General features: G+C 32.0%; 2 protein-coding genes across 4 annotated transcripts; one reads left to right on the top strand and one right to left on the bottom strand.

Moving 5' to 3' along the window:
* Positions 1–19766: 19766 nt before the first annotated feature.
* On the bottom strand, positions 19767–39471 carry LOC127704292 (uncharacterized). The gene is made up of 11 exons (XM_052208300.1): positions 39166–39471; positions 35074–35195; positions 32354–32406; positions 31544–31607; positions 30375–30454; positions 27419–27475; positions 26294–26375; positions 24845–24969; positions 24375–24435; positions 23414–23692; positions 19767–20541 (listed from the first exon to the last, which is right to left on the bottom strand). The coding sequence occupies exons 1-11, from the start codon at positions 39192–39194 to the stop codon at positions 20393–20395; spliced, it is 1101 nt and encodes a 366-aa protein (XP_052064260.1). The 5' UTR covers positions 39195–39471; the 3' UTR covers positions 19767–20392.
* Positions 39472–59507: 20036 nt separating this feature from the next.
* Positions 59508–119952, top strand: LOC127704276 (glycoprotein 3-alpha-L-fucosyltransferase A-like). 3 transcript variants are annotated; one of them, XM_052208272.1, is made up of 4 exons: positions 59508–59549; positions 102191–102211; positions 116285–117394; positions 119064–119952. In XM_052208272.1, exons 3-4 carry the CDS (start codon positions 116325–116327, stop codon positions 119431–119433), a joined length of 1440 nt encoding a protein of 479 aa, XP_052064232.1. In that variant the 5' UTR covers positions 59508–59549; positions 102191–102211; positions 116285–116324; the 3' UTR covers positions 119434–119952. The 3 variants fall into 3 exon arrangements, with proteins under 3 accessions (XP_052064232.1, XP_052064231.1, XP_052064234.1); XM_052208271.1 differs by lacking the exons at positions 59508–59549; positions 102191–102211 and adding an exon at positions 102224–103016; XM_052208274.1 differs by lacking the exons at positions 59508–59549; positions 102191–102211 and adding an exon at positions 103387–103430.
* Positions 119953–120732: the final 780 nt, after the last annotated feature.

Below are 120732 nucleotides of genomic sequence, written 5' to 3'. Positions count from 1 at the left end.
AATTTATAAATGCATTGCAAATAAGGCAAAAAATGTGATGCTCTGATACCAATCTAATCCTTACCTGCAGAATCCTGCTAAAAGCCGACAAGAATTTTAGGCAAAATTCAAGAGATAAATGATATTCAGTGAATTAGAGCCTTGTCCGAACCTATCCTTACCATCAAAATCTCAAGATATTTTTGTTTACATAAAACTGAAGTTTTTCCCCACTTTGATTGGATGCCGTCAAGTGAGGAGACCACAATTTTGACTTCTGATTGGACCCATTTGTGAAGGAAATCCCCAACCTGTGTATGCAACTACTTACTTGTGTAGTACAATAGCCTAGAATTTACATTCATTTATTTTTTCAGTCCACATGATGCAATTATATACCTCAATGCTTAACTATAACCAAATTTCTGCGTGGGACACATGTTCTGGTACACCAAAACTGGTACCTGCCACCTTTAACCACTTATTAAAAAGAATATATTTCCATTTTTTTAGTCTGATTGAGTTCTGTAGTCATTTACCATTAAAAATACATGCAGTGCATATGGTTACGGCACAAAAAAAAAACATTAATAGGCTTTGTAAGACCAAATTTATTAAAGCAATATTTGTGTCTTTTGCCGTCAAACTGCTTTGAATGCAAACAAAATAGAAAAAAAGGATTGTGTTCATATTTAATAAATTTTATTGTGTGAGTTTTCTGGTACAGTGTATGAATTATCCAACAGTTCTCAAAAATACTTTAGTTTATTGTTTCATGCATGATATAAAACCACTTACAACTGATCTCAGGAAGTATTTTTCCATTGTTTGAGGTATTAAATAGTCTCAATTCTTGTCACTATCACTGTTCTGTTGACTGCAGTGCTGAAAAAGGCTTAGTTTTGAATAAACTAATATTTTTGGTACATATATTTCACTTTGTAGATCCATGCTGCATTAAACTAAGTGTACATTTATTCGCAATCAGTCTCATATCTCTTCTCCACATGAGCTAGCTGTGTAGGCCGCATGTTGAAATTTTAGAATTGCCACACTATTGCTGATGAGAGAGACCAGTTTTCTTATTTCTGTAGCCTGTCCTACAGTAACAACTATGTAGTAGACCTATAAAAAAAGAAGAATTCATATATTCATAGTTAAAAAGTAAATAAATAAGAAAATGTCCATATCATGTGAAATAAATCATTATAACAGGTAATATACAGTATAATCAGCTTTTTCTAGTGCTATGCTCAGGCTTATTTTACTTTTTTCTCTCTTTGTAATTGCTATTTCTATATATTTTATGATATAAAATCATTGTTTGGTGAATATAATCATTTTAAAACTAATCAATTGAGTGTCATTGTTTGTATTGGTATACAGAGTTATCTGTCTTGATATTTGATAATTCTTAAAATCCATGTAAAAACTATTTTCTTCCAAACAGACCTATACACTGACTGTGAATAAAAGAAATGTAACACCACACACCTGTAGAACCCTTAAAAAGGCACATTTTGTGATATGTTAAAATCATGTTTAGGCTTAAGGTGGCAGAAACCAGTTATTTTACAATAAATCTTTAGAATTTCATGGATTTATGATTTTATTTTCTTGAAAATTCATTCAAGCTTATATACAAATAAAATGTATGGATTCAAGTAACTAAGATGTGTGCGTGCTTATGTGAATATATAGAAAACCTATAAATTTGGGTGTCTGTCCAGCATGGATATTTTAAAATTTATAAATGCATTGCAAATAAGGCAAAAAATGTGATGCTCTGATACCAATCTAATCCTTACCTGCAGAATCCTGCTAAAAGCCGACAAGAATTTTAGGCAAAATTCAAGAGATAAATGATATTCAGTGAATTAGAGCCTTGTCCGAACCTATCCTTACCATCAAAATCTCAAGATATTTTTGTTTACATAAAACTGAAGTTTTTCCCCACTTTGATTGGATGCCGTCAAGTGAGGAGACCACAATTTTGACTTCTGATTGGACCCATTTGTGAAGGAAATCCCCAACCTGTGTATGCAACTACTTACTTGTGTAGTACAATAGCCTAGAATTTACATTCATTTATTTTTTCAGTCCACATGATGCAATTATATACCTCAATGCTTAACTATAACCAAATTTCTGCGTGGGACACATGTTCTGGTACACCAAAACTGGTACCTGCCACCTTTAACCACTTATTAAAAAGAATATATTTCCATTTTTTTAGTCTGATTGAGTTCTGTAGTCATTTACCATTAAAAATACATGCAGTGCATATGGTTACGGCACAAAAAAAAAACATTAATAGGCTTTGTAAGACCAAATTTATTAAAGCAATATTTGTGTCTTTTGCCGTCAAACTGCTTTGAATGCAAACAAAATAGAAAAAAAGGATTGTGTTCATATTTAATAAATTTTATTGTGTGAGTTTTCTGGTACAGTGTATGAATTATCCAACAGTTCTCAAAAATACTTTAGTTTATTGTTTCATGCATGATATAAAACCACTTACAACTGATCTCAGGAAGTATTTTTCCATTGTTTGAGGTATTAAATAGTCTCAATTCTTGTCACTATCACTGTTCTGTTGACTGCAGTGCTGAAAAAGGCTTAGTTTTGAATAAACTAATATTTTTGGTACATATATTTCACTTTGTAGATCCATGCTGCATTAAACTAAGTGTACATTTATTCGCAATCAGTCTCATATCTCTTCTCCACATGAGCTAGCTGTGTAGGCCGCATGTTGAAATTTTAGAATTGCCACACTATTGCTGATGAGAGAGACCAGTTTTCTTATTTCTGTAGCCTGTCCTACAGTAACAACTATGTAGTAGACCTATAAAAAAAGAAGAATTCATATATTCATAGTTAAAAAGTAAATAAATAAGAAAATGTCCATATCATGTGAAATAAATCATTATAACAGGTAATATACAGTATAATCAGCTTTTTCTAGTGCTATGCTCAGGCTTATTTTACTTTTTTCTCTCTTTGTAATTGCTATTTCTATATATTTTATGATATAAAATCATTGTTTGGTGAATATAATCATTTTAAAACTAATCAATTGAGTGTCATTGTTTGTATTGGTATACAGAGTTATCTGTCTTGATATTTGATAATTCTTAAAATCCATGTAAAAACTATTTTCTTCCAAACAGACCTATACACTGACTGTGAATAAAAGAAATGTAACACCACACACCTGTAGAACCCTTAAAAAGGCACATTTTGTGATATGTTAAAATCATGTTTAGGCTTAAGGTGGCAGAAACCAGTTATTTTACAATAAATCTTTAGAATTTCATGGATTTATGATTTTATTTTCTTGAAAATTCATTCAAGCTTATATACAAATAAAATGTATGGATTCAAGTAACTAAGATGTGTGCGTGCTTATGTGAATATATAGAAAACCTATAAATTTGGGTGTCTGTCCAGCATGGATATTTTAAAATTTATAAATGCATTGCAAATAAGGCAAAAAATGTGATGCTCTGATACCAATCTAATCCTTACCTGCAGAATCCTGCTAAAAGCCGACAAGAATTTTAGGCAAAATTCAAGAGATAAATGATATTCAGTGAATTAGAGCCTTGTCCGAACCTATCCTTACCATCAAAATCTCAAGATATTTTTGTTTACATAAAACTGAAGTTTTTCCCCACTTTGATTGGATGCCGTCAAGTGAGGAGACCACAATTTTGACTTCTGATTGGACCCATTTGTGAAGGAAATCCCCAACCTGTGTATGCAACTACTTACTTGTGTAGTACAATAGCCTAGAATTTACATTCATTTATTTTTTCAGTCCACATGATGCAATTATATACCTCAATGCTTAACTATAACCAAATTTCTGCGTGGGACACATGTTCTGGTACACCAAAACTGGTACCTGCCACCTTTAACCACTTATTAAAAAGAATATATTTCCATTTTTTTAGTCTGATTGAGTTCTGTAGTCATTTACCATTAAAAATACATGCAGTGCATATGGTTACGGCACAAAAAAAAAACATTAATAGGCTTTGTAAGACCAAATTTATTAAAGCAATATTTGTGTCTTTTGCCGTCAAACTGCTTTGAATGCAAACAAAATAGAAAAAAAGGATTGTGTTCATATTTAATAAATTTTATTGTGTGAGTTTTCTGGTACAGTGTATGAATTATCCAACAGTTCTCAAAAATACTTTAGTTTATTGTTTCATGCATGATATAAAACCACTTACAACTGATCTCAGGAAGTATTTTTCCATTGTTTGAGGTATTAAATAGTCTCAATTCTTGTCACTATCACTGTTCTGTTGACTGCAGTGCTGAAAAAGGCTTAGTTTTGAATAAACTAATATTTTTGGTACATATATTTCACTTTGTAGATCCATGCTGCATTAAACTAAGTGTACATTTATTCGCAATCAGTCTCATATCTCTTCTCCACATGAGCTAGCTGTGTAGGCCGCATGTTGAAATTTTAGAATTGCCACACTATTGCTGATGAGAGAGACCAGTTTTCTTATTTCTGTAGCCTGTCCTACAGTAACAACTATGTAGTAGACCTATAAAAAAAGAAGAATTCATATATTCATAGTTAAAAAGTAAATAAATAAGAAAATGTCCATATCATGTGAAATAAATCATTATAACAGGTAATATACAGTATAATCAGCTTTTTCTAGTGCTATGCTCAGGCTTATTTTACTTTTTTCTCTCTTTGTAATTGCTATTTCTATATATTTTATGATATAAAATCATTGTTTGGTGAATATAATCATTTTAAAACTAATCAATTGAGTGTCATTGTTTGTATTGGTATACAGAGTTATCTGTCTTGATATTTGATAATTCTTAAAATCCATGTAAAAACTATTTTCTTCCAAACAGACCTATACACTGACTGTGAATAAAAGAAATGTAACACCACACACCTGTAGAACCCTTAAAAAGGCACATTTTGTGATATGTTAAAATCATGTTTAGGCTTAAGGTGGCAGAAACCAGTTATTTTACAATAAATCTTTAGAATTTCATGGATTTATGATTTTATTTTCTTGAAAATTCATTCAAGCTTATATACAAATAAAATGTATGGATTCAAGTAACTAAGATGTGTGCGTGCTTATGTGAATATATAGAAAACCTATAAATTTGGGTGTCTGTCCAGCATGGATATTTTAAAATTTATAAATGCATTGCAAATAAGGCAAAAAATGTGATGCTCTGATACCAATCTAATCCTTACCTGCAGAATCCTGCTAAAAGCCGACAAGAATTTTAGGCAAAATTCAAGAGATAAATGATATTCAGTGAATTAGAGCCTTGTCCGAACCTATCCTTACCATCAAAATCTCAAGATATTTTTGTTTACATAAAACTGAAGTTTTTCCCCACTTTGATTGGATGCCGTCAAGTGAGGAGACCACAATTTTGACTTCTGATTGGACCCATTTGTGAAGGAAATCCCCAACCTGTGTATGCAACTACTTACTTGTGTAGTACAATAGCCTAGAATTTACATTCATTTATTTTTTCAGTCCACATGATGCAATTATATACCTCAATGCTTAACTATAACCAAATTTCTGCGTGGGACACATGTTCTGGTACACCAAAACTGGTACCTGCCACCTTTAACCACTTATTAAAAAGAATATATTTCCATTTTTTTAGTCTGATTGAGTTCTGTAGTCATTTACCATTAAAAATACATGCAGTGCATATGGTTACGGCACAAAAAAAAAACATTAATAGGCTTTGTAAGACCAAATTTATTAAAGCAATATTTGTGTCTTTTGCCGTCAAACTGCTTTGAATGCAAACAAAATAGAAAAAAAGGATTGTGTTCATATTTAATAAATTTTATTGTGTGAGTTTTCTGGTACAGTGTATGAATTATCCAACAGTTCTCAAAAATACTTTAGTTTATTGTTTCATGCATGATATAAAACCACTTACAACTGATCTCAGGAAGTATTTTTCCATTGTTTGAGGTATTAAATAGTCTCAATTCTTGTCACTATCACTGTTCTGTTGACTGCAGTGCTGAAAAAGGCTTAGTTTTGAATAAACTAATATTTTTGGTACATATATTTCACTTTGTAGATCCATGCTGCATTAAACTAAGTGTACATTTATTCGCAATCAGTCTCATATCTCTTCTCCACATGAGCTAGCTGTGTAGGCCGCATGTTGAAATTTTAGAATTGCCACACTATTGCTGATGAGAGAGACCAGTTTTCTTATTTCTGTAGCCTGTCCTACAGTAACAACTATGTAGTAGACCTATAAAAAAAGAAGAATTCATATATTCATAGTTAAAAAGTAAATAAATAAGAAAATGTCCATATCATGTGAAATAAATCATTATAACAGGTAATATACAGTATAATCAGCTTTTTCTAGTGCTATGCTCAGGCTTATTTTACTTTTTTCTCTCTTTGTAATTGCTATTTCTATATATTTTATGATATAAAATCATTGTTTGGTGAATATAATCATTTTAAAACTAATCAATTGAGTGTCATTGTTTGTATTGGTATACAGAGTTATCTGTCTTGATATTTGATAATTCTTAAAATCCATGTAAAAACTATTTTCTTCCAAACAGACCTATACACTGACTGTGAATAAAAGAAATGTAACACCACACACCTGTAGAACCCTTAAAAAGGCACATTTTGTGATATGTTAAAATCATGTTTAGGCTTAAGGTGGCAGAAACCAGTTATTTTACAATAAATCTTTAGAATTTCATGGATTTATGATTTTATTTTCTTGAAAATTCATTCAAGCTTATATACAAATAAAATGTATGGATTCAAGTAACTAAGATGTGTGCGTGCTTATGTGAATATATAGAAAACCTATAAATTTGGGTGTCTGTCCAGCATGGATATTTTAAAATTTATAAATGCATTGCAAATAAGGCAAAAAATGTGATGCTCTGATACCAATCTAATCCTTACCTGCAGAATCCTGCTAAAAGCCGACAAGAATTTTAGGCAAAATTCAAGAGATAAATGATATTCAGTGAATTAGAGCCTTGTCCGAACCTATCCTTACCATCAAAATCTCAAGATATTTTTGTTTACATAAAACTGAAGTTTTTCCCCACTTTGATTGGATGCCGTCAAGTGAGGAGACCACAATTTTGACTTCTGATTGGACCCATTTGTGAAGGAAATCCCCAACCTGTGTATGCAACTACTTACTTGTGTAGTACAATAGCCTAGAATTTACATTCATTTATTTTTTCAGTCCACATGATGCAATTATATACCTCAATGCTTAACTATAACCAAATTTCTGCGTGGGACACATGTTCTGGTACACCAAAACTGGTACCTGCCACCTTTAACCACTTATTAAAAAGAATATATTTCCATTTTTTTAGTCTGATTGAGTTCTGTAGTCATTTACCATTAAAAATACATGCAGTGCATATGGTTACGGCACAAAAAAAAAACATTAATAGGCTTTGTAAGACCAAATTTATTAAAGCAATATTTGTGTCTTTTGCCGTCAAACTGCTTTGAATGCAAACAAAATAGAAAAAAAGGATTGTGTTCATATTTAATAAATTTTATTGTGTGAGTTTTCTGGTACAGTGTATGAATTATCCAACAGTTCTCAAAAATACTTTAGTTTATTGTTTCATGCATGATATAAAACCACTTACAACTGATCTCAGGAAGTATTTTTCCATTGTTTGAGGTATTAAATAGTCTCAATTCTTGTCACTATCACTGTTCTGTTGACTGCAGTGCTGAAAAAGGCTTAGTTTTGAATAAACTAATATTTTTGGTACATATATTTCACTTTGTAGATCCATGCTGCATTAAACTAAGTGTACATTTATTCGCAATCAGTCTCATATCTCTTCTCCACATGAGCTAGCTGTGTAGGCCGCATGTTGAAATTTTAGAATTGCCACACTATTGCTGATGAGAGAGACCAGTTTTCTTATTTCTGTAGCCTGTCCTACAGTAACAACTATGTAGTAGACCTATAAAAAAAGAAGAATTCATATATTCATAGTTAAAAAGTAAATAAATAAGAAAATGTCCATATCATGTGAAATAAATCATTATAACAGGTAATATACAGTATAATCAGCTTTTTCTAGTGCTATGCTCAGGCTTATTTTACTTTTTTCTCTCTTTGTAATTGCTATTTCTATATATTTTATGATATAAAATCATTGTTTGGTGAATATAATCATTTTAAAACTAATCAATTGAGTGTCATTGTTTGTATTGGTATACAGAGTTATCTGTCTTGATATTTGATAATTCTTAAAATCCATGTAAAAACTATTTTCTTCCAAACAGACCTATACACTGACTGTGAATAAAAGAAATGTAACACCACACACCTGTAGAACCCTTAAAAAGGCACATTTTGTGATATGTTAAAATCATGTTTAGGCTTAAGGTGGCAGAAACCAGTTATTTTACAATAAATCTTTAGAATTTCATGGATTTATGATTTTATTTTCTTGAAAATTCATTCAAGCTTATATACAAATAAAATGTATGGATTCAAGTAACTAAGATGTGTGCGTGCTTATGTGAATATATAGAAAACCTATAAATTTGGGTGTCTGTCCAGCATGGATATTTTAAAATTTATAAATGCATTGCAAATAAGGCAAAAAATGTGATGCTCTGATACCAATCTAATCCTTACCTGCAGAATCCTGCTAAAAGCCGACAAGAATTTTAGGCAAAATTCAAGAGATAAATGATATTCAGTGAATTAGAGCCTTGTCCGAACCTATCCTTACCATCAAAATCTCAAGATATTTTTGTTTACATAAAACTGAAGTTTTTCCCCACTTTGATTGGATGCCGTCAAGTGAGGAGACCACAATTTTGACTTCTGATTGGACCCATTTGTGAAGGAAATCCCCAACCTGTGTATGCAACTACTTACTTGTGTAGTACAATAGCCTAGAATTTACATTCATTTATTTTTTCAGTCCACATGATGCAATTATATACCTCAATGCTTAACTATAACCAAATTTCTGCGTGGGACACATGTTCTGGTACACCAAAACTGGTACCTGCCACCTGTGGTATGTGATCAATGTATGTACCTTTGAATAATCTCCCTTGATTCAAAGCGAAAGTACTTCGATAATGGCAAATGCAGTGCTCAGAAATTTCAAGGAAAACAGCTACGCTATTTGATTGTTCAACATGTTTGGAAGAGTTTAAGAATCCCTGATGTTTGCCATTTTGCACATATTGTGAGACGTGTTTGCAAATATATTGAAACTACGACAAAAAAGGTCAACAACAATACATCTTTTACTTCTCCGGTATGCAGAGTGCCTGTCACTGTTCCTTACATCCCAGCTCCTTTGTTCTATCAGGGGTGATCTGAGCCGGATTACCCCTGTCAGATCACCCTAGCTTGAGTTTCTTTGTTCTGACAGCTTTCGTTTGTTCTGTAAAATTTTGGCGGGAATGTCAATTCCACAATTCCACAATCAAAACTTAGAAATATTTATACGGAAAAGACTTACTATCAAAATTTGTGTAGATAAAATCCAGTATCTATGCTGGGAACAGAACTCAAGACCTTTAGCATATAGACCCACGAGTCATACCCCTACACCAGGACGACTGGACAAACTGTCTGTTAATTTAACATATTTAAACATTGTGTTCGGGGCTCATAAGGGGTATATACTATATAGTGATATATAAAGTATATTATAATAATTGTGTGGCGTTCTAAACTAGATTTTATGAAGCGTAAATGGGTTTTTATCTAATTAATCTAGAACAGCTGGGATGTAAAATAGTTATCCCATTTAGACTTTGGTGGTGTCAGTGTAAGATCATCCTCTGGCCTCCGGCCATCGGGGTGATCTTACACTGAAACACCGCTTCCGAATGGGATAACTATTACAGATTCTAACAAGGCAGTCGGAAAATTCGCAAGTCAGCTACCTTTCAATCATCGTATCTTCATTTCGATGATGGAATGAAATTCGAAGGATGAAGTAACCTATAGCTGTGATCCTTGTGCACGTGCTGGAGATGATGTGAAAGCAATGAATTGGTATCAGCAATGGAACGAATTGTTGTGCAAGGAATGTTTGAAGAGTTTCCACATCCGTCTGAAAGATTCTGGATCACACAAAGTCGTGACAGTTTCTGAAGGGCAAAAACTTCCCGAACTATCCGACTATAAAATGAATGAACCTTGTGATGAACATGCAGACAAGACAAGTTTTACGAAGTTTTTTGTTTAGACCATTCTGAAATGTGTTGCATTATCTGTTTGGCAGAGAATCGCCGCCAATGTCTAAATATCAAAATTGTAGAGGAAGTTGTTGAGATGTTTGTAGAAGATAAAATCGATGTAGCAGTGATCAAATATCTTAATTGTTTAAATAGAGTAATGACAGAATTGATAAAAAAGAAAGAGAAACAGATAGAAAAAATAAGTGCAGAAAAAGAAAGAATTATTTCAGAATTCGATCGCTGCATCAACGAAGCTATTGACAAGCTAGAGAAGATGAAGTCTGAAATAAAAACCGATGTTTCTAAAATCTTTTTGTCTAAAGTGAAACCAATACAAGAACAAATAGACATATTTTCTGGATTTAATAAAAGTATTGTGCAGAACGAAAGCTTTCTTATCACCATGAAAGACCATGGAAATGCTAAACAAGTATTTCTCACTCTGCAAAAAATCAAGAAAACGCTACACGCTCAGCGAAAAATGTTCGAAGAGACGGCTATTGATGAAACCGATAACATCATGTTTGAACTCGTGTTGGAGAAGTCACTGATGAACTTTATTTAGAACAAGAAAATTCCGTTTGAAACTTAGTAGAAAGCAATCTAAAGAGTGGAAAGATCTTTCAAAGACAGAAATCATGAAACAACTGGATATACTTCCCGAGCGATTCGATACAATGGGGTCTTTGAAAAACAGACATGAAAATAAAGACACAATACGAACGGAAACTCATTCAAAGGGAGGAACAAATCCGAGGTGTACAGATTATGAATCAACTGAAGCCATTGAAGCAGCTGGTTTCATGATGGAATCATCAATTGCAGATGAGGATAGCAAAACTAATATTTTAGAAGACGACAAAACTTCATCCAATGGAAATTTATAGGATTCTTCAAATTTACACGAACATTCAGTCAAAACGAATTCAAAACGACACAAAAACAAGAACAGGAAAGTGGAACGAGAGAAAAGAGACGGTTTCATAATCAAAACGTGCATTAAAATTTACAAAGAAAAATAACTGCAAACTGAAGGGGCCTCATAATCTAGTTTTGTGTAGACTTCGCATTTCATTGAAATGAATAAATTGTTTAAACTTCCACCTCTTTTGGTTTCGGTTATCATATAGATGGCAATTACACTCCTATTAAATAAAAGTAATATTCGAAGTTCCCTTCGTTAAAAATACTTTCATGTATTAAGTCTGAAAGGCATATCATGGTTGGTTCAAAAAGATGGATTCATCGTCCGCAATATCTTTTATAGTAGCAGGGAAAAGTTCATATTTTTGACAAGGTTTATTTTTGACAACGTTAAATAAATTATTGAATCTGAATGCAAGAATTTTTTACTAGAATCCTATCCTTTTCATATATTTTGAATACCAAAAAATACCCTAACGCTAGTTAACGTGAAACATATGCCATTAGTTATCACGATTACGCAATTTCATGGAGAGATAAATAGATTTGATAAATATCTGCATTTATAACAGTGGTTTTCAATTGTATTTGTGAAAAAATCAATATCTGCAGATACTTATGATTTAATCAACTACCTTGTCATATATATTTTTAGCACGATCTATTCCTTTCACTCAGTAAGTGCTCCTCCCCAAGACTGGACAATTAGCAACCAATTTTATGTTTAACCTTTCAAAAGGAAATCCGTCTATAAATTTGGGGCAGTACGGCGGGCGGGTAGGGGACTAGTTCTAGCAGTTTCCGTGCAATAAATTAAGAACCGTTCAACCCAAGATTTTCTAATTTTAATAAGTTGGTACTGACAAAATGGAGGTCAATTTTGACAATGTTCACTTTTGCCGTCTTGATTCATCGGAAATTCCAAATTATTATAACTTGAACACATTTCATGATTGGTCCGATTCTTTTAGAATTTTACTGTGTTGTTTCTCATGAAAAAAAGTAGGTCACCCCTGATTTTGACAGTTTTTACTACTGCCAGGAGTCCTATTATATACCCTTCAAAATATCTCTAAACAATGGGAAACAGAATCCATCAAAAGCTCACTAAGGGAGCTACCATTTGATTTTTATAAAGGGGGAGGGTGGGCTAGGATGAAATTTTAAAAAAAAAGGTAGGACAGGAGATTTTGAGTTTAAAAAAGGCAGGATGAGCAACTTGGCCAAAAAAAAGGCAGGTAAACAATTTATGTAAAAAAAAGTCAGGACAAACTAATAAAAGAAAAGGCAGGACATGCAGAGATTACAACTAAAAAAAATGCAGGACAAAATGTTTCATCCTAGCCCCCCCCTAAAAATCAAATGGTAGCTCCCTAATATTTTACTAAATAATAGATGCAGACGTAGTACAAAAATGTGTTTGACTTTGACTTATTACGTTGCTTAGCTCCCCTGTTGTCAATTTTTTATCGGTTAACTTTCATGTATATTTTTATTACCACTTAGAAACAATTATTTTATGCATATACAAACATTAACATAGTGTTAATTAAACAAAACTTACTGTTTTGCTGTTTGTTTTGTTTCTAGATTGATTGTTTGTGACAAATCTGGCTATAAACATCAGACTAGAAAAAAGTAAACGGTATGAAGCTGCATTCAAACACGTACATGTGATGCAACAACTGTCAACTATCATCTATTGAAAAGGTTCAAGGACAAATCTGTACAAGAAACAACAATAATCACTGGACATTCGATATATCAACTCTTGCTTAAAAGAGGACTTAAAAGTACAGCACCAACATATCAAGAAAATTTTAGGTTGTTTGTTACTTTTCTAAACACAATTCTTAAATTGGTTGAAAACAACGTTGACTTGGTGGTTAAATATAAGATTATAACCAAGTGGTGTAACTTTTCCCCCATATATCATTATGGAAGCAAGAGATGTTATGTTTTAAATCCTCCAACCAAAATACTGAATGAAAGCAACTTGCTTACATCCACTTTATTTGAACTTTGGTGGATAGTTTTCTCATTGGAAATCATACCTCATCTCCTTATTTTTGTATTGTTTTGCCATTAAACTACTGTTTTAATTCATCGTTTTCCAATGGAAAGGTGAAGATCTCATACAAATCCAATTGTTCCATCCGTTGATATTAGTTTCTCCCTTTCTTTGCCATTGATTTTGTATGGAATTTCGATTTGATTGATAGGTTGTTGGTTGATAAACCTCCAGTGGCAAATATTTCCTGCATATTCCAGGAGAAAACAAATTAACAATTAATACAATTGGTAGGTTCTGAAAGGAAAGTCGACCGGGATAAACGGTGGGAAACTTGGACTGCAACTGGAAAATAAGGGCATATTGGAGGGGCAGAACAGGTTTTTTCCAAGGGTTAGTAACGTGCAGAAAGCGTTGCAATCACCATACACGATTTAAACATGTGACATACTGTATAAAAATTCTTTGCAATTCCATAAAGTTTGCAAAAACAAATCCGATGGGTGTAAGACTTACAAGTACATATAGATTTTATTTTACTTTTAGGACCTTTATCTTAAAAAAACTCCGAAGGAAATAACCAAACGAAACTTCATCAAATTGGACGTCTATCCTTTACATAATGACAAAGCTTCTTTCCTTTAGGGTCCCGTTGGCTAATTCTAAATACTGTATTTTTAGGTTTTGATCATTTATTGGACTTTTGTAGGTTTGTACTTTTATTCACACCTTGTCCAAGACTCTAAGCGATTTAGAGTTTGTCATTTTCTGTAGGCATTTGTATTCTGTTGGTGACCTCTAGATACATATATATATAATATTTGATTGTGGTGCTTTCTCAATTAACCACGTGTCTCTATTTATAAATATACAATAGCAATTCCCCATATTAATGGTAAAAGTCTATCGCTATTAAATGATATCGATTTTTTTATTGAGTATATATTTATAATTTTGTTCCTTAAAATCCGAGACCTTATTGCAAACATACACACAACAAAACAGCTGATAAATATTTTAGAGGGAATTAACAGAATATCATCACCATTGAAAGTAAAGTGAACAATATAGAAAGAAAAGTCATCCCTTGTCATTTTGGAATGCAAGACTTCTTTGAAAATCCTTACATTATGGTCTTGCAAAAGGCACTAGTACAGTATTGTTATGTCGTTAACAAAGCACACAAGTTTGACAGTTGTCTTTTTTTATCTTTCTATTTGACAATGAATTTAGCGAAACAGATTGCAGTAGTACTATTTTCTTAAAATCTTTCATGCTGCAAAACTTGGATTATTGGTGAACTCTTAAATTGAATTGAAGGTAAAATAAAATCATCTAGATACACATACACTAAAACTACACAAGTCTGGACAACACAAATATCGGTCTGTTGCCACATTTTATTGTCATGGAAAGAAGAAACAAATACAAGTATGGTCTGTAACTGAACAAAATACTTATTGCCTAATAATTTACAGGTAGAATGAAAAAAGCTTTTGACAACTGTTGTAATTTTCAAGGATAGACATGGGTAACACAGTATACCCAAGCCAGAGTATCAGGACCATAAAACACCAGATTTGGTCCAAAGAACGACATATATTTCTTAAAATATATTCTCTTACCAGATATTGATCAACTCTCATCATCGGCATGCACAGTTGCTAAAGAAAAAATAACATCACCATTGCAGCACAAAATGAGGTCAAAGCCATGACACAACAAAAACTTATAATAACAAATCCTTTAAAATACCAAATATGTGTACACATGTTAAGAAAGACTAAATTCTGAAAACTAGACCTTGACCATCCAGATGTGAAAATGAGGTCAGGGCCATAGCATTTGTCTGAAATCCACACATCAAATACTTGTTTATCTGTTACTGACAAACAATCTAATCATGAAATCCTTACCTTACCACTGGAGCTTGGAAATGAGGTCAAGGTAAGGAGGTAATGAAAACTTAAACTTAAATGAAAGCAGAAATACGAATCATAAGTTGTTGTATTTATAAACACTCTAATGCTTCTGTTGGAAGAGTAATACCAAAGTCTTTTTGACCTTTGTAACAGGACATACAAAGGTAAAGATATTCTTTATGTATAACAGGCGTGTGGCAAGGAATAAGAAGTAAAACTGAAGAATAATCTGTCAATAGAACTCCATGCCCTCTCATACCCATATTACCATGTTCAGTAATTGCAAAATCTGGGTCAAATCTACCTTGAACTAAAAGTGATATGTGAAAGACAAGACGATCAGACTAACCGACAGACAGTCAGAGGAACAACACAATACCCTCTACTATCTTTGGCATGCATATAAATCAATTTCTATATATACTGTTTAGATATTGATTAATTTTCTAAAATAATTCTCATCAAACCAATTGCAGAGTGACTAGCATAGAGCGGTCAAAATAATTATTAAAGCATTTTTAGGTACCAAATTTCAATATTGCATATTTCCCCCTTATAATGAGTATATTTTATTATCATTATAAGCAATCATTAACACAAATCATCATTTCACTTTTATAATAACTGACTCCAATAAAGATATCACTAGATTAGTCATTACTACCTCTGATTGATTAATTGATAATTGTTTTCAGACTATTGGCCAAAATTACATATGTAACACAAACTTTGCCTACTCCCCTTTTCCATGACTGGAATTTGTTTCCATCTCAATCTTGGTTACTGTCCACTTCCTCCCCTTATGTGCCACTAGTTGTGACATCCTATGCATGTTAGACCATGAGCTGAACAAGGAAAAGGGGGAATGTATTTGTCTGTAATGTTAACAAGAGTGCACACACTGAAATGTCTCGCCTTCTTTACTAATCATTGATATTATGTTGATAGTCCTAAATATAAAGCTTTATTACAACTGTCACATAAACTTAACATTAACCAAGTAAACTAAACATTGACCAATGAACCATGAAAATGAGGTCAAGGTCAGATGAACCATGCTAGGCAGGCATGTACAGCTAACAATTCCTCCATACAACAAATATAGTTGACCTATTGCTTATAGTTTAAGAAAAACAGACCAAAACACAAAAACTTGAACACTGAGCAATGAACCTTGAAAATGAGGTCAAGGAAAAAAAAACCTGCGTGACTGACAAATAGATCATAAAATATTTCCATTAACCAAATATAGTTGAACTATTGCATATAGTATTAGAAAAAAAAGACCAAAACTCAAAAACTTAACTTTGACCACTGAACCATGAAAATGAGGTCAAGGTCAGATGACACCTGCCAGCTAGACATGTACACCTAACAATCATTCCATACACCCAATATAGTCGACCTAATGCATACAGTATAAGAAAAACAGACCAAAACACAAAAACTTAACTATAACCACTGAACCATGAAAATGAGGTTAAGGTCAGATGACACCTGCCAGTTGGACATGTACACCTTAGTCCTTCCATACACCAAATATACTAGACCTATTGCTTATAGTATCTGAGATATGGACTTGACCACCAAAACTTAACCTTGCTCACTGATCCATGAAATGAGGTTGAGGTCAAGTGAAAACTTTCTGACGGGCATGAGGACTTTGCAAGGTACGCACATACCAAATATAGTTATTCTATTACTTATAATAAGAGAGAATTTAACATTACAAGAAATTTACTTTTTTTTCAAGTAGTCACTGAACCATGAAAATGAGGTCAAGGACATTAGACATGTGACTGACGGAAACTTCGTAACATGAGGCATCCATATACAAAGTATGAAGCATCCAGACCTTCCACCTTCTAAAATATAAAGCTTTTAAGAAGTTAGCTAACGCCGCCGCCTCCGCCAGATCACTATCCCTATATCAAGCTTTCTGCGACAAAAGTCACAGGCTCGACAAAAATTATGCAGAGTGCAAGGGAATTATTTCGTTGTTGACAATTTTATGAAAAAAATCCACAATTCTTCCATTCAAAAGGGGTGGGGTAATGTACACTCTCTAAGAGCCATCTTAATATTCGTATGGGTTCAACAATATCTTGTGAAATAAAATATAAGTACAAAGTTTGATATTATCAAGAATTTATTGCAAAATCTAAAAGAGAATAAGAAATGAAATATTGCTATCAAAAAGTGCTTTTGTGCACATAACTATTTACAAACTACTATGTGTATAAGTTTTACAAAGTGCACACATTTTGGTTCACAGATGAACACATGCAAAAATGTGACATATAAACATTCACTAAATATTAAACAATGTTATGACTAGCATACGAGTTAAAGAGATGATAGAAAAGAATATAAAGAAATATTAGTAAAAGTAATATAAAAAAACATGTCTTCCTCCTTTGACTAGCTTATACAAATAAAATAATACAACATATATATGTCTATCTATAAACTGAATATAACTAAAACATTTTATACAGATATAATGAATTGTATTTTGCATCTGCAAATATTCTTTCATTTCACCAGAAGTTTTAAGTGCAAAATGTAATATCATTGTTTAATGCTGACTTTATATATGAAGACTCAATTGAATTGTGCAAATTTATAAAATCTTTCTGGTAGGATTATAAATTTGTATATTCATTATTTGAATCTTTAGTTGTCAAATGATAATTTTTACAACTGTATTTTAGACATTAAATGTTTTCCCTCCCTAGGAACTATAAAACTAATGGAAACCAGTTTTCTTCATACTTTTGAAAACATTATAATTAAACATCCCTGCAAGGACAATTAACAAATGTTTGGATAAATACATTTTCACAAAAATAATGGAAATAGATTTTGGGTATGTTTTTCATGCAATGACTAAATAGATATATATTGAATATTGTAACCCTAAATAACACTTTCCTTGATAAAATAATTCCTTTTGGATTCATTTGTTTTTGTGGGTACTAATTTTTCTGGATTGAAGAAAAAAAAATTTTTGGTGTAAATTTGATTTTGTGGATTTTCTGTATAAGTAATTCATACCTTGTTGAACATTTGAATTCTTGGTTTGCCTCAACCAATGAAATCCACCAAAATTGGTATCCAACGAAATAATAATGAATCCACAGTACATTATATATCCATAATCTTCATAGGCATAACACATTTTATTCAACATAGAAATTTAAAAATAAATCTAACAATGATCAAAATCACTGATATAAATGATGAATGTACTATGATTCATTTGTTTGACATAAAAGAGAAAACCAACAAATAAATTTTCTAAAATAACCGTAATAAAATATATCTGTTAACATAACATTTTCTGCAAGCATCTAGGTATAAAATACATAAAAAGAAAAGCAATTATGACATCAATAGTTCAAGTGTTGCAAATTCTAGGGTCAAGTGTTGCAGATTCCCAAATAGGTATAATGTCTATTCTTAAGAAATGAGTATGAAAGACCTTACTATAAGACAACAGGAATAAATGTATGGATAAACTGTGTTTACCTAATTTTGGTTATGTCTCGTGGTCAGAATTGAATGACACATTAGACTATCAGGTATATCATGTAACAAAATCATTGACAAAGGACGTCTTTGACACATACAATTAAAAAATGTAATAATGAAACTAGATGTGAGCCACTTACTATGAAATCATGATCCAGAATTTGAGAGAAAAAAATACCAGCAGTTGAATTAGAAAAGAAAAGGAAGTCAAGGTTGTTTGATCTGTGTAAGAATCTTTCAGACAACTGTAAATCTAAGAGTTATATGGTTTTTCAATCAATAATATCCAATAAATTTAATTTTTAAGAGTAGCAAGAACCATAACGCTTGTACAGTTAATGACTAATTCATAAAATTAAACTATAAGTATTATATTCCAAGATATAATGTAAAAGTTTCAATACATTTGGTCAAGCAGCACTTCCACTGGTGTCTCCTGGAACAAATGTGTATATAGCAAAGATCATGGTACATAAATATGCTGGATTTACATATTGAAACATAAAGTAAAAAAATACCTGAATAAGAAAAGGATACAAATCTGATGAGGTCCATAATTATGGATGGTCTAGGTAATCTATCTTTTAAATCATAAAGCTTAACCTATAATATATTATAGGGCTGTCATTGCTGTTTGTTAATACTGACTATGTCTATCCTTTGGAAAAATTCATTGCAGGCAATAAACAAGAATATGTGTCCTTTGGACACCATGGCCCGATCACACCATCACAATTCCATGTTTAGTGAACAATGAAATCTTAGTGAAAACCCTAATTTGCCATATATTTTTTAAAGTTCCCATCATCATAATAAAATTGTGTACTCAAGTTGATTATCTACCTTAACCAATCTGTATCCAGATAGAGTTACTATGGTAGGAAGGGAATAAAAAATGATATACCTGGCATAAAATCAATCGTATAAAAAAAATAACAACTTATGCATGCATCTAAAAAATTAGTCATCTTGACAAAAAATTTAAAAAAATGTTCATACACTAATAATTCTAAAATAAAAGGACAAATCATGGTCAACATTTGTCTTAACAATTAGATATCTTGACAAAATTAAAAAAAATGTTTATACACTAATAATTTTAAAATAATAAGACAAAAAGTGGTCTAAAATTTGTCTGAATTCATTTAACAAACTGTATAATTTAAAGAGATAAATGAACTGTTTTTTGATAGTTGTGACCATCAATCTTAAATTTGATGGCTGTAAAAACTCAATTTACAGCAGAGATAGTATATAATTGAAAACAAACAAAGAAAATTTCAAATTTCTTTTTTTATGAAATCTATTATTCATTACAGTTGATTTAATCAATTTCAAATGTATGAATTTTTTGGCTTATGAAAAGTGGTCCTTTCCAAGACACTTGTACCTTGCTTCTATCAAAGCATCTAAAGATATCTATTTTATTGGGATATAAATATATGTTTGCCCAAAGCCATACATTAAACTAAAAACTTCAAGGATAACAATATAAGCTAAAAACTATGACTTTAAATAAAATTGAAAATGGAAACGGTAAATGGTAAATATCTTGTTTTCATACAATGAACTATACACCAACTTATTTTCGCGGCTACTTTGATTCGTGCCTAGCCCTTATAAGCTTACAAATAATTAATTAACATCATTTCAGTGCATGCTAATAGTACATTTGTATACTATGTGAAACAATCTTTAATAATCTACATTCTAATATTAGCACCAATGTGAATTATCCTTCTTTTGTCCATTTACTTTCTACAAATGCTGGTCTCTGGTGAAGAGTTGTTACTGTGATCTGATTGGTTCTGACTGTAGTCACGGTTACTGGTGATGAAGTGTAGGCTGGGATAGATACTGGGGTAAACTGTGTGGTATGGTGGTGGATCAGAATCTTGCTCTGTAAATATTAATGAGAAAATCTAGTTTAACAGTGACAAAATGCAATTGTGAAGTGATTAGATCAAATTTTCAATACTACTGCTGAAGGTAATCCAGCTAAGAAGAAAGAACTAGAGGCTCCAAGGAGCCTGTGTCGCTCACCAAATATTTTGATTAACAATTGATGCATGAAATAATGCAACCGTTATACATTTGCTTTAGTTTCAGAAATATAAGTCAAAAACTGTATTTTCCCCCTAAGTTCTATTTTTAGCCATGTCTGACATGTTGGTTGGCAGGCAGGGTCATCAGACACATTTTTTAAACTAGATAGCCTAGTGATGATTGTGGCCAAGTTTGGTTAAATTTGTCTCAGTTGTTTCAGGAGAGAAGATTTTTGTAAAAGATTACAAAAATTTACGAATAATTGTTAAATTTGACTTTAAAGGGCAATAACTCCTTATGGGGTCAATTGACCATATTGGTCATGTTGACTTATTTGTAGATCTTACTTTGCTGAACATCATTGCTGTTTACAGTTTATCTCTATCTATAATAATATTCAAGATAATAACAAAAAACTGCAAAATTTCCTTAACATTACTAATTCAGGGGCAGCAACTCTACAACGGCTTGTCTGATTCGTCTGAAAATTTCTGGACAGATAGATCTTAACCTGATGAACATTTTTACACATGACAAATTTGCTCTAAATGCTTTAGTTTCAGAGATATAAGCCAAACACTGCATTTTACCCCTATGGACTATTTTAGCCATGTCGGCCATCTTGATTGGTGGGCGGGGTCATTGGACACATTTTTAAAACTAGATACCCTAGTGATGATTGTGACCAAGTTTGGTTAAATTTGGCAGAGTAGTTTCAGAAGAGAAGACTTTTGTAAAATTTACGACAAATTGTTAAAAATTGACTATAAAGGGCAATAACTCCTTAAGAGATCAACTGACCATTTTGGTCATGTTGACTTATTTGTAGATCTTACTTTGCTGAACATTATTGCTGTTTACAGTTTATCTCTATCTATAATAATATTCAAGATAATAACCAAAAACTGCAAAATTTCCTTAAAATTACTAATTGAGGATCAGCAACCCAACAACGGGTTGTCTGATTCATCTGAAAATTTCAGGGCAGATAGATCTTAACCTAATGAACATTTTTACCCCACCCCCTTCAGATTTGCTCTAAATGCTTTAGTTTCAGAGATATAAGCCAAAAACTGCATTTTACCCCTATGTTCTATTTTTAGCCATGTCAACCATCTTGGTTGGCAGGCGGGGTCATTGGACATAATTTTTAAACTAGATACCCTAGTGATGATTGTGGACAACTTTTGTTAAATTTGGCCCAGTAGTTTCAGAGGAGAAGATTTTTGTAAAAGTTAACGGACAACGGCAACTGACGACAGACACCAGACGCCAAGTGATAAGAAAAGCTCACTTGGCCCAAAGGGCCAGGTGAGCTAAAAATCAACATATAAAATGAAACTCCTCCCAACCAAAACAACTCATACAATGTATGTTCTATAGGTAAAATCTCTGCAGGTAAATTGTTTGTAATATGTATTCAGCATGGCGAGTTGACAGTAAGGAATTTCACTGAAATCCAAATAGGCAAGAGATAGAGACAGATAAGCACAAACAGTAGAAAAACAATTTAAAAAGGTGTGTCATATCCTCTTCATGTTTTATGTATAATGAGAAATTGATGAGTGTGTCTAATATTTGTCATATCTGTTGAATCTATTCCATGTTAATTCAGACTTTGAATGACTGATTTATAACATGGTCCGTATCCATGAATAAAGGCCTTACTGTGTCTTCCCTGGTTAACAGGTTGTTGTGTTTCTGTTTCATTGACATATAACAAAAGCCTCTTTTTATTTAAAACATTATGGTCGGATTGGAAATTTTGATATTCCATTTATTCATGATTCACTTCTTTTGAATTTAAGAATTGAATGCTTCTTTTTATAATTTTATTGGGGTGTAAAAAAGTTGACGGAAGCACATTTTGTATGAAGCACAAAAGGGCTTCATATTAAGAACGTGTGCACCATCAACTATTTTACAACCCTACAAAATTATAAAAAGAAGCATTCAATTCTTATAATTACATTTTTATGCTACAACCATGAAATCAAAAGTAATATCAAAGCTTTTCGTTTGTTTTTCAATGCATTATTCAAGCATTGTTACAGATAGCATGTGCAGTCATAGATGTTGTATTTTATACAGATGTAAAATATGATCTTGGTTTGCCTCACAAAAAATTTAAGTTGGAATATCAATAGAATCATACCAAATTATCAAAATACAGTAAAAATCCTGCCTTTTGTAACTCCTCTTAAAACTTATATGATGGCCAGAGGCAGATTTAGGGGGGCCCGGGCCCCCCTTTTGTGGGAAAAATTTGATTGATTATATAGGGAATCACTGAAGCATGACTGGAGCGGGCCCCCTCTTAGGCAGTCAGTGGTCCCCCACTTATGAAAATTTCTGGATCAGCCACTGATGACCTACCCCGTATGTGGGAAAAATAGTTTCAAAGCATGTATTAATGTTTTGAATAGATAGTATTGTCATTCAAGTTGGTGAGCAATAGACATAAAATCTGTTTTTTACACATTAACATGTTTCCCCCTAGCAATTGTCTGCATTTATAATTAAATCAATTAAGTGACCTGTACATCAAATTTGTTACACCTTAGAAAAATTCCCCCATTGCTTTGTAACTGTGCTATTTTTTTCATCAGGTGACAGAAAACACAAAAAAATATTTTTTGGCCAAATCAAAACAAAATAATTCTAAAATTATCCTGTGGTAATGACAGCTGATTTTATAATTTAAGCATATTTCTGTGCAAACTTACCATACATTGATGATTTACTTGGAGAGTCACACATGGATGACTTGCTTGGTGAGTCACTTATAGATGACTTGCTCGGTGAGTTACTGATTGACGACTTGTTTGGTGAGTCACTAGAGGAATGTTTTTTAGGTGAGTGTTCAGGTGTTTCATAAGGTGAGCATCTCTCTCGACATATCTGGGACTGTCTTGGAAGACTTGAAGATCTTCTCAGAGGTTTAACTTTATATGCTTGTACTTTTTCTTTAGCCCTTTTTACAAATGCTTGGGAATGGAGTGCACCTGAAAGGAATTATGCATATCAAGAACAGTCATGAATTCACATACAATACAGTTAAGTGGAAGATTATTTTTTTATAATGTCTTCACATTGTGTTTGAATTACTGGGACATAAAATGAAGAAAATCCAAGTAGTTATTTATATCAAAATGTTACACACTGTGAAAAAGAACAGAATTTAATTTTTTTTTACCTATGAAAAAGACCTGAATGATTTAGCAAATATGTAAATTTCAATACAAAGGGTTCAGCCAATTTTGATGTAAATAAGATTTTAAACAGAAATAAATGGAGAATGTGTCCATGGGACACAGATGATGCCCCTGCTTGCATATAACATTATACAGGGGCAAAGCTCGGTAAAAGTGACGCCACCAAAATTCGAATTTGACCTGTGTTTTGTGGTAATAAACATTGTGTATAAGTTTCATAACATTTGGTTGAGGCAAACTAAAGTTAGAGAACGGAAACCAATTGCGGGACGTACATACGGACAAGGGTAACACTTAATGCCCCCTCCGGTGACAACAGGGGCATAAAAAATTCTTAAAACTTATTTCTATTGATGTTCAATTTTAGAGAAGATTAAAAGAAAGTCAACTTTGCAGCCAAACTTCAAGTGCTTAAATCTACATAAATACCAAGAACACTATAGTATACTCATGTTCAAATTTGTTCACAAACCTGTATATTTAATTTCTTCAAGATTCTGTCCATGTACATCAGGTATCAGGTTAGCAACATCCTGAAAAAAAGGTATAATTGTGAATACTATATAAACCTTGTAATATTTCTGGTTGCCAATTTAGGGGGATACATTATTCACATGTATTTACTTGGATAACATCTTCATGTAAATAATAATTTTGAATTACCATATACTTCAGCAATCAAACTTACATAGAAAGCAAGTGAAACATTTACCCTTAAAACAATTCCAAATAAAAATCTGTCATTCTAGGAATCTCATATAACTGTTTACTATTAAAGTCCCAGAATTTTAACTTTTTTTCAAAACTATTTAAACACTTCCTTTGAAAAAGGTGACAGGCAAATGAATTTGAAAAATCCTTGTTATTCTGTTACAAAATAGCACATTTCTTCATAAAGTAGCAAACCTTTTATTCTTATACATAAATTGTAGCTAAACTTACCCTTTCTGCCTCAAACAGTATGGAACATTTTTTCCCCATCATCATATAGGCTTCAGATATTTTTGTCAAACCTTCCTTCAAACGTATCATTTTAACTGCTTCATTTTCTCTCACTTTTTCACAAACTGTAAAAAAAAGGACACAAAGTTAAAACACATCTGAGTAAGAATGCTTTCAAGACCCTCATTACTGTAACTGAATTGTTTGAGGATAAATTAATTTTACACCCATGTTAATATTTATATATATATATATATATATATATAATTCCAATTAGATTGTCTCAGTTTTTGTTGTACAAGATTTATCACATATCTGTATTTTTTAACAATATTTGGGTTGTTCTGTATTGGTGGTTTTATTTTTTACATAACCTATCGCTTTTTCTTAACATGGTCAAACATGTGTAACAAAATTCATAAGCTACTAATGACCAATGTATTTATATTATAAAAGAAAGGCAAATGATACCAAAGGGCCATTAAAACTCATAAGTCAAAAATAAAACTGACAATGCCTTGGCAACAAAAAAAAAAGGACCAGAAGACAAACAGCAGTATACAAAACACAAGAAGACACAATAAGTTAGGAAATAAGGATGCACACCAGTATCATCAACATTTGAACAAATGAAATGTTAATGCTAATTCATGAATATAATACAGATTTCAAGTTCTAAAATATTTAGACCTGTATTTAAATGTTTGTTCTATTAATAAAAGAGTCCTATGAAAATCTAGACCCCTTGGTGGCTGCTAGGAATTTAAATGAAAAATTATGCAGTCTGAATTATGTATTGGAACATAAGGACTAAATAATTAAAAACCAATGGTGGCCATATTGAATGCTGGATCATTTCTTGCACAGCATCAATCACTGCACATCATATCATACACATCATTGAACATAATACAACAAAAAATATATGTGTGTATTTAATGTTACTCAACAATCCCTATTTTTTTCTTTTTGAAAATGAATGATTAAGTTATCATTCTTGACACAAAATTCCCATAAATAGACAATGTAATGTTAATTAGAATCAAAAGTATTGTGTAAATAACACAACATATCTTAAGTAAATCATATTGTAATAAGGTATAAGAGTATTTTGATGAAAATTCTACTTTAAGATTGAATTTCTATCTTTGAACTGCAGTAAACATTGCAAATTGTGATCATATGATGACCCCAATCGCTGAACCAGATAAAATAATTAAAACAATATAAAATTGAAAGGACTTTATTCACAGATATAACCATAATAAACAAACATATATTCTTTTTGGCCTTACATTATAGATATATAACATAAACTTACCTTCTAACAAAGCCACATCTCTTGATTTTTGGCCTTACATTATAGATATATAACATAAACTTACCTTCTAACAAAGCCACATCTCTTGATTTTTGGCCTTACATTATAGATATATAACATAAACTTACCTTCTAACAAAGCCACATCTCTTGATTTTTGTGCCTGTGTAACCTTGGATTCAAAGGACATCCTCTCCTCCACAGAACCCTTCTTCAAAATACAATATATATTTGACTCCACATTTTAATGTTAATGTTGGCCTTTCCATTTAAATGATTAAATTCATGTTTCAATCTCATTTAGAGCCTTTTTTTTTATCAAAACAAAGAATTTCATGATTAACAAGGGAGATAACTCAGATAATTCAATTTTGTAAAAGAATGTACATTCAATTTTTCTATTTTGTTATGTTTATATATATATATATATATATATATATACCTACATAAAAAGATAGAAAAGTTTACTGTACATTTGTTTATAAAAGAATAAAAGAATAAAGTAAGGTGACCCCACTTTTTATCTTTATTTTCAAAAACTATTTTGTAATTTATCTTATCCAATCTTATTCAAAAGTTCTTAGTTTTCACATATTTTTTGTAGGCCTATTCCTTAGAAATATTTGACAATAATGCACAGCTTGTAGCTTGTGTCACATTTTCAAGCATTACTGCAAAATTTGCCCTTAAAAACATTTCACTATCAATCTCAATATATTGTACAAGGTGCCATGAAATCCAACAATGAACATAGTGAAGATTTAACCGCCCCTTTTAAGACCTTCACAGGACACCTAAAAGAGTTCTTTTTTATGCAGTAAATCCCACAAATTTGGTACGGATTCCAGAAATTTTCTTTTAAGACTGAATAAAACTTTTACGATAAAACAAACTGAAGTCACCATCAGACAGGTAATGAAATGTCCTTTTATGTGTATGAGGACCTGTTACTCAGAAAGTATTTCATTGTTCTCAAATTATGAATTCGGAATAACGGATAATTCCAATTTGTATCAAACATGAACAAAAATTGGGTCTATTTTAAAACTCTGTTATGTCAAAATTGTAAAAATTAATTTAGTTTGCCTTGAAGGAACCTCCTGTCCAGTAAGTATTTTAGTTTCAATTGGTCAAAGCAAACTTCATATCATGATCATGATGTACTCATGATGTGTATTGACTAACAAATAGGCAGCACTATAACATGAAAGCCCCATCTTTAAGGGTAATATTAAATCAAATTTAATACTTTACCTTACATGTTTTCTTCAACTTTTTCTGGTAATCTTTTTCTTTATTTTCACAATTATCCTTTGAAAATATACAGATTGATGGTTAACTACAATGTGATTTCAAATCAAAAGTGACAATAAGTTTTTGGGTTTATACAGATTATGCAATATTATTGCAAAAAAAAGAAGAATGTGTCTAAGGACACGAATGCCCCCACTAAAGCTGTGCAACGAAAATGGGACAGAAGGACGGAAAGACGGAAGGTCAAGGGTTACACTTAATGCCCTTGTCGCCTACGGCCAGAGCATAAAAAAGACAAACAGATAAAAGACTACAAAACAGCCCTCGTCAGTAAACCAAAGAATGAGCAACACAACACTACCAAAAACTATGGGTGAACTCAGGTGATCTGAAACGATATACATGACGTAGAATACAAGGTGGTCAAAGATAATTGTTTTTGTCAGAAAGTACAGAATTACAATATACACAATAATGTTGACCCGTCATGTATATACAATTGCTAAGAAATATACATAATACTTAAAACTTAACCTTACTGATGAAGCAAGAGTATTAAGTCAAAATCAAAAGACATGTGTCATAAAGACATATATTCCAATCAATCCACATACCTAGTCATGTTGACCCGTCATGTTGACCCGTCATGTATAATTACTTATGTCCTCATTCTGAAAATTTGATTTGAATAAAGGGACTTGCAAATGAGGTCATGGCTTTATAAGACATGCCAAATAATAGATGCTCCTAACAACTAATACACATACCAAACATTAATGACTTTATCAATGAGGAATAAACTTAACCTGACTAATGTAGTGTGATGAGGTCATGTTAATGTCCATATGACAATTAAACAAGAATATGTGTCCATATAGGATACAATGCAATATTGAGACCCTGGCACTCACATTACCCCATTTCCATATAAAAATAAAAAAGATGTGGTCTGATTGCTAATGAGACAATTCTCCACCAAAGACCAAATGATGTAGAAGTTAACAACTATTGGTCACAGTATGGTCTTCAACAATGAGCAAAACCCATACCACATAGTAAGCTATTAAAGGCCTTGAAATGACAAATGTCAAATAAATCAAAATAGAATACTAACAGCCATATTCACATGGACATAGTTTGGTATAATATTTTATAAAAGTTCACATCATAATAAAAGTAAGTTGATGTGACTACACCTCTATTGTAAACTACTGTAAATTCAGAAATTATTCCGAGGTTTTTATTAATGCGAATAATGCGACTGTGTGAATATCGCAATAATAAGAACTCTCATTCTCATATCTAATACATAATATATATGCACACATATTTTTCCAAAATCACAATAATTAATCTCGTATTATTGTCCATTCTTCGAAAATCACACAATAATAAATGCACGAAATTATTTCTGAATTTACATTACCTTTACCAAAAACTTTTAACCTCATATATGAGACAGATGCACAGATCAGAAAACCTAATGACCCTTCTATCATAGATGGGGCATAACTACTTGAAACCAATTACATATCAAATATTACTATTTGTAACAACCCATAAAAGACCTTATTCAGAAAAGCATTTCCAACACACCAAATCTATAAAGATCAATGAACTTATATTTATCAATCTAACAGTTTGAGCATAAAAAGGAAGACAAGGCCTAATGAAATACATGTAGTTCAACTTCACAACCAATCCAGATATTTCTGACACTTTATATAATGTTACCTGAGGAACACATCTTATTCTTAACTCAACACATGAAACCTTGAAAGGGAAAATGAGTTCAAGGCCAGCTGTACTAGTCAATTTTACTTTTGTGCAATTTTTGAAAGCTCTAATTTAGGGGGATTTTTTATACAGTTCTTAAACATGTTAATTATATCAAATTTATTCACATTTCTAAAATACTTGGCAAGCTATTCCATATTTAACAAGTTCTAATTTTAAAAATTACTAAATCGTTACTTTTGAAAGTGTTTACCAATGACATATATTTTCTATATTTATAAAGTGTCTAAATAATGAAAATTCCCATTTAATTGTCGGTCAGATGTCAATCATAAGTATAATTGAATAAGCATTTAAATTAGTAATTAAACTAACTTTTTGTTTTATTGTTTATTAATAAGACTATAAAAAGTCCTATGATTAATGACCCATTTTTTGACAGGTAAATAAATAGTAACTGTACTCTTATTGTTACAAATGGATTTCCTAAGTAATGTGCAATAATGCAGAAACATACATAGATCTTGCATCTTGTATATATTTTTATGAATACACTTCCAAATGCAACAAACACCTTATGGAATTTTGTTAAATCTTCACAGAAAGCTCTAAATATATACAAATTCTTAATACAAACATAAACCATGTCAGGAATGTCCCTAATTATTGATTTTCCGAGAAAAAAAAAGTGGCCAGCAAACATGTATATAGCCATAGATTTTTTTGTATTATAACTTAAAGAGTTTTGTACAATTGCTTGTCTCTTTCCTTTCAAAAATCTTAAAATCAATCTCTTTCTGATTTTCTTTGTCATGTTTGTTTTAAAATAACACCAAAAAACTGCAAATAGGGTGCTCAAGTAGGGTACTCCCCTAAGATCACAAGGTTGCTTTTAAAAATGTCTCAGGTCACCAGGTCACTTTTAAACAAATTAGAGCAAGTCTTTTAAGTAAGGTATTAAACATTTTTATTTATAAGATTTGTAACAGTTGAATATTATTGATATAGGACCATCAGTTTCTAAGAAATGGACGAGTTGCTGTATGTGTCATTAGCAAAAAACACATATATATCTCTACTAAATTTATATTGAAAATAACATTTAAACCGGACATATGTGCATTGTACATGCATAAAATGTTTACACAAGTGTAAGAAAACAATATGACTGTCGTTATATTCATACTGCTGCCTAAAATTAAAGATCTGAATATTTTACCAGATTATTTTTTGCTTCTTTCACATGTTTCTCTCCTTCTAATACCAGCTCCAGCATCTTCATGTAGTCCTTCAAGTGATCTGAACAAAATATATATCACATGTTAATCTACATTTCAAAAAACAGACAGAATTGGTGGAATCAAAACTTATAAGTCCTATAGAGGCTGACAAAATAATGTAAAAACTCACAAGTCCTATAGAGGCTGACAAAATAACGTAAAAACTCACAAGTCCTATAGAGGCTGACAAAATAATATAAAAACTCACAAGTCCTATAGAGGCTGACAAAATAATGATAAAACTAACAAGTCCTATAGAGGCTGACAAAATAATATAAAAACTCACAAGTCCTATAGAGGCTAACAAAATAATGATAAAACTAACAAGTCCTATAGAGGCTGACAAAATAATGTAAAAACTCACAAGTCCTATAGAGGCTGACAAAATAATGTAAAAACTCACAAGTCCTATAGAGGCTGACAAAATAATGTAAAAACTCACAAGTCCTATAGAGGCTGACAAAATAATGTAAAAACTCACAAGTCCTATAGAGGCTGACAAAATAATGTAAAAACTCACAAGTCCTATAGAGGCTGACAAAATAATGTAAAAACTCACAAGTCCTATAGAGGCTGACAAAATAATATAAAAACTCACAAGTCCTATAGAGGCTAACAAAATAATGATAAAACTAACAAGTCCTATAGAGGCTGACAAAATAATGTAAAACCTCACGTCCTATAGAGGCTGACAAAATAATGTAAAAACTCACAAGTCCTATAGAGGCTGACAAAATAATGTAAAAACAAATAAGACCTACAACAACACTTCATAAAAAACTAAACATTTTGTTTACCTTATTGAATAATGGAATAATGTCGGCAAGGACACAGTACAGACAAGTGATCGGCCAAAACACAGCTTAATCATGCCCCTCCCCCTCCATTTCTATTCCACATTGTTCTGTTATCTTTCACTAGTAACTTTTGTGTATGAAAATGAAATGTTTTGTGGATTATTTGTATTAAGGACAGTTGTACAAAAGGTTTAGTCTGTATGGTTTATCTGAATCATCTTCTAAATATCACAATATTTATATATGCATCAAAATGGTTGAGGAAATCTTTTCGTGAAATTAATTAATTTAAACATATATATAAAACTCACCATTAAATTCCCTTTGAGCTTCAGTCCATTGAAGATTTAACTCTGATATATGATTACAAACATCCTAAAATTCAAAAGTTGAAGTCTATTCATGTTTCTTTATCAATTGTAATTATAATTTGATATGGTTAACTATGTTTTTTTTAATAATGCTAGTAAAGTTTTCCATATATTTTGCATAAATTATTTTCTAATGTATAGAAAGTCTAATGATACAGCTGACATTAACAGAAAAACAAGAAGGACGAAATGAAAAATAGCTATCATGTTCTTGCTTGGTACACACACTTTTTTATTAGAAATTAGTGAATTAAACAAAGGTGTTAACAGTGCAAAGTATCTTGCATGACCTGTTCAACACCTTTACCTATTCAAATTTATCTTTGCCGATTTCTCAGCCAAAATTCATAACAAATACAAAATAAATAAGTGAACCTTAAATAAACAAATTCCTAACAAGTCGTGGTTCAGGCTAGGGGAAAAGTATAAAGTTTCCATAATATCAAGTACATGTATACTATTAAAACAAAACGGTCAATCACTCAAATTGGATGGTGAGAATATTTTTTTATTACACTGCAACAAACCTTTCAATAACAATGGCATAATTTTTTTTCACAAATTAATCAGTTTAGAGATATCTATAATTTTTTTTTAAATGCAACTTTGAAAACATTTATATTGGCTATAGCCTATTGGTATTATGAAGGGACAAACCTTTTTGCAATATGGGACAGTAATATACATTTTGTACATTGTACATGTTGTACAAATGTATCTCAATTAGATATGAACAGTAAACTATTTTACCTGTATTGCCCTGTTTTCTTCATTAGCTGACCATCTTAACATGTCTTGTGATGCTAAAATAAAGTTATTTTGATATTTTATTTAGATGAAATATACATGCAGGGTGACATCTACCATTTAGGCAGATCTGATTTTGCTTGAAAACTGCCTTTCCTTTAAACTCGTTGATATTTTATATATATTTTACAATCAAGAAAATTTTACTATTATAGTGATTATGCATTGTCAAACTAGCTCCTGAAAATTGTTGATTTTATACTGAACATCAAATTCTTTATTTTGATCTCTACATTGTGCTGTTGAAAGAAAAATGCTTCTTGTACTGTTAAAATATTTCTCGACATGGTCCGACCAGAAATTTTTAGAAATTAAATACAAATACCAATACATACATGTACATGTACATGTATACATAAATAAACAAAAAAAAATGATGGATGTGTTAAAACACATTTTCCAATTTTCTGCTTATACTTGGCAGTATTTTATAAGATTAAACATTTTCACGATCAGTGGTGTTTCTGATACTGTTAGTAATATACTACATTTGTAACATACTGGAATGATTTTATAATATCATAGACTTAGTAGAAGGTTGATATATTTCTTACAAAACCACATCAAACATGTACTTGCTTCACTTAAACCATTGTGGTGACGTCAGCCTATTCATTTACCGTGGATTCTTTTTCTAGAATCAACGCTTCCTAAATCTGCCGCTGAAATGGACTCACCAAATTATATTCAATTGTTTCCTTTGTGTGTCTAATTTCATTAAGTTTGAAATGGCTAATTTACTGATTTCTGTTCACTAATGGAATTAATTTAAAAACTTAACTTTATTTTTTGTAATTTGTATATGCCCTCACTGGGAATCGAACCCTTCCTTGAAATCTATTATGAATGACTGACATCAACACATCGACGAAACCTCTCGGCTACCAATGGGTTACAACTTAGATGTCTATTATATATATATAAATGTACAACGATCACACAGGGGTTGTACCTTTATATATACACAATGGGCAGTCGTATAGTATAAGTTGGTAGCCGCGAGGTTAGCATGCTTAAAATCAACGAGTTAAAAGATAGGGACTTGTCGGTTTAGGTTTGAATCCCTGTATTATCTCTGTTCTCCCTATTCTGTTTTTTTTTCTAATTTTGCATGTTATAGTGGATATTTTTGTAATAATAGTGATTTTTATCGTTTATTTTTTGAATGATTATTGGCTATTTCACATGTTTGAAACAAAAATGATTACATTCTATTTGTCAATTTTTGTTGTATAAATTAGTATGATTTCATCTGTTTTACTGCATAATTTTACAAATGTTTGTTCGCAAATTCCTATGCGAGAAAATCGTGATGTGCCTAGAGTGCTAGAAATTTCGGTAACATTCTTATTATATATACTTTATATATGCTCTTTGGTCGGGTTGTTGTCTCTTTGACACATTCCCCATTTCCATTCTCAATTTTATTAGAAATAAGTTCGAATTTGTCTTATTTTGTAAAAATAGATAATATTCAGATGCCTGATAATATAAAGATCTTTAAAGGTAGAAGTGTAATATTTGTATTTTGTTAACCAATTAATTGTGATCTGAGATTTATCAATGCATCGTTGGACACGATAACATGGTTATTTAAACTCTCTTACAATACCTTCTAATTAGGAAAAGGCTTTAATTTTGAAAAGAAATTAACACAATAGTTTAAGTTATAGATACAATGGATAAGCGTAGATTCATGAAAAACAAACCATTCGCCCTCCGGGCTCATGGTTTCTTTTTCAAGAATCCACGCTTATCCATTGTATCTATATACTTAACACATTGTTATACTAGTAACTCAAAAGTTTTCAGCAGTTAAAATGGCAATTATTGAATTTTTTTTGTAACAGATATTTTTAAAACTATTGAAATAAAGAGCCAATTGTGAAATCTATGGTTTTCCAAGGCCATCAATATTTACTATTATGTAAATATGGACCATAACAATGGCTTTTTGTATATCTAATTTATGTTTAAAAATCTCTTATCTGTTGGTAAAGTAAGAAAGTATGAAAACAAGTAAAAATCATTTATTTTCACCAAATTTTAACACTTTTGCAGTTCTATTTCCAATATACATTTGTACATGTAACAGAATGTCTTAACGTCACTCTGATTAGAACCTTTGATTTCCTGGGTTTTTCCTATAACCTAATGGGAGTATTTTACATAGTAACAGGGTTCTTTTACAATTATGAAGGTCATGTAACGGTAAATCTTAGGATTAGATTTAAGAAAATCCTATAATCTTATTAGAGAGGTGGTACATCCTGAAGCAATTCTTTTAATCCTAGTGACCCATCATTCCATCCTTAAGCCTTTTAATCCTAGTGACCCATCATTCAGACATTTAAATGAAAATAACACTTTATAATTTTGTGCAGCTGAAGTGCTTTTCTAGATTTACCTTCATCAGAAACGCTAAAAACTTTAACATTTGAAAGGCAGGAATGTATAAGTACCTAGAAATATTCTTAATTTTCACATACATGTACTAGTACTTTTTGCAGGCATAATCCTCACAAATATTTGAAAATAGGGCCAATTTTAAAAGAGCTTTGTTGATACAAGGTTGATGCTTAAGCATACAAAATCTACATTTGTACACCACTGCATATATGCATATACAGAAAACACAGAAGAAAATACAAAAACATATTTACCAGAAGTTTCAGCATTTATTTGTGATTTGACAGAATTTCGTAAATTTTTCACTTCTGAGATCATAACATTCATATCGGAATTAGTTCCATCTCCAAGACTGGACAGTAACTTTGTTCCACTTCTGTAAATAAATAATGATTTTGTTGTGTTTGTAGAAAATAAATAAATAAATCTACCTATAAATAAGATAGTAGGTAAAGTGTTGGATGTTAGTTATTTTCTCAAATTTCATTTGATCAAATGTAAATCATTGCTACAGGTTGTCTCCACCTCGCCATAAGATATGACCTTTGAAGTCATCACTTGGACCTTCCAGAAACTAACAAGATGAAGAACAGCAGTTAAGGTTCAGAAACTTTTTTTTCACAAAAAAACTATGGTAAGGATTAAAATTGAAGTTATACTGAAATAAGCACATGTACTTACAAGTCTGTATTTTGGGCTTGCTAGGACACTGCAAGATGTTTTACTTATATTAAAGACTTTTTGTGAAAAGAGCCACTTTTTGTACATATAAGATATCTTCTGGTTATTTTATTAGAATTTGTTTTGTATGCACTCACATTGTGTCTTACATCTTTTCTTTTTAAAAATACAGACAATATGTGAAACTAGGCAAAGAAAAACCATCTGCTTTATGTGCACATTGTTAATTATCTGTGGGCAAAGCTGTAGATTGTTCAAAGTTATACAATGTATGTAGTCACAGGCAGTAGATCTATGAAATTCTTTTGGAATTGTTTGTTTTTGCTTTAAAATTGGGTGTCAGATTGTCCATGTTAACATCACAATACATGTACATGTAAAATGTATCACAAATGAGTGAGTCTGTTAACATTGTTATTTAGACACATCATGTATCTTTTGTTTTTTTTTTGTCCCTAGGTTGCTGTCTCATAAAATATACCCAAAATGTAATTTTATTTGATCCCAAATTTTAAAATTAGTTTATAACAATTCAGTAAAGTAGTCAATATAGTACAATGTATGCACTTCCATGGTCAGACTGAGTCTCATTCTACATTTGAACCATTGTTTCATTCTCAGCAGGAAGACCCTAATTAGGTGATCATTAAGTTTTTTAAACATAGAAAGAACAATTGTTGCTGTGCACTGCATGTGATAAAATCTTCACAGGAAATATATTTCTTTTAAATGGAGATTAAGTTATGGTTTTGTGTGTGAAAAAATAGTATTAATCTTCACTATACATGCTATAGGGATGATTTAAATTCTACAATGCCTTTTATTTCCTGTAGTAAACAATACAGAAATCTTATAAAATTCCACAATAAACAACTTATTAAAGCATCTACCAAGTTTGATTCCTGTATAATAAAGTCTGCATGCATAAATGATCATTTTCATTTACCAATACCATCAAATTTAGTTTTTTTCTAATAATTTCAATACAATGTAATTCAAATTTTCTCAGCTCCAAAATACTATAATCCTATAAGTTGAAATTTTGGCTTTAATAGTGATTGTTCTAAAATTTAAAAAAATCTTTAGATTAGGCAGTGTTAGCAGAAACAGAGATGTTTCCTTGGCCAAAAAGTTATTTGAAAGGCAACGAAAGGCCAGGCTTCACCACTTTTTGTGGCGTAATTTACTAATTTTTAAATTATTTAATTCCACCAAGCAATATTATCAATTGGAAATTCTTCATATATATATATATATATATATATATATATATATATATCTTTATTCTCATAAACCAATGTACAATGGTACAGAGACACATACAAATAAATTAACATACATAATATAAAATGTAAGTACAAATGTAAAGTAGAGACATAAAGTGGTTACCCAGGAGATTCTAGGCATTTAATAATTATTGTATAAATTTGCACAGTTTGTTTAGTTCAGACGGGTTGTTGCTATTCATAAGATCTTGAAATTTTAAAATATTTGGTCTGTTTACAAAATGATGCTTTAACAGTGTTTGTCTACTTTCATCTATTGCCCAACATTCTAAAACATAATGAAACTCGTCGCCAATATTACCAGTATTACATAAAGGACAAATACGATTTTCTCTCTGAATATTTTGCCATCTACCAACTTCAATAGGTATTTTTGTGTTTAAAGTTCTAAATCTACAAAAAGAAGCAATAATTTTGTCATCTAGAATGTGAAAGTAGGTTTCAAAATTTAGACTGTTTTTGAATAATTTATAATTTAGAGCTTTTGGAGAGTTCTGTAAAGTAGCATACCATGTCTGTCTGAACTGGTCAGTTAATCTTAATTTAACAGTATCATACAACCAGTTTTTACTGATAAAATAATTAGTGTTCCATATATTTGATAGTCCACAATTATCAAGCACAAATTTTACATTCTTACACCAAGCTATGTTTCCATTGTGTAACTATCAGTAACAAGATTGTATATACATGTATAGAATAACAGGAAGTTTCTTTTTTTTCTCTGGTTACAAGCTTTGCCTAATAATTAATAGTTCGTAATTTGATAAAAATATCCAGTGGGAATCGACAAAGTTCCGCATATATCATGAAGTCAGGAGTCGCTTTTTTTTAGATTAAGCAGTAGTTTACAAAATTTAAGGTACACATGTTCTATGACAGAGGTGTTGCCCATTCCCCAGACTTCAAATCCTTACAGTAATATTGGCTTAACTACTTTGTCAAATAATTCTAGTTGACATTTAATGTTCAAATTATGTTATCTCCCCTTTTTCAAAATATTGTACATAGCCCTTGTTGCTTTCTCAGCTTGTGACTTTTTCGCTTTTGTGAAACTTCCTGTTCTTGAAAATAGTACACCAAGATATGTAAATTCTTCAACAATATCTAACACAATATCAGCATATTTAAAAATAACTGTAGTGGTCTACCTTTAGAAAAAATTATGATTTTGCTCTTTTTGACATTGACTTTCAATTTCGATTTATCACAATATTCTTTTAAAGCGTCTAATTGTATTTGTAGATCTGCTTGTGTTTCTGACAAAAGTACAGTTTCGTCTGTGTACAATATAACAAACAGTTTTAAATACATATTTAGCTTGCTCTCTATTTGATCTGATAAGGATTTCAAACCATTTATATTTTTGTTCTGAAAAAATCTTTCCAAATCATTTAGATAAATATAGAAAGGTAAAGGAGATAAATTTTCCCCTTGTCATAGACCTACATTACATGGAAAGTAATCTGAATATTCACCATCACCATCACTGAAAATTTGTGATTTGACATTTTTATACATGTTAAATGTAGTATTATACATCTTCCCATTCACTGTATGTAAAAGGAGTTTTGACCAAAGACCACATCTCCAAACTGTATTGAATGCTTTAGCAAAATCAATAAAAGTTTTTTTTCAAATAATTCACATCAAGTCAAATAATTTCATTATAAACACTAATTGATTGTGTTCTTAATTTTCTGAGAAATTGATTATGTTCATATTTTTGAAAGAAATTATATAATCAAAAGTAAGTCTTATGAAAATAAATTTTGGAACCCCCCCCTTTTTTTTGACAATCAATGCATTTGAACGGGGACATATAGTTGGAACCCCCCTTTTTATCCTGGGTTAAGGAACCCCCCCCCCTTTTTATAAATGGCTGGATCCGCCCCTGAAGATCATGAAGATGTAACCAAAACTAGTCATAGATGCATCAGATCAAGGATTTGTATAGTGAGAATCTCACTATACAAATCCTTGTTAAGATATTTGTCAAATCTAGTTGACTCTAATTTGAGTTAATATACTTGTACACAATGTAGCTACATTGTGTATATATGAGTAAGTTTATTATTTGTCAAAAAATCTGACACTACATACATAAATTTCCCAAATGGGATTACCCCCCCCCCCCCCCTTTTTCCCTTTTCCCCGGTCCCCTTTCACTACATAACACAATCATGGGACATAATAGTATACTATTCCGAGACATGAGCAAATACTTTCGCATGTAAAGAGACTATACACATTATTATCAGACAACAATAAGATGCTGACAGTGACACTGCCAGTTACCCCCTTTGCAATGTTACATTTGTTTTGCTAAATATTTTATCATTACGGTGAATTAGATGTAAAGAAATCAAACATGTATACCTTCTAATAGCACGGGATGCTTTTTCCATTATTATTCCTTGAACAAGATTCCACAGTTATCAAGATCATCAATGCATTGCTATTTTAGGAATTGTCAATTTCAAAATTTCACCGCCCGCCCGGAAATGACAGAATTACAAAAATTCAAATTTTATCAGCTCCAGAATAATATAATCCTATCAGTGAAATTTAATGTTTATTCTAATGTGTTGGTTGTTTCCTACAAGTATGTATGTTAATTTAAATATAGTACAGTCGAAACATTGTTTGGTCATTGTATTTTTTGGCGCGTTGTTTATATTTACATTTCGGGCACCTGTTTGTGGGCGGAGTTACTTAGCAAGGGAAGTAATAAAACTCCCGCCAAATACTTCTAACACAAAAGTGATCAAAAGTTGTAAATTAAGAATTTTGTCCCAACTTTATATGAACTAGAAATTAAGCTTAACCTCGGTATATTTGATCTTATGACTTCTTGTTATTAATTTGCAACACTAATTGTAACATCTGATATATATATATATATATATATATAGATTGCCTAACAATGTAATTTTAACACACTATTTAGTATGTAAATATAAGAATGTTTAAAATATTTACAAAATGATGAAAATAAACGCAATATTTCGCTAGACTAACTAGCTTTATCAAGCGTGCATCTATCCAGGTGAAATCGGATGTAGATGATAAGAAACTTTTGCAGCTCAATGTATATGTTGCACTTGAATTTAGCTGCCTTGAAAATAATACATAATTTGGATGAAGTTCAAGATTTTTACAAAATTGGTAGTTGAAGTTAGCAACGTCCATTGGCCAATATTACAGGATAAAAAGGACGATGCTGTGTACTAAATTATTCTTTATCTTTCCTGTATCTTTTCTCATCTTTTTCGTTAAGACCATCAGGTTCTAAAGTGTGGAGTTGGTGGATCCAAAAATTTTCTCTTCTCCTTCTCTCCGTGGTGTCCCACTCGGTGTTGACTTCTATGATTTGGAAGGTAACATTATCAAAAGAATGTTTCGTTGAACGAAGATGTCTTGTGAGAGGACAGTTTTTGTTGGTTTTGTACCATGAACGATGGTTATTGAGCCGAATATTAAATTTGTCCATTGTTTCTCCCACATACTGAATGCCACATGTGTCACATGTTAATATATAAATTGAGTTCTCCGTTTTACAGTTGGAATTTGAGTAGATGGTATAATTTTGTTTAGTAACGGAGCTGATGAAAGAACTGCTTGTATTGGCAGCTTTACAACACAAGCAGTTCCTTCGACCACATTGTTTGTAGCAACCGGGAGATGGAGTAGGCTGCTTTGCTAATACAGATGTCACTAATTTGTCACGGATGTTTTTAGGTCTTCTGAAGGCCATGACTGGTGGTGAGGAAAATACTTTTTTAAGATTTGAATCATTTTCTATAATTTTCCAATGCTTCTGAACAATGGAAGACACATTTTTAAAATCAGGATGGTAAGTGAGTACAAGGGGTGTTCTGTTAGCTGCTTTATTCTTATCTTTATACTCTAGAAGTTCTTGGCGACTAGTTTTGTTTGCTCTTTCGAAAGCGCTATCAATGATGTTGTTATTGTATCCTCGAACAACTAGATGTTTACGTAGTTGTCCTAGTCTAGCATTTTGCGTATTTTCAGTAGAGCATATTCTCTTGATTCGCAATGCCTGGCTGAATGGGATGCCACGGGAGCAGTGTTTAGGATGGCAACTTTTAGGAGAAAGGAATTGATGTTTGTCCGTTTGTTTGGTATGAAGGTCCGTTATAATGGTTCCGTTCTTGATGTAACTCGTAGTGTCGAGGAAGTTTATTTTCTCCATAGATGATTCATATGTAAATTTTATTGAATGGTGGAAAGAGTTACAGTGTCCTAGAAATTCATAAAGATGTTCTTGTGAATCTGTCCATTTGAAATCAATATCGTCAATGAATCGGAACCATGATAAGGGCTGGTATGGAGCACTAGCCAAGAGGCGTTTTTCAAGTTGGCCCATAAATATGTTGGCATATGACGGGGCCATTTTTGTGCCCATACTAGTACCGTCTATCTGGAGATAATGTTTTTCATTGAAAGAGAAGTTTCAATGAAAAACATTATCTCCAGATAGACGGTACTAGTATGGGCACAAAAATGGCCCCGTCATATGCCAACATATTTATGGGCCAACTTGAAAAACGCCTCTTGGCTAGTGCTCCATACCAGCCCTTATCATGGTTCCGATTCATTGACGATATTGATTTCAAATGGACAGATTCACAAGAACATCTTTATGAATTTCTAGGACACTGTAACTCTTTCCACCATTCAATAAAATTTACATATGAATCATCTATGGAGAAAATAAACTTCCTCGACACTACGAGTTACATCAAAAACGGAACCATTATAACGGACCTTCATACCAAACAAACGGACAAACATCAATTCCTTTCTCCTAAAAGTTGCCATCCTAAACACTGCTCCCGTGGCATCCCATTCAGCCAGGCATTGCGAATCAAGAGAATATGCTCTACTGAAAATACGCAAAATGCTAGACTAGGACAACTACGTAAACATCTAGTTGTTCGAGGATACAATAACAACATCATTGATAGCGCTTTCGAAAGAGCAAACAAAACTAGTCGCCAAGAACTTCTAGAGTATAAAGATAAGAATAAAGCAGCTAACAGAACACCCCTTGTACTCACTTACCATCCTGATTTTAAAAATGTGTCTTCCATTGTTCAGAAGCATTGGAAAATTATAGAAAATGATTCAAATCTTAAAAAAGTATTTTCCTCACCACCAGTCATGGCCTTCAGAAGACCTAAAAACATCCGTGACAAATTAGTGACATCTGTATTAGCAAAGCAGCCTACTCCATCTCCCGGTTGCTACAAACAATGTGGTCGAAGGAACTGCTTGTGTTGTAAAGCTGCCAATACAAGCAGTTCTTTCATCAGCTCCGTTACTAAACAAAATTATACCATCTACTCAAATTCCAACTGTAAAACGGAGAACTCAATTTATATATTAACATGTGACACATGTGGCATTCAGTATGTGGGAGAAACAATGGACAAATTTAATATTCGGCTCAATAACCATCGTTCATGGTACAAAACCAACAAAAACTGTCCTCTCACAAGACATCTTCGTTCAACGAAACATTCTTTTGATAATGTTACCTTCCAAATCATAGAAGTCAACACCGAGTGGGACACCACGGAGAGAAGGAGAAGAGAAAATTTTTGGATCCACCAACTCCACACTTTAGAACCTGATGGTCTTAACGAAAAAGATGAGAAAAGATACAGGAAAGATAAAGAATAATTTAGTACACAGCATCGTCCTTTTTATCCTGTAATATTGGCCAATGGACGTTGCTAACTTCAACTACCAATTTTGTAAAAATCTTGAACTTCATCCAAATTATGTATTATTTTCAAGGCAGCTAAATTCAAGTGCAACATATACATTGAGCTGCAAAAGTTTCTTATCATCTACATCCGATTTCACCTGGATAGATGCACGCTTGATAAAGCTAGTTAGTCTAGCGAAATATTGCGTTTATTTTCATCATTTTGTAAATATTTTAAACATTCTTATATTTACATACTAAATAGTGTGTTAAAATTACATTGTTAGGCAATCTATAATTTTATTTGTGTAATTGAATTAATCTCTGTACTGATTAATCCACACTCCCATAGATTTGTGTGTCATGTGCTGCTATTTATAGGCACTTATATATATATATATATATATAAAAGGGTATAATCATTGCATGAGAGTTTTTGACTGAGATAATCTTTTGATCAAGAAAAACAAAAGACTTTTAACCTTATTGTGAGTGTCATATGCCAATCAATGGGAAACCCATTTTTGTACAGTGAATTAAAGCTGTTTAGTCATTTAAACATAAATAATCGTATTGTAAAAATCAAAGCAAAATTAAATATAAAGATTACACAGATTAGCTAAAACAAACTGATTTCCCACGCTTTTATTAAAGCAAGGCGGGAAAGAAAAGATTGTTTCAGTATATATATGTTCACCAAGCGAAGAATTCCTTATACTAGTATTACTCCATTATTAAATTTCTAGCGAGTTGGCATATGTATTATTCTGTTGTATTTTTTACACTATTAAAAAAATTAAAGTATCACTCTAGACCCAAATCATACACAATGAATGCCTCTCAGGCCAAAAATCAGATGGTTTAACAATGTGATTTTTTAAGTTGAACGGGAATGTGGCTTTAATCTTTGTTGAATCGGCCTTATTTTGTATGAGCATGATATTGCTGTCAATGCTAGTTTTCGGTGTCGAAGATCAAACACAAATCCAATTTAAATTGAGAATTTACCGTATTTCACCCAAGGAGAAATATAAATACCTATCAATTTGTCTTTAAATTAAGACGCTATTTTGTGCTATTTAAGCACTCAACCGACATAATATATGCATGGTATGCATATAAAAAAATATTCAATTGCATATTCGATCTCTATATAAAAAATTCGCTGATCACAAAACTGTAGGATAATATATTTAAACTATTAAGCGGAACAAAAAACAACACAAACCCTGGTTTTGTTCCAAAATTTAAGTTTTAAAATTGGTATATAGAGAAACAGTGCATAAAACATATTAAATGGCACACTCAGAAACAATATAAGCTAGCAGTAAGAAAAGAGGTATACAATAGCTTACAAAATAATTAGTAGGTCGTAATTTTGACCTGTATTCTCTTTCAAACTATTTGTAAATATATATAACTTTTAATTAATATATAGTACACGTTAAAAAGCAGATTCTTGGCACGCATGTTGTAAGATCTAACACCTACGTAATATAAAAAAAAACCAAGGAGCTGTGGTATATTTTCCAATGAAACAACTATCCAATAGAGTTCAAATGACATGGATATAAGCACCTGAATTTCACCATACGGTCTTCGACAATGAGCAAAACTCATACCCTTTAGTAAGCTATTAAAGGCCCCATCATGACAAATGTGAAACAATTCAAACGAGAAAACCAACGGCCTGATTTATATAAGAAATACTAGTTTAAACAATAAGCTTATATGACAGACAGGGGCCGACGACAAACCATTAAATTACAGACTCTTGACTTTGGACAGACGCGTAAAGAATGAGACAGGGTTAAACGTTTTCTGAGCGCTCACCAATTCTAGCCTTGGTCATAGGTGTAACAGCATTGTGATAAAGTGGTATTTTGGTATATTTTTATAAAATCAATGGTAATACCGTTAAGAAAAGGGATTTCCAGATCTCATCACGGTATTAAAAAAATTATAAAAAAAAACGAACTCCAAGGCAAATAAAAAAAGGGGAAATCCATGAAAACTGAAGAAATCAAACGTTATCAATGGACGGAACGGGTGAAAAACTACTGCCATATTCCTGACACGGTAAAGGCATTTTCCAAAACAAATGGGTTAAACCTGGTGTTATAGTTAGCTAAACCTCCCACTTGTATGACAGTTGTTTACATTCCGTTATATTTCCAAAATTGGGTAAGCAACCAAAACAGACATATAGTATTATGTGACAATAATTGTGATAAAAGAAGAATAAGTTGCTTCAAAGGATCAATGAGTTTTAATGGATCGTATAGAAGTTTACGGGCTCTATCAACAACATCCTCGTTGAAAGTAGGATGTGATATCCTGTTTGTGATAAGAATTCTACTTGTACAGTCTAACTTCAAACCAAATCTTTGTGTCTATTAAAGAATTTAGTAATTTTAAGAAAGTTATAATTTAAGTTATATAATATATATTACTTTCATTGAAAGCGTACTAGCTAAGAAACATACTCGCCGTAAGAAGGGCCAAAGGAACAGCACCGTCCAAAAGATAGTTTATTAACAATAGAGAACGACAAATTGTCTCCTTTGTCGTAAATTTTCGTAACGAGTTTCCCTTATGAACTGTTATATCCAAAGCTATAGAAACGAACCATTACTGCTGTGTGTATTAGATTTATTTAGAGTAGGTTCCATTGAGTAAATTTCCACAGTTTTATTAGAGAATTATTAATTATTTACAGCAAACATATAAACAAGGTAACAGTAATTATTATAAAATTTATCAATTAAATTGAATTTAGACGTATCTTAACTAGCTGAGTCTGATCATAAACTGTAAGCACAGTTTACTTTCTTACATCAGCCGAATCCCGGGGATCAAACCAGCGATACTGTCATCGAAATTTGCTGCCTCTCCATCATGCATGTAAAATAATGTACCTGGTTCATTTAAACCTATAGGGACTTGTTTATTGATACCCGCTTCACGATTCACTGAAATGGGTATATATTTCTACCTCACAACATAAACATGCACTCGATGAAGTTAATTTCTTGACTATGGTACTGTGCAAATATAGTACTGTAAGACATGGTACCAGCTTAGACTTTCTTTCATTTTTGGAAGGCCATCAAAGACCACCACCCGGATTTTGATTAGCCGAATTTGCAACAAACGTAAATTTTTCATTAGATAATTGCCAAAAAAACTCATCAAAGTACTTTGTTATGGGAATATTCAAATTATCTGCAAGACATCAAACCAACCCAAAACCAAATGAACCAAAGTACTGACAGACTGTGGTTACTTAGGTGCCTGTCGCAAATGTCAAACAGATGCAAGACTATTTACATACGTAAATAGGCTCCCTTGTGAAATGCATACATAGACATAGAACTAATACACCAAAGAAACCTAATACTAGTATAATAGAAGATTTTATAGGTAGACAAATTCAAAGAGTTTTTAGTTTAATGCCACTTACCCACTTACGCAATTCAGTCGGGAGGTCATGCAGTTTTAGGCTGATCTTTTTTTTTTACCGAGAACCAATTAATTCACCAAAAATCAAATTGTCTTGCTAGTTAGACATTAAACAAGGTTCATTTCTCTGATGCATGTCAGATTGCAATTAATATGACAATTGATAGATCACACCGTTTTACTTTGGTTCTACGAGAAATTAACATTGACATACTACGTACGGCTGTGGTACAATGTACTAATAGGATTCTCTTATTATACATAAAGATATAGAAGCATTTGAACTTAAGATCATCTTTTATTTTCAATATATTGTAAGCTTATAAGATCTGTGTAAAGACAACCACCAAAATCACACTTAAGGATGTGGCGAACATCCTTAAAATATTTTGAAGTCAACATACAGTCTACAACACTAAACACATATAAAAATATGAAACAACTATCCACCAGTGACCAAAGGAGTGTAAAGTGCTATATGTACTTTTACGTGGCCTTCAACAATGAATCGAACTCACATCTCTATAAGCAGTTGCCTTATCTTTTATCATGCATCAGTTAACATTCTTTATCTCAAGAAATGCAAAATATTCAAACTGCAAAATTAATATAGCTATCTCGAAAATTATTTAATCTCTAATTTATGAGAAGTTTTTTTCTAAAGTCATACTTGTTTGCTTAGCTAATACTTATATTGTAGCATGAATAATAGTACGTATCCCTGGTTACGATGCATTTTTTCTCTCGAATTTATAGGTTGCCCAACTACATTATTTTTTCAATGTTGAGAAAATTGATGAATGTATCGAACAATTGTGAATGTAATATTATATAGCTCTATTGGCAAGAAATTCAATAAGAACAAACATCAAGAATGCTTTTTACATGGACAGTACTTTCGTTAATTTCAATACTCAACTGAACTTGCAAATGACCCAACTAAATCTATACTTTGCATGACCCCTAGAGATTTATTTGCTGTTTGCATAAAAACAAAAAAAGACTAATCGAATTGTCAATAATTTAATAAAGTTTGGAGTTTTCCCAGCAGACGATCGACGTCCAACGATTCCCATGCACATATATATCGCCAATGACAGTCAGCAGGGTTTAAGAACATCCGTTGTTCGACCTGTTAGTCAAATGCGTTTTGTTAAAATATACTTTTTCACTTTTTTGGTCTTTTGGAAAATGTTGTCCGTGCTGTATTTAGACCCCTCTACCAAGAAATTTGTTTTGCATGCACACGTATAAAAAATTTTATCCAACGCAATCATAGGTTTGAACGTATAGAGTTATATAGTCCAAGTTATGTGAGTCACAGCTATATCATATTCTGAGAATTGATCGATAGTCATAAATTGAAAATAAAATCCATTTTGATCAGATTTCTGCTGAATTCCAATCTTTAGAGAGCATTTGATATTCTAAATACCTAGAAAGTTATTTGGAAACATTACTTTCCTAATTGAATATTATAAATTACAACAGAGATTCCAAGTACAGTAATTTACTAGCAGTTTTGTAACTTGTGAGAATGTAAAATTTAATAATACTCATTTCATTTATTTATCATGAGATATTCTATATACGCTCATAAATAAGCCAGTTATAACTATACCAGCAAGTAAAAGATAAAATCACAGTTCAAGTTTAAGAAAGTTGATTAAATATTAAAGGTTGGAGGGAGGGAGATACACAGGAGGCAACCAAAAGTCATAAGTCGAAAAACGGACAAAACAATGGCCAAAAGAAAAGACAAAAAGACCAACAATGCAGCAACACCAACCCCACAAAAAACGTAGTGATCACAGGTGTTCAGGAATGGTCATCAGTATAGGTGTCAAACCACCAATTCACCCACTGAATTTTAGAACGAATGTAAAAGTAGCCCTTCCCTGACATAAATAGTGCTTTTGATGTCATTGTTTACTAAATAACCTACAAATTTGCTGAAATGAATCTTTTGGTGAAAGAGAAATATGTTTAGACCACTTTGAGCTATTTACTTGTCTATAAGTTTGCATTAAAAATTGAGGACTAATGCGCTCCATAGTATACTAATTTAAGAATTCCAGAAAACCAGAGGTTATTTTTTGTAGTATTTGGCTTCCGAACGGTAGCTCTTCGTTCCAAGACTTTAAACAGTGGTTGAAAATTGCATGTAGAAAGGTGATACATGTATGATTCAGGATATACCTGGTTTCTATGAAGTTAAACAAAGATAAAATATTTAGACAGCTGTGAAAATTGCAAAATGTGGTTGAATAGATAGGGATTTTGAATTGTTTGTCTGACACCTATAATGACACCCCTAGATTTTATAGAACAATAATTAATACCCCAACCATCTCTTTATTTAGAGTTGTACGCATTTTTTACACGGTCTGATTTCACTTAGTAGAATATTCCTCGATATGAATTAACACTGATTTTAACAGAAACGTTAGCGTAAATTTAGAGATCATTATTATACAATACAATACAATACAATACAATACAATACAATACAATACAATATTTTTATTGTCAATCAAGGACGCCCTAAGAGAGCAGTATAATTACAAATAATTTAGTACAATGATTATTATTAAATCTTAATGATATATAATGACAAAATATAGAATAGAAAAAAAATAAACACAAAAGAAAAAGCAAAACCCCAGATATGTATATATATTTAACATATAGAAATGTTGAGGCATATATTCAACTGTTTATGGATATCATTAGTGCCATAAAATTCAAATTTGGCCTATGAATGATTCACTGGGTCAGTTAACCGGCATCATTTACTTTTTTTAACATAATATTATCCCTCTCAGTTCAGAGACTGATTATTAAATTACATAGGCGTTTTAGAACTTCTAGATTCTCACAACCCATTACCCATATAAACATATTTTCGGTGCTACATTTCTTTAGATTAGGATAAGAAATACAAAGTTCTTTTATAAATGTTTTTCTATAAGTTTCTAATTTTTTGCATTGAAGGAGAAAGTGGATCTCATCTTCCACCTCCTCCTCACAAAGTTTACAAATACGCTCAGGAGCTGAGATGTTTTTGTGTCTCCCTGTTTCAATTGCAAGCTGATGGTCCCCAATTCTGAGTTCTGTTAATGCCTGACTTTGTTTAAAGTTGAGCAGGTTTAAATAGGGTTCAAAATTAAAATTTGTTTTGAATAAACGAAATGTACGAAGTTTATTTTTTTGGTTATAAATACTTCTTACATCATTAAAAATGTTAATCTTCCATTCTTTTATATACAATCCTTTAAGTTTTCCCATGACTATATATATATATTTTTAATACAATACTTACTCTTATGTAGTAAACTGTTGGGAGTGAGATCCAGAAGCTCCACAAAACTTTAATAATATAACTATACCATGAAGTGTGCCCTTTTTCATGTAGGCTTTTAGACAGTGCCAGTGCTTCTTTTAGTAAAATATCTTCAGATTTTTCTAAAGTTATCCAATATTTAAGGATGCTTATTAAAATAGGCAATTGTATGGGTAAATGTCCCACTTCTGCCATAACAGCATTGTTTGACACCAAGTATATATTTACAACTTTTTACATTCAATTTTTCAAGTATAAAATCATTACATAGTTTATAAAGGGAAGATGAATCCTTGAGTTTTGAGGGACTGCCAGCACCCCATATTTCTGATCCGTAAAGTAAAATTGGCTGAATTGTGTGGTCAAATATATGAATGAAGGTTGAAATTTTTGGAAGTGAATCATTAAATGATTTTCTTAGTTAAAAAAAGGCCTTTAACCCCTTTTTGTAAAGTTCAGATTTTGCCTTTGTAAATGCACCAGATGCTGAAAATACAACTCCCAAATATCTATAATGTTTAACATTTTCTAATGTGATATTATTGATTGTAAATTTTGAACCCAATAAGCGACCAGACGTGTTAAATATCACACATTTAGTTTTTTCATAGTTTATTTTCAGGTTCCACTGCAAGCAATAAGATGACAGCCTATTAAGAGAATTCTGCAGTCCCTTTTCACTTGAAGATAACAATACCATATCATCAGCATACAGCAAACAACTCAATGGATTCTTATTTAATAATGCTGGGTCACTAGAGATATCAAAATCATTCTTTATTTCGTTAATAAATATTTTGAATAAATTTGGGCTTAAATTGTCTCCCTGTCTTACCCCAACATCAGATTGAAAAAATTCAGTCAAATTATGACCTGATTTGACACATAGTTTAGTATTGGCATACATGTTTTTCAATATATGATAAAATTTATCACTTACGCCAATTTGTCTCAGTTTATAGAAAAGCCCCTGAAGCCAAACTGAATCAAAAGCTTTTTTAAAACCAATAAAGCATGCATACAAAGGTTTACTCCCTTTTTTTGTATGTTTTTCAATAAGGGATCTTAGAACAAACATGTGATCCACAGTACGTTTTTTCTTTGTAAATCCTATTTGTTCGTGGGGTATAATATTGATTTTTAAAAGAAATTTATCTAACCGTAAATTGAGGACTTTTGTGAATAATTTTCCAACACAGCTATTAATAACAATGCCTCTATAATTAGATGGATCATCTTTATCTCCATTTTTATGAATAGGACAAATATACCCTTGACTCCACTGAGTTGGATACTCCCCTGATGAGAATATAGTATTAAATAGTTTATTAATTGGTTTCACCAAAACCGACTGGCCACATTTAAGCATCTCATTTATTATTACATCAAAGCCTGCTGCTTTATTATTCTTTAGCTCTTTTATTGCTTTATGTATTTCATTCTCAGATATGATGTAATCTAATTCGTTAAAAGTTTAGTTTTTTTCTAAATTTTCTAAAAGTATATCCATTCCTTTATTTGAGTATGTCTCTTTGTTCAATTTCCTGAAATAATCATACCAATCAGTTTCAGATACATTACTTTCATCATCAGTTTTAAATTTATCTTTTGATTTAAGCTGATCAAGCAGTTTCCAGTATTCTTTTGGATTTGTATTTATAATCTCTTGGCGGTATTTGCGAGACTTAAGTTTTCTAAGTTTCCTATATTGCTTAAGTGTACTAAAATATTAAGATCTAACATTTGGGTCCCTGTCATATTTAAGAAAGAGATTAAGTCTATTGTCAAGATGTTTTTTTTTTAAGTTTATCAGTGACATATCATACCACTTAAAAGAGGAGTTACTTGATTTAGCCTTTCGGCATGCAGTATTTTTGTTCTTAGGGCTCCACCTTTCTTTTTGGGGCACTGATCAGCTGCATCATAAATAATTTTATTGAAATTGTTAACAATATTTTCAATTTTATTTTTCTCTATGGAAAAGTTATTAGATATTGAGTTTTCAAATTCAAATAACTAGTGCTTTGACTGTATTGGATTCTAATGCCAGTTTAACTTTGGTTTCAGAGTTATCATCCCATTTATATGTATTAGGTAGACCAGCCAATTTTGGATTAACAACATGTAAAAAACAATTAACATTTATGAGGGGCCTGATGGGTTATTTTCGTTGAAGAACGTGATCGGCGCATTTTCGCTATCGTGATCCGTTTTTCTACAGATTTATTTTTTTTCATATTTTCGTGATCCGTGATCATGGAAATTTATTTTCTGTGAATCGTGATTGACAAAAAAATCAACTCGTGAATCGTGACGACCCCCCCCCCCCCCTAACTGTCCTCCATATTATTAGGTCTTTGTTTATAAAAGTACATACTCTTCACCAATGCAGTTCAAGATTGAATTACCAACTATGAGTACAACAAGAGCAGTTCAGTTTTGTTGCAAATGTTTCTTTTTAAAGTATTTATAAAGTAAACCAAAAATATGAAAATACATAAATTACAATACAAAAATCTCTGTAAAAGCCTTTATAAATATACTACATATACTTTATTTGAAAAGTATTATATTATATAGTACCAAAAATAGAAAGTATAACTCAATACCGAACTCCAAGTCAATCGAAAAAAAAAGAGGGAATTCCACAAAAACGGGCAGAATCAATTTGCGCCAATTACAGTTTTGAAAAGGCATCAGTTGCGCCACTCTCTATTTTTCTGATGGTATTAATTGCGCAAATAAATGGAATCAAATTGCGCCACATTTACCTGTAAATTAGGTCAACCATTTTGTTGATATATATATAAGTAACCATAAATTAGATGATATTTTTATTGGCGCAAATGATACCTTTAGTTTTTAAAATGAAGTGGCGCAGAAGTAGCATTGGCGCAAATAAGTTGTGGTGCAAATGAGTTCATTTTTGGCGCAAAAAAGATATCGCCCACAAAAACTGACAAAATCAAACGTTATTAAGTGAAAAACATCTGTTATATTCCTGAATTAGTACATGCATTTTCTGAAGAAAAATAAGACTAGCCTAGTCCTTGTATCAAGAAATAGAATGTTGTTAACACATGATAACTGGATCGCCTTGTCTGTCGGGAACACATGCATATATTTACACCTTGTCCTGTCTAACATTGTAGATACAAATCATCACTGCATTATAATTATCATTCCGGCGGACAACATAAGGAATTAAATAGATATTCCCAGGAAAGCTAACCAATCTTTCTCCTTCCAAGTCGGTAAATTGAATGATGTGCAGCCACTGACTATGGCAAATATTGATTCACAAAGCCGATGACATTAATTACATAGAAACTGTTAGAGATATAAAATCAGCTTTCCTATAAAATAACAGTAGATTAATACCATTGTCTCTTAATTCTGGGAAATACAATAAACGTATCCTAATTTATGTAAATAAATTGTTTGTCAACGCGTTCCTAATGACTCGGATGTAAGTTTCCATGGCAACGAATAGTATCTTATTTACCGGATTTCATAAAATGGCAAAATGGGTGCATATGAAATAAATGGATTTAATGGAACTTCAAAGATTGATGCATTAAGTTTTGTTGTTGGAATCAAGATGTATTGAACTGATGCCTGTAGAGATTGGATTGCCTTTGTTCGGGTAAGTACTATTGTTACGCAAGAAGTATATATTTGATAATGTCAAGGTTTTTCAAGAAGTTTTTGAAGAAGGTAGCCCTTTTTTGTATTGTGTATACTAGTATTCAGTATCGTAAGTGAAACATGTATTTATACGTTGTTTTTTTTTTCTAAAATCGTTTTCGGAGTCCGAGTTTTCCCGCCCATGTATGTATATTACCAACAACTTACTGTTTGTAACGTCGATTAACAAATAAGCATGATAAACTTCAAACTAGTTTAACCAGGCCACATTCTGTATGTGTCTGTCCCAAGTCAGGAGCCTGTAATTCAGTGGTTGTCATTTTTTGGTTGTATATCATATTTGTTTTTCGTTCTTTATTTTGTACATAAATCCGGCCGTTGGTTTTCTCGTTTGAATTGTTTTACATTTGTCATTTCGAAGCCATTTATAGCTGACTATGCGGTATGGGTTTTACTCATTGTTGAAGGCCGTACGGTGACCTATAGTTGTTAATTTCTGTGTCATTTGGTCTCTTGTGGAGAGTTGTCTCATTGGTAATCAAACCACATTTTCTTATTTTTATATTTACTTACATGATGGTAAATTATATTGGAAATGATACTTGTTGCATGTAACATTTCTATTCGAAATGTCAAAGAAGTAGCGCAAAATTCCTCTGAGAGGATTTGTTTCACAACACGACCATTTTGAAAAAAAAATCTTTCAATCTTTACATAACCGCACGGGTTGACTATGTATAGAAATTTGGTCATCCCTTGGTCTTGTTCTCTCTGGTAGTAAAACGCTTGCCAAAGAAGGGCATCTGTCTAGCTGCATGTGCGGTTTGTATCAATTAGCAGCCACGTCCGGTCAGAATGGGGACGTTAATTCCAATGTCTCGTGTATAGAGAGAGTGCCACGCTCTCTGCATGTTAAGAAACATTGTAAAATCTTTTTGAGGGCCCATATGGGTGGCCTGTTGCAAGGCTTATTGCTGTCTATTCCTTAATTTTCAGAGGCATTCCAAATTTCTCGCCTTTCATCCCGGTCGAACCCCTAATACAGGACCTATACCTATTGCATTATTGTTAATGTGTTCTCGTCAGGAACCATTAGACTTTTAGCAAGTAATAATCAATTATTTTTTACTTAAATTCATAATACCACAGCCAAATGTGTGTTGTTTAAGGTTAAACCAATACTATACAGATCGCCAATTTATAAATACCTGAAATTAAACCGCAATTTTGACAGATGTTGGCAAATTTTGAGCATTTATTAAAAAATATGTAAAAGAAGGACATGTTTAACCAAAACCAAAATTATATTCTTATATACAGGCATATATGGTATTTTTTCAGAGACGAGTGCCTCTATCGGGAAACTGCTCAATTGTAGTCTTTTAAGTTTTAATGGGTTTTTGTTTCGCTCAATAGGGAATTCGTTGATCATGGGAACTTTAAATATTATATTTTGAATTTATTTACATCTTTATATACTAAAGGCACTGTATAGCTTAACTGACAAAATTGAATCCAAAATACGATGGATGGACCGCGCGCTTTCTGTAAAATAGATGAAACGGAAAGAATAGGTGAAAAGGAACAATGTTATATAAGTAATGAGTATATATTACAAAATAAAGCTTTTAATTAAAAACACTTCAGTCCATATTTTGGTAGTAAAGAGAAATTATTTGCAAGATAAATGTTAAAGATATATTATATCTGGTTACTATAAATTGACATAAATTATAGTTTGTTCTTATGTTGTACTGTAACACCACTGTCTCATGTTAGGGGTGGGATTGAGCGCTTGAAAACATGTTTAACACCACCACATTCTTTATGAACCTGTCGCAAGAAAGGAGCCTGAAGTTCAGTGGTTGTCGTTGGTTCATGTCTGTCATATTTGGTTTTCGTAACTGTTTTTTTCATAAATTAGGTGGTTAGTTTTCTCAATTGAATTGTTTCATATTTTTCATGTCGGGACCTTTTATAGCCGACTATACGGCATGGGTTTTTCTCATCGTTGAAGGCCGTACGGTTGCCTATTATTGCTTTCATCCACTTCATTTGAACTTTGGTGGATAGTTGTATCATTGGCAATCATACCACATCTCCTCATTTTTATACAAGAAAAAAAACAGCTTATAAACATCAGTACACTTCAGAATAGATAGTGTGAAACAAAAAAGAACGACAGTCCAATAGTATCATTTCAATTAAAAATTATAAATAAAAACTGTAACTTGTTACACTTAATAAACTTATCCTTAGACGAAACATCAATTATATAGTCTTAGTTTTCATGACAATCTCCTTATACTATCAGAATCACAAAGCGGTTTACAGTTCGATTTGAAGAAAAAACTGGAAAAATAAATGCTAGAAATGGCATTTGACTGTTAGAATAACTTTAATACCAATAAAACACAAATTATGATTTTTTTCACAACAGTCAATTTCTCTATTAAAAATCAATCATCTTACTGATGTTTCAGAGCATATTTTTTCCTTAGAACATTATTGATAACATAGGAAGATTTAAGAGATCAGACAGGAACTATCCAAGAAAGCACTAAAAGCTTTCTTCTGACTAAAAATGATATGTCTAATTTTCAGCATGTTCCTGTTGATTTATCATATAAATTATTAGACTTATAAATAAAACCCATAATATTGTGTAAGAGTGAATTATGGTTAATGGAAAAATACTACTCTAATTTTTTGAGAAACAGAATCTGTGGAACTAACTGTGATATTTTATCATTGACATAAAGATTCGGCTTTGTGTGGATCATTTTTGTAAAATTGTTTTAGGAATTAAGAAAACCTCATTTAATATTGCCCTGAAGTCTGAGTTGGGACAGTTTCTGCTTTACTCATTAATAAAAACTGAAATTGTATTATATATTTTTTCAGAATTAACTATGAGGAAATAAAAATGATATTAAATTGGAAGACTACTTGCATGCATTTCTACAATTTTTTAATAGTCTCCAACAAAGTTCCGTATAAGTGACCGCACTTGGAAACCGAAATAGGTCGATACTATTAGTTACACAGTGTGCTAGTGCAGACTTCGCTCTCACCCCATATAGAATTTAGTGACCCCATATATATCGTATTAGGTCACTAGCACACTGTGTAACGAATGTATCTTACCGACTATCTTAACATGTGGCATTTAGACTAGTGGCCTATCAAAGTGATCAAGTCTTCAATATTATAATCCTACCTCCATTGGTCCATACAAAAACAAATGCCAACAATAACAACTTGTTAGCATTAAGTGTTTTCTGCATGTATTTTCATCGCGGTCCAACGATTTACAGAAAAGAGCGACGATTTACAGAAAAGAACAGAAAAGGACCAAAAAGAACAGAAAAGAACAGAAAAGGGCATACATATATTTATTTCATATTTATATACACACGAAATTTTGATATTGTTAACAATTTCTCGTAATAAATGAACGCATAACTGTAACTTAGATTGTACATTTTATAGGGATATGTGGACAACAAAAACAAAAAAAGACAGTATTATAACTTGGTTTTCAGTAAAAAAAATTTTTTTATATATGTACAAGTAATCATTTGCACACTGTACGATATAAATCACTCCTGTTATACACCATAAAACAAAATGTGCCTTTTGATGTACACATCAAAGACTTTTATTCGCATAGTATCGAAATACAATAAGTATTTTAATAAAATTATGTTGTTGTTTTTAAATAAAACTAGCAATTAGTCTTTGAATTTAAAAAAAAATGAAGGAATTAACAACCTGTGACCAAGAGACTGTATTGTTCATGTAAGTCCAAGATACGACTAATTGTCATTAAATAAATAAACTGTAAACTTGATTTTTGACTATTATGATAAACTGTAACTTGACGCGATTTTTGACTATTGAAAAGTTTTATAGATTTGAAGAAAATGCGGGAAATAAATCAGCCATATACGACCAACAAATATGTTAAGATAACTTAATTGGAAATCGACTCCTTAATATTAATTGTCCTTAAATATTGATTGTTTTCCCTTTCTGCGTTTTTCGTTTTATTTTAAAACTATAAAAGTGTGGACACAGATCAGTGTGGATAGTATATTGGGATGTTTGACAGTGTTTTCTGACAAAAATAGTTCTCTGTTTTTCCCATAGGGTTCTATGTTAAACCATGGAAGTATAATATTGACATATAATACTTCCATGGTTAAACTGTGTTGTACAGTGATAACCAACCTGTACCAAACACTAAAAATTAGCAGTGTCGTTTATTTAATATTTAGTTTTAATGTTCAAGACTCTTATGGAGGAGACACTAATTGCATGGATTACCAACGATTCTAATAAAATATGTTCCACAACTTTGATTTTGGATATTGCAGAAAAACTCATAATTAGGAGAGGAACACATTAGGTCATTTCTGCATGATGTGATTTTAATATGCGAGATGGTATCTGACAACCTGCATGCATGTACTATGTGTATGGTTCTATTTATGTTCCTTTGTGGTGGTCATTTCTTACTTGGGTTTGACCACAAAAACTGTAAATTAGTTATGGATCTTCCCAGTATCATTAGTAAAAGATTTCGTTTAAATGTCGAAATTGTTTCTTAGAAGATATCTAATGGTTTTTTGATATCCAATGGTTTTAAGTAATGACAATACTTGGCATGACGCGTAAGGCTAGATGAGCTAGAAAGTACACTTCTGTGTTATTCTAGTTCTTTCTTCGAAAATGTCTTCTCCAAGGCCTGGTCGAAGTTAAACAATTAAAATTGGACCAGTATGATAAATTATCATTTATATTTTTTATCAAGGATTTTAATCTTATTATTAAAATAATTGTTCATATGCATATTATATTTTTTAAATAGCAATAACTTGTGCATGGAGATTATTAACAAATAAAAAAACGCAATTCAATGTAATTATATGTATATATATGTAAATAGTTCGTCTATATATTTATAAGTTAAATGAGAAAGGGTGCCAGAGAGATAGTAAGACGCATGAAGTAGAAAGAGAAATTAAACAAGAGATCTAAGGATAATGAAAAAAGTGAGGAAATGCACATGGAGATAGAAAATTGATTAAGTCTATACAGATTGGAGAGGCAAAAAATCTACCAGATTTGGACAGGGAAGAGAAAGCGGATGAAAGATGCAGTCGATATTGTTAAATACTTAAATAGATATAACATATAAATTAATGTATGAGCTTTTTCAAAATTCATTTGAATAGCCCTATTTGTAGTATATAAGATAGGCATCCGACCCTACCTGTAATAATAAGAGGGTAATTTTTCAATTGTAAGTTAGTCCTGTCGCAATAAAAGGTTTCAAAACCTAATAAGAAAGTTTTTTTGGAAACTATCTTTTCATTTATAGACTTTAATGATTTTGCAATTTGCTAGTCTCCTTCGATTGCAAAAAAAAATAGATTTCCTTTTCGGTTCTTTTCTATTCTTTTTGGTCCTTTTCTGTTCTTTTCTGTAAATCGTCGCTCTTTTTTGTAAGTCGTCGGACCCTTTTCATCGTGCATCATCAATTCTTCCTCTGTTGTCCGGGTGAAACGATTCAGAGTTTTCCACAAAGCGGTGTTGTTTTATAAAGGAACGTAAACCACTATACAAACCTTGTATTAAAATAAACCACGCCTACTAAACCCATATTAAATATACAGGGTTTCCACGTGGTCGCTTTTAACCAATGATATTCCTAGAAATGTATAAGAGGTAGATAAAATAAAATTCCAAGAGAAAAAAGAGTTTGTCAAGTTTGTAAAATAAAAGCACCTTTTCCTTGATTGTCAAATTAGTACCAAAAAATGAAAACAACGCGTTATAAATTTCATGCGTCCGAAGCGCTTTTCTGGATTTACCTTCATCAGGAACACTCAAAGCCGAATATTTGAAAGCCAAGGATGTATGAGAACCAAACAGTTGAAGAGCTGTTCAATATTCGAAATATTCGATTTTAATATTCGAAATTCCCTTATAAATGAGATTGAAGAAAACCATTATCCTAATTTTAACCAGCTTTTCAACCTATATATATTTTGAATCCAAATAAAGATGTTTTGTTTAATGTTTGGCGATATAAAGCAATTATCGTATTTGTGAAAACGAGGTCGACATTGGTCAGTTATCTGTATATATAATAATGATTATGAACTTACTTGCTTAAACTTAATTCATGCCAGTGTTGTTTGTACATTGTGTATAGTGTATAGTAATAAATGTACTATTTATATGATATTTTTTGAAAGGGTTTCCTTTTTGCAAAAAAGTTGTTGTTTTCAAAACTGCATTTTCGTCAGGAACATGCATGCAACATTTGCCACTTGACGCTATGCAACCAAAAAACAATCAATCAATCAATTAATCAAAATTGCATACACAAACTAAACTCCCAATTAAGTCCGACAAGTGTTTTGAATCATATCTCATACGAATAAATCCGGCTATGTATTTATTTATAAGAAGGAAGTGAAAACTAATTTTAGGATAATAATAAATTTTTAATTTCCGTAAGTTCTTCATCGTATGTATGTCATGTATATAAACACCAGATAAGTGAGTACAATTTTATAATTTTTCATATACTCGCCACTGTTATTGTTTCAGCATATTTATTTCTATGACCAGCGTTATGATTTATTTCAATCTAACAATCAACACGTAATTTATTAAATGAAGAACAACAATTAATCTAAAGCTTTTGTCATGTTTATATATGTATTACGTGTCATCAATTAATTCGCCATATTTTTTATTTTCCCGGCCTTCATCGATATACATTGTTGGTTCATGACAAGGCGTTCAGTTTTGTCCTGATATTTAAGGGAAATGTAAGACGTTATTGCAGGTACATGTGTGTATATATATTATTAGACTGGCGTGTATACCCTCAAAACTTAAATATACTTTTTATTTCAAATATTGTGTTCAAAAAAGAGTTTCAACTCCTACATTAAAAGCATATAACAGCTACACCAACACATAGGTTTATATGACACTTCACTCACAAAAGCATTAGAAAAATGTACTGCACAAGCATGAAAGCTGACATTATCGTAGAATGAAATGGCATGCAAGATATATTTGCTCAATTAGTTGTCGTGAATGATATCGTTGGTATAATGATAAGAATTTTGTCGACATTTATGCCAACAATCTGCCACTGAGATATTCTTGTCTAAGATTGAGACACATGCAGTCCCAATACATCATACTAGTACATTTCAATTTGATGTGTTGCTTATTTGCACTCAGAGTTTTAAGAGCTCATCAATTGTACAAGTTATATATAGAGAAAATATAAGTACAGTATATTAATACATTTTAAAAGTATCGTTCGAAATTCAAAATTATTTCAGTTAAGGCCAGGCGAATATCGAATTTTGGGTTATTGAATCGTCGGTTTAAAGACCAAAGAGTGTATATATCCATTTGCTATGTAACAGACTTGCTGGTATGATATTTATATCTGATATGCAATGTTGTATTTGACACATACAAGTTAATTTAACATAACTATTATTTCCAATTGATAAATATTGTCATGTTTTCTTATATAAGAGAGTAACAACCTTTACGGTAGATTTCATTGAAACCTTTTTATCTTATAATATCATTGCTATAAAGTACATTTTTGTACTAGAAAGGGGGTGTTGTTTAAATACACGATAGTGTCGCATCCCATCCTCTACTAAACCAGAATATACTTGTAACTTCCTTGCAGTTATTTTTTACATCTAATGACATGTTGCTACTCGGACTTTTTAATTACTTTTTAGTATTTCTTTATGTCGGTGCAATTGCTCAATGCGTATCGTATTTATCTTGTCGACTCGACATTAAGCTTATTTGATTTGATTTGATTTTGAATAAAGGATCGAGCCGAGCATAAAAAAAAACATCTAGGGTTGACTTTGGTGTAAAAATAATGGTTTCAAAACGTATAAATTCTCAGTCATGTTCGGTCGGAATGGGAACGTTAAATCCAATGCATCGTAGAGACAGTGCCACCAACTCTGCACGTTAAAGACCCCTCAAACAAACATCTAGGGGCCCTTGTCAATCATGCCCGCAATTTTGGATGAAAAACCAGATTTCCCGCCCTACGTCCGGGTGGTTCACCTTGCAGAACCTAACTGTTGTATCAATAATTTTGTTCTCGTGATATACATGCAAAAAATAATTGTTCTGGGGCTCATTTCACAAAATATCTTACAATTAAAATTGATCATGACTTACGAGTATTTTCACTCGTACAATTTTTTGTGAAATGAGTCGCTGGACGTTAAACATGTAAAATGCAACCAATCAATATGTCCTTCAAAACCAGTGAACCGATGTCCACAAACATATCATTCTCCATTGCAAAACACGGAATTTGTCCATTTTATGCATCGCCATTGCACGAAACGGTTACTAGGAACTTATGTCTGGATATTATAAAACAACAGCATTGCACATAATTTATTTTCTTTTGTAATTAAAAGGATTAAGGGGATTAACCTTGCAAAATATAGATTTCGCCATTTTAAAATTATAAACTTACCTTCTAATGCATTGGATATGGTTTTGAGAATTTTCAAAACCAACTGCAAATATTGTACAACTCAATTTATTAACCATATTTTTGTGATTGTCATATACAAAATTATTATTTTTGTATTAAATATACAGTTTCTGAGCTCTGATTATAGTGCAGCAACTTCTATCTAAATTGGCTCAACTCTTATATCTATCAACATTTACAAATGTATGCATCAAAAGCACTGTCGATCATTGAAAGACTGAAAAAAAATAGTCCTCTTCTAGTTTCAAAGAAAAATAAAAAAAAAAATATTAAACTTAAGTCAATACAGTTTCTCTCTTAAACTGATTTTATGTCCTACTAAAATACTGTCCTTCCTTTCGTATGAATGATAAGAGATGCTTTGTTCTTTTTTTAGTGTTCAATCCTGCTTATACTTTTTCATTCGTTTCCTCTATTTTACTAGTTTAGATTTTTATTAAAGCCAAACCCGTTACCATGGATAATATTTTCTTCAGATTTTACATTAAAAACGACAAATCTGAATCATAAAAACGGTATTTCCTAACTATGAAAATATTTATTCTACATGGAAAGGAAATTTGGTGGTAAACAGGAAGTTTTACATGCATGGTTCACATGCAGCTTCAAAAAGTCATTCATTTGTATTTGTTCATTTAAAAAAACCAAAGTAGTTCACATGAAGAAATAACATCAAAAATGTGGTGCACACTGAATAACTCGCGTAGCGGGTTATTTTAAAGTGTGCACCACATTTTTTATGTTATTTCGAATAGACAGAAAAAATATTACAGTCATTTCTTATAATTTAGTTCTAAATTCCATTTCAAACCGGAGTAAATCATGAAAAAACGTTGATGACGTCACGGTCACATGACAAAATTATGTCTATGAGCTGATTTAAACAAAACAACGTCAGCCAATCAGAAGACGCGTTACATCCAAAATTAAATTATATGATGTTGTATTCGAAAGCAGTCTAAAGGGAAGCTTAAACCGTTAATAGTAAACGTTGTCTGAGGTGTACAAATCTTGACCTCTCTACAAACGATATAACAAATGATTGATTAACAATTTCTCAAATTAATGCATTCCTATCTCTAAATTTGAATTAATATACGTTTTTCAGTATGGAATAAGTGAGAAGGAAACATGAAAACTTGTCTGTACTATATCATAGCTTTATGTGAGGGTCTGGATGGGGTTTATAGAATAGAGAATAACAGACCAATACTGCAGATAAAATGCATCAAAAAATAAAGCATAGAGAAAAATAGGCCAAAAAAATTAAAGAATAGAGAAAAATAGGCCAAAAATATATAGAATAGAGAAAAATAGGCCAAAAATATATAGAATAGAGAAAAATAGGCCAAAAATATAAAGAATAGAGAAAAATAATCTAAAAGATTTAAGGAGACAGAAATGAAGGACCACCATCCAGACCCTCCTATAAAGTTAATGTTTGAACAAATATAAACTCATTACTGTCTGTATAGAAATTGATTGGAAACGTATAACATTCAATTTGAAGCATAGAATTATCGATTGTGAAATAATTTCACAGCTTAAGTAAACTGTCGACCTTTGAATCTGTAATTTAAAGGATAATGAGTAGACACTTGACATAGGAAATTATTTAACAATCGAATTTCAGTCTTACTCTAGTTTTAAGTGTTACTAATAATACACTGACAAATATTTTAGTCTGCCTCGTTGGAAACAAATTATTGATGGAAGTTATTCTTTCGCACATGTTTTATCCAGTTTCCAAAAATTGCTCTGGTATAGGCTTTGTGCAATCTTATTAAGGCCCATACTGATCATGGATTCTGACCAATGGGTTGATGTGCAGGCAGGCATTACTAATCGTCCCAGTTTTGTCGCGTACATTACTGGATTAATCTTCCCCGGGTAAACTCAGAGTCTACAGATTGCAAGATTGCAAAGCTAAAGACGGACACGTTCATAGGAGAAATATAACACAGAGAATTCTAGAGCAAAGAAACAAAAAACTTCTTTGTCTGATGATGTAACAACCATAATCAATTAGAAATACAAGCCGTGTGAATATAACCATGCTTTTCTATTTAAAATTCGTATTCTATCAATTTTAATGACATTCTTACAATTACTAACATGTTTCTTTCGTCTTTTTGACTCAGTTTGGCTTCCATTTATCGTATCAACCTTTGTGCCATTCAACACTTCGATTAATTTTAATCCCATTTTTGTTTCTGCATGGATATTTCATATGCGCTTATAATTTTTGACCAATAAAAGAACACAAGTTGTTTTCTAAAAGCTAAATGTGGAATGTCATGTAGTATTTCTTTATAGAAAAATGAATAGTGGTTACAAAAATAAAACACAAGAACAAATAGCCAAAAACAAGATAACGTAATCAGCAACACTTTAGATTTCTCTTTTGTGGTTTAATAATTCTTACGAGTTGAATATGTCTCTATCATAGAAAGATAAAGGAAACGCTTTTTCTCTTATTGAATTTCTAAATTACATTCGTTCATAGGGCGACTCTAATGTAATTACCATCACTTACTGAATTCTAGTTATTATGAAAAATAATTATCTATAGCTTCATCTACAAACATGTATATATATATTTGATAAATTTAAAATTTGATGTGACGTCAAGGTAATTAACATTATCATCCTTTACGACAGACAAAATAGCTGACCTAAAAGGTACACCATCTACCTGCCACTATACATCATGTACTGTGTTACAACCCTAGATAAAGCCGACGAGGAAAGGCATTATATCGACCACCGAAAACTATATTTGTTATGTAGCCTAGGTGGTCGAGTGTTCTAGGGCGCTGGACACGGTACAGGCGGTGTTGCCACGATGTCACAGAAGCAAGGGTTCGAATCCCGCTGAGGGAAGACCAAAATTTGCTAACGCAAATTTGAAGATCTAACATTGTCGGGCTTAATTTGAGACGAATAATATATATATATATAATTATATATACACAAGTCTAAATTGAAAAGAACGTTCAAACCTATGACTGCGTTGGATAAAAACCGCAATTTTTATACGTGTGCATGCAAAGTTCTTGGTAGAGGGGTCTAAATACAGCACAAACAACATTTTTATAACCGGGGGTTTTCCGGCTATAGTAATTCAAAGACGGAATACCAATACTTTAAACTTTATTAGCACGGGACGGACAGTACCAGACCTAAGACCAAAAACTGACTTCAAAATATCATACAAAAGCATATATAAAAAATAGTATCTATAGAACAGGATTAGTGTCCAACGGATTAACTTGTCATCGTCAAAGTGATTTCCATTACGACAAACATAGACATAGAATTAATTAAACACAAAGAAATGTAAAAGGTTAAATAAACAGATTAACAAATTGTCACTATAGCACTTAAAATATATTGTCTCAATTTGATTTATTTCGAATTCCCAATTGTCCAAATCTTCCTGGTTATATTTTCCAAAAGACCAAAAGAGTGAAAAAGTATATTTTAACAAAACGCATTTGACTAGCAGGTCGAACAACTGACGTTCTTAAACCCTGCTGACTGCCATTGGCGATTATATATATAAATATGTGGAAAAAGGCACTAGATGCATAAAATACCAACAGTCTGCTTTTTTGTTGGTTTGCTATTCTGTTAATACATCTACATACATGTACAGTTAAAACATTCAAATAAAAAGATAAATAGTATTATAATTGTTATATTTTTTTAAACTCAAATTCAATATTAATGAATACCATATCTGCAAGTGGTATTTTTGAAAGGGAGTATCATCGGCCATTTTCAATGTGGTTGGTAATTACATGCATGATGTTTATCTCTCGGACGGTGTCAGGCCGGTAGTTTCCTAATGTATTATTTGTTGTTGGTGTTTTTGGTTTTTATAATGATTAAACACTGGGACAATAGTGGACTCTTAATTCCCTCAGATATAATTTTTCAATTTTATGGTTGTGGTTATGAAATATTATCATTGAGACATTGGTTGACTGTTAGTTCCCAATGTATCATCTGACAATATTTTAGCTTTGTAAATAATATTACCACTCGGACCCTTGTGAACTGTCTGAAGATTATATCTATCATTTTTGGCTTTTGTTATGATCTATCAACAACTGGTCGCTGGTGTACTTTAAGTCCGTCTGGATATCAACTGTCAATGATTTGGCTGTAGTTGTGATATATTATGCACATGTGTATAGAATATTAGCGGATTAATTTTGCAAATTATAAAAAGACTAAGGCAAATGCGCATGAGGACAGGATCATGTGTTGAACCTCCCCCCTTTATAGTCCCTCCCCTCAATATCATAAACCCCCGATTTTCCAATATATATCAGTTATTTGTACTATATGAATACAATAGTACAAATAACTGATATTTATGTTGGAAAATCAGGGATTTATAATAATGAAGGGAGGGACTATGTGGGTCAACACAGGGTCCTGTCCTCACGCACATACGGACTAAGGGTCGATATAGACTCTTGCTTCAATTAAAAAGACGTTAGATTGGACGTCGATCTGAGTTCACCTATAAACCCTGCCACATTCTTTTGTGTGCCTGCCCCAAGTCAGGAGCCTGTAGTTCAGTGGTTGTCGTTGGTTCATGTCTGTCATATTTGTTTTTCGTGAATTGTTTTGTTATAAATTAGGCCGTTAGTTTTCTCAATTGAATTGTTTCATATTTTCCATGTCGGGACCTTTTATAGCCGACCATATGGTATGGGTTTTACTCAATGTTGAAGGCCGTACTGTTGCCTATAATTGCTTACATCCACTTCATTTGAACTTTGGTGGATAGTTGTCTCATTGGCAGTCATACCACATCTCCTTATTTTTATATACGGAAATATTCGTATTCAAGGTCAGAAGAACTAGCTTATTTAGAATAATAGCAGAGACAAATATATTCTAAAACGGTTAACAAGGTTGTGATTGTGTCAAAACATCGATTTTATAAGTCAAGACTTCAGCCTTTTTCTTTTTTTATAGTAAAACTATCAATAAATGGCAGTACTGCATGCATGAAAAACAAATTGCTGAGATTTTCGGAAAGGTGATGTTATAATTATAAGGTAAACGAAATAAAAACGTGACCAATTACGTATAATCTATAAATCTACACTTTTTAGACACTGAGAATGTAATTTAATCAAAGACAAAGCTATTATCTTCGTTTTCAGACTTGCCATCTTTGATATAATGTAAGTAATTATGAATTGTCTTTAGCATATGAGTCTGCCACAAAAGCTACAAAACATTTAGTTTTTAGACATTTAACGCCTTTGACTTTTAATATAAACTATATAGCTAGACATGGACTATCAGTAAATATTCTGTGTAAACAAGTAATTTGAGATTCATTCTTCACACGTTTCTGTGGACAATCAGTCTGTTTCTAGCTTCGTGTTTATTTCAGGAATATTTCATGCTGCTCTAGTGTTTTAGTTTGTTTATCTCTATTTGAATCGTGCAACTTGAGGAACACCTGAAATAAGATCGTCATTTATTGGTTCTGTGGTTGCATATAAGTTAATGGGTAATTATTTCATATCTGTTTTGTAACATGACTTTTATTTTCGTTAAGACAGTCCAGTCATTCCGTTTGCAGTCATTTGATACGTGTTGGTATTTGACACTAATCTTTTTATCATAGGGTTAACACACTGAGGAATTTCGAATGCAATCTGTCTTATTGACCTAAAAGAGTTAGTTTTTGCATCCGGTTTTCTCTTTTTTTAAAAGGGGATGGGAATTGACAATTGACTTGCTAGCATTTCGCTTAATACTAATTTGAAACAAGAATGAAATGTTTCTGTTGCTTTTTTTTGTCTATCATAATTATGAACAGATTTACTTTTGGGAACGCAAAAGATCTCGACTCCCTGCACTATTAATGTCTTATTTCTTAAAATCTACGTACTGAAGTAAATAAACCTGTAGTAGAGTGTATAGGACGGTATGCATTCAATTTATATGGCTGGGCTAAACATATCTATGAGAGCTCAACCCTCCCCTCCCTACCCGGGACAGGGATGAAACAGCACAATATTAGACAAACTGTGAAATTTAGTTGGAAAGGTCTTTTCTCGTCAGATCGGTATAATGAGCACACAGAGATAAAAGACTGGTTACTGAAAGCTATTTCCAGCATAATTTCAACAAATGAAAAAACCATGTTTCCCAGAATAAAATATAAATCAGTACATCCCAAATGAATTTAGAGTAAATTAGTCATTCGCAATCTGAAAAAGCAAGCCCATTTCCCCTTTCCCCATCATTCAAAAAGTTTGAAAAAATCTGCAACCATTTTTTGTCATCATCGAAGTATAGATGCGCATGTGAGAATATATAACCGAATGTTTTTGTTCTTTATACAAATCAAAACTTCAAGCATGTGAAACTCGTGCCATGATAGTCCTACACCCAGGTTTGTAAAACTCGTCATTATACAGTGGAGATCGCTTCTTACCTCTCATCAAATCTGTCAGAATCTGTCAGGAGAACTGTTCTAGGACAGTATGTAGAACTGTCATCCTGACACCTTTTAGACAGTTCTAGCTAGAACAGTTCTAACCTAGAACTGATTTGGTCAGTTCTACCTAGAACTGATTTAGACAGTTCTACCTAGAACTGATCCTGACAGTTCTATCCAAGAACAGTTTTAGACAGTTCTACCTAGAACTGACCAGATCTTTGGTCAGTTCTACGACTAGAACAGTTCTACGGCTAGAACAGTTCTACGACTAGAACAGTTCTACGATTAGAACTGATTTGGTCAGTTCTACGACTAGAATTGATTCAGTCAGTTCTATCCATAGATCAGTTTTAAGAACTCTTTGTCTTAAATATAAATAAGTCAAAAGAATATAATATATATTAAAAAATTGCAGTGACGTCATTTAGAACTGTTCTACAATCCTGACAGGTTTGGTCAGTTCTACGGCTAGAACAGTTTTAGACAGTTGTGCTGAAAGTTCTACGGTTAGAACTGATTTAGTCAGTTCTGCTGACAGTTCTACGATTAGAACTGATTTGGTCAGTTCTGCTGACAGTTCTACGACTAGAACTGATTTGGACAGTTCTACCTAGAACAGTTTTAGACAGTTCTACCCTAGAACTGATCCTGACAGTTCTACATAGAACTGGTTTGGTCAGTTCTACCTAGAACTGATTCTGACAGTTCTACTTAGAACTGTTCTAGGACAGTTTAGAACAGTTCTATGACAGATTGTTCTGACAGTTCTTATGAGAGGTTAGAAGTGATCTCCACTGTACTTGTATCCTGGCTTGTCAAACTCATCGCTATGCCTGTATCCTGGCTTGTCAAACTCGTCACTATGCCTGTATCCTGGCTTGTCAAACTCTTCACTATGTCTGTATCCTGGCTTGTCGAACTCATCATTATGCCTGTATCCTAGCTTGTCAAACTCGTCACTATGTCTGTATCCTGGCTTGTCAAACTCGTCACTATGCCTTTATACTGGCTTGTCAAACTCGTCACTACTCCTGTATCCTGACTTGTCAAACTCGTTACTATGCCTGTATCCTAGCTTGTCAAACTCATCACTATGCCTGTATCCTGGCTGTCAAACTCGTCACTATGCTTGTTTCCTTGCTTGTCAAACTCGGCACTACGTCTGTATTTTGGCTTGTCAAACTTGTCACTATGCCTGTATACTGGCTTGTCAAACTTGTCACTATGGCTGTATTCCGGCTTGTCAAACTCGTCACTTTACCTGTATCCTGGTTTGTCAAACTTGTCACTGTGACTGTATTCCGGCTTGTCAAACTCGTCACTACGTCTGTATCCTGGCTTGTCAAACTCGTCACTATGACTGCATCATGGCTTTCCGAACTCGTCACTATGGCTGTAGCATGGCTTGCCGAACTCGTCACTATGCAATGATAGTCCTGTATCACGACTTGTCAAACTCGTCACTACGTCTGTATCCTGGCTTGTCAAACTCGTCACTGTGGCTGTATCATGGCTTGCCGAACTCGTCACTATGCAATGATAGTCCTGTATCCCGACTTGTCAAACTTGTCACTACGTCTGTATCCTGGCTTGTCAAACTCGTCACAGTGGCTGTATCATGGCTTGCCGATTTCTTCACTATGCAATGATAGTCCTGTATCTCGGCTTGTCAAACTCCCCACTACGTCTGTATCCTGGTTTGTCAAACTCGTCACTATGGCTGTATCATGGCTTGCCGAACTCGTCACTATGTAATGATAGTCCTGTATTCCGGCTTGTCGAACTCGTCACTAAGGCTGTATCCTGGCTTGTCAAACTCGTCACTGTGCAATGATAGTCCTGTATCCCGGCTTGTCAAACTCGTCACTAAGGCTGTATACTGAATTGTCTAACTCGTCACTATGCATTGATAGTCCTGTATCCCGGCTTGTCAAACTCGTCACTAAGGCTGTATCCTAAACTCGTCACTGTGCAATGATAGTCCTTTATCCTTGCTTGCCAAATCAGAAGAATCGGAGATTTATTTATAAATATTTCTGCATATGACGAATAGATAAGTATATCTGGATGAAAACTAGCATATTTCTGGTTCAAGCTTTCATTTAATTCATCGATCATAAGAGAATAATGATTTTCCATATATACGATTATCCAAATTCAATTTAAAAACGATTGCGGTTTCAATTAGATTGGCATGGCAAATTTCTTTTTTCCGTGAGAAATGAGAATGCTTTATTAAATGGAATATTACTATTGAAATATACTATAAATCACTTAAGATATCCCCTTGCTAGTAATTAAACGCATTATTAAATGCAGTGAAAATACGATCTCTGTAAATTGCAAATTAGTCGCGTTTTGTAGTGGAAACATGCAATATGACATGGCAAAAGTTGATTATAAAATACAGCTTTGTATTAAACCAGGCTGTTACATATACCCACTCATTAGCTACACGATCGACTGGTCCGTTAAAGACAAATTTGATTTCAGTTCAGCAAATGCAGTTCTAACATGTAAAAATGACAAATTTAAGTGTTTTTTTCATACACTTTCCAAATTTATTTCTTTATATTTTATGCATGAAATATTAAGTAAGGGGATGAAATTACATGTTAAAAAAATTTGGGTGCTGAATCTTTATGCTAAGTAGTGATTTGGTCAAGTTAAAACGGTCAAAAACTAGTATGTCTGAAGCTGTCAAACTGAATTTTAGACCCCCTTAACATAGAATTGTCAATATTTTGAGTTAGAGCTTGTAGACTTTTCTATAATGTTGATATTATTTGTCCCAATAGTAGTACACTACACTGTAAAATTCTTTTTGAGATAGAGCAGGTGCGATTTTTTTTAATTTGACTTTATTGTCTAAAAGAAATGCACTACGAAATAACTGTGTTTTCGGGCCATATGTGCTGTATAATTTCTAGTATTTCAAAGGTAAGATAATAAAAAGACGTTATGTTAGTCAAAGGAACCAAATAACACCGGCGTGGCAAATAAAAAACAGACGGAGCAGCATGAACTCCAAGAAAAACAGACATTAAACTCGGGTGCTCCGGAAGGGTAAGAAGTTTCTGCCAACTCTCGTGTTCAATATCAAACAAAACTTTAAAATGTCCTATTCTTAATGTTACAAGAGATGAATGATAATATAGAAGACATAAAGTATGAACCGATATATGAATTTATTATATACTTAGTAGTAAATACAACTAAATTGTTTGTGCAAAACAATCAATAGCAATCGAACTGTATCACCTGAGCCAACCATGATGGTATAACGTGCACACTTTTTCAATATCACACACCGTTTCAACCTCAACCAATATAATCCCTCGAACAGAGCTCTTGGGATTATATTGGTGATTCAGGTTGATACGGGTGTGATATTGAAAAAAGCCAAAAGGAATTCTCTATTCATTGGATATCGGGTTAGAATTTGATATTGAAATGAAATGCGGTAATAACACACATGTTTCTATATCATTTCGAATTCTATATGTGCGATCAAGTTAATGTATACCTACTTAACACTGTTTTCCAATAGTCGACCTTATCTTTCACATTCATTATATTATTTGATACATATTTATTTCCGATTTTTATCTAATTTTACACTTATCCCAAACTGACTTTTATGTAACCATACTAGCAAAACAGAACGACAATGTCCCATTTCAGGTTAGATGTAGGATTTGAAGAAATAAAACGACGAACGTTTCTAAGAATTCAGTCGATACACGCCAACAGTATAGATATATTAGAACCCAACTAGTGCCGTTTTATTTGTACGGAAACCACAACATCCCTACTTGTCAAAGACCATTATTATTATTATCCTCCTAGAGTTCCATGTTTACCGACGCTCAGAAAAAGAAAACCATTGATTCTTACAATGTTCAACTAAGCCTTTGAACATAAAATCATATAAATCTTCCTACACTCCATTGATAAATTGTTCAATTCCATAAAATATATTTATAAAATAGAAGGTGATAGGTTTCAAGCTGAATAATAATTCAATGAAATAGAAATGAGAGAAGACAACTGATTGACAGAGAAAGAAAATCTATCTCGGCCACGTAATCATTGGGAATTAATTAACGTTTAATGACCTTACACAACTTTGTTGGAAATAATTTTTTCATTATTTTCTTTTCTGTCTGCATCTAGACTTTTGTACACTTCAAGCGATACAGTCTGTATTTTTTGTAAATAAAGTTCATAAATCTGTTAATAAAGATATGAGAGTTACTCTGAAAATGTGAAAATCACTGATCAAATAATGAGATTGTTCGTTCAAATTACGCAATGTTTTAGAACAAGTCTTACAATACGTCTTAGATTTATGAGCGGGACAGTTTTTTAAATTGTTCGACGAAAAGACCCTTGTAAATTAATAGTACCTTAAGATGTTGAATTAAAGCTGTAGTCCTTTTTCGATTTCTCTGTATAAAAAAAACGACCTTGGAAAACTAACTTTATTATCAATAAAATGATTTCAAAGTTACTTTTCATACCAAGCAAAGATACCTTCATTTTCAAACAAAGTTACTTTTCCTTTCCAAGCAAAATCACTTTTCCTTTCCAAGCAAAATCACTTTTCATACCAAGCAAAGTTACTTTTCATACAAAGCAAAATAAATTTTTATACCATGCAGAATTACTCTTCATACCAAGCAAAATTACTTTTAATACGAATCAAAGTTACTTTAGATACCAAGCAAAGTTTCTTTTCTTACCAAATAAAGCTACTTTTTATACCAAGCAAAGTTACTTTTCATACCAATCAAAATTACTTTTCATGCCAAGCATTACTTTTCATACAAAGCAATGTTACTTTTGATACTAAGCAAAGTTACTTTTCATACCAAGTAAAGTGTTTTTTCATACCAAGCAAAGTTGTTTTCCATACCAAGCAAAGTTTCTATTAATACCAAGCAAAGTTACTTTTCATATCAATCCGATATGCGTCCGAATGTTACATACCGATATTAAACGAACCACTGATAAAGATTTGAAACACCATGGATATTTAGTTTGAGCTAAATAGTTGATCGTAAACAGTTAAGGCTAGTAAAAGATACATCGATGATATAGTGAGCTTTCTTTCAATTTTTGTTATTCTTCCTCAAATGATACACACTGCTTTTACTGACAGTTTCAAAATATCGAGGATGATGATTGATTGCTATTTGCTAAACGCCCAGTGACAATTGTTTCATGCGCCTTCATTGTTATTTACATTGTTTACGGAAATGAAATTATGGAAAGTTAGATTTACTCATGGCGACGGAAACGTTTTATTATATGACACAATGTTATATTTATTATTTGAAGTGTACATATTGCAATTAAATGGACTTTATATACGATATACAAAATATGTACATTGTCGGAAAATATGAAATTTACTTTTTTGAGCCTTAGAAACAGAAAGAAATGGAAAAGCTAGACTCACCCTCTCAGCTATGTGTTATTTAATTTATTATACTGAATGTCCTATTATTATTGTCTTTTACAGATTAATTTTATTGTAAAAGTATTTTCTATGACGTCACGTACATAACAACGTTACGGGTATTAGAAAAAACAACAAAAGTGAGGCAAGATGTTTTATTTTTTTATTTTGACTGTCAAATAATAAAATCTGAGACAAAACGTAGAACTTAAGCATTGTATTTAATTACTTAATGTAAATTCAATTCATTGTCCTTTAAATTATCGATTTTCGATTGGTCTGGACGAGAGGGTGACATTCAAAAAAATTGTCACCCGCTCAACCATGTGATAGAGTAATTTAACACCCTCGTACTAGTATTAGCCAATCAAAATATGGCATTTTAACGTGAAGTATAATAATACGCTTTAACGTTTAGTTTTTTTTTTATTTCCAACCGTTGTCTTTGATATATAGAAACCAACCAGGCTTTAACGCGGACCGCGAAGAAAACACCTGAGGGAACTTTAATTTTTTAAAAACATTACCATTTGCATATTATAGAAGTAGGATAATAGGAGACTTTATTTGTATACAACACAAAAGAAGCACACATTTATTTGCATATCTGTATTTGGTAAAATGGTTGGTTGACAGCAAGATTAATATATTATTTTAACAATATCTATGAAGAATAATCTCTCCGTGAACGTGTTTTACGTTTTTATCATTACTAACTATTTGGATGTTGAGCAACACCGTTGAGCCGCTCATTTGAATATCAATCCTGCCTGAAGTGTTTTGTTTGTGTTGTCTTTTGAGCTGCTAGCTAAAATGTTATCTATTTTTAAAACGGAGGTCTGCAAATACATATCTGTAATGCATGAACACAGAAAAATGTTACAAATCTAAATTGAAGTTGAAAATTGAGTTCTGCGAAAATGAAATATCTTAAATGACCATGCAGTAACGTTACACATCCATTATACCCCTCACATCTTAATGTTGAAATCGCTCATTTAAAAAGAAATATACTTTTGTAGATATTTCCAGGTCGTTGTATGTTGTATGACATTTTCAGACTCATGCCGTCGTTACATTATCTTATTCCAGTTTATAGCTAATCCTAATAATTTGATAATTTGCTATACGATCAATATTGTAATTGTCAATCCGATGGATTGATGTGTTATTTCCACTGTCAAATAGTGTTTTATAGTTGATTTGACATAAATCAAAGAGCTAATAGTGCTAAGGGACACACATTCTGCTTAGTTTCTCAATGTGATTCTCTTAATTTCTTTCGTCTAAATTGAAAATACCAATTCTGTTACTAAAAGGGATAATAAATATAAAATAAAAACATTGGAATAGATTACCTGCAGAATATAATACAACAAGTAGGACTGATTGATTATTTTACAAATCTTCAGGGAGAATTATATCTAGTCTTGTACACCTAATATCATTTCTGGGGGACATAATTTGTAAATTGAAACTAGATTGTGTGTTTTGATAGTGCATTAAATAGAAATTACTATTGGAGTATACACGATTATGAATTTGCCAGCTCTGTTGATTCATTGATTGGTTAATTGAATTACAATAAATGTGAAGGTTGTACGCCAAAGGCCGAGTTAAATCTATTCAACATATTACATAAACCTGCATCTCCTGTTCAAAACAACAAAACTTTTACAAGAATAAAGAGATATATATACAAATCGGTCATTCATATACCCCAGTCAATATTACATCTCTCCATTCTAAGCTTTATTGTGTTCTGCATTTTATATACCAATTGAATATATATTCATGATTTAGTAATGTACGAGATGAATGATAAATTTGTAATTTGCTAGGAACAAGAAGTAATGTTATCAGTAACTATAAATACTTTGAGAAAAATTAGAAAAATATAGCTACATAAGCAGTGTAAAATTATAGAAAAATATTCAGCTACAAAGTTAAATCAGAATTCTACTACAAGACGGGCCTTCTGAAATCAAAAGTTTCGCTGTTATAGAAAAGTATCCGTTTATTTATCGTAAATTAACATTTTTAGTCAAAATTTTCCGCAAGTTTTTGGGCCTCGTGTTCACTTTAATTAGTTTGATGAACGCATTAAAAGATGACTACAAACATGAAGAGTCATTAGATCTTCATATAGCTTCTTGTCAAGATAAACATATGTTGAGTTGTATTAATGTCTACGCGGACAATTTTGATAAAAAGCAATCATATGGATCTTTTTTTTAAATTCAGGAGCAAAAAGAAAGACAATGCAAATTGCAAAGTTGAAATTGATTTTTATCGATAAGTCTATATGTATTCTTCACTTTATCCATGGAACATGCAATTAATTTGACTTATCATTGATTTGCTTGGTATTACTATTTTGTATCGATGCATTTTATTAATATCTTTCTTTATTTAGAACGTTTTACATGGTCGTAAATGCATGTGCTGTCAAACGGAAAAGGTCTATATATGAAAGCACTTGAACAGAAAAGTAATGTAAAAACAACGTTAAGGATGTACTTAGGTGAAATTAAAAAAATCTAGAATTTAAAATTGATACTATAAGTCAGAAGAGCATTAGTTAAGAAACAAAATAAGCTAAAAAATTTGATAGGTTATGGAGATCCTTTTCGAGATATTTAATTTTTTTAAATGGCAGGAAAAGGCTGACTCACACTTTCACCTTATATTTGCATTGGTATTATTTGGGTCTGAAATCGAAAGAAAAGACATCTAGAATCTGCTTAGATTTTGGTAAATGACCTTTAATGAGCTATTGATGTCTTATAAATTTCTTGAAAAGAAAAATGGATGTTATGGGGCAAACTATTTTACCCTGTGTTGTTGGAAAAAAACCAAGGAGTCGAAACATCTGCCAAAAATTCCTAAACCTGACCCAATTACATCCTTAATTATACTGAGTTGACAATACCCTGGGGACTAGCAGTCCACCAACAGAAGTATCTCCCAGTGTTAGAAAAAGAATTTGTGAGTCTGAAGCGCTTAACTGGTTTGACCATAAGTTTTATGTTCAATATTTACTACTAATATTTTATATATATATACGAATAAAGGAACGCCAGTGGTGACGTTCAAAGACGTCATCATCGTGTTCATTTTTAGTTTTGGTTAGTGCACCGTAGTATGCAGTCATCTTCTTTTCTTATACTCATTAGTAATGTCCATCAAATTTCCAATCCTGTATTAAAAGACATGCCATCTGATTCTACAATACATTATGAATTAAAATGTCACCACCAACGCAACAGTTACTATTTAAGAGTTTATTCTTTGACTAATGAATCGTAGTTTTTCTGACAATTTTGTCCATCCTCATATTTTGTAGCCATCTTCTCCAAGAAGCAATACTAGTTAAAGTTTTTGAAATTGTTGTTTTGTTTTGTTTTGTGTGTACCTGTTTGTGTGAGTGAGGGTAGTTTTTATATGAAATGTATAGAAATAACGTGCATATTGATAAAAGATGAAAGGTTTTAGCTTGAAACAAAGTGCAAGACAACCCCTAGCTGCGGTTATAGCGTTGTTCTTCGTTATATATCTTCCACGTTACATCAGTGCATTGAAAATCTCAACCTCGGGATAATATCAACAAATTTTGAATTGTGCCTGGCAAAGAAATCTAACAAACACTGTCAAAAATTGAGATAATTGATGACTTTCTTGTCAGCATTGATATTAAAATGCCAAAGGATGAAATAGTCATTAAGTAATATTATTTACAATTTTATCTCTTTGTTATTTATATTTGTGTGTGTATGTAGGTTTTTTAAGTGTACTCTCAATGCCAAGTTCAGTCAGGAAGTAAAACTAATGTGTTATCTGACAATATAATACATTGTTATGAGTCTTGTTAGCAGGAACAATTAAATATTTGCTAAATGAAATGATAGGCTATTGCTTATGAACCCTCGGATTTCTCTAAGACATTAGTACCATGGTGAAATCTGTGTAGATTATATAACGTTCCCAATTATTGTACTTGCGTATACTTACTGTATTGATAAGATGCTGTGAAAAATATCATATCCTCTTTAGAACTATTACAACGCTAAAATAAATTGCAATAGAATATAAATCACTAGTACACTAGAGTTACATATCTATAGATTCTTTGTAAGTAGCTAAAGTATTTAGAAAATTACTCTTTACAATGATAATATTTGAATTGCTGTTTTATTAATTTAGTTAAAACATAAATGTCTTATAGGGAATTGTGTGTTAATGGAATATCTTTGATAGTCTCTATTAAAGTTTTTCACTTCTTGTCTTAAGGCTGTTTAGAGTTGGATAGATATTTATCATTATCTAATCAGAAGTTTTGTGTAGAAAGTATACAGTGAACAGTAGAAATATTCTCCTTTCTAACAGATATAATAAAGATGTAAATCAAATCGAACAATACAGTACTTGTAGACAGATTTGAATTCACTTATAAAATAATCCAATCTTTGTCAACAATCTCAGACGTAGAAGGTTAGGGAGAAACCTTATTACAAACAGGTTAGCATATCCTAATTTTCACGGTGATGTTTTTTACCGGGCCCGTAAATTATTTACGATCCGGGTAAACTTAGAATATTGTTTTTTATCCATATGAGTATTGATTTTATTATCAATATTTAGTTACACACATAAATACATTCACGGTCTTACAATCTGTCGATACCTATATTTTGGTGTAGGTTTTCCCCCCTGGCATTGTACATGGTCATGATTTTTTCTGACTGTTAATGACGTGTTTACACTAAATCCATTAGAAGTTGAATGTGTACTGATTGATAATTTAAGTGTTAGATACATGATTTTCTTATTAGTTGTTATTGGCTTTGAACTAGATTTCAGTAACTGCAAGTGCTCTCAGATCTGTACTTTTAGATTTAGGGGCCAGCTGAGGACCACCTCCGGGTGCGGGATTTTCTCGCTGCATTGAAGACCCATTGGTGGCCTTCGGCTGTTGTCCGCTCTTTGGTCGGGTTGTTGTCTCTTTGTTGCTTTTCATCAATCTGATTAGTTAAGCCTTTTTCAACTGATTTTTTATAGTTTGTTCTAATGTTGTTCTGCTTCACCACTATCCATGGTTAGGGGAGGGTTTGGCGCGGCCGCAAACACGTTAAACCCCTCCACATTATGTATGTGCCTGCCCCCAAGCAAGGAGCCTGTAATTCAGCGGTTATCGTTTGATGTTGTATATCATTTTTTTTCCATTAATTGCTTTGTACATTAATCAGGTCGTTAGTTTAAATTGTGTTACATTTGTCATTTCTTGCCCCTTTTATATCCTGCTATGCGGTATGAGTTTTGATCATTGTTGAAGTCCATACATGCAGTGACCAATAGTTGCTAACCTTCTACGTCATTTGGTCCCTGATGGAGAGTTGTCCCATTTGCAATCATATTACATCTATATGTTTTATATTGTAAGCGAAGCGTGAACACATTTTCTGTATTTTAATCGTATAGTAACAAATAACACAGAATAGTCAAAACCGTTTATGGTTAAACTTTGCTTAAGAGGTTCATACCATCTGTAAACTTTTTAATATCATATGACTGTGAATCATATATCTAATGTTTCTAAAATTGTTTGGTAAATATCATTGACGTGTATTATGTTCCCTGAATGGCTTTCATTTTGAGAAATTGCCGTATAAGTAATTTTTGTGCCTTATGTTTTACATTTTTCATTACAACAAAGCTATCTTTCTATGACACATTATGTAATATATGACAAATGTCCAGAGATTTCCCCCTTAGAAACTAAGATAAAAATAATTCATTGCGTCTAGGACATAACGAAAGAAAATAATTTCTATTATTTCAAAAGATTTTTCAAGTCTAGCCTATACGGTGATTGAATCATCTTTATTTTACGTGGTATCAGAACATTATTGATGTCTTGAATATTAATTCTGCCTTTGTGACATCAATGGAATCTTAAGGTTCTTGTAAAACATAAATGTTCCATTTCTTGTCACGGTGTGGTAGTCTTTGATTAAAAAACGTAATTAAATGTCAAAGTTTGTAGCAAATTGGACTTTTGATAATTTCTGTTTGTTATAAAACTAAATCGGATACTCGTATTTTAAATGAAACATTTATAAATAAAATGCAGAAACTATAAAGCTTCCACAGAGACTGTGTAAAGGTAAAATAAATGTATAAGCATGTAGTTAATTTTTAGGGTAGTACAAAAGCAAGACAACTAAAACGAACATATCAGCAAATATACAACTTTATTACAAATGTGTCGATACCACTACTGGTGAACTGTTTGTTCAAAAACGTAATTATCAACCTAGCAGCCATAACGTTAACTTACTAATGTGGATCTTCATATGTTATAACTTTATAAATATTTGCAATCATATTACATCTATATATTTTATATTGTATAGAAACTATAGATATGTAACTCGAGTGTAATTAATATTCTATTTGATTTTTTTTAGCGTTTTAATATTTTCAAAGAGGATACGATATTTTTATCTAACAAAGATATCTAACAATGAACGTAGTTAGTTCATTGTTAGATATCTTTCATGGCACATGTGTGTATTGTAATCTCCTTCAGGGAAAAACATCTCCGTATTTTTTATTTTTCTTTGCTTTTGGTTTAGTTCCTCACAACACTTTTTTTAATTTTGCGTTAGTTTTCAAAGGTTTATCCCCGAGCATCCAAAATGAAGGTTACAATCTCAAAACACTTCTGCATGGCTCTTCTTTGATACAACTTTTGTACGGCCAATGTTAGTCTCAAAGAACGCCATTTAAAGAGTTTACAGAGGAGAAACTGTTATTCTTACACATACAGATTTTATAAGTGGACTCGCTTTTATAGAAGAACTGTTTGTATGGTAAAGTTTTATGTTCAATATATCTCTACTAATAATTTACAAGTATTAAGCAAACTATCAACTTATTTTTTACCTCATAACTCTGATTTTTTATACGAATATAGGAGCGCCAATGGTGACGTTCAAAGATGCCATCATCGTGTTCATTTTATGTCGTTTGGTTAGTGTCCGTAGTGTACCGTCATCTTTTCTTTTATTCTCACTAGTGATGTCAATCGAATTTCCGTCCTTTATTAAAAGACATGGCTATCTGTTTCCACAATACATTCTGAATTAAAGGTCACCACCAATGCAAACGTATCTATTTAAGAGTTTGCCATTTGACTTATGAATCGTTGTTTTTCTGGCATATCTGTCGGTACTCGCAATCAATAAGAACATTTTGTAGCCATCTTCTTTAAGAAGAAATACTAGGTTAAGTTTTAGAAATCGTGTTTTTGATTTGTTTGTGTGTACGTTGTGTGTGAGTGAGAGGTTCTTTATATGAAGTGTAAGGAAGAATCCTGTATATTGAAATAAGGTGAAAGGTTGTAGCTTAATCAAACTTCCAAACTCCTATCTGTGGTTTAAACGTAGTTCATTGTAAGATATCTTTTTGGCACATGTGTGCATTGAAGAACAGATTATGCGGGGATTTTATCAACAATTTATGCGGGGGTTATATCAACAAATTAATAATTCTAATAATTCTACTGCTATAAAAGCACTGTCATGGATTGAGATAATTGATGTCAGGCTTGTCAGAATTGACATTAGTGCCAAAAGAAAAATATTAATTATATTATTTACAACTTTCTCTTTTTGGATATATTCGTGTATGTAGGCTTTACAATCGCACTATCGATGCCATGATAAATCAAGAGGTAACACTAGTGTGTTTTCTGACTTAACTTACAATTGAACATATTGTTAGGAGTCTTGTCAGTAGTATAATTGAATATTGAATATGTTTTACATGAAATAATATGAAGTCACTTATGAATTCCTGGATTTCCCAAAATATGAATAATGTAAACTACATAAGTACCGTGATAAAATCTGGATAGATATCAACATACCAAATTAATGTATTTGCGGAATTACTGTATTGATAAGATGTTGTAAAAAAATATCGTATCCTGTTTGGAAATATTAGAACGCTAAAAAAATCAGATAAAATATTAATTACACTCGAGTTACATATCTATGGGTTTCTTTCAATGTAGCTAACGTATTAGACAATTATTTTTTTAAAATGATAATGTTTGAAGTGCTGTTTTTAATAATTTAGTTAAAACATACATGTCCTTTAGGGAAATATTTGTTAATGGACGATCTATGATAGTCTCTATTAATTTTTTTCACTTGTCTTAAGGCTGGTTAGAGTTTAACATATATTTATCATTAGTTGACCTCTAAATGCTTTGTTAGGTTAGGTTGCTGTCTCAATGTTGTACAAGTATTCTCCGTATCACCGTTTATTCATACATATGCTTTGATTGTCCCGAACATGTATGAAATATTTGCCACTGGACGTTTCTAGCAAACAACAATCAATCAATCATAAGCTTTAAAAGATTGATATATTTGTTATACACGTATTGTTTTATGTATTTGATTTTTAATCTCAAAATGATTTAATAAGAATTTTCTTGTAGAAAGTGTACAATGAACAGTAGAACAGTATTTTCCTTTCTAAAAAAATAAAGAAGTAAACCAAACAATACAATATTTGTAGACAGATTTGAATAACTCATAACCAATTTAAATCTTTGTGTCAGAAAAGCAAACAATCATGAAAGCGAAGCGTGAACACGTGAGTTGTATTTTAATCGTATTGTCACAAATAACACGGAATAGCTACAACCGTTTATGGTAATTAAAGGCAACAGTAGTATACTACTGTTCAATAGTCATAATTCGATTAAGCAAAAACAAATCCGGGTAACAAATTGAAACCGAGGGAAACACACCAACTCCAAGAGGAAAACAACGAAACAACTGAAACACTGAACTACAACAAAAGCAAACGCCAACATACATAGACACGGACTGTCTGATAACAATTGCCATATTCCTGACTTGGTACAGGACATTTTGCGAAAATATAACGCAAAACATTGCTTAGAGGTTCATATAATCTGTAAACTTTGTAATATCATATGACTGTGAATCATATATCTATTGTTTCTAAAAGTGTTTGGTAAATATCATTGACGTGTATTATGTTCCCTGAATGGCTTTCATTTTGAGAAATTGTCGTGTAAGTAATTGTGCCTTATGTTTTCAATTTTTCATTACAACAAAGCTATCTTTCTATGACACATTATGCAATATATGACAAATGTCCAGAGATTTTTCCCCCAGAAACTAAGATAAAAATAATGCATTGCGTCTAGGACATAACGAAAGAAAATAATTTCTATTATTTCAAAAGATTAAGATTTTTCAAGTCTAGACCTATACGGTGATTGAACCATCTTTAATTTACGTGGTATCGGAACATTATTGATGTCTTGAATATTAATTCTGTCTTTGTGACATCAATGGAATCTTCAGGTTCATGCAAAACATAAATGTTCCATTTCTTGTCACGGTGTGGTAGTCTTTGATTAAAAAACGTAATTAAATGTTAAAGTTCGTAGCAAATTGGACTTTTTATTATTTCTGTTTGTTATAAAACTAAATCGGATACTCGTATTTTAAATGAAACATTTATAAATAAAAAGTAGAAACTATAAAGCTACCACAGACACTGTGTAAAGCGAAATAAATGTATATAGTTAATTCTTAGGGAAGTAGGGAAGTACAAAACCAAAACAACTAAAACGAACTTATCAACAATTAAACAACTTTGACTGTCATACTGTGAGAGGTTTAGCGCTATAAAACCAGGTTCAATCCACCATTTTCTACATAAGAAAATGCCTGTACCAAGTCAGGAATATGACAGTTGTTGTCCATTCGTTTGATGTGTTTGTGCTTTTGATTTTGCCATTTGATTAGGGACTTCCCGTTTTGAATTTTCCTCGGAGTTCAGTATTTTTGTGATTTAACTTCATCTGTGTCGATACCACTATCGGTGTAGTATTTGTTCCGAAATGTAATTATTTTATTAACTTGGTTTTTCTTATGTTATAATCTCATAAATATTGTAATTTTTGGTTTATCTAGGGCGTCACTTCCTTCAGGGAAATTGACCATAAAGGCTTTTGATTGTTCTTTGTTTTCTAGTCTAGTACTCAACAACTTTTGTTTTAAATTTTGCGTTAGTTTTCAAAGGTTTATCTACGAGCGTTTAAGATGAAGGTAACCACACTAAAGCGCTTCGAACCGAACAAAATCTTCTTCAATACAACTGTTGAATGGTCAATGTTAGTCTCCAAACGGCACCATTTACCAAGGAGGTATTCTAACACGTACAATTTCTTTTGCAATCTTTTGTCTATATTTCGTTGTATGGTGTTTATATTTTACTATTATATCTATACGAAAGGACTTGTATAAAATAAAGGACCACCCTTCTTTGGAAGAGAAAGTATGCCGATTTGATTACAACTTATTCATCATTATAATCAGACTTCTTGACATCTTTTTTTTTCGTAACATGGTCCTTCTATTCATACCTCTTTTAGAATGCCATGCGTGCAACAGTCATAAGGTCCGAAGAGTCACGAGATGAAATGCCTCTTGAATTAAGCTCTCCTCTGAAGAAGTCAAAGTACCTGATTTACATCTACTTAGTAATACATACGTGTTTTATAATCAACAACTAAAAAAAGCTTAATTTGTTTACGTCAATTGTATTGCAGCTCCTTGTTAATGAGATTTTGTCCTAATTGAGATAAACTCCGTCCTTTAGAGGAATCGACAGACTTAGCTAATGCATTCCGCTCACTTTGTTTTTCTATAATTTGCTAATAAATATCACATGACAATCCATAGGCTAGACTTATCTTAAAAACGTCTAACGAATCTCAATTAAAACTATCCACCAATCAGATTTATGTATAATGATCTATAATACACCGTTCCTGACTAATTAGTTTTTTTGGTCATTCAAAGATCGATTTGTTTATTGTAAGGAATGATGGGATAACTGGGTGACCAATGAGATACTTCGTTTCGTACCATTCAATTATTTCCTGATTATATCGACAGATTTGATTAATTCACACAAGTTGATTTCACCGTGCTTTCAATACGGTTATAACTATGAAGAAGACAACCGTATAATTTACAGAATTGAGACGATTAGCGTGTAATTATTGCCCAAAAGTCTACTATAACATTCTTGCAAAAATATATTTCTGTTTGGCTCTTTTAGTTTGATTGCATGTAAAGGGATCATAAACTGCAACCTACATTAAAGATTGTGTTTGGCAATGGTATATTTTCTTTTAAAATATGGACATCACGTACATATAAGATGTAAAAATTACTTAGATTCTATGTTATATGTAACGAAGCTTGGGAATAGTTATGAGAAAGCTTGTAACAAGAATGTAAAATAAACAAATATTGATGATATCAATTGCACACATATAAAAACTATCTGTAAGTTTTGAATGATTTTGGTTGTATACCGAAATTAGTTCAAATGTATAAGCAGACACATGTGGGACTTAAACAATCAGACCGCATGAACTTCTAACACACACAAATAAAACTGTATTTAACACAAGTATATGTAATAACCCTAAACGACGAAATGCTTATTGACATTGAGTTGCTTTTGTATCTGTCAAATGGCACGTAAGAAAAAATTATCATGTCGGATCTAAACGGTATTGTGTTGACTTCCACTTTAATAAATTGTCATGGAAGGAACAACACTGAAAGAGCCTTCCATTTTCTTCAGAACAGTAGTAAAATTATACAAGTGATATTTTATTATATGTAAATTATCATGTCAGATCTAAACGGTATTGTGTTGACTTCCACTTTAAGCCTTCCATTTCTCCAGAACAGTAGTCAAATTATACAAGTGATATTTTATTAGATGTAAATTATCATGTCAGATCTAAACGGTGTTGTGTGTTGACTTCCTCTTTAATGAACTGTCATGGAAGGAACAACTCTGAAATAGCCTTCCATTTTCTCCAGGTTGCACTGTAAATACAGCTGTTTCTCAAACCACGCCTCTTTTGGGTAGATATATAATATTCATAGATGTTTGGTTTTGTTCACGTACTGGTTCCCAGATATGATCTCTATGTTTTATCTCATAGAGACATAACTTGCGATTGTTACCAGTATAAAAACATATGGTTGCAGTGAAAATTGAATTCTGAAGTAGGCCCAAAGTGAAGGTAGGGGTAGTACAGAATTTTAGTATAAGTTTAAACTCTAACAAGTTAGGGGCATATAAGTGTTGAAAATATGCCGCACAGCCCTATGTTTTGACCTTTGAATAAAATAGTAGTGCATTCTAGGATATAATTTTTTACGAAACTTCATAGTAAAAGTGGCACAGTTTTAGCCGCAAAGGGAGTTCCTATAGGAAATTGCATTGTCTATATTTACAGAAATGCAACCTCCATATAGTAGTGAACTTATACAAGTGATATTTTATTAAATGTAAATGAAATATTATTGATTCTTGGGTTTTGCTGTCGTTAATCGAAACCTTCTAAGTATCGTTTTGTGTTATTCAAATTAAAAACTGACATTTGGACGTGATGGCAACAAATCTTTTTCAGTCAAAATGTTTAAAAGCAGAAATTAAAATGTTTGATGGATAACTTCTCACAGTTAACTGAATTACTTTGGAAGGAGAATTGACAAACAAATTCGATTGGTGTTAAAAGATAAAATTTCCTTATCTTATAATGTTATAATCTTGACAGCTATAAGATTGCATTATAATCAATACTGGAACACATTTAACACGGCAATTTTTTTGTTATTTATTACTTTTCAATTATTACAATTAAGATACGAGAAGGACGAAAACACAAATGTGCAAAAAAAAAAAGAAAACTATAAGATTGACACGTCTATAAGTAATGTTTTAGCACCTGCTGAACAACTGAAGAATAGAATTTCATTTAAAAAATATAAGCTTGCACATTTTGTAAATTAGAAGTAGCAAATCATATCTTGATACCGACAGGAAAAAAGTTACTTATATATTTCTTTCCGAGAATGAAAAATTGTTTACGACTTCCATTGTGCGTTAATATAGTCAAGTCTGTGTTACTAATAAACCTGAACATTATAAGAAATTTGAATAATTGGAGACTTCTTCGAGGTCCATTATTCAATGTTATGTTTATTAAAGATTATTATTCATAAAAAACAGTTTTTTTATGACAATTTGTGTTTCTGCTACAAGTGATATACTATACAACAGTACAAACTCATATAAAAATGTCATTATGATATCAGATATAAAAGGAGAAAGAACCATTGTGATAATCAAAACTTGTTAATATTCCAACGTGGATAAAAACTAGCCTGTCAGGGTTTGTTTTGTTTTTTATAACCGAGTGGTGTTATCGTTTAAATACTCTTACTTTCCTTGACTTTCCATTTGGCCCGCTTGAGCAGTCATGCTATTCAAACTCGAAAATCCAAGGCCTAATTTTAAGATGAAACAACAAACGAACAACAAATATGGCAGACAGCATTCGACGACAACCCCTGAATAACCGATCTAAGTTACTGAGAGCTGCAGTTATTCCCCAGCTAACCCAAAATGAATAATCATTAGGGAGTATAACAAACTACAGTTTGCATGCCACCTTGAAAGTAGAGAGACATATTGGTTGATTTGATATGGAAGATGGAGACATAGCTATTATAGATTTGTAGATCTTTATTAGATGCAAAGTAACTCTTTAGTTTAACGCAAAAATACATATTTTGCGAGTTAAATAACGTTTATTCAGATTCTTTTTAAGTTTAATAGTTCGTTTATCACAAGAATTATTCTAAGTGTTTTCTGTTGAGTACATTAGCGACCGACATTTAAAGAGATTTTAGAGCTACTCGTACAATAACCTTACCGTATTTACTTTGTTTTTACCTTTGATTTAACTAAGTTTTACCCTTTTCGTGAAATACTGGTTTGTTTTATTCATAATATATCAAGAAGAAAAAGTAATGTATTATAGTTTTAATGTACAAAAGATTTTACATTATGTAATATGCAGCTTTGTAGGAGTATTTTATATTTTCTTATAAAACTTTATGTAATGACACTTGTATTTTACAACATGCTTGCTTTATATATAAGATTTATACGTATTCTGCATTACATTTATTTTGAAATAAAAAATGTGAGGTACAGGAACAAAAAGACACAACAATATATAATTAAAAACTGAAGGTTGCATTTCTGTAAATATAGACAATGCAATTTCCCATAGGAACTCCTTTTGCGGCTAAAACTGTGCCACTTTTACTATGAAGTTTCGTAAAAAATTATAACCTAGAATGGAAAGTTGATATGCACTACTATTTTATTCAAAGGTCAAAACATAGGGCTGTGCGGCATATTTTCAACATTTATATGCCCCGAACTTGTTAGAGTTTAAACTTATACTAAAATTCTGTACTACCCCTACCTTCACTTTGGGCTACTTCAGAATTCAATTTTCACCGCAACCATATGTTTTTATACTGCTCACATTTGCAAGTTATGTCTCTATGAGATGAAACATAGAGATGATATCTGGGAACCAGTGCGTAAACAGCTGTATTTACAAAGTGCAACCTATACTTACATTTATTCAAATAGAAAACTCTCTAAAACACTTTTTCTCACAACAATACTTATTTATCAGAATTATAGCCTTAAAGAAATCACTGCATATACTCTAAGTTTTCTTTTACTGTACATTTCATACCCCCTCCCCTGTTTCAGTTTTTTAAAGAATTTGAAAACAAGACTTTAATTATTGCCAGTTTACCCTATGTGCATTTTTTCTGATATGAACTGTCTAAAACCTGTTTGAAACTATTCTGATAACAAATTGAAAGCATTTCAGAATACTATAAATGTAAAGTTAAGTAGTTAATCATTCCAACATTCAAGATTATATAAAGTATCAAATCCTTCCTCTGTCTCAAGTCCACATCTTACTGTTACCTATTTGTCAATGAAAGTTCACAATTTCTGCCTCAAATGGTCAGTTTAGAAATTTTGTCACAACAGTATCATCTCTAACAATATATTTTGACTTGGATGGAGAGTTGTCTCATTGGCACTTATACCACATCTTCTTATATCTACCTAAAATTATTTAGCTAATATATGAACTAGAAGTGTTTAAACAAAGTCATATTTGCAAAAGTTGTATGTATGAAGTTACCAGTCTGATGTATGAATTCACTAAAAGTTTTATAGAACTAACTGCTAACATCTGATTTTTGCAAAACTTCCAAGCACAGTTATTGTTTTGTATACAAAAGACCTTTAAAATAAGGTAGCAATACACAGTTAGGAGTTTGGTTTCGCATTTTGGCCCCGGTGGATTTTTCAAATATGAAAGTTATTGTGTAATAAAATTCATTTTTAGACAGCTGAGTACTAATTTAGCCTTCAAAGGTGGTTTATAAGAACATCAAGATTATTTTTTACATGTTTTATTGGCTATTTTCTGTTTGACTCTCCGTATTTTCATAGCTAGACCGGTCATCGGTCCAGAAATTAATGTAATGTTTACAAACACTTTTTTTCTACACGAAGTTTTTGACGCAATTTTACAAAAAAATGAGACGAAAGACATATGATTTTCATTGGATTTATTGAAAGATATATGTAAACACTTTCAGAAAAGGTATTACTTGAAGTGATTGAAATTCTACTTTTGGTCAAATTTTGGGAAAATATGTGACATCTTTTCCCCCCTTTTTGCTATATTTTATAACAAAAGAATGCAGATTGTTGCCATGGATACACCAAAAAGAAATTATATTTAACCATTTTATAGACTGGATATGAAATCTATGGAAGATTCTGATTACATACATATGCACATATATGACACAAACAGTAAGCTTAATATTGCAAGAAGGCAATGAAAAGGGGATGGTAAAATTTATGAGGGAAAATTTTAACATTTTTTCCTAACTGTTTATTGCTACCTAATAAAATTATAGCATTTACAGGTTAAATTATCTGTCTTATTACCCAGGGGGTAGGCATTTTTCTCTGTTTTTGCCACTGGGGCCTCAAATTTGCTAAATTATTCTGCTGTTTCTAGGAATATGGAATATTAAGTACATATTTTGGAAAGAACACACTATTGTTAGTTTTATTGAGGTATTTTTGTATTTCTAGCTTGTATTTTTTATGCCGCGGTCACAAAAAAGCACATTTAGGTGTTACGGCTTACTTTTGTGTTATCGACAGGACAAAAACACCCCACCAACAATATTCAGGAAGGATCTATGAGTTTCAATGACTGCGAAGAGTAAATATCAGCACTTCTAAACAATTCAAATTACAAATATGCATATATTATGAATTTATTTTGCATTCAGGGCTTTAAGTAAATTATGCATACTGTAAACTGTGAATTTATGCTGAGTCATCATAGTTAAGGCTGAGCATTAGTGTTCTCTATAAAGGAGATGCGTCACAACGTAAGATTCAAAGGCGTTTGATATAAAGACAGGGCGATTGGATGACAAATGTGTGTTGACAGCGTTGGATAGAAGATGTTATATATTGTACTCATTATGCATACGACATTTTATGTCATCATCTATTAAGTGATATAATCTTTATATGACACGCTTACAAGATCAAAGAGCTCAAATAGAAACAATTGTACAAGGAAAGCAAAAGGGTGAAATATCAAGTTATACAAATTACATTTCATAATCGGTTTTTTTTTAACAAAAGAAGTATAATTTGAAAAAAGGCAAAACAATCAGACTTGATTGATAGAGTTTCATTTTTTCATTTTATATGGACATTCCCTCTTTAAATTTGCTTTGGAGTTTCGGTATTTTTGTTATACTTTTGTTCTTTATTCTGTATATGATACCTCGCTTGAAATGTCTTTAAAACAGTGTGTCTAGTAAAAAAAAATGAATACTACATACGAATCAAAACCTCATTATCATCTTCAATAAGAGTTCAATACTTCATCTCTTCGAATGTTTTACGAACGCCATTATGACTTTTTACGAGGAAACATTATATCTTCAGATAAGATGCTGATGTCGAGGATTGCGGGAACGTTAAGCGTAACTATATGTGCCGCCACTACTTACTGTATGACTTCGCGTATGTATATATGTAATATTGTAACTATGTTTATGCTTATGTTTGAATGAAATATACAGTAGTGTTTTCTTTATAATCAACAAAATCTTATAAGTACACAACTATAAACCTAACAGCTGCAGATATTTGAACTTACATGTGTATTCTAAAGTCTGGTATATGTAACCCTGTAAGAGTTTGTGTTCATGAAGGTTACGTTCATTGGAATATGTTAAATTTGTAGTTGCTACCATCTCGACAATATTTTGTCGTGGAATACGATCTTCAACTGATTTTTAGTTGGCATAAGCAACACGACGCGGTTGCCACAAGAAGACGAGGAAATAATTACCATTAAGCATCTAAGTTCACATGCTACTAAATCACTAGTTTCTATGGGAAGTTTAGTGACTCCTGTTTGTATTTTCGTCGTTTTATATTCCCACTTCCGAATAAGGGTTATGCACGCTATCAAATCGTGCGATAGTCGTGCGATAGTCGCCGTTAAAATTGGTTTCCGGATGATAAATAGTGATTGTTTGAAATTTTCATGTAGTTTTTTATTTATCCCTAAACACATGTAAAATCAGATTTTAGTTATTTTTGCTTTTAATGTGCCACAGTTATGGTTCTTGGTCGTTAGAAAAAAATAATATTGTTGTGGTTTTCGGATGATAAATAGAGAAAGCTGTTACTTGAATGGATGATTAAACTACTACATACATGCTAAATTTGTTTTTCGTCATTTTATCATTCACCGTCCCAGAGGTTCATTGATTATTTTAAAAACAATTAAGGAATGACTGTAATATTTTTCTGTCTATGAAGAAATAACATAAATAAATGTGGTACACCACATTTTTGAGGTTATTTCGAATAAACAGAAAAAATGTTACAGTCATTCCTTACAATTTAATTCTAAATTCCATTTTTAAGGAGTAAATAATGAAAAATCGTTCATGACGTCACGGTCACATGACAAAACTATGTCTATGATCTGATAGACAAAACAACTATCAGCCAATCAGAAGACGTGTTACATCCAAAATTAAATTTTCTAAATTATGGTTGACAAATTCGAGACTTCTTCATGAAATTGATTGGAATTGTGATGGTGTGTATTGGAACTATGACTACAGATTTTGAAAATTTGAAAATCATTTGCCAAATTCATTTGATCGATAGGGAATGAACACTTGTGGATTTTGGATGATACGGTGAACAGTTTTACACAATGGATTGAAATTGTAATGTTCCAGAGTTATAGTCCTTGATTGTTTAAAAATGTAAAATGATATGGATTTCTTGATTGTAAAACCCTTTTTACCAAAAACAAAGCAAGAGACCAGACTTGTGAGCTTAATGATACAATTAATTTTCAACCTTCTACCCAAGTAGTAATCCTTAAATGAAGGCCTTAAATAAAATGCGAATGGTGTGTAAATACACCATGCAAAGGTGTCCTTGGAGATCTGCAATGACATACGCATCTACCAACAAATTCAAGATATTATAGGATTAAACATCTTTTGAAAGGAATGTTTTGGTGTATAAACTTGACCAATTCACTCACAAACAAATAAAAGTCCGAAAGACTTTTATGATATGTATGTGAGTGACTTGATATGTTTGTGAGTGACTAGTTCCAGTTTATACACCAATAAATTCCTTTCAAAAGGTGTTTAATCCTCATAATTCTTTTAAATCACAGATAAAGGATTTGTTTTCCCAGTTCGTAACATCTATCACATGTTATTGTGTTTTTGTTCATTGAATTTGCCTTGCATGTGAATATATATAAAAGTAGTAACGTCAACATCGTTTGTCCAAAAGTAATTGACTTCAAAAACCGCTACCGGAATCCTTCTCGAGCAATCATATTACGTATTTCCAAATATGCAAATCATATAAGAATTATTACGTATGTAAATACTAACGTGAAAGGAATGATTCAGAAGGTATGAAGAGAATATCTTTAGCTAATACTATCTTATTACATGTATGTATCTTTATGCCCCACGAAGGGCTCCAAATTGGAAATAAAATATAACATGTTATTCCTATCGAGCCTATCTAGATAAATGATTATTGTCTATCGATGTAAGAATTAAATATCCCCTCAATGATCACAAAATTATGTCTATGAAATTTGCAATCTTAGAATCATACACTTTCATGGAAATACTTTAAAATTCAGACATGTCATGGTCAAAGTACGTTATAGAAAACAGATATAAGAAGATGTGGTATGAGTGCCAATGAGACAACTCTCCATCCAAGTCAAAATTTATAAAAGTAAACCATTATAGGTCAAACCCGTTTTGACTATGCACTTGGCGTCTTTTTGTTTATCATGGCAAGGCGACAAAAAAATCAATTTTCCCAACGGTAATTGACTTAGTGCATCTGATTAGGGTGACATTATGACATGCAATAACAGTTACGTAACATTCAGATCATGTTGCATCGATTTGATATCGCTGTCAATATACTGAAGAGTTCAGTCAATGCAATCTTTGATTGAAAGTACGGATAAATGTATAAATAATTATGACTGTGTGATCTTTCATAGAAAAAATATAAAGTCTTTGATCTATAATAAAAACGAAGATTAAATGATAAAGTTGTTAATCAATATTCGAATATAAATTGCTAAAATCAATTAGAACACGAAGAAGATTGTTTTCCTGGAAATTTTAAAGTAAGAAATGCTGCAAGACTAAAAACTTGGATTAAGCACAAAGAAAACACTATTTGGTACTTTAATGTAAAGCCCAAGCCCCTCGACAATATTGAAAAAATGTATCTACTCCCATAGTAGTAAAGAAAAAAATACAATGTGACTATGCAATATTCATATTTACGAAAACATATTACCGCCAGCGCCACACAAATTATTTTTACATTACTTCCTTTTTTTTGCTTTATAACAGTTTGGTTATTCTGTTGGCTTAATCTGCTTTTAGTTGTTCTTTTGACCTGACAGTACTTTGGTATTTCTGCTCGCCTTCCACTCTTTTCGGTTGTTCTGTTGGCTTTACACTGCTTTTGTATTTTTATGTGCCTTACGCTTCGTCTGTTGTTCTGTTGGCCTTTCACTGCATTGATTTGCTTGCTGACATTACACTGCATTGGTCGTCTTGCTTGCTTTGCACTGCATTGGTTGTCTTGCTTGCTTTACACTGCATTTGTCGTCCTGTTAGTCTCACTGCGTTGGTTGTTTTATTGGTGTAACACTGCTTTATTTATTCTGTTGGTCTTACGCTCAGTGGCATAACACGTCGTTGGTTGCTCTGATGGCCTTTCACTTACTTGGTTGTCTTTCTGGTCTTACACTGCAAATCTCATCCTGTTGGCCTAACACTGCGTTGCATGTGTCTTTTGTTTGTTTTACAGTGCTTTGGTTGTTACTATTGGTCTAACAATACTTTTTTTCTTTTTGTCTCGCACTGATTTGGTATGTTTTCCTTGCACTGATTAAGCTGTCTGTTGGTCTTGCACTTCTGTTGGTTTAACATGGAGTTAGTTGTTCTGTTTGCCTTATACTGATTTAGTTGTTTTTTTGGTCTTACACGGATTTAAGTGTTCTGTTGGTCTTGAACTTGTTTAAGTGTTCCGCTAGTTTAACACTGATTTAAGTGTTCTTTTGGTCTGGCAATGATTAAGTGTTCTGTTGGTTTAACACTGAGTTGGTTGTTCTGTTGGCCTTATACTGATTAAGTTGTGTTGTTGGTCTTACATTGATTAAGCTGTTCAATTGGTCTTGTTCTGATTTAGTTGTTCTTTTGGCCTTTAACTGATTTGGTTGGTATGTTGGTCTATCACTGATTTAGTTCTACTGTTGGTAAAACACTGATTTAGTTGTGCTGTTCAGTTGTGTTACACTGATCTAGTTGTTCTGTTGGCCTTACACTGATTTGGTTGATATGTTGGTCTAACACTGATTTAGTTTTACTGTTGGTAAAACACTGATTTAGTTGTACTGTTCAGTGGTCTTACACTTATTTAGTTGTTTTGTTCGTCTTACCCTGATTTAGTTGCACTGTTGGTCTTACACTGATTTAGCTGTTTTATTCGACTTACCGTGATTTAGTTGTTTTGTTGGTCTTACACTGATTTAGTTATTTTTTCGTCTTATTAGTTAGTTGTTCTGTTAGGTCTTAAATTCTTTAAAAAAATTCTCTAACGATAAAGAATTTTTCAGAAACAAGTGACGTGAGCACTTAAACGTCGTGATATATGCTTGAGATAAAGGCCATTTTATGTAAAAAAAAAATTACGCGAGTCCCTCATTGACTTATAAAAAGACGGTCAAGTTTACACCATGTAGAAATATAGTCAAAGCAAATAATTTGATTTGAGCCTCGCCTGTTTTTTTCTATGGCAACATAATAATATAACCTTTGATAATCTCTCTCTCTCTCTCTCTCTCTCTCTCTCTCTCTGACTGTTGATTAAATGTTGCACCATCAATTACTCAGTTATCATTTGCAAGCATATAAATATAACCAAGGACACGCGCTTTTAAGAAAGTCAATTGAATCGATATAAGATACCAGTTTGATAAAATATCTGACCAAATTAAACAAATATATACTTCAGATCTAGCAAAATAATTGACAAATAGCAGACAGTTAATGTTTACAGTAATTACAATTCCTAAAAGCGGATGACTATCCTTTCGATTATTGACAAGATGCTATTTTGATAAAGATGTTTCCCGAATTAAAAAAGAAAAATATAGAAATGTTATGTCAATGTGTCAATATTAACAAATAGAGAATCATATAGTATGATGTTGTCTTCAATAGCGATTATACGGAAGTGTATATTTCGACTTATAAAAGTATTTCAATGCTAAATTTATTTTGTCTATATCCCTAAAAGGCTTTCGTAAAATGATTACTTTCTTGGAAGCCTCGGTGCCCGAGTGGTTTAAGTAGTTACTACAGTAATTACTAGCATCACTGGCCTGACAACTATGAGGATGTAAGTTCAAACCCCACTCGTTGTGGGATGTGTTTGACTCCGATCATATTTGACAATGATGGTGGTATTCCCCGGTTACTATGGTTTCCTCCACACATAAAAACTGGGCACAATGATATAGCCATAGGTGCAGAATTGGCGTTAAACACCAACCAACAAAGAAACATAACTTGGGTTTATGCATTTTCGCTTTTATCGATACAGAAAATCTGATAATGTTGCCATACGCTTTGCACATGACTAAATGTGACTGATTTTGATTGCTAATATTTCAATCCATAGAGAACAGAGTTAATACATTCATGCTCATATTGTAAGATTTATTCGGTATTTTTCACCACCTGAACTCATTCTCAAAGTTAAAAACTACCTGATTATTTTATTTCTCATATAGATATTTTAGCCATATAGAACTTTTTATAATACTAGTAAACTGATATGATGTATGTGTCTGTCGTCTTGTTTATACATGTCTGGTTTTCTATTGCTTAATCCGTCAGTGTTTTCATTAAGGAAATAAAGTTTCTCTACAAACTGCATTTAGCATCTGTTCTATTCAATATGAGGAGGAGCTCATTGCATCTAAGAGAGGGGCGAAAGATACCAGAGGAAATTTAAACTCATAAATCGAAAATAAACTGACAACGCCATGGCTAAAAAAGAAAAAGACAAACAGACAAACAATAGTACACAAAACACAGCATAGAAAACTAAAGACTAAACAACACGAACCCCACCAAAAACTGGGGGTGATCTCAGGTGCTCCGGAAGGGTAAAATTATATGCAACTATATCTGAAACATCTAACTGATATTGCAGGACTGTCTTTAACATATATATCTACCCTAAGGCTAAAAGATGACAATCATTTTTTCACGATTCATTAGCTTTAATTAAGTTGTTTACCTAGATCACATGATGATAGAGTTTAAGGTAAAAAAAATCTTTCTCTGATTTTTATAGTCTTCTACAATCATGTTTCTGGGTGTAAAAGTCTTCAATCAAAAGTATAAGGCAGCCATGGTCTTAACTATCAGTGTATTCTTATATAGAATCTTTATTAAAATGCTCGGATGTTGAGAAATCGAAAATCTTTCTTTTGACAGTTGTGTTTGAGTTGGTTATTAAATCAGACCATGTGTATTATTTTAAATCTCTAATGTTTGAGTGATGATATGAGCTTGCCATTCCTATTATCATCGTTATTATACGGTGATGCATATATCAAAACCACAAAGAGCTTGATTTCCAGACCTTGTCGTTAGTTCATGTCTGTCATGTTTGTTTTTCGTAGAGTGTAAGTTAGGACGTTAGTTGGCTCGATTGTTGTCGGAATAAATATACAAGGGCTCGAATTTCATTGGGTAAACTCAATGTTTCTGAATTGAAGACCGGTTCAAAATTTTCAATATTTGATATTCTTTTACGAAAGATTTTATCTGATCAATTTGATGATTTTGAAAATATTTAATACGGTATGACAATCCTGTTACTTCTTGTAATTACCAGAATTAGAATTGATACAAGATAGTGTATATTACGGAAGGGATGTAAGTGTTCAGTTAAAATTAGGATATATTAAACTACAATGAAATATCCCGGCTAATCTTGCAATTTGAACGGCTATTTTGACAGGGGATAACCTTTGAACAAAAACGAACACCAGAATGGTTATTAATTTACACATATGTTCAAATTAGGACTCTCCGGTATAATATAAATGTTATTCTGGATCTGGATGAATTCATATTCCGGAATCCCAGTCAGTGCCATACATTCTCTTCGCCTAACGACTCGAGGGATATCGAGATTGCTATCTCATGGGATATAAAACACTCTAGTATAATATATCATTTGATGTTTAGAAAAAGTGTATATAGAACATAAAGTGGTGGATATCAAGTCGAAATTACACAAAGAAAGGTAAAAATAATCAGTATAGCATAGTTGGGTTGTTTTAACTGCTTCGATGGTCATCAAAAATTGTTTGCAGCCATATAATTTCAATTCACCGGTTACATCTATATTTATTTACACACACATTCTGGTATGAGGACATTAACTATAAGTATGATACATTTTTTTAATTAAAGACAGAGAGTAAAAGACCAGCAAGTGAGACATATTTAAGTATTCAAAATTGAGCATAAATATTCATAAAATAACGATAAAGTAGAAGAAACATTATTCTTTCTAAAACAAGATAACGATCTACAGAAATTCTCATGTCATCTCTACTATAACTACAACGATCTACAGAAATTCTCATGGCAGGGCGTCATCTCTACTATAGCTACTCTCTTTTTTTAAATTCTTTTTTTTTTCTTAAATAAAAACGATTATCTTATATGAGAGAAAATCCTAGTGACGTATAAATGTCACTTTTAAATATATTATCTTGAAGTTTGAAAAGCTTTTACTTGATGGGACTGATAAGTTGTATGGTGCTTTCACTAATTTCAATCATAAGGAAATGGTAAAACGCTGTTTAAGTTCAATTTTAGAAGAAAATATATGGTTTCTTTGGAACCAAAGTCAAACTATCTCGTTAATCATTATATATTTTATGATGAGAAAGAATTGCGTAAATTGAAATATGTAAGTAATTGTTTAGGAAATCTTTGAATCAGTTGTAATCAATTCGCTGAAGTATTTTGTTTTAAAACTTGAAACGAAGATTCATTTGCTTAATTGAATTCGTTTATCGGGTGTAATGGGGAAAAATTACCAATGTGTTAATGTTAAGGTTACTAGAGCGCAATTATTTGTTTACATTTTACCGGCAAGCTTTTTTACCCCGGTACTCAGAATAGAATCTTATGCGACTTCTATAATTGGGTGATATAGGATTGGAATTGCTTTTAATCGAAAGTTTATCCATTTAAGTTTAAAAATTTCGAAAAATTCAAAATAAAATTTTACAAAATATAGAAAATATATTAAATTTTTCACGTAGGAGCCATTAAAAAATGCCTTTTTCACGTTGTTTTTCAACTGCATTTTAAGTTAACTTTTGTCGCATGACCATATATATTTATTTTAAATGAATTATCACATAATAATATAACACATAAACGTGTAATATATACGAATCAGGAACGAGCGAGGTTGCTTATACAAATCTGGGACTAGAATAAAAGTAAGGTTTTTAGGTAGTGCGTGGCATGCCCTTCAATAAGTATAGACATTTGAAAATGTGATATAAAAATACTGAATAAATTTGGAAATTGGTGTTTTGTGTACAGTGTAAAAATGATTACGGTTTTTAATGATAGATTATTTGAATTAAGGATTAAAATGTCTGCTTTTGATAATGTATTTCTGTATTAGACTTACTAGAAGATCGCTATTTTGCTCGTCCAAGAGCACTGTTGAGCCAAAATAAAGACACTGGTGTTAAATTGGACAGGAATGTCTGAAACTAGGGAAGCTTAAATATCACACCTTCAATGAGTGTATTTTGGACAAAATAAACCTGTGGAAATGAGAATTTGTTTCTAAATCCCGATTGATTGATTAATTGATTTACAATGAACTGTTTAAACGCAGAAGCGTTTGACAGACAGACTTTGTTTGCGGTTGAATACTTAACAAAACTAAGGTGCTTTTTTCCATAAAATAACGCTCTTGGTACTCAATTGTCAACCAGTAAGGTATACCATGGTGACTGGGGTCTGATTAGCCAAATCATCATGGCAATAAGTGTTCAATATGATACTTGTTATACCCAAGACTTTTTATCACTTCTTATCGATACAAATTTCACCAGTTACATTTATGTCCATTAGTTTTAGCATACAGAGAATGAACATACCATAATAGCTTTGATATAGAATATGATAACAAAAGATAATGACGACGGACGATATAATGAATACTGATATAACCGAAAGCAAAACCGACATTCATTTTGTACTTTTAAGATGAGCGCTGCAAGTACAGTAATCGATGCCTAGGTATCATGCAATGTTGGAACTCGGTATCTTCTATATATATTATTATATAATAGGGAAAAAACAGCATTAACAGACAAAAACAATATTCGTTCATTGTTGGAAAATGTAAAATTTATTTGTACGAGCTTTAGAAACAGGAAACTCGAAATTGTTTCTCCGTTTTTTAAGCGAGTACAAATAAACTATATATTTTCCATCAATGTGCATGAGTTCATTGTATATTGTTTTACCCTCCAATCTAAACCAAAAAAACGCTTTAACTTACAATTTTTTTCCCAATCGTTATCTGTTTTTTAAAGAAATAGACAGATTGATAAACACGGTTGCTAAGGACTAAAATTATTACCGTCCGCTCAAAATAATAGCAGAATTCAAAGAGACGATATCTATATTTGTTCATTATATACATAAAGTAAATTTTATTTGTATACTTTTTATTTGTATACTTTTTATTTGTTTACTTTTTATTTGTATGTGCCTGATTGCAGAATAAAGTTATTTTTCTGTTTAGTAATGCTGTACGAATATAACGAAATATTGCACAGAATGCATGGATCCACGTTTCAGATCTTGGCCTTACAATTGCATAAATAAGTTTTCGATGAGAATAAATAAGAGTATGGATGAGGAAAAGAGAAGACTGAATAGCCAAAAAATATAAAGAATAGAGACTAATGGTGTAATGAAATATAAAATAATAAACGGAAAAAGGGGGAAAAGGGGGGTATAACCCTATCAGCGTTCTTTATGTCCCAAAGGCCTAGTCGCGTTCTTTATGTTCTTGTCTCAAGTTAATCCTAGCCGCGTTCTTTATGCTTCTGTCTCAAGTTAATCCTAGCCGCGTTCTTTATGCTTCTGTCTCAAGTTAATCCTAGCCGCGTTCTTTATGCTTCTGTCTCAAGTTTATTCTAGCCGCGTTATTTATGTTCCTGTCCCAAGTCAGGAGCCTGCAATTCAGTGGTTGTCTTTGAATGCTATCTGTCATATATGTTTTTCGTTTATTGTTTTTAGCCTAACGCATGTCGCTAGTATTCTCTTTGTCATACAGTATGGGTTTTTCTCATCGTTGAAGGCTTATAGTTGACCATATCTTCGTCATGTCGTCTCTGGTGGATATATATAGTTGCCTCATTGTTAATCATACCACATATTCGTGTTTTCATTTGCAAAAGGATAGTGAAAATGTCATAACAATTAAAGAATACAGGAGATTCCCCTCCCCATCCAGACTATCACAAATATACAATACAGACATAACCAACTTGAATACGACAACATATTTATAATTAACCAAAGCAAAGCAGTCATACGGTCACCTATAGTTTTTTTAACTTCTATGCTATTTGGTCTCTGGTTGAAAGATGGTCTCATTGGCAATCATACCACATCTTCTGATTTTTAAATTAGCACCTTTAGTCTTAAACCGGAATTAATGTTTGAAAGTTCTCATCTTTTGAATGCAAACAGAAAGAAACGCGTTTGGCAAGTACCCTTACAACATTCAACAATAAGCAAAATCCATACCGCATAGTCAGCTATAAAAGGCCCCTAAATGACAAATGTAAAACAATCCATGATCAAACGAGAAAACTAACGGACTGATTTATGAACAAAACGACAAACGAGAAGCAAACATGACATACAGCAACAAATGACAACCACTGAATAACATGCTCCTGACTTGGGACAGGCACATACAGAATGTGGTGGGGTTAAACAAGTTTGCTGGCGCCAAACCCTCTTCCTAAACTGGGACAGTGGTGTGAAAGTACAACATAAGAATACACTATAAAGATCAGCTGAACACGGCTTAACTCGTCAGGTCAATACAAAACTCATAATAGACACAAAATACAGATTAGAGAGTAACTTGCAGTTACTGAAAGCTTGTTCAAAGCCAATAATAACTAATAAAAAATCAGTATATCTATAGGACTATAATATCAATCAGTACGCATCCAAAATCCGATGAATTAAGACGTCATTAACAGTCAGAGAAAACATTACCTTGTGGAATGCCAAAACATAGTTATCGGCAGATTGTAGGACCGTAAATGAACATATGTGTATAACAATAATATTTAGTTGGGTTTAAATTTATTGAAAACGGAATCATATCTATACAGTTAAAAACAATATCATACAAAAGGTCTTAAGTAATTTGTGGTAACGAAAAAACTACCAGTTATACATAGATAACGTGCATTGGAATCCAAAATGTCACTACAGACACGGGCATAGCGTTTGCATATATAAACACCGTAAGATGGTGTCAAAGGAACATCTCCGTCCAAAAAAAAGGAACCGTAACAATATGGAACGAAAAATCGTCTCTTTTGTCGTAATTTTTTGTGTAGAGTTTCACAGTCTACATCATGATAAAAATAAGAAGATGTGGTATATATGCCAATGAGACAACTCTCCACAAGAGACCAAATGACACAGAAATTAACAACTATAGGTCACCGTACGGCCTTCAAAACTGAAATATCTTCATCTATTGCTGTTTATATTTGATTTATTCAAAGTAAATTCCATATTTTGTTTCAAATATATAACAATTAAATGTTAATTTTTTTCATGATGATTTAGGTGATTTCTCGGTCCTTGTATGATTTTAACAAACGGACATTTCGAATTAACGTATGTTATTTTCTTGGTTTTCAGACGTCATCCAGTATTAACAAGGTAAAGAACAAAGAAGAGCATGTACAAGTGAGACGGGAAAATCACTCACATTATATATCTACACCTAATCGTTTTTAATCTTGACATAACTACTAATTAACAAACAAGCCGGTGGGTCAAAGAGGCTGTAGTTTAATAAATGAACAGTTATATCAAAGGAAAGTCTATTTCTACGTAGTCAATTCATTCCCCTGTAGGAACAATTTTAAATCCCAGGGTCCAGACTGAATCGTATCTTACAAACAGAGAAAATGATTTGCAGTTAACTGATGTAATACATTTGTTTACATTGCATGTTGACATGATTGTTTCGCTAATTTTTTAATACCATGCTGTGTCCTGATTACTGTTGGATTAATAATTAATCAGAAGAAAATTGTTTCTCGCATGTATAGTAAAAATCTAAGCTATAAAGTCTATCGCGACGAGCGATCGATCCGGCTAATCTCTTGAATGTGACGAATAAGTGTATCACTGAGCATGTTTGAATAGGACAATAAGTTTGTATTTAAATATGAAATAATGTTTTATTGATGGATTTTATATAATGGTATGGTATTAATGTATGGCTGTCACATGATCTAGTTTATATTTAGCTTTACCTGTTCAGAAATTTACCTGTATCAAAATAACTGTTTAATGTATAATACCCAGCAGAAGGAATTTTAAAATTTATAAACACTGTCATGGATGACTGAATATTTGTGCGATTTAAAACATCTACAATGTCGTTTGTACAACTTCAACCGCCATTATCCACCCGGAACAAAACATGGAACTTATAAATTCCATGTGAAATAAGCAGGTAAGTGAAATTGACAAGGTTACTTGATGTTCTTTTTTTCTCAAATTGGATGCGATTTCGTAAATAAGAAAAAGGGAAATGAATTTTGCGATTTAGAAGAAATGAAAACCCCTGAATAGTGGGCAATGGGTTTTTTTTCTAAATAGAAATCAATAGCTGCAATGTTTACTGTTGTATTTAAACAGGTTTATGTATTTATTACTTAGCTAATTCACGCTGGAATTCACGTTCGTGTCAATACAGGTATTACACATTCTATCTATATGTCTCTGATTCTATGCAAATGTACTTTTAAAAAATAAGGAGATTAAGATATACACAAAATAAAACAAATATTACATCCTGTTTGAGGGTTAAGTTAAAGAACGATTTTTTAGTCTCGTGTATTGCTGTGTAGCCATTTTTAAGTGGCAGGTTGGTAAATCTATGTGCCTAATTTGATGGAATGACACCATTATTGTACACACTTAAATTACATTTTAGGTTAAAATGTTGCGTCTGTTATTACTAATATACATTTTTTTCGTGTTGATTGAATCAAGGCTTTATAACTAACTAACATAATATACGTCCTTGATCGAATGAAATAAATGCAATGTTATTTTGTTGAACAATTGATTTGTCGGTGACACCTGATTAGAGAGGAATTAATTTTACTTTTTATTATTTCGTGCAACTTGTACTTGTAAGTGAAACGTGTTAAAATATGGTATAATCTGAATCCAAACGAACTGTAACGTGTAAGTACTATAAATATATATTACATCGATTTAGGCACTTAATTTGGTCTGATTTAAAAGATTTAAGAATTCCAGCGAAAGGCATATATTAATTAATTGTTATGGATTTAAAAAAAACTATTGTCACACAGAATAATGTAAAAGTCTGAGACATATGTTAGATACGGTGAGAACTCGTGGACAGTTCTGCAATTACCGCTCGGATTATATCTACTTTAACGTGGATAAAATTAACCTATCATATTCATTAATTATTCAACTTGTAACAGGATCTTGTAAATTACATTACCCAATATATAGTCTACATTAACTAATATATAGTCTACATATCACAGAGTTACGTCAATTAACATTAACAGAATGAAACAAATAACCTTGCGTAGACAACGCCCGGCCTGCCTTTACATCGGCAGCAATGCCATACACCATCAAAGGCATTGTTCTAAGCTAGTTTCCCCCGAACATGTAAAAAATCAGAACCAGCTCTCACAGATGTAGTTCGTCTGTTGAGAGTCTGAGGGAAAAGAACAGTAAGCAGACCATGTTACATTACGCAAATATCAACCAACTTCTTATTACCATAAATGGTGGTTCATTCTTTTGATACAATAATTTTATATAAAATAGTTTACAGAGTAGAACTTACATACATTAACTAATAAACTATATGAAATAAAATAAACTGCATTATTCTATTACAATAATATAAAACGTGATAAACATAAAATCGAAGGAATAATTGTAACGTCATCTATATCCAAAATTTATGTCAAATATCTGTCACAATACAAAATTGAAAATCTTTTTATTTTTATATTCATGAGATCTCATAACTAATAATGAAATAATAGCATAAGTATATCAACAAAATATTATATATTTAAACACGCTTCTATTCTTTAAAGGTGACACACACACTTGTACAAAATAGTAAATCTTTTTTATGCCAATGATAGAACTAATGAGGAAACAAACAGCATATGTATATCAGAAAATATATATGTATAACCACACCTCGCATTTAATTCAAGATGAGTTAACTTGCTCCGTCCAGTGACATTTAATACAATATTAGACATATGATACAATATTATTGAATTATATGTCTCAGTTCCGATAGAAAGATATAAAACACAAAAGGTCAAAATAAGAATAATTCTACCAAAAATATGTGAACCTTTGTATAAACAGTTTAAAGTAGAATAGATGTATTATAGTATTACTACTATTAGGAAGATGTCGAGAAATCTATTCCGATCGTATTTAATAACGACCAGTTTCCAATCTGACTGGCACCATCCCACATTAGACCTATACATCTCCCACATTAGACCTATACATCTGTACAGTAATTTCTATCGATTAGTTATGAATAAATAACGTGTCTTTCATTATTAACTCTATCACAGATTGCAAATGCACAATATTTTTCCAGATTCACTTTTTATCTTAAGTAACACTCCAGCTAGTAAGCAATACTCCAAAACATCATTCGTAGTTTAAATTATGCAGTGTTTTATTTTATGAACTGTGGGATCCCAGTTCTAAACAGTTAATCTAACAATTTAATATTATATAAGCTTATACCTGTTTGTGGAAGACCGTGTGAGAAAGGCACCCGGGTTATAAAGAAGCGACGGCTTATGTCTAATTTCTTTGTCCTCTTCGTTTCTCACTTTGTAGCATAATGGATGATGATGTGTAAACATTAGACATTTTAGTTACTATGTTTTTTGGTCCTGTTCAGTTTGTCCAGAAATAAATAAAGTTCAGTACGTATATCTGGTAATTTCTCTGATCAAAGTCTATTGTCACAAACGTGACTTTGGTTAGACCTTATTCCGATCATAGTCTATTGTCACCATCATGACTTTGGTTAGTCCTTATTCCGACCATAGTCTATTGTCACTAACAGGACTTTGGTTAGACCTTATTCCGATCATAGTCTATTGTCACTAACATGACTTTGGTTAGACCATATTCCGATCATAGTCTATTGTCACAAACAGTACTTTGGTTAGACCTTATTCCGATCATAGTCTATTGTCACAAACAGTACTTTGGTTAGACCTTATTCCGACCATATTCTGTTGTCACCAACATGACTTTGGTTAGACATTATTCCGACCATAGTCTATTGTCACTAACATGACTTTGGTTAGACCTTATTCCGATTATAGTCTATTGTTACTAACAGAACTTTGGTTAGACCTTATTCCATTCTTCTGAGTTTTATCTATAGTGCGGAAAGAAGGATTAATTCAAATAATTTGCACCTATATATAAATTTCACCCAGTTTTTGTTTTTGTTATTAAATTTAAAATTGTTTTCATGCGCGCACTCCAAAAAATGTGGCAGGATAGTCAACCAGTTGACGGTGGCCGCTTACTGGAAGAATAAGAAGAATATGCAAGCTCTATTTTTGAATAAATCAAATTTCAAAGCATTATATAATGGCAGATTTTTTTCTCTGAAAGCATATAATTAATTTGCACATTGACCTTAACATATATGTAGATAATAGACAATATTTTGTTATTAAACTTCGAATCAAGACACACAGAGCTGCACAAGAGGACAATAAGCAGATTTTGAGTACATGTATTTATGAAAAAAAAATGAATTAAAAAGATATTCTTCACCAAACCTCAAATTCTATGAGAAATAAAGCTATGTATCGCCTTTCAGATACAAATTAGTTAAATTTGTTGAGGTGTCTTTCGATTAAGGCTCTTGGATATCTAAATTTTACAACGTTTTACTAAATCTTGAATTTTGACCATAATGAGTGAAATAAATTCAGAGGAAATAAGCCCTCCCTCCCTCTTTGGTCGAATGCTAAAGGAAAAGTTGGGTACTTTGGATCAGGAAAGAAACTGTGTTTTGCAACAGTTCAGCATCAGACCCCTTAAAACTTCTTGTTAGAATTTTGTAAAGTGCAGAGGGCAAACTCTTTCAACATGGAGCGGCAGATTTATCCTCCCCAAAAATGTATACATTTTTACCAGTTTAATATAATTTGATTTGTGTTAATTCATGCATTGAAAATTCCACGTATACATAAGTCCAATGTTCATCTCTCTGGCCACTGCACAACAAGACAACTTTATGGTATACCAAACTTTAAACAGGCTAACAACAGGGATTTGTCAATATCAGATATAAATTCGATACTCTAAATGATACTGTTAAAGATTTGTCAAAAAATGTCAAGAACATTTTTATTTTAAAACCTTTGTGAAGCTGAAACTTCATGAACGAAATAAAAAAAAAATAGGATTTAAGATTTGGTGCAAAATGTTGAGCTTCATTTTGAATGAACACTTTTTTTAACCTTCTACTAATCATTTCCATTTTTTTATATACTAATTACACAATTTAACAATTGATCATATTGATAAAGTAATCTACAAAAAAATTACATGCGTACAGATGTTGTTAATTGATGGATTATCTGTCCCATCTGGTACGACAATTTATAAATGATACAATACATTATGGTTAGTAGGGGTAATGAAAAATAAAATCGGACCCAACTTCAATGTAAGTAGGTGCGATTCCGGGGTTCGAGGAAAAAGAGAGGAGGGTCCATGATGGTGAAAGTAGCACCAAGCGTAAAAGGGCGAATTTTTTTTGTTACGATTTTATAACAAAAATGATTTTTTAACGATAAAAAGAAGGCGTACGTCCTCACCGGAACCAACCGTTCTTAGTAAGCATAATATACAATCGGTGTCCTATATATATATTAGATGTAAGTATAGTGAAAAAAAAGAAATCCTTAACTTAAACTGTTCTTGTATCTTTGATAATCTTTGATAAAAAAACAAGAAATAGGTGTATATTTTTTGTTATCAGATATTTATAGACGAAGAAGAAGATGCTTTATTTCCATCAAATGGGCTCACAAGGAGCATAATATAATATCATTATAATATTATGTTTACAAATATAATAAACAATACAGTATACATAGCCTAAGTTACAAACACAAATAAGAAACAACAGTTTTCACATATTTATATATATTCGTCCACTTCTGTTTGCGATGATTTTGCTTTCTTTAGCCGTATCGTCCAAGACAATAAACACATGTAAGTATATTTGAATGAAATTGACAATCAATGCCATAAAATTTCACGGAGTTTCGACACTGGCTAAAACAATATCTTGGATAATTAAAAAAAAACATCCGAAAGGCAATGACAGGGATGGGATAAATCCAATGTCACATTCAAGGATGGGACACATCTACTTTATATTTCTTTATATACATATATATTCTATTTTTATATAGTATAGAATGTTGAGTTGTGATGCTCGAATTATTTCCAAGTTAATGATATATTTTCAGTGAATTTTAAATTTATCAGGTATCAGGCAATCAACTAGGATCTTTAGTTACCGGCAGCCTCGGGGTCGCAGCTACTTTTCCTCTCAATTTGCTGTCTATTTAACGTAATATTTAAACGAAATGGCAGCAAGATTTATCGAATCGCTTTTATTTTGAAACTGAATGTTACTCGATAAAAATACAAAATATTCGATTACCAGAAATGTCGGATATTATCGTATATTTGGTTTTAAGATGTACCAAATAAACGTCAAACATAAAATCGGACTCGAACATGGTTCTCAACGTTTTCCGTTTTTAAAGTTTTAAAATATTTGTAATAATAATGAAAATAAATCTACAAAAGTTTAGTGTGAATAGGATCTCAACACACAATGGACAACGATTATATGGGCTCAGATTACAAAAATTACTCTTCAAAACTGCAATGTGTAGCACTGAATAGCATTTAGATAAATATTTCGTAAATTGTTGAAAATGTTTTAATTGTTCTTTTTAAACAGTTGAATATTGAATTTGTAGTGACGTTTGAACCAGTTTATGATTTTGACCCTGTGCGTTAAATAGATGCAGGGGTTATTGGGCATACATTATTCTACTACACAAACGTTACAAAAGTACTGATCTTTATACATGTCGCCGCTAAAAGCTAAAAGCAAACATTGGTCCATGATTTTCAATCGTGACCTTCTTCTGCTTGACCAATTTAACCAGTAACTGTAACTAAATATTAGATAAAACATCCTTTTCCTACAGCTGTGTACACCATACGTAGTACACCACTTAATTCAAGGTTGTATCACGACCGTTTACAGATAAAATCTCACAATTTATTCAGCATTGAAACATAACATTGAACTTTACAACGTCTTTGTGTTTATTTGAAATATCAGGATTGAAGAGGAAATTCTTCAATATTTGTAAGGAGCCTTTTAGCAATCCTTTATAATGTTACATGTTCATATATCGATTACGTCATTATAAACTTTTGCTAAACATGTATTATTAAAATTAAGAATGGAAATGGGGAATGTGTCAAAGAGACAACAACCCGACCATAGAGCAGACAACAGTCGAAGGCCACCAATGGGTCTTCAATGCAGCGAGAAACTCCCGCACCCGGAGACGTCCTTCAGCTGGCCCCTAAACAAATATGTATACTAGTTCAGTGATAATGGACGTCATACTAAACTCCAAATTAAACACAAGAAACTAAAATTAAAAACGATACAAGACTAACAAAGGCCAGAGGCTCCTGACTTGGGGCAGGCGCAAAAATGCGGCGGGGTTAAACATGTTTTTTGAGATCTCAGCCCTCCCCCTATACCTCTACCCAATGTAGAAAAAAACAAACGTACAACAGTACGCACAGTAAAACTCAGTTTAAGAGAAGTCCGAGTCCGATTTCAGGATAGGAAACAAAAGAGAATAAACAAAATGACAATAATACACAAATAACAACAGACTACTAGCAGTTACTGACATGCCAGCTCCAGACCTCAATTAAACTGATTGAAAGATTATGTCTTCATCATATGAATATCAGGCACAATCCCTCCTGTTAGGGGTTTAGTATTATACCATCATAAAATATATGAGAAGAACATAACCCGTGTCATGCCAACAACTGGTTTTAGAATAAATATGTTTAATTCCGATGCAAAGACTCTATAAGTGAATCAATATTAAAGCCAAACTATGCAATCTTTAATGACCTGACAGCAGTATCGTAACTATATCCCTTCTTAAGTCTGTTTAAAGGTTTTGTTAGCTTTTGAGGTGAATACTGACATTTTTGTGCTTTGTAAAGAATATTACCATAAAAGATTGGATGTGAAATACCCGAACGTTAAAGATGTCTGCATGTTGAGTTATATTTACGAATGATGTCCTTATACCGATAAAATTTAGTAAATGTTTTGACTAGTTTATGATATCGAAAACCCTGGTGTAATAATTTTTCAGTAATACATAAATTTCTCTCGCTAAAATCTAATACGTTGTTACATACACGAGCGAATCGTACAAGTTGAGATATATTAACACCATAAGATGGTGACAAGGGAACGTCACCATCTAAAAATATTGTTCATTTTAATACGGCACTATTTCTTTTTTGTGTGAAAGTACGGATACTCAGTCAGAAACGCCTATTTGAATGTTTGATACTTTATTGACGGAATACAAGGAGAAGGGAGACTGACCCTCACGAAAGGAAACACTTTTTAGGTCACCTGGCCCGAAGGGCCAAGTGAGCTTTTCTCATCACTTGGCGTCCGTCGTCCGTCGTCGTTAGCTTTTTACAAAAATCTTCTCCTCTGAAACCACTGGGCCAAATTTAACCAAAGTTGGCCACAATCATCATTAGGGTATCTAGTTTCAAAAAAATATGTCCGATGACCCCGCCAACCAACCAAGATGGCCACCATGGCTAAAAATAGAACATAGGGGTAAAATGTAGATTTTGGCTTATATCTCTGAAACCAAAGCATTTAGAGTAAATCTGACATTGGGTAAAACTGATTATCAGGTCAAGATCTATCTGCCCTGAAATTTTCAGACAAATCTGACAACCTGTTGTTGGGTTGCTGCCCCTGAATTGGTAATTTGAAGGAAATTTTGCAGTTTTTGGTTATTATCTTGAATATTATTATAGATAGAGATAAACTGTAAACAGCAATAATGTTCAGCAAAGTAAGATCTACAAATAAGTTGTCATGACCAAAATTGTCAGTCGACCCCTTTAGGAGTTATTTCCCTTAATAGTCAATTTTTAACAATTTTTTGTAAATTTTTGTAATCTTTTACAAAAATCTTCTTCTCTGAAACTACTGAGACAAATTTAACCATACTTGGCCATAATCATTTTAAGGGTATCTAGTTTAAAAACAAATTCCGATGACCCCGCCTTCCAACCATCATGGCCGACTTGGTTAAAAATAGAACATAGGGGTAAAATGCAGTTTTTGGTTTATATCTCTGAAACTAAAGCATTTTGAGCAAATCTGACAGGTAGCAAAAATGTTCATCAGATTTAGATTTATCTGCCCTGAAATTTTCAGACGATTCTGACAACCCGTTGTTGGGTTGCTGCCCTTGAGTTAGTAATTTTACAAAAATTTTGCAGTTTTTTGTTATTATCTTAGATATCATTATAATATCTAATATCTAATACTATTAATTAGGTCTTTCCAATTTTCCGTGGAAAGACCTATTGCTTTTGTTCTGATTATTAGGTCTTTCCACTTTACCGTGGAAAGACCTATTGGTTTTCTTCTGATTATTATTATTTTTTTTCTTCCGCCTAATTTTTCTTCTTGCGTAGTTTTGTTGTTTCATTAGATGTCGCTTAGATATTTGGAATATGATATTGTATAGTTTATACGCTTTTAAAACTGACAACCGTGTAACCAAATACCTTACGTTGTAAGAGTTATCTCCCCAAACACTGTTTTTCTTGTGGCCACTACTCCTTCGCAACCGTAAAAGATTACGACAAATTTATTTTACCAAATTGCTCGTTATATCTTCAGGATGTTGAGTTTGGTTTTCACCGAAGTGTTCCGGAGACTCCATATGAGAGTTATTTACCCTTATGCATTTGATATAAGTGATATGCATTTCTAACTGGTAAACCATAAGTGATAGAGACCTAGGGTCTTTTGATTTGAGGTCCTTGGTCCAAAAAAAAGAAAATTTGGTCAAGGTCAAAGGTCATGGTCATATTCTGAATTTTGATTTTGGCTTATTTTCACTCCGTATAAGATATCACGACATATTATTACTAAATTGTTAGTTGCGACATGTCCTAACACATACATTTTGGTTAAAGGGTGCGCTAACATTAAATTAGAGTTTTCTTCCCTCTTGTATTTAAAAATACGCGTATGGTGATATAACTCATTAACCATATATAACTAAGACCTAGGGGTCTTTTGATTTCAGGTCCTTGGTTTATGACCTTGAAATTGAGCTCAAGGTCATAGGTAAATTTGACGTTCTAGATTTTGACCTTTGCTTTTACCTCATATGTATACATGATAAAGCCATGGGACTTTTTGCATTAGGTTGCAAGCCATTTGACCTTGAAAAATCCAACCGGAAGTGACCTTGTGTAAACCGGAAGTAGCTATTTTTTGTACTTATTTAATATAAAAGTATATAGAACCATATATTTTTGGAATCAGTGTCAAGTAAACATTCAAATTATACCGAAAGTAACATTTTTGAAACCGGAAGTAACAAATTATCTCCCTTATTAAAAAAAAAATGTATAGAAACCATATATTTTTGGAATCAGTGTACAATAAGCTATCATTTGACGCTGGAAATGACATTTTAAACCGAATTTTAATATTTTTATATCAAAATAGATCTTTCTGGGTGGAAAGACCTTCAATTGTTCTCTGAACAATTGGTTTTTAATTATTATTATTTTTTTTTTTTTCTTCGGCCTAATTTTTTTCTTGCGTAGTATTGTTGTTTCATAAGATGTCGCTTAGATATTTGGTATATGATATCGAACAGTTTATACGCTTTTGAAACTGACAACCGTTTAACTGAATACTTTACGTTGTAAGAGTTATCTCCCCAAACACTGTTTCTCTTGTGGCCACTACTCCTTCGCAACCGTAAAAGATTACGACAAATTTATTTTACCAAATTGCTCGCTAAATCTTCAGGATGTTGAGTTTGGTTTTCACCGAAGCGTTCTGGAGACTCCATATGAGAGTTATTTCCCCTTATGCATTTGATATAAGTAATATGCATTTCTAACTGGTAAACCATAAGTGATAGAGACCTAGGGACTTTTGATTTGAGGTCCTTGGTCCAAAAAAAAAAATTTGGTCAAGGTCAAAGGTCAAGGTCATATTCTAAATTTTGATTTTGGCTTATTTTCACTTCTTTTCAAAAACAGTATGAGTTATCGACAACATATTATTACTAAATTGATAGTTGCGACATGTAGTAACACATACATTTTGGTTTAGAGGGTGCGCTAACATTAAATTAGAGTTTTCTCCCCTCTTGTATTTAAAAATACGCGTATGGTGATATAACTCATTAACCATATATAACTAAGACCTAGGGTCTTTTGATTTGAGGTCCTTGGTTTATGACCTTGAAATTGAGCTCAAGGTCATAGGTAAATTTGACATTCTAGATTTTGACCTTTGCAAATTATCTCCCTTATTTAAAAAAAAATGTATAGAAACCATATATTTTTGGAATCAGCGTACAATAAGCTATCATTTGACGCTGGAAATGACATTTTACACCGAATTTTAATATTTTTATATCAAAATAGATCTTTATGGGTGGAAAGACCTTCAATTGTTCTCTGAACAATTGGTTTTTAATTATGATTTTAACCTTATTTTACATGATTTCCAAAGCATCAGTAAATACAGATGAGCGACACAGGCTCTTGAGAGCCTCTAGTTTACTTAACAGAAAACTTTCAGTTTTATTTGTGCAACACATGTTACGCATGTGTAAAAAGTTGACGGATGGATTTAGAAGGTTTAATCGTAGTAGAGTTTTCATATCTTGAAAGATTTGTGTTACAATTAAAGTCTTGTCATTGGGGAGATGTTAATTATTGAAACTAACAAGAAAGTAATATACAGTTTACGGGCCGATACAAGATCATTTTCTTGAAGATATTGGGAAATCGTAATTTTAATCCTTCAAACTTGCTTGTGGGCTTTTGAGGGCTGAATTTCTTTTCGAATAGATATTCTGACGGAGGTCTAATATTTTGTTTAACTATTATATTTCGAATAAGAGTTTTAGATAGCTGTCATTAAATTACCATACGAGAAGCCGGTCAAAGACACGTCAAAAGTGTAAAAGAAAGTTATTACATTTATCCGCTGTTGTAAGTATAGTACTCAATTTGTAAACGCTTACTGTACAATTTTTTTTATTATCACAATTTTGTGACACGGAGAAAAGATAAACCAATTTTTCATTTGTGCAATGTTAATTAACTGCATTACATTGTAAAACAAATATAATTCAAATCGTTTTATTTATGGACACTTCGTGGAACGTATTTTATGTTTAGGGGTAAAATATTGACATAAAATGTATACATCTGGAAATCATGTATATTTTGTATGCTGCTAGAGATCTAATTGGACTATGTATATTGTAGCCTTATATTGGATATTACGGAAGCGTATAGGTATCTTTTTTTGTTGTTGTTCCTATTGACTTGTTGCGTTATATCATACTTATCTATATATTTTATGTCGACCTGTGTGGCGATTCCACAATAAATTATGAAAAATATTGCGAAATATTGTGTTATATCAAAACAATGCGATATAAAAAATATTGACTTTAAGTAGATGTCGATATATTTATGTCGATATAAATTATAATCGAATTTAATTACTAGTATATCGATTAAAAATAATAATCAATTTATCAATTATATTTATCTCAATATTTTGAGAACAATATACCGCTATATGTTTCTTATATTACGATATATCGATATACTAGAAAATGGTTTGTTGCGTTGTTTCGACATATATCGATTTTAATATATAGAATGATTGACACCGGTGCGCTTTTTGAAAGGATACAAGTCAACTCGTACCTTCGGCAACTTGTACTCAACCAACCCGGTGTCAATCATTCTATATATTAAAATCGATATATGTATATGGATATGGTTGCTTCTTTGATGTCTTAATAGACAAAATGTTAGTATATATGTATATATCAGAAATCGTTTCATAAGCAGTAACCACATCAAAACGGTAGAAATGGTTTAAACTGAAAGGAATTCTTACCTTGTTTTTTTTCTACTTTCTCTCCGCTTCGTTGGTACCCAATTTCCGGTGGCGATGATACACCGTGGCAGTGATTCAGTTTTAAATTCTGATTTGTATCAACGACCTAACAGCATTAATCCATTTGGAAAGAAAATGTTCTCTCTAGCGTTTAACCCATTGCCTTGCATAATCATCGACTGAATCCATCAGTATTTTGAAGTTGTGTTCCCAGTTGATGGATTTAGGCTCACGATATTTCGGGCCTTTGGATAACACATTTCGCAGAGAAGTGTTATTGACAATGTTTAGGTTACTACCAGTAATAACGTGGTCAGCCGGAATATATATGAACGGGGAACTAGCACAGGTGCAATCAGGAGGTTTAGACTTAAAGTCGTCAATGTTGAGATCCTGCAACACGTGTTTGCAATTTTAGTTGCAATTGGTTTGGTATAGGTATAAGAAATGATAGGTACAGACATTTCTTATACCTTCTGCAGGAACGGAAAAAAAATGCCCATCAAAATCCAAAAAATATTTTATCTTCCTAAAACACAAAATGCATTTAACTTTTATATATCTAGTGGATGCCAGGCCTTAAAACTTTTCCAACTGCACAGGTTAGTCTGTACTCAGAGTAGTTTTTGAGGTCTAAACACAGCCATTTTGGTCCATTTGTTATGATGAACCTTAAAGACTAATTGTTTATAGTTTAACTATTTTATGTTACATTTTTCTTTCACAGTCCCTTATTCGTGACTTATTACATTGCGAAGCAATTCATACCATTTTGGAAACTGAATTAAACATGTTCAACACTTGTATTCCACTATCGTGCTAAAAAAGCTTCAACAATATGGCAGAAAACTACTTTCAGGTATTGGAATTTTTTCGTAAAACAAGATAAAAAAAAACATACGAAATTTTGTCCGAACATATAATGATAATTAAAACAAACATGCATCAATAGACTTCGGGTCCTCATCAGCTGCCTCATATAAACGGTCGATCAAAGACGGCACAATGATATAAGTATCACCAAATAGAGGAGGAATACTATGTTGATATTATTCTCTCGGAAATCGATGATAGACACAGAAAGTTGCGCATTTTTTAACAGTTCGAAAACTTACTGGAACTTACCCTGACTTGAATGAAAACTTTCTGAAAAAAACAACATTTTCCTGCCTTTCCAAAATATAGATATTTCTTTCCAACAAAAGTTAACTTGTTTCATCACAAAATGAAACGATTGTTTGGATTTTATACTAATAAAATATCTTATCTTATCTGATCTTATCAAATTGCAATTTTAATATGATCGATCCCTTAATAGATAACGCATACTACATAATGTAACAAGACAATTCATTTATATTTTTCAGATTATATGAAATAATGATTTAAGTTTAGCATCTATGGAAAATGAGATTTCATTTAAGGAAACTAGTGACTTACGTTTTGGCAGCTTTGGTTCTGTTTGTAGTTATCAATTTTTATGGTAATAATACTTGGATGTTTGAAAGTAATGAAGCACCATGGGGACCAAGTATGACAAAACGCATACCAAAGAAGCCGAGATATTCCGGGAAAATAGTGCATGACCATGTGATTCTTGACAAGAAAAACCATTCCGAAAGCGAATTCGCTAATGCATCTAAACTGGGGCTTGAATCTGGATTAAAAAGAGAAGAATCATTTGTCCTTGAAGACAAAGAAAAAAATCCTTTCGGAAAGAAAGTTTCGTATGATGGTGTTGAAGGTCGCGTGTGGTTCAGTGACGATTACTACGACGATGATCGAATTGTGGCTCAAATGCGTTATAAACCTCCGTACATTATCGAAGCAGAGAAAAAAAAAGTACAAGTGCCTTTAAAGACTATATTATTATATCATGGTTTTGGTGGTTGGGCTTTAAAAAAAGGTCAGAAAACATTTGAAGATCAACAGTGTCCCGTCCAACAATGTACAGTGACGGATGACCGTCGTTCTGCAGAAACTGCAGATGCTGTCATGTTTCATCATTCTCCAAGCAAACCATGGACTAAACGACCAATTGATCAGATATGGATATTATTTTTGTTAGAATCACCTTATCATACCCCTGGTCTTTCAGGCTTTAATAACGTATTTAACTGGACAGCAAGTTATAGACATGATTCTATAATAGTTGCACCTTATGAAAAAATGGTTCCACACGATCCGGATGTGATAACGAAAAAGCAAGATAAAAACTATGCAGTTGGAAAAACAAAAAAAGTGGCTTGGTTTGTTTCAAACTGCGGGGCTCGTAATGGACGCAGACAGTATGCAGACGAGCTAGGGAAATATATACAAGTCGATATTTATGGAGCATGTGGTCCTAATAAATGTCCTCGTCATAATGCAGAACATTGTTTTAATATGTTAGACAAAGATTATAAGTTTTATTTATCATTTGAAAACTCTAACTGTCGTGATTACATCACTGAAAAGTTTTTTGTCAACGGTTTATCGTAAGTATATTATCTTTATGCAATCGCTAGTCACACAATGAGTATAATACCCCCCCCCCCCCCCCCAAAAAAAAAAAAAAAAACAAAACAAAAAACAAAAACAAAAATGGTATATAAATGTTAGCACTGGTATTGTTGGTATTGTTTCTGTCAGTCTATTGTAACAGTGAAGCATGATTTTTGTATTGAAATAATCCCTCTATCGCAAAGGCGATAGAACCCAGAACACGTTACACAGCAAGCCATCGTTCAACTAATCGGCGCTTATATATATATATGTACTTCCCTAGCGCATCTGATGGAGGGCGTAATAAATAATAGGAAGTACAGCTGCACTGTTAACACTGTATTGTGTTCTGACAATGTATTACAAGCGATATTCAAATTCATAAGTCGGAGGAAAGTTTTTATTGTGGACATATATCCCTGATAAATCAAAACTGTATGATATCAAATACACGAACGCATGTAAACAATCGTTCATTTCCGAACATAAACATAACTTAACTTTACATTTTTGAAAACTTATCGTCTTGCATCCTGTCGATATTATGTACTCATATTTTGGCATTGCACAAGTTCATGCTTTTCTCAGATTGTTTATGACGTCTTCACAATAAATTTGTTGGATATATTAGTGTGGGAGAACATGATTTTTTTATTAGTTCTCATTGACTTTGAATTAGCTTTCAGTAACTGTGAGTACTCTTGGGTCTTTAGTTTTCTATGTTGTGTTTTGTGTACTATTGTTTGTCTGTTTGTCTTTTTTAACCATGGCGTTGTCAGTTTATTTTCGATGTATGAGTTTGAATGTCCCTCTGGTATCTTTTGTCACTCTTTTAGGTCGGTACTTTGTGTCTTTTGTGCGCTCACAAATTTATTCCACCCACCACATTCTATATGTGCTTGTCCCAAGTCAGGAGCCTGTAAATCAGGGTTTGTTGTTGGATGCTGTCTGTTTTATTTGTTTTTCGTTTATTCGGTTAAATTGTTTCATATTTTGTAATATCGGTCTTTTTATAGCTGACTATGCAGTATGCATGGGTTTTGATCATTTTTGAAGGCTGTACAGTGACCTATAGTTGCTTAAATTCACTTCATTTGGACTCCTCTGTTAGTTAGTTGTCTTATTATCAATCATACAATATCTCCTTATTTTATATAAACATCAGAACGGTGATTATGATTCACAATGAATGACGGTAAGCAAAATGATTAAATATATTTATGAAAAAAATACATCCCCCTAAAAAAACAATGAAAAATACACACACACGCACACACAAAGACCCATAAAACACACGAAGCATAAAAAAAGGAAAAGAGAAGGACGAGTTAAAAATTGATTTTAACAAAAGTACTTAAGCTTCATTTCAAACAAGTGTAGTTTACTATCATTTGCCACGGTCCAGTGGATTTTGTCCACCGTTTTTTTAACACTTTTTTTACACAAGTAAAGTGTTGGTTTTTACCACAAGTTAATTACAGAGTGGTCTTTAGTATGTGTTCATGAGTTACAATATATAGCCATAACGAATTTATCAGGGTTTGTTGTTGGATGCTGAATTTATATGTGTGCGAGATATTTCATAATGTGTTACAATATATAGCCATAACGAACTTATCTTGTACGGGATATTCCATAATGTGTTTTTTTTTATTTTTCAAGACATGACGTTGTTCCAATAGTAATGGGTGCACATCCCAATGATTACAAGCGAGCAGCACCACCACATTCTTTCATTCACATTGAAGATTTCGATTCACCTAAAGATCTCGCTGAATACCTTCATAAACTGGATAAAAATGACGATTTATATAACGAATATTTTCAATGGAAAGGTACAGCTGGCACAGTAAACACTTTCTATTGGTGTAGGATATGTTCTATGTTGCATGCAGCTCCAGATCATAAACCTATTTCGTACAGAGATATTAACCGTTGGTGGCGAGGCGAAGGCGTGTGTATAGGACAGAGCAAATGGAAAGATCAACCAGAAAGAAAACAAATAATAGATAATTATTTTGGAGATGTTTAAATTATCTTTTTCTTTCCTATACATAGGATACTCTGAAAAAATACATTTCTGTAGGGTTACATCAGAGATATAGTACCCTATATTTGTTTCTGGTTACATTCATTCAAAATTAAATATGTAGTTATGTTAAATTATTTTAATGAAAACAAAATGTGTAGATTTAGGTGAAAAGGTCTGGAAATCCAAGTTAGTGACACTTAACCAACATTCTTAATATTATTGGTTAGGATAGGCCTTTACATTAGGCTAGATAAGGTAACCTTAAACAAATATTTTTTTCGGCCTTATGTTGATATGAACATGTAAATTTATTGTTATTTAAAAGAGGGAGAGGTTCAGCACAGTATGTAGATCAATGATAAGTTCTTTTTTTGTTTTACATGAAAACAAAACCAATTGCCATTGATATGGAGGAGGAAATAAGATACATTTAGTCTAAGGGATTCCAAAAAACTTTCCTTTGTAAACTGTTTCCTGGCAGTCTTATCATTTGTAAGTTTGATAGTGTGTGTTTTTTAGGGGGGGGGGGGGGGGGGGGGGGTAGTTGGGGTGGCAGGGGGGATAATTGTAATAAATGTTGAATAATATTTAGTAAAACTAAAAAAAATATTTATATGTTTATAAATTTTTGTTGGTATGAGCTTCATAAGATACAACCTTGTTTCGGTGAAAACAATGTTAGGTTATTAATCACTAATTTTGAACATTTATTACAAAAATATAGGATTGAATAAGTATTAGAATTTCTCTCGTACATATATTCTTCCTCAAATTTAAATGAAAAAAAAATCTTGTATTGGAGAAAAAATTTATATAAGAAAACCTCCACAATTTTCCTTAACAAATAATTAAACACAATCTTACTGTTATTGACTTTAAATATGTGGAAATTATTATTTTTTGTTACTGCTGGTTTTAAAATAAAAACAAAATAAAGTATGCAAACGTATTTGTACATAACACTTTGTGCCACATGCAAAACCATTTTAGTACATGTAATTTACTAGGAACTCAATTACTTTTTTTTGTACCGGTTTCTGAACAATAGAACAAGTTTTGAATGATTGTTTACAAGAATACTCATTTTATGTTGCAATGAGAAATCCTAGGTTCAAAAGTTGAATTTTCATTATATTATTACTTGTTTGTTTGTTTGTTTGTTATGACTTTCTGATAAGAAGAGATTGTTATTTTATTTTCTATATTTTTTTGTGATTTAATAATGTTGACAAGAACTTGTTTATTTATTTTGTGTCTATTTTCTTTAATTTTTCTTTTGATCTTTCTGTGTGATAATTT

The sequence above is a fragment of the Mytilus californianus genome, unplaced genomic scaffold (assembly GCF_021869535.1).
Source record: "Mytilus californianus isolate M0D057914Y unplaced genomic scaffold, xbMytCali1.0.p SCAF_6, whole genome shotgun sequence".
Lineage (NCBI taxonomy): Eukaryota > Metazoa > Mollusca > Bivalvia > Mytilida > Mytilidae > Mytilus > Mytilus californianus.
The sequence above is the reverse complement of the archived record's forward strand: the minus strand, read 5'-3'. Positions and strand labels throughout refer to the sequence as shown.

Coding starts and splice junctions, on each gene's coding strand:
- LOC127704292 (XM_052208300.1), bottom strand. CDS start 39,194: ATGGAAAAAGCATCCCGTGCTATTAGAAG. Junction 32,407..35,073: donor AATAAATGCTGAAACTTCTG/GTAAATATGTTT, acceptor ACTTTATTTTAG/CATCACAAGACATGTTAAGA. Junction 27,476..30,374: donor AAGAAGCAAAAAATAATCTG/GTAAAATATTCA, acceptor ATATTTTCAAAG/GATAATTGTGAAAATAAAGA.
- LOC127704276 (XM_052208272.1), top strand. CDS start 116,325: ATGAGATTTCATTTAAGGAAACTAGTGACTTACGTTTTGGCAGCTTTG. Junction 117,395..119,063: donor TTTTTTGTCAACGGTTTATC/GTAAGTATATTA, acceptor TTATTTTTCAAG/ACATGACGTTGTTCCAATAG.